Here is a 104,446-nt window from a genome sequence, read left to right as displayed (position 1 = left end):
ATTTTTGACAATATTGTATACCATTCCATGAACATGGGATGCCTTCAATATATGTAGATCTTTTAAATATTTTTTGGTGATACTTCAAAATTTTCAATGTACAAATCTTGTAAAATTTTGTTTAATGTATCTCTCATTTTATTTTTAATGCTGTTGTAAATGGAAAGGCTGAGCTTCCTAAGGGTGGGACTATATATCAATTTATTTATTTCTAGGATTCCTTCACAGCAAATACCCTAGGTTTGTATTTGCTACATAAACCTATCCACAATTCTTCCCATCCCTGTGTTATAAGAAACCAAGACCTAGGTTAAGCTGCCTGAACACCTATGTGGACGTGAGAAATGAGACCCTTGGGTGGGGCTTTGTGCAGATGATACTGAGGTTATTCAGGATGGTTCATCTTAATTACTTTTAAATAATCCTTTCAGTGTATTTAGTCAGATACATTAAGAACATGCCCTTTTGATGTGCAGAGGATCTAAGAGTAAAATTTTCAAATAATTTCTAGTGTGTGTGTTGTACTTGAAACCTAATTTGCATCAATCTTTGAAGATTTATGTTTCAGGAGCTTTGACTAAATAATACCTGTCTTTATTCAATAGCTACAACTAAATGCTCAAGCAACATGTAAGAGTTTGAGCAAACTGCCCCCACCCCGTAGTGCTGGTTGGCTGCAGCTGTAAATGGAGTCAGCGTTTACCTCTCCCAGTACGCTTATGCTGATCTGCTCAAAGCGGTTCGCCCAACAGTTTGTTGGTGGTCTTATGGACAAAGCCATAAAGCAGTGATTGAAGGTTGCTAGAATGGAATCTATTTTTATTAATATTAAGAAAGCACATATTGAGTGCTTACTGTATGTTGGGAATTGTCCCGCAGCCTCACATGAAAATTATTTCTCTTAAAAACTCTCATAGTTCCTTGTTCTTCGCACTTTACAGATAAGGAGACTGAGGATTAAGTCTTCTCTCTTTTGTGGGGAGCTCATTATCAATGATGGAAAGTTGTAAAGAAAAAGATATTGATTCATCCTGAGAAAACATTTTTCTGAGAGTCAGCATTGAAGAGGGTGACCACTGTTTGAGTGAGACGAGCCCCGGGTTGAACGGAATCAGCATCCCTGTCTGCACACGGCACATGTAGAACTACGTGGTGGGTGAGGTGGCGTGGCTGAGCAGGGAAAGCAGATGCCGGGCCGTTGGGCTATGCTCAGGCCCAGTGGGGCATTCTCCTAAGGGCAGTGGACCGTATTGACAGATTTTATGTAGGGGAGTGGGGTGCTCTCGTAGGTCACTTTTGTCTTGTAGAATGCTTAGAAACATTTAGAAGGCTCGGCAGGAGATGATGTGATGAGTCAGAGTACGGTGGCTGTGAGGTGTAGCAGTGTTCAGTTTTCAAGTGATATTCAGTCCCAGGTTTGTGGCTCAATAGCCGTGAAACTTTGGATGACGCACTCAAGGAAGTGAAACAATTTACCTAATCAATTGAAGCAATGATGTACCGACTTCCAAGGACTGCTGTGGAAATCCAGTGAGATAACGTGTGCACAGTGTGCAGTGTGGTCCGCAGCACAGAGTCAGTGCTGAGTGAGTGCCAGTGAGTACATGGTAGGTCAGTTGTGGGTGGTGGGACTTGGTGACTGAGGATATCTGGGCCCTGAAAGAGGGGTCCAGTCACAACTGTGAGTGATGGGCCTGAGCTGGGAGAGGCAGGGAGATCTTGCCCCCAGACCAGGGGCCTTGGGCAGGACGGCTATTGGAGGAGCACCGTGAAGTCAGCTCTTTACAGGTGGAGTTGGAGGTACCCTTGAGATATCTAAGTGCAGTGTCACGAGCTCACAGAGGAGGTCTGGGCCCGGGCTGTGCATTTTCCTATAATCTCAATCCCTGAGGACGCCCAGGTATTGATCACTGAGTATGAAGTCATACTTGACAGGACAAGTGAATAGTAGTATCATCTCTGTCATCAAAGCTCACGTCTCTTTATTCATCACTCACTTTGCTAATTGGGAACTTACAGAGCTCACTTCACCACCCTTCCCTGGGATCAGGCTCCACAGAAAAGAGCTGGTGATTCTCCCTCTTTTCCAGAAGAGGACACATTTAGCTGGTAGACTTCTATACCTCGCCAGACTTAGAATTTTAGTTTGTTGGCTTAATTCTATTTTCTGTTGGCCATCTCCTGACAGGAGAGACGTTTTACCTCATGGTCAGGTTTCAATTAGCTGTTACTGAGAATTGCTGATCTGATCCATAGTGTATGTATTCTATTAACTTTGTAGAGTACTTATCATTTTTCTGTCTTTGCCCTTTAATATTGTTTGCCCCTTCAATTTTCTATCCTATTTGGGGCCTTAATTTATTTTTTAATTAAAAAATGTCTGTTAGCAGTTAAGAAAATAAAAGCAAAGAAAAGATGCACATGATAGCTAAATTTAGAAAATATCTAGTATGCTTTCTGTCTCGGGGATGGAGGGTTCTAAAAACTCGTGAAAACCTTCATTACATAAGTTCCTTAAAATGCATATTAAGAAATAAAACCTTCCTTCTTCATCTTTCAAGCTGCAAGGCTAATTGTCAAGAAAATGAGGGGAAATCCTCAGAAGCCAAGACAAACCAGAAAGTAGGGATTCTGGGAGATATGTGTGCCTTAGAAGCCCTGGGGTGCAGGTTGGCTCCTGAACTGAGATTCAGTTGCCCTGGCAGGAGGGCAGGAGGTGAGCCCGAGGCCTCTCACACTGGGTGTTGGATGGCTGTTCTTATGTAAGGCCAAGTACATCCTGAGAATCCTGCTTTACAAAAGGGTGAATTTGAAATAAAAGAAAAAATACATTCCTCAAGGCAAGGAAATAAGGAAAGTCAATTTTTTTCGAAGAGGGGAAAAATAACATATACAAAGTAAGGATTTAGTTTAAAGCTGTTATGGCATGAGAGTGACCACAAACTCCTGATAGAAAATCTCAGCTCCTCCCGGAAAGAGAAGTTGTGTTTTGAAGATTCAGTGGACCGCCATTCCGAAAAAGGCCTCCAGAGTCTTCTATATCAAGATACTGGACCCAAATACCTCCCTTCCATGGTCTCACTTAAATAACCAGAAAGGTTTTAAAGGAAAGAAGCAATAATCATAGTTCTATTTATTGACATTATTATATGCTAGGAATTCAGAGGTGACTTTGGAGTTGTCTCCTCTTTTATGGACCTTACTTTCTATTTGACATAGTTTGGGAACTTGGTGGAGGGTGTTGTTGGTCTGTTGCAATTAGCCAGGAGAGGAGATTATGAAAGCAATGAAGGGTGGGTGATATTTTTAGCTGAGGACAGTCCTGTTCAGTTGGCTTGTAATTGCAGGCTCGTTGAGTTCTCACTGGAGGGAGTTGATCTTATGGAAGATGGACTTAACTCAGGCCTCTTCAGAATGGACAAGTGAACCTGGAGAAAGACAGTCAAATCTGTGCAGGCATTAAAGTCCACGTGAACGTGCTGTATCCCTGAGCCAAAGATAGGACAAGTATGCAGCACTTCTTGAGGACAGAGGAGAGGCTTTTAAGGTTCTCCAAGAATGAATCCCGGGGAACCGTGATGGCCAGTTGTCAAACTGTGACTTTGCTCTTTGGACGGTGTACCAACCAAGGGTATTGGCCTTTTATATGTTTTCATTTCTCTTTAATACATGTCAGGTGATGAGGACGTGGGCATAAACGTTTGATATCTTGTCGAGGTGAGTCTTGGTAGCTGCCTAGAAGCGCGGCACAGCTACTGGTGCATCATACATCTTGCCGCCCATCCCGCTCCCAGGCTCCGTGATCACGGCAGAGTGGTTCCTTATTGAGCTGTCCGTCTCCTCTGTGACATCGTAACCAAACAAAAGGCTGGAGCGTATTAGCTTGGCTTTGCTCTTTTCCATCCTTCTCTTCTAATGATGATGACTGGTAGTGGACCCAGTTACGTTTGCAGATGACTTACAAGTAGGGCTGTCAGTACAAACCTTGTAATCCCCACTGTGTGATCTAGAGAAGAAAGTTACATTCTTTCCAAATTGTTTTGATGCACTTATGTGGGAAAATGATGTACGTTTGAATGTGTATTTCCTCTCTGAATCATCATGGCTAGAGATGAATATTTGTAGACACGGAATGAGTTTTCTGTATTTGAACTGTATGGTCCCCTAAATTCTCCCCAGCTTTTTAAAGTCATCACTGGAGTGCTACCTCCAGAGTGCCCCAAAGTATCCACCACTGCCTGCTCTTCGGACACTGTGAGTTTCCAAGTTGGAGAAGGCTGCTGGCTGGTAAGGCATTCTCTGGCACATCTCTGGTTGGGTGATGTGAGCTTAGAACACAAGACTTGGCAGACAGTAACTAACCACGATCACGTCCATTTCTGGAACACTCATGGAGGATTTTACACCTATGCTAGTGGAATACGTTATTTCATTTAGTTTTCCCAACAATCATAATTAGACTTTATCACCTGCATTAAAAAGGAAACTGTCAAAGCGAGTGACGTGCAGACTTTGGACTGGAACACGGGTCTTTCTGATCCCTGTCTCTGTTCCCTCCCCGGCCTATCCTTGCAAATGACCAGGAGACTCTTCCTCAGTCTTGAGTTTCCCGCTGATGTTAACACTCTCTTTGTTTCTGGAGAGGAAAGCAAGTCTAAACTTCCTTTCCATTTGGAAATGGAACGAAGAGTTAGCGTTGGAAGCCGGGAGAGTCTGTCCTGTGAAGAAGCGCTCTCCGAGCCACGTCCACTGGGACGTCACGTCCCTGTCTGGGCCCCTTGCTCAGCCTGTGCACAGGTGACAGCACAGATGGGCTGAGCAGTCCTCCCGGACAGAGCAGTGGGTTGGAAATGAGTTTGGGGATTTGGTTTCATTAGATAGCTTCCTGAGGGTCTTCGCCTGGCACTTCGAGTGGGAGCATTCCCTGTCCCACAGACTTGTGCTCTGGGTCCGTGCAGACCTGACGTGGCCTCAGCCTGAGGCTCAGGGCCCGTGGTGATGAGGAGCATTTTAGTCCATGGTCTACCAGAGGCTCTGACACTTCTGGTCTGTGGGAATTTGTCCAGGATGATAATAATTCCTCCCCGAGTTTCAGATTTCCTTGCCTGTGAGCCGGGTAGTAATAGTTTCTGAGATGATTGTAATGATTCAGTAACGGGTGCAGCGTGTGCTGGCAGGTAGCTGGTGCTTAAGGAGAAGAAGTCGCAGTCACACTGTCAGCTTCTCACTGTGCGCTCTGTGCTTTGAGAGGTTGTGTGTTTGGTGAAAGTCCCGCCCAAACCCTAGGGTCTAGATGAACTGTTGTTCCTTTTCTTTCCCTTCCTTTTCCTCTTTCCCTTCTCGGTGTCCCATGTTTAGGTAGGAGATTCCTCTATTTCAGGGAATACGGGCCTTTCTAGTAAAAGGACAGGCGGAACACGGAGAGGTGGGGCCCGGAGGGGTCTGGAGCTTCTGCACAGCGCTGCTTCCCTGCATTTCTGCATCCGGTCCCGTCAGGGCACTGAGTCAGCCTTCCTCTTCCTTCCTGTGTCATCGGGTCTCTGTTTTATGGGAAAATCTTTTTACGTGTCTTTTTTCACTGACATGTTTCTTTCAGAAGCTTGTTGCTTTTCTCCCTGTGCTTCAGCGTTCCGAGGAGAGAATTCAGCAGTGCAGCCTCCTCTCCGAGCTCTATGAGTTGATCGGCTTCCACTGCAAGTCCGCCTCCTTCAAGCGGGTGGCCCCCTTGCGGCGCGCGGCCCCCGGCATCCCGGAGCCTGGCGGGAAGGCCTGCTCCCGCCTCCTCCTGCAGACGGTTCCTGGCTAAATTCTGTCGCTGGACCTGCAGGACTTCAGCAAAGGTGTTGGAACTAAAACATTGCTTCAGTCTCATTAACCATGCCTGGTTTGGGCCCTGCTGTCCTGTCTCATCAGGGTGAATTTTGATTCGTTTAGAACAGGGCTCAGCAGACTTTTTCTGTCAAGGGCTTGGGAGTAAATATTTCAGGGTCTGCAAACCTCCCGATCTCTGGTGCAGCTGCTCAGCTCTGCTGTTCAGACGCCAGAGCAGCCGGACAGTCCACACACCCACAGAGCTTTATTAACAGCAGTGGCTGGGGCTGGATAGGGTGTATGAACTGTAGTTTGTCCCCACAGCCTCCTCACTATTGACACCTGCACCAGAGCGTGCATTTGTGACAATGGTTGAACCTACACTGACAAGTCATCAACACCCAGAGCCCATACTTGACACTCGGATTTACACTTGGTGGTGCGCACTCTGTGGGTTTGGACAGATGTGCAATGACATGTATCCACCATCACATCATCATACAGAGTCGTCTGTCTTAGTGACCTTAAAATGCTCCGTGCTGCACCTCATTCATTGCTCCTTCCCCTCTAGCCTCTGACAGCCACTGATCTTTAAGTCTCTGTTGTTTTCCCTTTCCCAGAACACCATACAGTTGCAATCAGACAGTTGCAGGACCTTCCCAGATTGGCTTCTTTCACTTAGTAATATGCATATAAGGTTCCTCTGTGTCTTTCCATGCCTTGATAACTCATTTCATTTTAGCACCCAATAATAGTCCATTTTCTGCATGGACCACAGCTTATCCATTCACCTACTGAAGAACAGCTTAGATGCTTCTGAGTTCTGGTGATTATGAATAAAGCTGCTATTTACATCTGTATGCAGATTTGTGTGTGGACATAAGTTTCCATTTCGTCGAGTAAACACCAAGGAGCACATTTGCCGGATCATATGTTAGGAGTACGTTTAATTTTGTAAAAAATTGCCAGACCGTCTTCCAAAGTATCTGGGATATTTTACATTCCCACCAACAATGTATGAGAATTCCTGTCGCTCCACAGCCTCACCAGCATTTGGTGCTGTCAGTGTTCTGCGTTTTGGCAGTTCTGACAGGTGTGCAGTGATACCTCGCTGTTTCAGTCTGCATCCCCTTGATGACAGATGCTGTGGAGCATCTTTCCATAGACTTCTTTGGCATCTAGATTTCTTCTTTGATGAGGTGTGTGTTCAGGCATTTTGGTCATTTTTTAATCAGGTTATTCATCCTTCTTGTTGAGTTTAAAGAAATTTTGGTATATTCTGGATGTCAGCCCTTTATCAGTGTGTCCCTGCCCTTCACCTGTAGCACCGGAGTTGTCCTTTGGGTCTCAGTGGAGTGTCAGATCTTCAAAGAGATTCCCTGTCTTCCCTCAGCCTAAATACTGTCCTTGTATTTTTCACTTTCATTGACTCATTTTGTTCTTTTTAAATAGCATTTCCCATAATTTGTAAGTATATTAAAGAGAAAAGGGCAATGATTGAACACCGCCTGCCCCACCAGGCTGTGTGCCCTGTGAGAGCAGAGGCCCTGTCCCCACTCACCGTTTCCCATGAAAGCACAAGGCACATGTCCATGTAAAAGTGTGTAACGTGGGGCCAAACCTGATGAGCAGCTATAACGACATGTGTTGGCTGCCATTTATTGAGTAGACTTTGTTTCTGATTTTAATTATTAAATCACATGAATGAAACTTGTTCGTTTTGAAAAACAAAACAACAAATCTCACCTCCATGTGATTGGTACTTTCTACTTCGCCTTCTGAACCAGGAGGGGATGTTCACCATCATTTTGTGGAGGAGGTTGGGGAGGTAAAGTAAGAGAGTGAGATCAAATAAAGTAAAAATGATAACTATCAGTTGGCTTTATTTTCACTAAGACATAAAAGTTACTTTAAACCCTATCTCAGCTGTTGTTCTGTTGTTTTATACATTTCTCATAGAATTAAATGGAAGCCCATTAAACCCTGAAATGAAAATTGTGTGCTCAGGTCCTGAAAAGTGTTTATGTTTAGTTCTTTAAATGCAAATTTTCCCTGCTGGTTACAGAAAGTCTAGGCGGGAACACAGCCGTGCGCTGTGTGTGTCTGCCTGCTTCACGGGATGCTCAGTGTCATTTTCATTTTCTTGGGTTGCAGTTTATGACGGTTTTCCATAAGATATATTGTTCAGCCTTTTCCTGAATGAAGGATGGAATTTTCCACAGAAAATCTTATGAAAGAGAGTGACAAGGCACATGGGTTTCCCAAAAAGGAATAGCTGATGTAATAAACCCTCACTATGGTGAACTTTTTTAATACAAGCCAGTTGAAAATTTTATCACTAGGTCATATGCCACAAATCTGTCTTAAGAATAAAAAGATCCAAATTTTATAGAAGAAGCAGTTTGAATCAAGTAGAAATTATGATTTGTACACTATTTGTTGGTGGAACTTATACTCAGTCTTATCATAATTGCCTGTGGTAGGAACTGGATCATTATTTATTTATTAAAAATAAAATCCACTAGGTGCTATTTGCTCCATTCTTGATGCGGCAGTGCTGAGGTTAGTTAAGTTCGGCTATTTAGGATTCTTAGCTAGGTTTTCCGGACATTGATTTCAGCCTCTTTTCTGCAACCTCTTCTTTTATGTCGGCCTTTGGTCTTTTGACAATGTGGAAATACTGCACGGATCTGCCTTTCCCTTTTTTCCTGTCTTTGTGGGAAAAGATTTCTGTAAGACAGACTACTTGGATATTAAGGATTTTGTGTGGGGTAAGTTTGGTCAGTTCTAAGGATTTCAATTAATAAGTATTAATACTTGCTATTCCGCTAATGACAGTAAAATTATAAACAAACTTAAGTATACATCAGTAAGTATAGTAGAGTAAGCCCATCACCCAGATTAAGGAATTCACAAACTTTTCCATATTTCCTTTATTCAGACCTTCATTCTTTTATTTGTCCTTTGTTGAGGTATTTGACAGCAAATCCAAGAAGACATGTCATTTTACCCTATGTACTCAGGTAGGCATGTCTGAAAAATGAGGGCCTTTTCTTTAATCAGGTTTTTCCATTTGACCGATGTGCTCGTTAAGTACCAGCTGTATCAGGCATCTCACTAGGCATTAGGGATCCTTGGGGCAATGAGACAGTCCTGGCTCCCAAGGAAGTTTAAGGGCTGATGAAAGAAACCAACACAGGAGCTTGGGTGCCTCACTTAAGGTCCCTGCTGGATGACACCATTTGGACAAATTTGTGCACAATACAGTAGGATTCATAGAAGGGACTGGTCAGACTTGTAGGGCAGGCCGTGAGAGAGGCAGTCAGCAGGGCTACAAGAGGTGGAATCATTTGATAAGAATCTGAAATCCTTACTGCCAACCTTTCTACCAAGCCCCCAGGGCCCATCACACACCACCCTGTGCTGTAACTGTTTTTGATTCCAGTTACCACATCTCCTTCAGGAAGGATTTTAAAGTGGAAAATATTTAAAATCCGTAATTGTTGCCAGAAGGGACATAGAACAAGGAACATGTAAACAACAGAAATGTCCATCAGCACATGACTGGATAAAGACGAGCTGATACGTAGATACAATGGAATACTACTCAGCCATAAAAGATGCCATTTGCAGCAACATGGATGGACCTGAAGACCGTCATTCTAAGTGAACTGGGGTTGAAAGAGAAAGAAAAATGCCACATGACTTCATTTATGGGAAATCTAAAATTAATAGCAATAATGTAAGACCACAAATGAACTAAATATTTTGATTTCTTGAATATATGTAAGCACATCTGACTGTCCTTTGTGATTGGATTACCATATTCTGTTTATTATTCTTTTGTAGATGTCCTTATTCCTCTGGTAACTGTAATTTTAAAAATCTAAATTTCTAATCTGTTCTTAGAAAGAGTAATTAGTACATATATGTAAACTAAAAAATGCAGTATACTCTATACATGTATTTACATGCAATTTGTGTATGTTAAGTTGAACTGTAATAATTCTACCTAATAAAACTGAAAAAGGAAAAAAATAAAAAATTTATTTAAAAAAATCACCCCTCTTTAGATATTAAACCTTTCATTTCTGAGATTCTGTGAAAGACAGCATGAAAGTAGGTTTTTAAGATTTTCTCCTTGCTCCTCAGTGAGCAGCCTGGGCTGCACAGCTTGGCCGCCACAGGCACCCAGGACTTGCCTGCTTGCTCCTCACTTGTTGGGAGGAAGTTTAGCTGCTTCAGGAATATTTATGCTCTTAGAAGTTGCTGAAAACCCCACAGAGCTTCTGTTTACATGGAGAGTGTCTGTCAATATACCCCATTTTAGAAATTAGAACAGAAAATTTAAACCCAAGAACTGACAAGCATTCGCTGGCCCAGCACATGGTCAAAGCAGTGTTGCCACGGTGGTGTGTGTTGGTTCTAGAAAAAATGCACCATACACTCAAGAATGAGGGTGAAACCACAGATCTCATCTCAGAAATGCTATGAAGAGGTGGGACCCAAAGACCCTAAAACAGTGCTGAAGTCCCCAGATGTCCCAGAACACACAGAGCCATGGGACCAAGAATCCAGTGTCTTGTGGATCATCAGCCGTGGGGACCGCGTCCTGGGTCAGGAGCAGAAGTAGGAATAGCAGGCACACAGTCCTATTATGCAAAGCTTTAAAGGTGTTGAAATGACTAAAAGAGTGGCAAAAATTTGCATTTAGAATACTACATTTCCTCTCCTGGAGACGTTAGAAGGATAACACTGATTAACAGAGGATGATTGTAATGGATTATCTATGTTACTGATGACATGAGCTGCTCACACTAACCCTGCACTCAGTGTAGACTAAGCCTTTTATGTACACACTTCATTAGGTCTGTACACCCCTGCAAGGTGGCATTAAGCACTCATACAACCATGAAACCAGTGACTATAAAACAGTCACAAGGCTTCCTCTCCAGCATGAGGTAGCAAAACCAGCAAGGATTTTCAATGACAAAAGCCAAAATCACATATATTTGGGAAAGAAAGCAAACAAAACACTGAAGAACAATAAACCAAAAGAGCAGATGGAATGGAAATTTTATTGAAGAAAGCAGTGATTGATTCAATTAAAACAGGTAATGTCCCTGGTATAATTGAACCATCAATCCAAATTTTTGGAAGTGTGGGTTGTGAAATTACTATCTCACTTAATATTGGAATTCCTAGTTGGACCAATTTGATATTCATCACTGGTGTGATGTTAGCTATTTAGGTAAATAACAATATTCATATTTTGTAAGTTAACAGGAATCATAACACAGGATTTAGGGAGAGAATGCAAACAACTACTATCATACTCCATCCAGTAAGGACACGTGTCCCTGTGTCCCCAAAGCAATGAGAATTTGCACACAGAAAACACAGTTCTCCAGTTGTGACAAGTACGAGACCGTGAGCCATGAATTACGAGAACAAGCAACTGTTTAAATGCCATGGGCAAATTTTTTATCATCTTGAAAACATCACTGATGCACTAAGTAAGAAAAAGAATTGTTTTACTAACAAATCTAACTGACACAGAGGTTTTTCCAAGTAAGAAGGTAATTCCAAAAAGTGCAGTAAAATGAGTTAACATGATCTGTGCAGTGACGAAGCTGATATTAGACTGACCAGCATCACGATTTCTGGTTTTGCACTTGCTCTCTGCTCATCACCTCTGACACAAGAATGATTCATATGATTTTTTTCTTTAGGGAAAAAACAGATAAATAAAATCTAACTAGAAGATGTGGTATGGAAAGCAGTAATGAATTTGTCTAACCAAATAATGCATCCAGTGTAATGTAGCACTAATTCGGGCACTAGAATTTTTTAAATCATGATTTATTTTATATCTTATTTCTATTTTAAAGGAGGCACTTAAAGTTTTCTACTTTATTCAACATATCTTGTGGGGGTTGTGATATACACTGGTATGGCAGTTTTCAGAGACTTAAAATCGCCTCTGTGGTTGTAGTCAGGAAAGGCAAGGCTCCCTCACAGCTGCGACGGAGAAGGAATCCCCGGAGTCCGCCTCCGGGCAGCTTCCGAACCGCATGTGCTTGCACTTGGCACAAGACACCATCAGCAAGTGTAACTGTGACAAGGAGATTTCCCCGGGGCCTGGAAGGTGCTCTAACATTGTGAAGCCACTTGTTTCCCAGTTAGGTAAGGCTTGGAAAAATAGTTTATTAGAAGTGACTTCCTTTGTATGTGCTTTTTGTCCTGAGAGGTCACTAATTAGCATAAATATAAAATACCCCATAATATAAGAATTGAGGTACCGCATCTTTCCATCTACCTGTCTATTTGTTTATCATATTTATACTTAGGTTACACTTTCTATGATGTTCAATTCTGGGCACCAAAAAAGAAAGGCTACAAAATATTTCTTATAAAAAGCTGGAATGAGTTTAAGGGTTAAAAACCACTACTTCTAACAATAAAAGCCAGATAATACTTTTAATCTCAAATGCATCAGACCTTCCCGAATTCCTCCCTTAAGTTCACTGTTACAACAGTAATGGAATCTCTGTCCTTCCAAGACTCGGGCCTGATCGCCACCCACCCAGATATCTGTCTGTGGGTCCCTACTTGTCCTCGAGGCCCCCAAACACACCTTATGGGTTGAAATTTCTTCACTGTCCCTACTGTAGGGGAAACCTGGATGTCCCAGGCACTGTCCAGGAGTCACACCTATCTGCAAAAATCAAAGTCATGTGACTGAAACGGGACAACCCAGGTGGTGTGATAGGGCTGAAAGCTCACCAATAACAGGTTTGGGGGCCTAACCCAAACCCTCCGGCTCCTCACATGAAGAAGGACAGGGAGGCCCAATTAGCCACGAGACTGTGGGGCTTCATTACTCCATGAATAAAGGATTTGTGCCAGTGCCACCTTTAGACAGGGAGCCCCAGTACCCAGACTTGGAAGCATCCTGTCCCCTCCCCCCTGAACAAATATCCTCTCAAGACACATAGTGAGAGATGGGAGCCCTGGTGAGCTCTGGAATAAGATGCAATCTGAAAGACTGCTGGTAACAAATGGTGTGGGGCTCGGACAGCCCCCAGGACCACCAGCCCTTGTGGTATCACTGATGCCCACACTTCCATCAACAACAGTTTCTTCAGGACATTTATGCACATATAACCATCACACAATAATGATTGCTTAGACATATTATAAGAGAAATAACATTATGAGAATGCCAAATTCATGACAAGTCAGTGTCAAGACCCCAGAGTATTTACTGGATGAGATCTCACGTGTGCTCCACAGTGAGCTTTAAACCCTTAGGACACAGTCATGGAACAGTAGGCATTTTCTTTCTTTCCTCCAAGTTGGCTTTACTGGAGAACTCTGTAGACAGAGGAAGACTCTGGATCCCACCTCTACTACTTACACAAAGGGCTCATCACGTGGAGAGGGATCAGTGCTGGTGTGACCGGCACCAATGTGAGCACTCCCGTGCCCACCTCCCCAAGGAGCAGAGCTCCCACCACAGGAGCAGAGACCCCCCAGGAGCAGAGGTCTCCCCACGGGCACTGCAGTGCCTGCAAGAATCAGGAGTCTGATGAGTGAGCCTGGGGCGGGCAAGACAGGAAGCAAGCACCGCTCCCTCAAGCTCTGCAGGTGATCTCTGTGTCATCTTGAATAAATACAGTCAGCATTAAAGATGTTTGACAAGAGGGTAAAGGGTAAGGCCTCCCCAAATCTCCAAGCATTCTTTTAGTGGGAGTCCTGTTAGAACACATGGTGACAAGAGACGCTGGCTTTACATGTGCACGTTGCCCTCAGGGCTGCAGGGGAGGCCATGGTGCTGCCTCTGCCCCATCTCCTGCCCTCGTCCCCCAGACCTCACAGGGGCCGCTGACTCGTTTCTCTGACTTTCTCTCCTTGGTTGTGCTTCTCTTCCAGCTTTTAAGAGCTCATAAAATCCTCACCAGAAAATCTTTAATAATGAACCCAACTCAAACGAAATCAACCAAAGGGACACACTGCCTTCTTCATTACTTTATATTTTAGGAAGATATTCTTGAAGACGACTCCCTGACATGAAGGGGTGGATTGAGGGGAAAAGAAAAGAAGACAACCATTTTGGGCCCATAAAAAATGAGAGGAAACCAGATGGTGTCTAGTCTTCATTGCACCTCTCTGCCTGCCCCAATTTCACATGCCCCTCCCAACTGAACTCATCAGAACTCGACTGAAGGAGACGGCTGTGCAAATTTATTGGAAACCAAATTAATCACTACGGAAACAGTCTCCCAAACCCAGCGAGAACACAGTAAGCTGACCCGTGCCAGGATCTGAATACGTGCAGATCCAAATTCCGACCCCCTCCCTGGTGGGTGTACTTACAGTGGGGGTGTCACCATGCAGTTTGTCTGCATCCAACATATAAAAATGAAAGGGACTCCAGTTTTCAACATCACAGTCCCTCTGAAACAACTGGTGGTCAATTAGCGTTTGTCTCCAGCAAAACTCGATTTTCTCCCCTGCACGTGGGGGGTGAACACACAGAAGTGACTGATGATCCCCGCTGCGAGTGTAGCTAAGCATTTCTAAGCAAACTGGCTCCATCACCCTCCTGATGATCAGGGGATTGTGTGAGCCGCGGGGCTCTGCACACTAACGGCCAGGCAAGGAGGGCGCTTTCTTACATTGGGGAGAAAAAGGCTGGAGAAGCACTCGCTGGAAATAAATTCTAATTAAACCTTCAGGTGCGGTTCCTGCAGCAGAACTCACGCCAATAGATGAGGCTCCCTCCGTGCTGTCCAGTCATGTGAGCCAGGCTCATTAATATACCTGTGTGTTTGGTTTAGCAAGTGAATAATGTCTGTTTTCTGGAAATTGCATGAGGGTGGAAAACCTTCCAAACATGTTCATTTATTTGCTGTGGAATTTGTTTAATCCTCTTAAGAGCATTTAGAATGAAAAACTTCTTAAATTAGCATGTTTGCCTGAGAGACCTTTCCAGGCACATGGGCCGAAATCTAGGACAACGGAGAAACAAATTCAAAACCGTTTCAGCTGCACAGCACCGCAGAATGTGTCCAGTTTGAGAATCAAGAATTTTTTCTCCACACACTTTTCCTCCTCTGCCCAAATTAATCAGCCTCTGCTGCTCTTGTATAATGAGTATCGTATGACTCATCTTCTCTGCCTGTAAAATGGAAATGGGAAATAATTCTGCCCAATAAAGTGTCATAGAACTAACCCCCAAAATTATATATATTAAAAAAAAGGGCTTTAAGCTGTCCAGGGATATCAATAATTAATTTAATGTATCAATTGTTACCAGAATAAACTTTTTAGAATGTAACCCCTCCTCAGAAAACTTCAACTACTATTCAATAAAAATATCACAGGAAATTTCTGAAAAGAATTTAAAGGAAAATCATATTTAACTGAATCATATTCTAGGCACACTGAATAAATTCTCTTTAGAGAACTCCTACTTTTTTTTAATAAATGACCTATAAGAATACACCCAGCATTAATCAGTATATCTTCATTCCTTTTTTTAAAATTCTGAAGGCATGCTATTTTTCTTAAACCAAATGAGGAGGTATTCACAAGCCAATAGAGAACGGAATTACCTAAGAAGACATTATAAAGCAGCAAGAGCAACTAGCACTATGTCAAACATTCTGCCTGTGAGTCACTCATATCATCTCATTTTGACCTGACGGCTTGGAGGTGAGCTCCATCAGCCCATTCAACACATAAAGAAACTGAGGCTATGGGTGGTCATGTTTCCAGTACATGGTGGAGCCAGGATCCAAACCCGGATCTTTGTCTTTAGAGCCTGTGCCTTTACCAGATCACACGACATTTCTCACTCTTCAAATGCACTCAGTCCCAAAGGTAACACACCTTCCTTGCGTTTCTAGGAGTTTTAGGATGTACTGAATTACAAGGACTAATCAGACATTTGTGTGGCCTAATTTTATATTTTCTGGTTTTTCTGAATATGTTCAGGCCAAATTCATTCTACTTATGAGAAGTCCTGAGGCAGAGGAGAGAGGGGAAATAAGCCAGACATAAACAATTTCAAGGGATCCACTTCATGAAGGAAGGAAAGTATTGAGTAAACCACTTCAGCAACATGCTTGTCAATAAACCTTGGTGTCTCTGTCTCAGCCTGAAGGAGCGTAAGCCCTCCAGCCCATCTGCCTTCCTGCCACATACCCTGGATGTTCTTGGTTCCCTCACCTGTGACACGTGTGTTCTCCTAGGACTCTGTAGAGATTAAATGATAAAACTATATGCAAACGGGCTACCTCATTGCCAGACAGTAGGCACTGAACAAATAATAAAATTATTTTGTTTCATGAAAATGGAAGACAAGTCTCCCAATTAAACATTCCTGATAGAATCCCAACAAGCACTTTAACTTATCTGCCAGAAATTGTAAAATAGCATTTCTTTTTTGAAGGCTGTATCCATTCTCCCTACTTTTTACCAATCCTGGCTGTTATCCTGAAAATCTATTCCCAGAACTTGGCATCCATCTCCCATATTTAAATCCTTTAAGTTTGAAATTATGATGAAGCTTGGGCACATAAAGTTTCACACCATTATTCACAGAATAAACAAAGACCACAGAATCAGGGCCACCTTCAGACCCCATGTGCTCAGGACAGGCTCCATACTTCACAAAATCAGAAGCATGCTGTTTGAAGAGAAAGGAAATTGAATGTGATCAAGGAGGCTGACATAGAGCACCGGCCGGCTCACGAGACGAATCCGTCGCCCCCTCGTCTGACCTAAGTCATCTAACACAGTAATCCGTTGATCTCTAACTAAAACAAGAACACGGGTAGGGCTGGAAAGTAATATTTTTTCCTACAATATATACATATTGTCAACTAAAAATTGGCACTTGTCATCTGTCTCTGATTTGGTTAAGTCATGAGCCACTGCACTGCTGGCCTCCAACACCCTCTGAACATCAGGAATGGGGCGCTCTGTGCTCTGGGAAAATGGGCAGAAAAGTCTTCAGATAGTTAGACATTTTCAGGAAATTTTATGAGCCCAAACTCTTGCATCTCCTCCTATCTAGAAAAGCACTAAAATCATTAACAGAGACACCTGCTCCTTGACTAGCAGCAGCCTCTGCCTAAACGTGTACTGGACCGCACGTCCCTCTTCACTGAAATCTTATATAATTCTGAGCTCCCCCTCATCTTCAGAGCAGTTCCTCCGAGCTCTCTGAGATACTGTCACCTGGACTCTGGTCCTCATTTTGCCCCAGATAAACTTTAACCAACATCTCTCAAATTTTGTGGTTTATCGACAGTACCACAGAAATCAAGTTTACATACTTGAACTCATAGTAAACATCCAGTATCAAACATTTCTTGATTTAAATTCCTATTTAAATGTAAATAATTATTCCATTTCTTAAATATAACATTTTTAAATATAAATTAACAGATATTTGTGAAACTTCGAAAAATATAGTCTAGAAAAATTTTAGCAACTAAAAAAAGCTATTGTGTGGAGCTTTAGAATTTCAAAAGTGGAAGAGAATAGTATTGTAACTCAAGTTCTTGTTTTAAATGCAGGGATCCTGAGACCTCAAAAGACATATCAATTTGCCTGATTTTATACACTGTCCTATAACAGAAAATCTAGAACTAATTTCCTGGTCTTTGAGAAACCAAGGCTTCCTCTGCTGGTGCAGGGCTGAACTTTATGAAAATGGGTCGTGAGAAAGAATCAGAATATGGGGACCTGGGTGAGGCAGCGGAAGAAAGGAGGGTCTCACCTGGTCGTGGGTGAGAAATAGGCTCCCGCAGTGCTGGTGTGATGGGCATCGCTCAAGTGCCTGAAAACTACTATTTAGCACACCTGCCACCAAAACGTACACAAGCTGTTTAGCTAGAAGGCTGACCAGGAGGCTTTCTCAGTGAGAAAACGAGCTACATTCACATTAATTCTACAACTACAGGAACAGAAAGAATAGAAAGCTGATATTAATTTTTAAAAATTTACATCAAGAACCAAGGAAATTCCAGGAGACATATAAAGAATTGTTGGACGTTTCATTATGGGAACTTACTGCCAATTCATTTGTCTTAAAAGCTGTGCTATAAAATATATTGTCCTTTGCTGTTCCAAATCACATTTGAAAGAAATAATGTTTCTTAAGTGTGTTCCTGGAAATTTCTTCTATTTCCTAACACCAAATCTCAGACCCTTAATTAAATGGGGTGTTGGCATTTTGTCCACTGTTCTCTTGGCAATTTGCTGTTCCTTCAAAGAACAAGGGGGGAGTCACACAGAAAAGCATTTGAGCATCAGGCTGCTTACATTTCCTCCAGAAGTCTTGGAAAATAACGTGGAAATGAACAGCAGGACAGAAACCTGGCGGGAGGTTCCCTGGCTAGAAGGTGAGAACAAATGTGTTCTCCAACGTGCTCTGGTAGCAACTAGTTTAAATGAACCGAGCAATTGTTCCAGCATACACGCAGCTCTACATGAAAATCTCAATCGTTACCAACCGCTCAGTGCAGCCCGAAGCAATGGACGGACTGAGGAGGCCACTGGCGCCTCATCATGGTGCCTTACATCACGTGCAGGATGAGAGGTGCCTCCCCGCCCCCTCCCTCCCCTCCCCTCGAGGGAGATGGCTGGTCCTCAGCTGAGCTTACCTCATAGCAAGCTGTCTCTCAGCCCTCTGTCTAAAGCAAGATAAAAGCAGGAAAGCTACCTGGGACTTTACAGAACCATCCCAAAAGGGAACTGAAGCACCTTTCTTCCCTCCTCTCAGCTGCCTGGAATGTGGACTTGATGGTTGACCCTCAGGCAGCCACTTTGGGCCATCAAGTTGACGGGCTGAAAATAACAGGCATCTGGTTCTCTGACCCCGGGGCCTTCATGCAAACCAGCCCTGCGGTACCGATTGCTTGACTTCTTTATGTAAGAGGGAAATACAAGTTTAGCATGTGTAAGCCACTGCTGTTATCTGGGGAAGTAGCTGTTGTACATTGCCATGGTAAGTCCTAATAATAAAGTTAAAGTTTCACCAAAAACTATTTACCAAATAGTTAATAAATGATAGAGTTCCTGATTTTTGTTTTAATGCTATGAAATGTAAGTCAAGTTTCAGCATATGCTAGTAAAATAAGACACTGTGGAGGAAAAGCCAAACAGAGATTGTAGAACAGAGACCCAAAGCATCCTCTTCTCCAAGGCACAGGAGGACAGCTGTGACTCTACGTGACAAGGCTGGAGTCACATGGGCTACCTGTTTTCCTTTTCTTGGGTTGTGTTTTGTTCCCAGCCATGGGAAAAATGGATAAGGCTGCTGGTCAAATTATTTCAGGAACAGCTTCCATCATGTAGAACCCCTGTCTCTTCCTTTCCTCTGCCTCTTGGAATGTTCTGACACAATTAATCAGTCCAGCCTTCTAAATTGAGCAAATGGATCTCAATCAATCTGCTTTTAGACACAGTTAAGAAATAGACATTAAAAAGCATAACTAGGAAATCTTATCTTCCAGAGGTCATTGCACAGATGAAAAAGGAGAATAGCTGTGAATCACTCTGTAAACCCTAAGTACAATACAAACAATATTAGTACTGGTTCTATGTCACATTCATCAAAAAAGGAAAACAGAACAGTTTTCTACCAGAAGGAGAAGGTGCTTTGCAATTTTCTGTCACTTTAAATCTTCAAAAGTTTCTATAAAATTGATGTCTTTAAAAAAATCAATGCATATTAGGGACCAATTTTAATTCCTTTATCTCCCCCGGTTTAACACATATCAAGAATGATACAATTTTATCTAGGAAATTCTTCGGTATACATGAGGCACAGAGCATGACAAATTGTCAGTATCACGCAGGATAGGAAAACCATGTTTGATACCCGAACTTGAAGACATGAAGAAGATGCCTGACTTATCCCACTGACCTTTCAAGCTATTATTTTTGAAACATTTGTTTCTTCTTGGTCCAGAACAGACACGCATTTGTTGATGTGAGACATTTTTAGTAGAAATGTCAACCCATCATTACCACTTTAGAGACCGAAACCTTACCCTCCTCATCCACGTGAACATAGCATCCTTACTGATTCCTAACATGAAAAATGACCACTGATGACATCTCAGGATGCTCCAATGCAGAGGTTCTCTGCTGCAGTGAGGAGGAAAGAGCCGTGTGCTTCAAGACGCACTTACTGTCTGTAGCTCACTTGGCAAGACACTGCAACTTGTCTAAGCTAAAGCTTAAAAGTGGAAAATAGAGACAACATCCATGGCAGAGGGCATTCGGAGGCTAATTCCTTGGCCCCACTTCATCACTTCTCAAGAACCGTGGGCAATATCTTGAGAAAGTCAGCAATATGTTACCCAACACATCAAAAAGCTGCGCCTCCTACTAATTCACAGTAAGTGTCATCTGGCTCAAGAGATCTCCCTGTGTCTCTATAGTGTACGTCTAATTTTTCTTTATTTTCTCGGTTGGGGGACACTCCTTTTTTGAAAATCCCCCTCCCTGCAGTAGAAGTTCTTAGTTACCCAATCAGAATGCAGGCTTGAAGGGGGGCAACAGAGCTGAGAAAACATAAATCAGTATTTATTCCTTGATATATTTTTTGCACATGTACTAAAAATCATTGGGTCAGTTGGACATCAATATCATATCTAATTTACACAATTGTCAACTGTCATTTTACTACCAGCTCCTGAAACAGTCACGTGGTCACTAGGTTTTTATTCTTCCCTTGACCCATGGATTCGATGATTTCTAACCAGACACAATAGCTTTTTGAAAAGAAGTCTGTTTCACCTTTTGCTTTTAAACTGAACTTGTGTGCTTGACCCTGACTTCATTCCAACATTCCCAAAAAGGTATCCAAGGACAACCACATTTGACATCATCACTAGATGTGTTGAATACAATGCTGAGCTGATTCTTCCAGATCATTAAAATATAAATGCACATTATCCTGTGGTCATCTTCAATTTGTGGTGTTTTCAGTAATCGTTACCTCTTTGGATACTTTATCACACATTTAGCATTTCTTTATGCAATTCAGTTACATTAGTATATAAGATTTCAAAAGAACTGCTTTCTCAAAATGATGACATTTAACATCTATGGTCTTTTTTAAATCAAGTAATTCAATAAGGTTGTCAAGGACAGCAGTGAAGGTTGTGTGTGGTGATTGCTGCTTCAGAGTCTCCAGTCCTGCCCCATGATCTTACAGGTGTTTATGCATCTTTGTCTGTGTTATCACATCAGTCTATTAGGAGCTGAAATTAAACTACCTGGATGCTAATTTTTCTTTTTAAAAACAATAAACTCAATTTCCCCTTCTAATTCTTTATTGTTTCTCATACTGAGGCTCACCACTTTTCCTAATATATATATTTGGTGGGGAGGGGGGCACAGCCCTGAAAGCCTGCAGACAGCACCAACTCTATAAGATTAACCAGAGTTGGCCGTGGATATTATGTGACTTCAGCCACTGAGCACGAGCACCTGCTGTCCCTCCAACTGTTCTGCCTCCATTGTTGACAGCCCTGAAGGTCACTGCACCTTGTAAAATTCTACAACATTACAGTTCATATATTTTTGAAAGTTATATATTTGGGAAAGTCGTCTGCTGTTTGTGTAAAAAGGGGGGTGCTTCCCTTTGCTCATTTCATGCTAAACTAAGTCCAGAAAGACACACACACACACACACACACACACACACACACAGTTCTGAGTGCCCCCAAGGAAAAGTTTGAAAGGCTTTGGGAGAGTGGTGGCACTCAAACTTTTGGAAATTTGAGCTCTATGAGAGCATCACTTATTCAGAAATTAAGCATTATAATTCTTAATGAAGAGATTCATAATCACCCACAAGATACTTACCAGAATTTTTTAAAAGAAGTTATCTTCCCTAAAATCCAATGATAATTCAAATATCCATGGAAAGAATGTAGATCAGTAATATCAAGCAATAATTTCTACACTATTGCTGATTAGCCTTCAGCCCCAACCAAAGGCCACACAAATAAGATACCTGGAGATAAAGAGATGGAAAAGAGGTATTAAAAAGCAAGAATATAAAAGAAGTAGTGGCCTTATGGAAACCTGTTCATTTTCTTTGAAATAATTTCTTGGTTACAGGAACTCACTCTTGAGGATCTGGAAATGCATCAAGAGGAAATCTAGCAGGGAGAAGAAGGAGAAGTAAGTCTCATTTATCTCTGAGGCTGATTCTAAATGAAAAAAATTTTCTTGGCTTCCAGAATAGACAACATGCATGGTTCCCTTAGCAGAAGACTGAGGAGGAGAGAAAACTGAATGTGTGTACAAACCATCCTTCACCAACCCTGTTGGAACACAGAATTTTGGTGTAAGGGGCACTGCCTGACCTATAAATATAAGAGAAGGAACAAGCTCTAATAAGGTTTTTGAGCGAAAAATGCTTTTAACTTTAAACCTACTCTAGGAAACATGCAGAGAAATCATGGTATGTGCTTGAGGTGTAGCCTTGCTGTTTACATTACATAAAGGAATGAGTCCCCACATGTACCATTTTGGGAACGGAATCTGTGTTGTAGCCTCCTTCACTTAGGTTTTTAGAAACCCTGAGTTTCTGGCCACGGGGAATTAGGCTTGTTGCATATCTAAGGGGCAGTAAAAACTCCAGGGCTCTTTTCCATTGCAAACCACTTCTACTTGAGACCGGCTTTAAGAATCATGCTGAGAAATCAGAGTAAGTGTTTCTACATGTCACTCTACATTTTATGCTGGATGAAAGAACGTCTCTCCACATGGTCACCTCTGACATCAGTATGTGTGTTGGAGACGTCCTTCACATAACTTCTTGGAAAGCCAGAGTTTCTGGTCTAGAGGAACTATGCTACTTACATATCTAAAGGGAAGCAATTGCAGCAATTATATTTTCCAGAGCAAACAATTTTTACATTGAAACCGGCCCTTGAAAACATACAGAGAAATCAGAGAATGTCTTACTACAATTCACTCTACCTTTTATGCTGGAAAAAAGAACGCCTCAACACATACTGAATTCTGAGGGTTGAATGTGTGTGAATACCGCCAAACACATAGCTTGTTGGGAAGACACAGTTTCTTTTGGGTGGGTAACTAGAACACATACATATATAAGGGGAGGTATTAATTGCAACTCAGTTTTACAGTGAAAATTATATGAACTTTGTACAGGCACTAAGAAACCATACAAGAATGCAGAGTTAGACTTTCTACTGCAATCCATTTCTATTATGCTAGATTAACGAACGTTTCTCAACAGCTACTTACTGAGAGTTGAATGTGTGTGAAAGCAAACAATTCACAATTTTGTCAGGAAAACACAGCCTCTCTTGTGTGGGGAATCAAAACACATATATATATAAGGGGAGGACTAGCTACAATTAGGTTTTACAGTGAAAATTGCATAAACTTCAAAAAGGAAAAGGAAACATACTGAGAAATCAGATTGTTTCTACGGGTCCCCACTCGTTTAATGCTAGATGAACGAACGCCTCTCCACATGAACAATTCTGAGAGATGAATCTGCGTGAAAGACGACAATAATTTGGATTGTTGGGAACATAAGTTACCTTTCGATTGGGGAAACACACTACATAAATGTATACGGGGAGGCACTCTTTAAAACAATGTTTTACAGAGAAAACAGAGCGAAATTGAAACAGGCACTAGGAAACATACTGAAAAATCAGAGAGTTACAATTGCTCAACATTACACTAATGCTTGACGAACAATAGTCTCTGAATATGATAAAATCTGAGAGATGAATATGTATGAAAGAATACAATAACTACAATAACAAAGCTTGTTCAGAACACACAGTGGATTTTGATCTACAGATATATATAAGGGGAGGTACAAGCTTCAAATCAGTTTAAAAACAAATGGAATAAATTTCTAACGGGCACTACGAAACATACTGAGAAACCAAAATAAGTGTTACTATTGCAACACATTCATTTATTTCAGATGAATATAAGTCTATTCATGAGCAAAATTTTGAGAGATAACTGTGTGTGAAAGCAGATAATCACCTAGCTTATGAGAAATACAGAGATACTATTCAGTGGGAAACAACAGGACATAAATATATACAGGAAAGAACTAGTTCCAACTCGTTTTATACGGAAAACTGCATGAAATTCAAGCCGGCACTAGAAAACAATGAGAAACCAGAGAAAGTGTTTCTCCTGCAAATCATTACATTTGTGCTAGATGAACGAACGTCTCTCCACATGTTCAGGTCTGAGAGATAAGTGCGTGTGAAAGCCGTCCGTGACCTAGCTTGTTGGGAAACAAAGATTCTTTCAGTAGCAAACACCACAACATACATATATTTGGGGAGGTACAAGCTCCAACTCGGGTTTATAGGGAAAACTGCAGGAACTTCAAACCGGCACTAGGAAACAGACTGAGAATCCAGAGTAAGTGTTTCCCCTACAACCCGTTCCATTTGTGCTGGATGAACGAACGTCTCTCCACATGCTATGTAATGAGAGATAAGTGTGTGTGAAAGCTGTCCTTCACCTAGCTTGAAGGGAACACAAAGATTCTTTTCAGTAGCAAACACCACTACACACATATATATGGGGAGGTACAAGCTCCAACTCGTTTTTACAGTGAAAATTTCAGGAACTTCAAACAGGCACAAGGATAGAGACTCAGAAACCAGAGTAACCGTTTCTCCTGCAACCCGTTCCCTTTGTGCTGGATGAACGAACGTCTCTCCACATACTCAGTTCTGAGAGATATGTGTGTATGAAAGCCGTCCTTCACCTAGCGTGAAGGGAACACAAAGTTTCTTTTCAATTGCAAACCCCACTCCATACATATATATGGGGAGGGACAATCTCCAACTCGGTTTTACAGTGAAAACTGCAGGAACTTCAAACCAGCACTAGGAAACAGATCTGGAAACCAGAGTAAGTGTTTGTCATGCAACACGTTCCCTTTGTGCAAGATGAGCGAAAGTCTCTCCTCATGCTCATTTGTGAGGTATAACTATGTGTGAAACCCGTCCTTCATCTTCCTTTTTGGGAACACAAATATTGTTTTCACTTACAACTTCCACTACAAAAATATATACGGGTAGTTACAAGCTCCAACTCGCTTTTGCAGTAAAAACTACAATAACTTCAACCGGCACTAGAAAACAGACTGAGATACCAGAGTAAGTGTTCCTCCTACAATCCTTTCTCTTTGTACCAAATGAAATGTCTTCTCTCCACATGCTGAGTTCTTGAGAGATTAGTGTGTTCAAAACTGTTCTTCTACTAACTTGTTGGGAACACATGCTTTCGTTTTAGTTGAAAGATACACATGCGGATATACTTTCGTTCATGTTGCACAATGGATACGTGTTTCTGAAGGAACCCTCACCCTTGTTTCTCAGTCTGTTTCATGGTGCCGATTTTAATTTCCTGCAATTTTCAATGTAAATCCGTGTTGGAGCTTGTACCTCCCTATATGTATGTTTGCAGTGTTGTTTCCACCTGAAAAGTGTCTTTGTGTTCCCAAAAATGTAGATTATTGTCTGTTTTCACACACACATCTCTCTCATAATTGAGCATGTGTAGTTTTGTTCCTCTATCTATCATTAAGTGAATGGGTGGCAGTTGTAACACTTACTCTTGTTTCTCATTATGTTTCCTAGAGCCGCTTAGACTTTCATGCAGTTTTCACTGTTAAATCGAGTTCGAGCTATTACCTCCCAATATATATGTATAAATTTTTTTTCCTATAGAAAGAAACTATGTGTTCACAACAAGTCAGGTGATTCACGGATTCCACACAGACATTTTCTCAGAGTTCATCATGTGGACAGACGTCCATTCATCTAGCAGAAAGTGAATGGTTTGCAGTAGTAACACTTCCTCTGGTTTTTCAGTATGTTTTTTAGTGTCTGTTTGAAGTTCATGAAATTTTCACTGTTAAACCGAGTTGAGCTATTACCCCCATATATATGTATGTAGATTGTTTTCCCACTGAATGAAACTCTGTGTTCTGTACAAGCTAGTTTATTGATGGCTTCCACACAGTCTTAACTCTCATTACTCAGCAAGTGGAGAGACGTTTATTCATATAGCATAAAGAGAATAGGTACCACTAGAAACTCATACTCTGATTTCACGGTATGTTTAATATTTTCGGTTTGAAGTTCATGATGTTTTCACTGTAAAACCTTGTTGGAAACTGTACCTGCCAATGTATATTTATGTAGTGTGTTCCTCACTATAAACAAACTATGTGATCCGGAGGAGATTTGTGATTTTCGGCTTTCACACACATTCAATTTTTGAAACTGAGAATATGAAGAGGGATTCGTTCATCTACCCTTAACAGAATGGATTGCTGTAGATACACTTACTCTGGGGTCTTAGTATATTTCCTAATTCCGGTTTGAAATTGATGCATTTTTCACTGTAAAACCGAGTTGGAGCTAATGCCATCCCATATACATATATACAGTGGAGTATCCCTCTCAATAAAACTTTGTTTTCCAAACAAGCTAGGTAATTAATGGCTTTTACACTGACCTAAATCTCAGAATTTAGCATGTGGAGAGATTTTCGTTCGTCTAACCTAAAAGGAATGGTTTGCAGTAGAAACACTTACTCTGGTTTCTCAGTCTGTTTCCTCATGCCGGTTTGAAGTTCATGCAGTTTTCACTGTAAAACCGTGTTGGGGCTAATACCTCCCCATATAAAATTATGTCATGTATTTTCCCCATGAAAAAGATTGTGTTTCCCCAACAAGCTAGGTGATTGACTGCTTTCACACTCACTTACTCTCAGAATTGAGCGTGTTAAGATACGTTCCTTCATCTAGCATAAACAGAAGAGGTAGCACTTGAAATAATTACTCTCGTTTCTCAGTATGTTTCCTAGTGGTGGTTTGAAATTCATGCAGTTTTCAGTGTAAAAACGACTTGGAGCTATTACCTTCCAATATAGATATATGTAGAGTATTTCACCACTCAAAGGAAACTATGTTTTCCCTACAAGCTAAGTCACAGTTTACATTTGCCCATATTCAACACTCAGAACTGAGCATGTGGAGAGGCGTTCTTTCAACTAGCATAAAGGGAATGATTTGCAGTAGAAACACTTACTCTGTGTTCTCAGTATGTTTCCTATTTTGGGTTGAAGTTCATGCAGTTTTCACTGTAATACCGAGTTGGAAGTATTACGCCCCCATATATAGGTATTTAGTGTTGTTTCCCACTGAAAAGAATTTGTGTGTTCCCAAAAAGTTAGCTGACTAACGGCTTTCACACACATTTAACTCTCAGATTTGCACATGTGTAGAGACGTTCATTCATATAGCATAAAGGGAATAGTTAACAATAGAAACAATTACTGTGTTTTCTCAGTATATTAATTAGTGCCGGTCTGAACTTCATGCATTTTCCATTTTTGAACTGACTTGGAACTAGTACCTCCTCATTTATACGTTTGTAGTGTATTTCCCCAATGAAAAGTAACTGTGTTCCCTACAAGCTAAGTGATAGATGGCTTTCACACAGAGTCAGCTCTCAGAATTGAGCATGGGGTCAAGCGTTAGTTCTTCTCGGATGAAGGGAATTGGTTGCAGTTGAAACAATTATGTGGTTTCTCAGTTACGTTTCCTCGTGCCAGTTTGAAGTCCATTCAATTTTCATTGTAAAATCGTCTTCAGGCTAGTACCTCCCCGTATATATGTATGTAGTTAGTTCGGCATTCAAAAGAAACTGTGTTCCCTACAAGCTAAGTGATAGATGGAATTCGCTAGCATTAAACTCAGAACAGAGCATGTCACAGGCTTTCATTCGTCTAGTATAAAGGGAATGGGTTGCACTAGAAATAATTACTCTTGTTTCTTAGTATGTTTCCTAGTGTCGGTAAATTTGCTGCAGGTTTCACGGTAAAACAGTTGGAGCTAGTACCTCTCCATATATATGAATGCATTGTAGTTTCCCACTCAAGAGAATATGTTTGTTTCCAACAGGCTAGGTGATTGTCGGCTTTCACACACACTTAACTCTCAGAATTGAGCATGTGGAGTCTGGTTCATTCATCTAACATAAAGGGAATGGGTATCATTAGAAACACTTACTCTGATTTCTCAGTATGTTTCCTAGTGCCGGTTTGAAGTTCATGCAGTTTTCACTGTAAAATCGACTTGGAGCTAGTACCTCCCCATATATATGTATGAAGTGTAGTTCCGCAGTCAAAAGAAACTGTGTGTTCCCAAAAAGCTAGGTGATTGACGGCTTTCACGCACACTTAAGTCTCAGAATAGAGCATTTTAAGATACGTTCATTCATCTAGCATAAAGGGAATGGGTTGCATTAGAAACACTTACTCTGGTTTCTCAGTTTCGTTCCTAGTGCTGGTTTGAATTTCATGCAGTTTTCACTGTAAAGTCGACTTGGAAATATTACCTCCCATATATATGTATATATTGTTTTTCCCCACTCAAAAGAATCTGTGTGTTCCCTACAAGCTAACCGATAGATGGCTTTTGAACACATTCATCTCTCAGAACTGAGCATGGAGAGAGGCGTTCATTCATCTAGGATGAGGGCAATGGGTTGCAGTAGAAACACTTAGTCTGGTTTCTCATTATTTTTCCTAGTTCCGGTTTGAATTTCATGCAATTTCCACTGTAAAACCAGGTTGGTGCTAGTATCTCATCATATAGATATCGTGTAGTTTCCAATAGAAAAGAAACTGTGTTTTCCCAACAAGCTAGTTGTTTGATGGCTTTCACACACATTCAACTCTCAGAATTGAACATGTGTAGAGGCGTTCGTTGATGTAGCATAAATGGATTTTGTAACTTTAGAAACACTTACTGCGATTTGTAAGTATGTTTTCTAGTGCCGGTTTGAAGTTCATGCAGTTATCAATGTAAAATCGTGTTGGAGCTACTACCTATCTATATATATATATATGTAGTATAGTTCCACACTCTAAAGAAACTGTGTGTTCACAACAAGATAGGTCATTGACCGATTACACGCACATTTAACTCTCAGAATTGAGCATGTGGAGACGCGTTCGTTAGTGTAGCATAAAGGGATTGAGGAGCCATAGAAACACTTAATGTGATTTCTCAGTATGCTTCTTAGTGTCAGTTTCAAGTTCATGCACTTTTCTCTGTAAAACCGAGTTGGAGCTAGTACCTCCCCATATATATTTATGTCGTGTATTTTCCCACTGTAAAGAAACTGTGTGTTCCCAATATGCTAGATGATTGACGGCTTTCACACACACTCAACTGTCAGAATTGAGCATGTGGAGAGGCGTTCGTTCATCTAGCATAAATGGAATTTGAAAGCGAAGATAATGACCTATGTTGGTAGGAAAACAGTAAAGGGAGCATTAATTTTGGGCCTGTATAGTTATGGTCAGCATACATGACAGAATTTCATTTTCAGCAAAAGATTTCTTTTTTTTAAGCTTCAGAAAACTTAATTCTTTCCTGTAACTGGATATAGATAGTGAATGTTTTAAAGTCTTTAAGTAACTGCTTTAAAGTAGAATTGTTACTTTGCTTTTGGTCTTTAACCTAAGGGAATATCCAGAATTCCAGTGGCAGTTCAAAAGCAAGGGCCTGAACCTTGCCTATTACTTGTTTTAAGTACAGTAAGAATAACTGTAGACTAGGGTAATGTGGATAACTGAAGGGCTGCTTGGATATGTTGTATGTAAGTTATATTTTCACAAATTATTAATATCATGAAAATCAATCAACCTTGGTGATCTATTTGGTATAATTTAATCTTTAATAATGTAGATTTTGATAGCCCTTTTATTTATGTAACTTATGAAAATAAGTTGGCTTTATATAACTACTTTCTAGATAAATGATTAAATTTTGGGTTTCTTTTATCATTTTCTTCTTAAAAATAGGATATTAATTACACAATATGTATTTTCCTTCAAGTTCATACTATTTTCCCTAAACTATCTTGACTTGTTTAGATAAGTTAACCCATAGTCTTATTTATTTTAAACACTCAGTATGTTCTTCTGTCTGTTGCTTTATTAGAGAGCAAGAATTTCTTATTATTTTTAATAAAATATACTTGCAGGAAACTATACTGGGATTCTTTCATTCACAGAGTCAAGCAATGATTCCTGTTTTGTTAGATCAGGTGTATAAGCCTCTCAAATTCCAAAAGATTAAATGGACAAAGTTAAAAACGCCATAAATGATCGACTAAGTAAGTTTATTGTGTTCCTTGATTAAAAGTATAAATATGGGTCAGCCTTAAATTCGGATATAAAGCTGTTATGAATTACATGAGTCTTCTCCAAAATTCTTTTTTGTTAAAATTTTTTATTGATTTATAATCATTTTACAATGTTGTGTCAAATTCCAGTGTTCAGCACAATTTTTCAGTCATTCATGGACATATACACACATATTATCACACTTTTTCTCTGTGAGTTATCATAACATTTTGTGTATATTTCCCTGCAAAATTCTTTAATTTGGGCTTTAATCCCTCCAGTAAAATGCTGGTTTGAAGGAAGAAGAAAGTTGAGAAATGATTCAATCCAAATTCTATGGGAATAAACAAAGCTAAATGTTTCAGTCATTTTTTGAAGCAGAACAGATATGTTTTCTGCACCATATGATTTTAATAGTATTCATCTGAACATACGGTTTAGACACCATGAGACCACAAGACAACAAACAAGATATCAGGTAAAGCAAGAAAAAAAACTGAGGGGATTTTCTACTGCAAAATTTCCCCTAACTCGAACTGTAATAGAGAACAAATCTGACGCCACATTGGATCTGTTCCTTTAGTTTGAAGCACTGTGCCCTGTTTTCCAGGCTTAATCTTGCTGGCTCTGCACCTTTTGTAAAACAACGTTGCCTTTAGCCTAAAACCTACAGAAAAGCCTATTCTCGGGGCTCTGACCTTTAATGATGTTAGCACTTCTGCACTTATGCAGGGATGGCAAGTTGCAAAATAGAGAATAACCTTTGTTTTGTTGGAGATTTACAGGGACACCACATCCTGACCCACATGGATGACTGCAAGAACAAAGAATGCCTGCAGCAAGAAGTTTGCACAGCCAACCACACTCCCTCCCCTTTTTAGCTTACAAGTGGCCTGAATTCTGACTTGGGCAAGATGATTCTCCAGGACATTAGTCCCCCATCTTCCTAGTCTGCCAGCTTTCTGAATAAAGTTACTATACCTTGCTCCAAAACCTTGTCTCCTGATTTATTTTTTTATCGCTGTTGTGTAGCGAGCAGAACAAGTTTGGCCACGGTAACAGAAACAGCTTTGTCATTTTGTCTGATGTGAAACCTCTCTGGGTGTACACGTGCTTGCCTGGTGGTGGTGGTGGTAGTAGGCAAAAATATTTCACTTCTCCTGATTTCAATAGGCTAAAATTTCCTGCTATTTAAGTCAACTCTAGACTTTTACAGAATCACCTGCAGATGTGCTTCTGGAAGCTAGAAAAATTCCAACAATGAAAATAATTGTATTGTCTCCAGACAAGATACTTTTCCTCAAAACTGAGTAGCTGTGAAACACACTTCAGGAGTAAAGATAGATGCAGTGTGCTTCATTTCCCATGTTGTTCCAACACAATTTTCCAGTTATATCAAAGTAAATTAAAGTCTGTCTTCAATAGCAGATGCTCTGGCATGATACAACAATGTCAATTCCACTTATTTATTGAGCCAGAGCAGTTTTAGAGTAAATGATTTTATACCAAACTCCTGCTTGATATACTGTCTTCTCCCTGGTGGCTAATTCCTTCTTCTTTCTTCCTAAAAGTTCTCCTGTTATGGGAAGTTAGCCTTTATTCTGCACATTCAATTGGGAAGGCACAAATTAATATATGAGGGGATGACATGCATATTTAATTCTTACTTATACATAAATACAAGCACAGAGGACCTGTGTCTTGGAAGACATCACTTCCTAATGTGGGCAAGAGGATGGTCTATAGTTCAATCAATGATCTAAAAGCAATTTTCTAGGATATAATAAAGCAATGCCTGAGTTATAAGACAGAACAACCCCTGGATATGAATCAGTGGCACCAACCAGTGGGGGCACATGTGTGCACACACACGCCCATGCACACGGAGCAGCCTTGGAGACACTCCATCTGTGCTGATGGAGCAAAGTCATGCTGGGGAGATGAGGAAAAAGTGCCTAATACAATCAAACCACGACACCTGAGGAATGGGTAATAGGAGTCAATTGAATTTTCTGGTTAGCTGAAGGTCAAACAAAAACACTTTTAGTTTCAAACGTCATTACTAAAAATTTTCTTAAAGCACAGGAGCCTGTTTTCCTGCCTTGCTTAGTGTCATATGCCATATTAAACATGACACATTCATGCTTCTCTGACTGTGGAACGGGAAAGGCCTTGCTGTCATATTCTGAACATTAGTCTATGTTTTGCAGCACAGTGGATACTGAAAATGGGGCAAATTGAGTGAATGGGAATGGACATAAACTTGCAGTCATTGACTGTGTGTGATTTGCCAACTTTCTCCAAAAAGAAGGGGTAGCAAGCAAATCAGATAAATTCAGGGATCTTGGGGTGGGGAGTCTGGTGGGCTGACAGCTGAGTGGTCTCAGGTAGCTGTTTTACTGTGTAAAATAGTGACTATGATCCACAGTGACACATTGTCAAATTCTTGTGCCTGTAGCTGTGATACCTGGCCAAGTCTGTGCAGCCAATTTTATCGATGGTGCATAATGAAAATAACTAAAATTCCCTGAGGACCATCTTATGTGACATCCATTCATTGACTCACTGAATTCCCTAAGCACACTTTTTGGTACATAACAGTCTTAAAATATGAAGCAGGGATTAAATGAAGCTCTGAAGTGTTGAAGCCTTGCACGAAATCATGCAGATGGGAAGACACCGTGCTGGGAGCAAATCTTGGGCCAGACTACAGAACCTGAAGGGCCCAGCAAGTCCCCTCACCCAGGAACCTGGCCCACAGCCACTGCCAGGCCCTGTTCTGTTTCTATGAGTGCTCATGGGAAAGTGCCAGGGACTTAGCGTAAATATGACTTGATTAAGGCATTCAAACTGGGATAGCCTTTTGTTGGGGACTGTAACCTGGGAGTCAAACTGGCAGCGAAGTAAGGGAAGAAACAGCCCTGGTTGTAAGAACATTTCTAGGGAAGAAGGCTCCCTGATGGGCTGGCATGGGAATCGCTGTGGTTGTGAGGCCCCTGTTGCCCTGTGGGGGTGTGGGCAGGGAAGGAGAGAGACTGTTCAGACTGGTCATAGTCACTACAGTTTGTAAACAGCTGAGTTCTGTTTCCTCACAGAACAGACACATGCAGGACATGAGGAAGCTTAGCTAATGGCCAACAGTGGGTAGCAAAGGCCAAGAGTGGGGTGGGGAGGAGAAATGGGACCACATTCTGGAAGAACCTCTGCTCCAGGGGTCCAGGAATATAATGAATCATTGGGGATGCACAAAGGGTTTGTATGGCCTCATCATGTTTTTCCTACTTTAAACTGATAGTCTGGAATATATGGTAAAATACGGTGGAATGACTGCTCTTATTTTAGGTTCTACAAACTCTTAAATGGATGGATTTCTATCTCCATTATACAAGCACTGCTGGGAAACCTTTAAAGCCAAGTGAGGATCAAACGAGTGAGTACTTATTAATACTATTACCATGCTACTACTGAATTAACACTTCAGCAACAGTATAATGGCCACGCTTCTTAACAACTGCTTCTGTAAGAGCTCTTGTATGTCACAAATAATAATTATAAAAAATATTAAAATAATAACAATTACAGTTTCAACAAATATGTTGTTTATAGCGATGATAGTGTTAGCATCTCCCTCTCATATTAAACAATACTCAACACTTGATTCCTTAGGAAGCAATGTCAATGCATGTTTGGACTTTTCAAAGTCTTCAGCCCATGAAGCCTTTTTACTCACATTGGTCCACCACAACCAGAATTGCTGTTCCTTGCATGGTGGGCTGCCATGCTGCAATGTCCTGGGCTTTTTTTGGCACCATGCGTCTATACTGGGTAGTCAAGTTTCCACATACCCACTCTGATTTGCAATATATTGTTCTCAAGAGCCAACAGAGGGGCCACTGGAAAGAGGCCACAGATAAGGTGGTGAACCCAAACTGAATACCTGTTGAAGGAATGGACACACAACATGGAGTGGTGGATGGATGGAAGGCCAACATCAATTCCTCTACTCCTGTAAAGAGAGAGGGGCAAATGGTGAACTAAATCCCAAAGAGAAAAGACATTCATGGTAATAATATTGTTCAACAGTGAAAGAATCCAAACAAAAGGCAAATATAAAATCTCTGGGAAGAAGACTCATTACAACCTGTTTCTTTCATGTATATAACCTTAGTAGGAATAACATACTTAAAAATCTTCAACCAACCATAGTTATTTGCTGGTAATAAACTTGGGAATCTTGAAGCATATTATTCACTCTCAGTGTTGAAATAATACAATCTTGGAAGATGATTTGTCATTGAGGATTAAGAAAAAGAATACTGTGGTTGTATATAAGAATTTAAATCGGAATAAGGAATGTACTTTTGGGAAAGTTCTGCATAGAGAATGTTGGAGGAAATGCACTGAAAACAGGCAAGTGAGCAAGCTCCCTTGAGTCTGGGAAGGTGAATGCGGCACATTCTTTGAAGTTATTACAAGTCACAGAAAAGTATGCAATTAAAGTGTCTTCCTTAGCAAAATATCCTTCTTCAGGAATTTTTATCTTGATATTTCTATGGTCTGTGTGGTCACAAGAAGTCAAAGTTATGGTGGTGGCTTAGAAGTTCTTTTCTCTCTGTCTGTAGTTTACAGGGCATTGCTACAGATGGGGCAGCAGAGATCTGCATTAAGCTGTTCCATGGGGTGGGGGAGCAGTTAGAAATGATAAGGCCAGAGATCTAAAAGACTTTTAGACCCTAACTGGCAGACATTTAAGTAAACTAGCACAGGTATGTAATTAAGACTGTGGATGAGAGGCAAGTTTGTAGTCCCTTTAGTGTTACTGCTCAGTCAAGGGATAGGGACCACTCTGGCCAGGAACGGCAAGACTGTGGATGGGGTGGATGGGTAGGAGGAGCTGACATTTGCTTGTGACCTGAGAGGCAGGGGTGTGTTGCAGAAAAACCGACAGTGCTGTAAAGATGCCTCATGTCCACAGCCCAAAAGGAGCTGTCATATTCAGGGAGGTCACAGAGAAAGAACCAGAGTTAGTGATGCCACAGGGTCAGCAATGTGGCAGCAGTGATGTCAGTATCTGTTTCCATAACCCACCTAACCCTACATGAACACATCTGCCTACAGGGGGCAGGTAAGTAGCAGAAATATGTGGAGTGGGTGCAGCCACTGGCAAATTGGCAAGTGGACATCCTAATGAAATACACTGCTCACAGTCACCATATTGGAAAGAGGGACCCACACTGTCTGATCCCCTTCTTATTCAAGAGAAACTAGAAATTAAGACTTCATTAGCAATCATCCCTGTTCAAACTCAGAAAAGTTACCATTTATAATGACAACAAAGGCACAGACTCTTCAGAAATAAATTAATGAAAAATGTTAAAATGATTCTGATAAATGACTTAAAAAAAGAGAAAAAAATGATTATTGAATGAACAGTAGAATGCACCATCCTCTTCAGTTGGCAGACTCAATTTTGGGGGACATAGAACATTTTTTCTCCAAAATAAATTTAGTATCTGAATGCAAATTTACTTAATAAACCTGAATGGATTTAAGAAAAAATTCTGAAAGGTGATCCTAAATTTCTTCCAGAAATATACACAAATATACAAATAAAATAATGAGGAGGGATGTTTGAATTTGTAATATTAGGGACATTCTGGAAAAGGATAAAATAGGATCAATTTTAGGAGGTATTAATCTATTGTCGTGGAAACAGTATAGTAATAGTGCGCTGAGTGTATGAATGAAATAGAATACATTTCAAGAATAGGCATGGATATTTAAGAGATTTTAGTAATATTATAAAACTGACACTTAAAATCAGTGGATTCAGGTACTGGTGTAATTAGCTAAACCACTAGAAGGCCTGGTACATTGTCCTCACTTTTGACATTAAAATAAATTCCAGATAATTTTTTAATTAAAAAATAAAACACTAGAAATAACCCAACATGATTTAATCTGTTCAGATATTCAAGCGAGAAGAACTTTCTAAAAAGCTTTTGGAACAAAGACCAAGAAGAACAAAGGCCTAGCAACTTAGCAAGGCCAGAAACGCCCCCTGTAAAACAAAACTGACCCTCGCCCAATCCTCCCTCACGGCCCTGTATTGCTCTCTGTTACTTTCTATACTTTCTTCTTCCCTTTAAAGTTTAGTTTCTTGGAGAAGTGCCTGCGCTGATGACTCCTCCAGGGCTCAGAGCACTGCATCCCCCACGGCCCTCACTGTGGCAATGAGACAGGAGCTGCACTGCCAGTGGCTGAGTGTTTCAAACCAGTGGGCATTTTCAGCTCCTCTTTATTTGATTACCAGGTAGCTTTTGCCGTGGACAAATATTTTCCTCTCAGTGGAATATTTTCCCCCCTTAATTTTTGTTTTACTTAAATAAATTTTAAAAGCCCAGGCAGAAAGGTGTGTGTGCACATATGCACACACACAGATACACACAGATCTGTTTTTTAAAGGCTACCTAAGTGTAGTCCTCCTCCACCTTTTCCTCAGTTTAAACAATTAAAAGTGGGATTTAGCCCTTGCTTTTTTGCCCCACACACCCCCCTTTCTCACTATGCTCCTTTTAGTCATTGTTCAAATCCCTCTTAAGCCAGGTTACAGCCTTTTCTGTGTTGCCTCAACTAGTTTTCTCTCAACTGCTCTGCTATTCTTTCCCTTGGTGGATTTCTCTTCTCCATTTTGCCATGTACATGGCCCTTTTCCCCAGGGCCTCGTCTTCAATCCTCCGCCTGGCAGGACTGAATTGCCCCCACGGCCTCACCCACAGCTCCTTTGAGCTCCTGACTGGTGAATCCAGCTTAACAATGGACATCACCCCTTAGATATCCCATAGACACTTCGCACTGAAAATGCCACACACAGAAATATCTCCTCGAAACCAGCTCCTCCCCTTACACTCCCCCTGCAGATCCGCTCTCCAGATGGGTCACTGGAAAGTCACCTGAGCAGCTCTGCGGCCGGCCACCCTAGCCCTGCTGTCCCCACTGCAGCAGTCACCACTTCTGCCGCCCATGTCTCTCTCCTTCTGCCCAGGGCCTCACTGAAGGCGTGTGCCACTTGTTGTCTGGGTTACCTGGGCTGGTCCCCGAAATATCCTTTCCCCCCAAAATATGGGCCTCCCCCCAAAAATAGTATCTTCCTTTCTGCTGCCAGAATAACCAGATATTCTTCAACATAAACATTATGCAATTCTCTTACTTACAAATATTCCAATATATCCCTGCTTCCTTAAGGATATATTGAAGTCTAAGCACACAAGGCCCATCGTGACAGAGGCCTTGTTCACTTGATATTCCCACCTATGTATCCTTTGTTCTAGGCCTACTTGTTGTTCTTCAGTCTGGCCAAGCCGCTTCATGCCATGTACTCTTATATGTCTCTACCTCTCTGCATGTAGTGTCCACTCCCTCTACCACAAAATAGAGAGCTAACTTCCTTTCACCTTTCAAGATTCAGTTCAAATATTTCCAGCTCTAAGAAGTCCAATTTGTTTTCCCCTGCTTAGCAATCCATCAACTACTCGCCATGCCTTGCCTGGCCTGGGGAGTGCAGACACCAAGTCTTACCTGTCTTGGTCCCCCAGCAGCTGATACAGTGTTTGGCATAGCAGTGCTCAATGTTTGTTGGTTGGATAAATGAATGAATCAGTAAAGGGATGAGAGGTCTACAATCCCCCCCAGTTACTCAGCTGCCATTTTGGAAAGTTCATTCTGCAGAGCTAAGGAAATGTCAATGCAGGTGTTGGGCAGACAGAACAGAGGTGAGGGTGTGGGGGAGACAGGCCTGGTCCTGGAGAGCGCAGGAGAGGCATGGGTGGGAGAGCACTGGAGAGAGAGGGAATGGAGGGGGCAGGTGCAAGGAGATGTTGAAGTACAACTGATATTAAATGCAGTAAATTAAATGGAGAACATAATATATGAAGGGAAGATCAAGTTAAGACATCAAGGGTTGAAAAGGCAGTACCAGAGATGAAGAGCTCTCACTTCATCCCTCACAGCATTTCACTTATGGCACCTGCCCTCTGGGAAGTCAGTGTCAAATTCTTGAGAGACTGGTGTTTGTGCTGTGGGTGCTCTAAGTACAAAACGGTATCTTATGGCTTCCAGATTTTAAGACTGATAGATTATTTCTCTTATGTCCCATGTCTGAGTTCTCAGGCAGCAGGATCATTGGCTGGTGGGGGGAGAGATATTGTGGTTAACAACTCAGGGTTACTCTAATAATCTCAAAGGACAGTGGGGAATTCATGAAAACAAAAAAAAAGAGAAATTTCTCCCAGAAAAAAGTATATGCCATATAGAACCTTGTGGGGGCCTTGGGGACAATTTTACCGCCACCTCATCTAACAGTTGTATGTGAGTGTGTTGAAACTCCAAGCTCAAGTCACTTAAACATGTATGAGAACCTGGGTCCAGGCTGTGGTGCACCAGACATGGACGGGAATATGAAAAGCCTGACTACTGCCTCCGACAGGATCAGTCCATCCGGGGAGCACAATGGACACGGACACGATCACGCACCATCAAGACAGGAATCAAGTGCAACTCATGCCTAGAAAGGAGAGCAGAAAATCTCTAAAAAGTGGAGGGGTTCCTGCCAAGGCTTGGCAAGAGTCCTTCCAGGCAGAAAAGCAGAGAAAGTTACTTCAGGCGAAGGAGACTAGTGTTGGTGGCTGGTTTAGAGGCCAAACGAGGCACGGGTGGAGGGCTCCAGGGTCATCTGTCAGTAGCTGTTCCCCTTCAGCAGCTAAGAGGCATAACTAAAAAGGCAGGTGGGGTGTCATTAATGATCATGGGAAAAACTGGGAGGAGGAAACTGAGGTCAGGGGATCACCACCAAAGGCACTTTATTTTAGAGGAACAAAAAGAATTCAAAAAACACTTGGAAATTCTATCTCCCGTGAATGAAAAGAACACAAAAATAAGTTTCACTCCAGCGTTGAATACAGAATAACAGGCTGCCTACTCTCAGAAATGGATTGAATTTTCTAATTCATCAGGGATTATTTAGATAATAGGAAAATGAATAAATCTGAACAATCTCTCTAGAATAGCTGTTATGCCATCCTGTTATGTAGGGTAGAGTTAGGCTGAATTATTTAATTGGTATTTTAATGAGACTATAAAGTTCTAAAAGTCCTATCAATTTCTCCCAAAAGCGTACAATTTTTCCTTTCATGACCTTTATTTGACTTAATTAGAACAATAACTTTTTTCCAAGGCTTTTTTTTGTGTGTATTAAAATACCAAATGATATGCTGCCCCCAGAATGTTGTTGTTATTATTAATGCTGGTAATAGCCCCAATAACACATATTTACAATTATGACTCATTTTGGAATAACAGGTCATTGGCTTAAAGTCCTTTTGAAAATAAGAAGAATAAATGAACATAATTTCTACACCAGGGACAGCAGCTGCACCCTTAATGGAACCTGGTCACTAAACACAACAAAAGCAAAGATGAAACTCAAATCAGACACCAGGCCACAAAGCATAGCTGACTGAAGATGCCACAAGATGACCTTTCATTCACCGAGGGAACCAGATGCGTTTCTATGTATAATGTATATTTTTAAAAGCAGTTATTTTATATATAGAATGTAAATTAGGAAAAAGAAAACTCCCTCTATCTGTAGACTTATAAGCAGGAAGCACAAAGGGGTGACTTTGCAGACATGAACCTGCATGCTTAAATGCAAAGCCTATTGACAAAAATCCTTTCCTGTCTCCTAAGCTAAAAAAAAAAAAAAAAAAACTACTTCAAGGCAATGGTGAGCTGAAAGGGCTCAGATACAAAACGTGCACATCATCAGCCTTCTAGTAGATAAAAGTGCGCCATGCATAATAGTAAAGATAAAGTTTCCTATGGAAATCTATTTTGAGATGCAACAATTTAAAGGCAACTGAGAGCTCAAAACCAAGTTCAACCAAAGAGAAACAGAGCCCAAGCAAATGTACAGAAATGGACAAAGACATTGGAGAAGGAGGGGTCTGTGTTCTACCGATACTCCAGATCAGCAAATTCATCCTGAAATCAAGCCAGTGATGTGCCATGAGGTCACTCAAGGAATCAGGCAGAAAACATCGGCCAGAAGAAATAGGAACAATATCAAAGGCAGGTGTGAGATGTGGAAGGGGTGACCCTGTGAACCTTGCTGCAATGAGGCAGGATGCTTTTGCGGGCTTTCTGCACAGGCTGGCTGGCTCACATGACTCTGTTTAGAAGGATATCAGCCAACAGCTGTGCCACACGGGCTACATCCTGAGCTGAGTCACATCTAGTAACGGTTCTGAGTTCATCCTTAGACGACATGACCAGAAGGATCTGAGAATCAATGGTGGAGATGTACCTGAATGAGTATCCCATTTCATTCTTTGGCAGTCAATCTTCAGCTTTGTACAACATAAATATTGACAAAGATACACACAGGCACCCTATTTGAAAGCCTGACTGCATAACTGCATCTAATGGAGAAAAGTGGGTTCCGTTTCGGTATGCTAGGACATTGTTTGGCTCGGTAACCGATGCTTCTGAGACCCAAAGCATATTCTAGTATAACCGACAGCACAGAAATCTCCACTGATGACTTACTCATTTCAGGGTATTCATAAAATAACCCCTGTTTGTCCATGGGATACAGATGGTTGTCCAGTTCCCATCGTGGAGTGGTCTGTTCTGCTCCCGAAACTGTGGCACCATTAGATTCATGACCCAGCTGTCAAACAGATCAAATTATAAGGCAGGATATTATCAGACCAAGGTCATAAAAGTATTACTGACATCTCAAGCTGAACACATCATCTTCCCAAGAATTTAATTTCTTGTTTTCAGGATAAATTTCTTTTTATTGCTGCCTCCCTACCCTCAAATATTGTGAAAACTAGTCCTGACTACGCACCTTGGGTTTACCAAAATTGTAACGACTACTACTACTTTATCTCCTACCTCCTTTTCAGGTGGGCATTTTAGATTTTAGAAGATGCCTTCCCTCATTTGACATTTTTACCCCCATTTCTCTGCTATTATCCACCATGGCCTTTCCAGTCTGAAAATCGTCAGAGAAAATAAGTAAAATAAAGTAATACAGGGACTTTGAGCTGGTGATAAGTGCTGTGGAGGAAAATAAAGGAGGGTGAGGAATGTGTGCTAGGGAGGAGTGGGGATGGGGCAGTGACCTTTGAATAAGGCAAAGACAGAAGCAAAGGGGTGGGCAGCGGAGGGGCAGAGGGAACAGTGATCACAGGCCTGGAGGACACTCACGCAGGACAGACATCATGGAGACTGGTGTGGGCCACAGTGAATAGGAAATAAGTGGTGGTTTTGGGGGTGGAGCCTTAGAGGCTGCCTTGAGGATGTGGGCATCTTTCCCTTTGAAGGAATTGCGGAGCCATGGAGGGTCACCGAGCAAAAAAGTGATACTCTAATGTTGGATAGAACAGGTCCAAAACCCTAATTTAAGCTGAACAAATCAAGGGCCAAAGAAGTGACATGCCACCTCAAATTCAGTGCAGAGCTTGAAAGAAACACAGCCTCGACTCGCAGCCCAGTGCTCTGCCCCCTTCTGGATGCTGTCCCATAGAGCTATCTCTAAGGATATTTTTTTCCTCACTTAGAGGCTTGTGGGTCAACTGAATGCTTCCCCCTTTTTCAAATGGTAATTTGTCCTGAAAGGAAATCAGATTTGGCAGTGAAACAAGGCATGGACCTGTGACCTACAGAGCTCTTGTCCCTGAAAGCAACAGCTGGCACGTGGTTTACTCGTGGAGTTCAGCAGAAGAGACAGAGCAACAACAGACAACATAGCGTCTGGCTGAGCTTCGACTGACTGGACTGCACGTTTGGATGGATTTCAAATTTGGACAGTGAGGTGGCTTCACATGAAAGGCAGGTGTATACATCATACATGCCCACACGTCTGTATGCATACACACGTAGACACACACAGAGCATTTGATGTGACTTGTAAAGAGCTGCCTCTGCTTGGTTTCCCATGGCCTCTAATCTCAGCATTAACCTTTCACTGGCCATGCTCCCAGGTTTGCTACGAGATTTCTTTGCAATGGAACATGCCCTTCGCTTCACAAACTTTCCCCACTTCTTTCAATGACATTAGGGGAAGAGCAGGGAGCTCTGGGAAGTGCTGGGGATATGGACTCGAGATACCCCTGAATCTGAATCCGCACTTCATGGCTTATTTGTTATTTAACTTTATTTACATTCAAAATGCAATTGTTGCAGATCTCAGAAGATGATTTACATTCACTGCTATGGCAGAATGTTGCGGTTAGTAGACACACCACTGGATCCTCTTATTCAACACGTTCTTCCAATATTTCAGATATTACTGTATCACAAATGCCCATTTCTATATTTTGATATCTGCTTTTCAGTATAATTATCTTCCTTCTTTATTCTCTAAATCTTATGATTTTAAAACATTTTTTTGAGAAGTGTTTCACAGGCACTTTACATATGATAATTTGATAAAGCGATCCTGGAGATCAAAACCACATTTAAAATCCTGAGATAAACTCAACTGTGTCATATATATGGCTAGGTTTAGTCTGCTTAATTTGTTACTTTGTTTAGTAATTTTTGTTTCAAACAACAAGATCCTACTGTATAGCACAGGGAACTACACTCAATAACTTTTAATAGCCTATAGTGGAAAAGTATATAACAAGGAATATATATATATATATATGAATCACTATGCTGTACACCAAGAATTAACAGTATTGTAATCTAATTATACTTTCAACAAAAAAAGTTGAAATAAAATTGAGAGATGAAACTTCCACCGTCCAGGATGCTATCATGATGAAACGATTCAAAGCAGGCCAGGTATTAGCAACCCCCTGACACAGCAAAACCCCATGTGGGGTCTTCCTTTTGAGCAGCACAGGCTAACCGGCTGTGGTCACCTGTAAATAAGGTTGAAGTCACTTAGACCCTTGGCTTGGGATCACCGTGGCCACAGGGGTGGGGGTCACTGCAGCACCTACGAGAATGACGGGGCCAGCCTGCTGCTGAAGCCGCTCCCCAGGCCGCAGCCCAGAGCGCTGCAGGCAGGTCTGAGGTCCGGCCGGGGGCGCGCAGCTCCACAGCCCCTCGGAGCCCTGCGGTGCGGGTGGTGCTGGGACCGCGCTCATCCATCACCCTCCCTGGTAAGCAAACTCGGGATTCTCCTGGGGGAATTTTTCTCTGGCTCATACTTCCTGTCTCAGCCACTTGTGGAATCCGGTCCATGCCCCAGGGAAGAAGGGCTTTTACCCTCCGGGACCCAAATCCATCACGGTTTGGATCCAGAATGAAACTTCCATGTTAACTCATCTGGCACTCCCTTCTTGTGCTGAACTGCCCTCCCACGTCGGTGGCATTAGGTCATATTAGAAGTCCCGACTTGCTTTTCCTTAGCTAAGACTCTGAGCCTCTTGCTCAGTCTTCCTGAGTGGAACCACTCATCAGTGGCAGAAAAGCTTGGGCTGTCGTCCACCCATCATTGTCCTCCGTCTTTTGGGTTTTCTGTTGGGTTATGGTTCTCATGCAGGGATATCAATTTGCACATGAGAAGCACCTGTAGACATTTTAAAAAATACAGACACTGGATACTCCGCCCTCTCCAGCCAAGGCTGGAAGCTTTCTCCCTCTAGCAGGGGTTACACAATCATTTGCTTGGGAATTGACCACACATATTGGCATAATCATAGTATATTGCCCTTTACTCTGTGCTTGCCACGTGGCATTTTCTACTTCATGTTGTCTTTGTACCTTTATTATCACATTTAATCCCTGAATTATAGATTATCACCATTTCTGTTGAGGACACTCCTACTTGCTAATCTTGAATACAAGTATTTTTGATTCTCTTAATCTATTTCATTCCTGAGTTTCCTGTTCCTGAATTTAAAGAGTGAATTATGGACACATGTATTTAAGATTCTCTTATTATATGTATCTGACTCATCCTCTAACCAAATCATATCTGGAGAAGAGAGATTTTCTCTTTTAATCGTTTGATTTTCTTATTATATAGTAGTACATACGCACAGTGGAAAATGTAGAAAACATATAAAGTAAGAAAATTACAGCCATACATTATCTAAACACCAAAGGACAATGCTATGTCATTTTGGGCATTTAACTATTTTTCTTAATATTTTATCATAAAATTTCCCTAGGAAATTTGCTTAACCCTGGAATTGTACTAGCCTTTTGTCCAGTACAGAATAACATTCCCAGAAATGACCCCGACATCAAAATGGTATGTGAGGCTGGGAAGGCCACAGGGCACACAGCTTATCCTCTGAGTCCTACAAAGAATGCTGTTAATTCACTGATGTTACGCATTCGATGCCTGTGAGTCAGTCACTCACTCAGCTGGCTCGGACTGAAACCTACGTTATACCAGGTGCCGATCCAAGTGCTGGGGAAACCCCAGAGGGAGCCTGGATCACGGCATCACTGTCCTTCTTTATTTGCTCCCAGAATCCTACTCAAGAACCCTACATGGTATTGGGGGGATGGAGGCAGGTGAGATACAGTGAAATTCATTTCATTATGTTCCTTTAGACATATTTAAATAGCATGAAAATTGTCGCTAATTTTGATAAGTTTTCTTTTCCCTTCCTATGTATTTTTGAGGATGGGTATAGTTTTGGTGCAGCAACAGTAATTGATAGATCTTTGGTATGTTAGGATTTTATATGAAAAATTAAGAAGGAAACTGCACTTATACAAAGAGAAGAGGCAGTGAGGAAAAAACAAGCCACCCTCGAACTTGGCTACAATTCAGAATTCCTGGTTTTCAAAAAAGGGAAACATAATTCAAAATATATTCTCTAAATATTTTAGCCCCTAGTAGAAATACATGGAGGCAAAGTTCAGCTCACTGGAACCTAGAACAATGTGCTTACTTAAGCGAAGGTATAAACAGACCACAGATACTATAATGCATCCTTTATTTTAAACTAGTTCATGTGAGCAAGTTTCATTTCACATAAACTGCTAAGTAACAGTTTTGGAAATATATCCTTCTTGATTGGTAAAAATAGCTCACGGATTACCAGATTCAACAAAATTTAGTATTAAATAATTTACTTATTTCCTTCAGGAAATGCTTTTGAGTAATCTGAGTTAAGTATTTCCTCTATCTGATCTATTACTTTTCACAGAGAAAAGTAGTATTATTTGCACATGACCTACTTTTACTCCTCTGGAAATACCTGACTGTGAGCTCAGGTTAAGGGTTGTCTACTGCACAGCAGGGAAAAAAAGATTCATTTCACAGTGAAGATCAGAATCTTTTTTTTGAAGGGCGTGGTGAGCTGGGGGACAAGGGAAATGCCTTTGTTTCGAGACAGACCCCAGTATTCCATACTGAAGCTGAAAGATGTAGCCCATGTGAAGAAACTGGGAAGGACACACTGACACCCAAAGATGTTCACTCGGCAAAAACAGAAGGAAAGAAACAAAGAAAAAATAATTTAACTGCCCTATAAAGAGAATGGACAGAAACTTGGTAATAAGGGAGAGAGAAGGAAGGTTAGGGAAGGGAGGAGAAACAATGAAAAGAAACTTGGTTGTGGTGGGCAGAATACCAGGTTTCTGGAGCCTACAATGAAGGATGATAAGAAAAAAAGTAAAGTTTAAAAAAAGTTACAAAGTTTAATATAGTTTAAAAATTAGAAAACAAAGTTAAAAAAATAAATTTTTTTATAGTGGCATGGAAGATTTTAAAATGATGGAGCTTTTTATTTCAAAATTCAAGTTGTTTGAGTTTCTCCCCCATGCTACAAACAACAATAAGACCTGCTTGTGTAAGTGGTTTTGGGGGACACCACAGAGAGGGGCGAGCTCTGCAGTTAGGTTGGCCAGGAGCAGAATGCTGGTGTGGAAGGCAAGACAGAAGAGAGATCAACAGTTTCATGAAAACAGAAACTCAAAGCCAGAAATTATCTTAAAAAGGTTAGTGTGGTAGGCAGAAAAATGTTCCCCGCCATTATGTCTATGTCCTTATCCCCAGAACATAGGAAGAGGTCAGATTCCCTGGCAAAGGGGCCTATGGTTGCAGATGTGGTTAAGGTTGCTAACCAGTCAACTCTAAGAGAGACCAGCTGGATTATAGATGTGGGCCCAGTGTAATCACCAGGGTCGTTAAAGGAGGAAGAAGGAGGCAGAAGAGGGGAGAGAGGACAGGAGATCTGACCACAGGATCAGAGTCAGAGGCACACAACCATGCTGACCTTGAGAAAGAGAAAAGAGGTCACAGGCCAAGAGACGCAGGTGGCCTCTGGAAGACAGAAAAGTCAAAGATACAGGTTCCCCTGAGGCCTTCAGAAACAGCCGTGCCAACACTTTGACTTCAGCAGGCTTCTGCATTCAAGAACCCTACAAGGTTAAATTTGTGTTGTTTAGTGGAGACTTTTTCTTTTTTCTTCCTACTACCATGATGTTTGGGGATACTAGTTACAACAGCAACAGAAAGCGAATACAGTAAGCTCCTTGAAATGTTCAGAAATTGCAGATAACACTGGACAGTCCACTTTGATGTGGGATTGTGTTTATGTGAAAATCAAAGGGACAGTGTGACCTTTGCTAACATCTGCTTTTCTCATTTTTAGGAAGAGAACAGTAAGTCAAAACCTCTGTTGTTATTATTTTAGACAAGTGTCTCTTAAAACATTATGTAACCCTGTGCCTTAGGACCCTAAGAGAGTCTCTGTTCTTAGAAGAACCTGGATTCAGAGAGATAGGGTCTTACATCTGAGTCCCACAGTGGTCTCTTATTGGCAATGAGAGCTTGGGCAAATCAGTTACCCTCTTTAAGCCACAGGATCTTCGTTTGCAAAAGGAAGATAAGAATAAGGATTGTTTGGGTGATTAACTTGTACACACACACACAAGCACACATACATATTTGTACAACATTTAATACAGTGACTAGCACATACTAGGCACTCAACAAATTCCTGTTATGGAATTTTAAATGCATATATAAAAGGAGGAGAAATTTGCAGGAAGTTGTAGGAAAACTTAGTTCATGGCCCCAAAAAGGGCCATCTCTCAATGGGCTCTGATCAGTCAGTCCCCAGTGATGTGCTAATAAGCAGAGACTATAGCACTTGAGGATTTATGTTAAACATAAAGAGGAAGGTATTTAAACATAATTATTAAACAGCAGGTACGTTTATACTGTTGGCTGGATCATCTTATCCGGAGAGCTTTAATAAGCAGAGAGTCTCCCCTGTTCTAGTGATGGGCACGCAGGAAAATGACGTGGGTGGGTGGGCCATTCTCACCCCAAGATCACATGACTGAGTACTCACGGAAGTAAGACCTCTTGTATGTTATTCCAGATGGACTGTCCTCCCATGATTATTGTCAGCTGTGTCATCAGTTCAAGGAGACAGACACTTGGGTCACACTGGAATATTAGAAAGAAAATCTCATCTAAATTTTAGATAGCTCTAACATGAAATAAAGTCATTATTTTATGCCTAAAAAAAATCTAAGGAAAAGAGAGTAAAGACACTCCTCATTGGGCAACTAAGAGAAAACCTGAAACAGGTTAGACTGTCAGAACACAAAGCTGTATTCACACCTCTTCATTTCTGTATTGTTACAGGCAATACACCAGATCTCACGGATAAGTCACAAATCTGCCCTTAAAGAATGTGATGTAGAAACACGAGGAGTAGTAGTTGACAAAATGGAACAAGAACACCTTCATGGCTGGGTTGTTCTCATAGTCAGTCTGGTCCTTGGGAGCTCTCCAGCTAGAATAAAGAAAAGGTAAGTCTGTAAAACTGTGAACGGCTTTGAGACCCTAATCAAAGCCACGGACACATGAGTTAACACAATAAATATGTATATAAATATATATATATATATATATATATATATATATATATATATATATACACAATTCACACTGTTTTCATATCAGCTGTTTTGAATTTCTTAACATATCCACTATGTTAAGTCCAACTGTACACATTGTTGCAAGAGTTTCTCCCACTAAGAACGCAATATCCCACAAGGCAAAAAAAAAAAACAAAACACCCGTTCCTTAAAATTTATAAGCACAACAGTATCCAATGGGCAAGAACTGTCCTCTGTCAGGTGTTATTTGAAAGAAAGCTACTTCTAAACATCCTGCTAAATAATATTCTCTTGTCTCCCTGAACGGCAGTAAGGTAGGACTATTGAAGAAGACAAACAAAACACGGGGCAACTTGCTAGAAGCATTTGGGGAACATAAAACGGGTCATCCTCTTAGTTCAGAATTTGAATTGGTCTTAGTATTTTCAGAAGAAGACCATTGAGCAGACCACTGGGAGAATCATCCAGCCACATGCAATGTGTGGGAAGCACTTAACTTAGGCTGCTAAGCCGCTGGGTGGGATACAAGCCAGAGAGAAGAAACATTTATTATAGAAGCCGCAGCTGATGAGAATGGAGCTACACTAACAGGAAAAGCATGGGGGGAAGACACATAACAGTGTGATTACTTATCCTCTCCGTAACGCACAAGCAAATCTGCCACTGGAGCCACGACCCTCTTCCACTTATTTGCAATACAGAGACTATTTACTTTCAACAGTAGGGTACATTATCTAATGTAATTGAAATTATTATTAAGCACTGACATATTTACACAGAGCTTGGACATTCTAAAGCTTCCTTTGTCCCTTTTACTAATGCAAAAATGGAGCTAATTCACTTCTCATATAGGCTAGAGAAAATAGGTTTGCACTTGAAGTTAACTAAAGACTATAATGTACTGCAATTGAAGTGCCTAAAAGATAGTCTCTGTTTTGACCTGGTTCTAAAACTGGTGTAGAAATTATCTCAGCTGCTGGAGGAGCTTACCAGAGTCAGTCATCATGATTGCCACTTTCTCATATATGGCGTTCAGGGTCACCATGATGATAAAACTGATGAGGGAAGCAGTGGGGCATGGCCCACCTGCACAGTCAGGTACTTTTGGATTGGGTCTGTTCCATTCAGGTTCTTGGGAAGTTTTGCAGAAAATACAATGAACACTGAAAGTCCGTAGACAATTATCCAAATAACTGAAGCAATGGTCAACAGGACCTGACAACCCAAAAACCCAGCAGCATGAGACTCACAAATGATCGTATTTTTACACAGAAAACTTGCCCCCAACCCAGCTTAAACAGAAAACATGCATGTGTTGTAAACTTCACATAAACGTGAGAAGTGATATAAATCGCACGTAAATGCCATAAGAGACGTGAATATCAGGCATGTTAAATTTTAGTGGAGGAGGAATGGAAGATGTCAAAAAGAATGAGTGCATCCACTAATGTAACACGCTGGCAGCAGGAGCAGCTGTGTGCAGGGCATAGGGAATATATGGGAACTCCACTTTCTGTGAATTTTTCTGTAAACCTAAAACTGCACTAAAGAAGGAAGCCTGTTAAGTATATTTTAATGGGTGAAAATGGGGTAACTGGTGGCATGTTCTTTTGGAGGGAAGTCTGTGATAGCAGAACCAATGAAAGTATCCCTTCTACATCTGTAGAATTACTTAGGTTATGAACTAGTTGTAACCCATGAAGGGGATATGCTTCCTTTCAAGGGAGAACCTATCACTGATTCAGGGGTCAGCAGGTGCTAGCTGTCGTCTTCATTCTGAATAGAACCAGTGAAGCTGTGGACATGCCCTGAGGGAAAGAGTGGAAGTGACAGCAGGTCTCTGCTGATGAAAGCTTCACATGCTTTTCATACTCCTTGAGATCTTAAAATGGCAGGTATTCCTACTCCCTGCATTTGCACAAGATTCATGTCCCTGATCCACTGTAGTTCTGACTGTGTGGACCCAAGGGCAGCGGGGGTGTCTGAAGCATAATTTGCACGTGGCTAATAGGGATTCAGTTCCTCACTAGGCAGGATTTTTTCTGGCCACTGAAAAATGCACATTAAAGATCCCATTTTTAAACAGTTTTCCTTCCATCTACGTTCTTGGTCATAGTCCAGAAGCATGTACTCAGTGTCCCTGGCTGCTCCTGCTTGCTGCCCCAGAGAGAAAGCTACAAAGAATGTGAATTTCAGGACTAAGTGAACCACATCATGTTATTTACAGTAACAGCGGGGGGCTGGCTTGCACCTGCAGGGGAGAGCAGAGGGAGTGTTTACAAGCCCCTCCTGGAGCCACACTCCTGCATCTGGATCCCAGCTCCGATGCTAGCTGTCCGGCCTTGTGCAAACTTCATAACCTCTAGGGGCTTCAATCTCCTCACCCATATAATGGGGGGATAATAATAGCAATTTATAGGACTATTGTGATGAGTCAATTATTTACTAATTGTGAAAACAATTGGAACATTAACCACAGGCATGTGAAAAACTCTACCTAAGTATAAGCTATGAATATGGTGACCAAAGTCTTAAAAAGGTGTTTTTCTTAGTTTTTAAGCCATCAGTTTGTAGAGAAAGCATTTTATTTTCTCCTCTACTCTCTTTCATCATCCTTTTCTTCACAGTTAAGTCTTCATGCTTGTGAAAGGAATAACTCTTTGGTGTGTGTGTGATTAAATGTGAAAATTAGTTAAGGCTGAGAAAAATCTATTATAGAAGGTATATTAAGCCTTCCTCTCTTGTACAGCACATATAGGCCATTTAAATAGTAAGCATTTTTTTAAAGTCTGCATAATAATTTTTTAATTATGTATTAAGTAAACATAATATTTAAGAATGCTTAAATGCTTACTATTGCTTCAGCACACATCTATTTTTAAAAATCCTCACAATCACCCTGTGGGGAAGGTAATATTATATCTCTTTTACAGATGTGGAAATAGAGCCACGTGGAGATGTTGCAATTTGCCCCAAATGAAGCAACTATTAAGTGAAAGTACTGAAATACTCAAACAGCCCAAAGTCACACTAACTGTATATCACTGTCTCCTACATGGTCTGTAAAATCAATTCTAATTCATTTCAGAACTTTTACAAACTTGACACATTTCCATTTTTCTTCCAAGCACTTAATGGGTTCACTATTTCTTAAGAAACAGGAAAGCTTTCCATTCTCCTTCCTCAAGTTTCTTCTTACTTATCATCTTTTCTGATCATAAATTTAACATTTGCTCATTAAAGAAAATTTGAAAGTACTCAGTAGTGGACAGAACTGCTGTCCTGGATCTGTCCCCAATCTTAGAAGAGGACCCAGAACTTGCTTTAGGATAAATAACCTCCCTTTTGTTTTTAGTCCTGTGATTTAACCTCGATTGACTCTTTCTGAAGCACCAGAAGTAGATCTCAGTTGGTTTAAGACAAATAATACCCCTCATTCTATTGGCCTCGCACATGATTGGAGAATTGACAAATAACTCAGGAAGAGCCACTATTATGTGAGGAGATACATGCTGATGCCCATGTGAATCATAAGCTTCCTCTATCAAGAGAGGAAGCTGCCAAAAGAGACCTGTCTTGGTTTGGATGGATGATCTGGGATGCTGCGTGCCTAGAAGCATCATGCTGAGACATCTTTGGACACAGAATGAAGACAGGACAAAAGCAGCCCTTGACATCATCTGGGCTAAGGTATCTCTCCTTGACTGAAGCCAGACCTCAGACCTGAGGTTTTCATTTACAGGAACCAATAAATCCCATGGATCCCCATTTTTTGGTTGTCATTTAAACACATTGGAGATTGATTTTGTCACCTAGAATCAAAAGAATCCAACTCTGAAAATGAATAAAAAATAATATAAGAATAATGCTTTGACCTATAGACATAATTCCTTCAGAACAGTGCATTGTTTGTATATTATAAATCATTTTATATATTAATTTAATTCTCCAATCTATCATAAGCATAACACTTTGACATGTCATAAAATATTTTCATGGACACACTTTTTCATGACTGCATACTTTTCTACTTTGTGAAGAGTTGGAAGAATATTTTGGCTGAGATTTTATATATATATATATATACACACATATAAAAGTATGTCTGTGACTTTCATCCATACTGACTTTTCCCTGCCATTTTGAAATAATTCCTGATTAAAAGTTTTTCAAAGCTGAATTAGTGGATTAAAACATATGAATATTTTTGACTCGATATCAACTGCCAGACTGCTTTCTAAGAACTCTTGAGGAGTACACCAGAAATTAACACAGCATTGTAAATCAACCATACTTCACAAAAATTATCCAGTAACCTAGGCATGGGATTGGTGATCACTGGCATTTCATCCCCATAAACAGAGCTGTGTCACTTGAGAGGTGGAAAACTATTTCATTTTGATGTGCACTGAGTGAATTACCATTGAAGTGTGCCATCAATTTTTTCTTTTGTGAATGTGTGTTCATCTTCTCTGCCTTCTACGCTTCTGAGATATTTTGATATTACCTTTGAAGTGTTCTGAACTCTCTATGTATTGAAGGAATTAGCCCCTTGTCGGATTTGTAAACAAATAACATTCTCTGGTGTTTTGTTTAAAATTAGGATGCTCTGATGCATGGAAATCTTTGTATACTTTCCTCTGAAACTTACTGTTCATCTAGAGGTTGTATACTCATCCATATTTATTTCTAGTTTTTTTTTCTAATTGTGTTACTTTTTAAATGTTTCTGGAATTTATCACAATATATGGTTCACTGTATGATTTCAATCTTTTCTTTTCCCCCCAAGTAGCTAACAAGTGTTCCATTCACTGAATAACCTTTATTTATCTCCCTGATTTGTAATGCCTTCCATCTCTTATATTAAATTATTATTGATATCAGAGCCCATATCTGGACTTCCTGCCCTATTTTCTAATCTGGCTATTCTTGAACAAGTAAAACTCTCATTATCTTATTAATTATTATATTACTAATATGATTTTATTCACAATAAACCCAAATCAATTTTATAACTTCTGATATTTTGGAGATATGATCTTTTAATCTAGAATCATGTGATTAAAGCACTTTTATATCTTTCAGTAGTTTTTACTTTTATTTTTTGATAGTTCCTACTATCCTTTTGTTAGGCTATTCTTAGACATTTTACCTTGGTTGTTACACTTGGAAAATTTTAGAAATCTTAATGCCTCCATCTGGTCTCTTAATCAGACCCTGGAGAATCCTAAACCACTGATCTGATTTGAACAAATGAGGTGAAAAGAATTGGGGGAAGCACTGTGAGCAGAAGAGACTGTGGAACCTCCAGAGCGGCGCCCTGCATTGGCTCAGATGTTCTCTGGAAAAAGTTTTCTCTATGAGACTACATAGTTCCCAGCTTGACTTTCAGTTTTCTCAGCATTTCACATTAGATTTTAAAAGTCTGTGGCAGGTTCTTACAAAGCAAAAGAGCACTTGCACAAAGGGTTATATGTATACACTTTCCCCAGGTGGTAAATGGAACACGCTCTTCTTCCTAATTAAAAAAAACAAGTTTAGTCAATCAAGGGATTACAACAATGAAATGATATTTCTCCTAACTGGTCACTAAATCCTAAACATAATATAAAAAAATTTTAAGACATAGCCTCCTTGTTTGTAAATGCATGGGTTTTTTCCTGTTTTTTTTTTCCTTTTCTTTCCTGTTAACGATGTCAAACACACAACAAAATATGTACAGTGTTCGTTTAAATACTATTTTTTGAAAATGCACATGTGAACAGTAAACTGTTTCCCTGCCATGGTCTGAGCACCTGACGAGGCCAAGATTTAAAGCTCTATTCCTTAGCTTGCCTTTGATTTCAGAAGTGAAGCTAGTGACAGCTTAGAGTCTGTGCAGGACAGAAAGTATCACAGGTGTCTGCAGCTAACTGGTGTCCACTGTGTGTTTCTTGCTTGAGCTTTATGTGTTAATTAGCTACAAATATGAAGTTGAAGAGTTTCCATTTTAGAGTTTATATTTAGAATTTTTTAAGAGATGAAATCAGTAAGAATCAAGATTTAACTGGATTATAAAACCAGATATAGTATAATAATAGCTGTAACTAAGTACATGGCCCTTCCTCTGTGCCAGGAAGCTTTCCAAGTAGATTCTATACATTACTTCGACCCGTCCTTACCACTGTCATGAAGAAACAACACTCTTATTCTTATTTTATAGGAAACTATGGCACAGAGAAGTTAAGTTGTCCAAGATCACTCAGGAAGCAAGCTGCTGTGTTCAAATATGAATTTAGGCAACTTCATTCCCAAGATCTCACTACCACAACGCTGGCCTCTCTAAACAATGGAGCATGCTTTCACAAGTAAAGTAAAATACTTCAAATAAGAAACTAAAAAAAAATAATAAGGCAATTTTTAAATAAGGAAGAAAGATAAAGTTAAATGGGTCTTCATCTTCAATTTTTCAACAAGCATGTTCCAATGAAAATTTAAACTTATTAGCTTGCAAATTTAAATTTAAACTTGGCAGTTTAAATGACCAAAAAACTTTTCTTCAGTATTTTTTGTATGCTGCCAATATGATAAGTTTTTGTTTTTCAGGACTCAAAAGCATTATGAACATCTAATTTTGTCTAAGATTCAGCTTTCATCTCTGAATGTACAGTCTTTCACCAACATATGCTTTTACCCCCATCGTCAGTCGTAAACAATGGGAACTATTCATAATGGGGATTATTAGAAGCTTATTACATTGTAAAAGACAAATGTCACTTTCTAATTGTAGCTGAACCTCATTTTTTTCCATTTATAAAAAGAGGAGTTTGACTTGCTCCCTCCATATCTTTTCAGTGCCAACATTCTGTAGATCTGTGATTCAATTTATTAAATCTATATTTGGAGACATTTTCAGATACTCCTAGTAAAAGCATTTTTTCCCCAAGAGTTATTCATGCTCACAACCTACTCTCCTGCTGCTGCTGACTGCAAGCACCATCAGCTCTAAATTATCTCAGCTGATGGAAAGAAGCAATAATACAAATGACTCAAAAATCATCTTTTCATAGCTCTGGAATGTTGATACAAAGATATACAGTTTTATTTTTTTAATTTTGCAGCAGGAGTGGCAGCAATAAATTTACATTTCCAATTATGTAAAATGACTAGGTCAAACACTGCTCAAACACTGATGGCACCTCAACATATGTTTCCCTGCTTCCTCTACCCTTTCTCTGACTTTAGGATGAGAGCCATGCTTCTTTGTGCACATCCCAATAGGAAGGGGGAGCAGTGACCGGGACTTAGTTCAAGACAAAGGGGCACCTAGTCTACGATGAAAAGGAGGCCTCAATAATGAAGGCGCATGTAAAAAAATGGGAGTCAACTATAAAAACCAATTTGTCTTTCCTTCTACATCTATGTCATTGCAGCTAATTTATATTTTGCATTTTTTATTGGTGTTATGAAAGGGTACAAATCAATGCCTCTTTTCATATACAGTTTTACCAGTCTTTTTCTTTTCCCCCTTTTTACAGTTAATATGAAGGAAGGACCTCACTTCTCTTCTGTGTCCACCATTCCAGGCAGTGCTCCTTCAACTTGGCTGCACATTAGAATAACCAGAGGAGCTTTAAAAACTTCCCTATGCCAGAATGCACCGGAGGCCACTAAGTACCATCAGAGTTTGCAGTGATGGAATCCAGGCACCAACATTTTTTAAGGTCCCCTGGTGATTCCAACATGCAGCCAAGGCTGACAAGTCCAGAAGTAAACAGACTCAAGTGCATCTAAACAGCGCCCGCTTTTCCTGGGTAATCTCATCTATATCCACATGGGGACACCGCGCCTCCTATTCTGGCCGGACTTGTTCTTCCTGCTCAACCGTGTCCCATTTGTACTCAAGTTCTGCCTGGCGCCGCTTCCAGAACTCCAAAAGTAAGGTTACTAACAGAGAGACAGAACAGCAGAATGTGGATCTTCAGTGATGACTGATGCTTCAGAAATCTGTACTTAATATTTATTACACTTAACACTTTGGTAAATGGTTAATAAAATCACATTTTATTTATAGGCAATACTAAAGAAAAAAATGAGTTAATACCTTTTTTAAGAAAAAAGAATATGCAGATAATTTATTGAACTTTTGGAAACAGACTAGCTCTCTAGCTCAAGGGAAAGGTATTAACGTGATGGTCAGAGGCAGGTGACTGTGTCTGATGCTAAAGTACCTGCTACCAGCACATTATGCCCTCTAAAAACACAAATATCGGGGGGAAGGTTGGGTATAACTCAGTGACAGAGCACGTGCTAAGCATGTACAAGGTCCTGGGTTCAAGCCCCATTACCTCCATTAAAAAAAAGTAAAAAAAAGCACAAGTAACTGTCACAATTTAAAAGCACTGCACGGTGTACCCTCCAAGCCTTCTCCTCACATCCCTCTGTCTCTTCTGTCCAAAGGACCTGAGGGTGGGGAAGGGGATGAGAATGCTTTATTAGCCCTTGCATTTCTATTTTCCACGACCCCAGTCACACAAACTTAAAATAATATTCTTAAATATGGAAAACTGCCATTTTTCTCAATCATCGGCAAAGTAATTTTTAGAAATCGTCATTGTGTTTTAAGACTCGTAAGTTTAAATAGTAGACAGAAACAACATGAAATGTTAATTGAAAATGTGGCTTCAGGGTAAATCCCCTAAGCCCTTCTTCCCAACAGACTGTTACCCCTAGGCCCCAACTCTAGAGAAATTGCAGAATAACCACTGTGCCCTCCACCGTTATACCTGGGTCTCTACAATGCTCTGAGAATAAAGAGGAAAAAGACACAATCCCTGCTTCCGGGAGCTCCTAGGTGCACAGGACTCATCATGAAGTGATGGCTGAGAAGGCGTGTAAAGAGGGCTTGGATAACAGTCAGCAGAGGGTGCTCGGGGCAGAGAGCCGGAACTGTAGCCAAGGCTCTCCCAGAGGAGGGAACCACAGTGGTGAGATCTGAGATGCCCTAGAAGTGATCAGGTGAACGTATAATGTTAAGGCCATTACTCCCTGGGGAGCTGTGCATGCAAAGGAGGGAGGCCAAACAAAGCCAGGTCCCTTCCAGGAACTGCTAATAGTCTACAAGCGAGCACAGGGTGTGGGAGGCAGGTGAGGCAACCAGGTGGAGAGATCACAGGTGCACATCACAAAGGACTCTGTGTGCCTCCAAGGTAGAGGAGATATGCAAAGTGATCTAGAAAGAGACAAGATAGTGTCAGGGAGGACTATTGGCAGGTTCATGTGAAGGCCTGCTGAGGCCCTGCCAGGAGGAGAGAAAAGAAAACATTTCAGCAGGTGGACGGATTGGCCACAGGTGTGATGGAAGGGCAGGAAGAGGTCAAAGATGCCGGCCAGCTTTCTGGCTTTGGCAGTGTCTAAATTATAGTGCCATTCCCTGAAATAAGAAGGGCAAGAACCTTCTAGAGGAAAACATAGGCAAAACATTATCTGACATACATTTCAAAAATTTTCTCCTAGAAGAAATAAAAGCAAGAATAAACAAATGGGACCTAATGAAACTTACAAGCTTCTGCAGAGCAAAGGAAACCAGAAATAAAACAAGAAGAAAACCTAAGGAATGGGAGAAAATTTTTGCAAGAGAAACCGACAAAGGCTTGATCTCCAAAATTTATAAGCAGCTCATACGACTTAATAAGAGAAAAATAAACAACCCAATCCAAAAATGGGCAGAAGACCTAAACAAGCAATTCTCCAAGGAAGACACTCAAATGATCAAAAAGCACATGAAAAAATGTTCAATATCACTAATCATCAGAGAAATGCAAATCAAAACTACAATGAGGTATCACCTCACACCAGTCAGAATGGCTGTCATTCAAAAATCCAAAAATGACAAATGCTGGAGAGACTGTGGAGAACGGGGAACCCTCCTACACTGCAGGTGGGAATGCAGTTTGGTGCAGCCACTATGGAAAACAGTGTGCAGATTCCTCAAAAGACTAGGAATAGGCTTACCATATGACACAGGAATCCCACTCTTGGGCTTGAATCCAGACGGAAATCTACTTCAGGATGACACCTGCACTACAATGTTCATAGCAGCACTATTTACAATTGCCAAAACATGGAAACAGCCTAATGTCCATCAACAGGTGACTGGATAAAGAAGATGTGGTATATTTATACAATGGAATACTACTCAGCCATAAAAACCGACAACATAATGTCATTTGCAGCAACATGGATGCTCCTGGAGAATGTCATTCTAAGTTAAGTAAGCCAGAAAGAGAAAGAAAAATACCATATGAGATCGCTCATATGTGGAATCTAAAAAACAAAAGCAAACAAACAAACAAAAACAAAGCATAAATACAGGACAGAAATAGACTCATGGACAGAGAATACAGACTTGTGGTTACCAGGGGGGTAGAGGGTGGGAAGGGATAGACTGGGATTTCAAAATTGTAGAATAGATAAATGAGATTATACTGTATAGCACACGGAAATATACACAAAATGTTATGATAAATCACAGAGAAAAATTGTGACAATGAGTGTGTATATGTCCATGAATAACTGAAAAATTGTGCTGAACACTGGAATTTGACACAACATTGTAAAATGATTATAAATGAATAAAAAATTAAAATAAAAGAAGGGCAGGAAGAGGGGCAAGTCATGAGAGGAGACAACTGATTCAGTTCTGGCTGGGTGCCTGTGTGCTCCAGGAGAGAAGTGCAGTAGGCAAATAAAAGTCTAGAAATCGGGAGAAAGTTCTAGGCTGAGCCAAGTAGTTTTTCTGTTTCAAGAGGCTAATGGGTGTGAGTGGACAAGCTCACAAGAGGTGTATAGGGATAGCTCTCACCCTCCTGCATATGGGAAGAATTTGGGAGCCTTTAAAAAATAGTGCACCACAGCCTAGAGTGGGGCCTTTTTACTGTTTATTATTTTTTAAATAATTATTTCCTTTTTATGGGGAGTATTGAGCTTTATTTATTTTAATGGAGGTACTGGGAATTGAACCCAGGACCTCTTGCATGCTAAGCACGTGCTCTACCACTGAGCCATACCGTCCCCACCTTTTTTTGTTTTTAGACATTAGCTCTACCGAGCACTCAGGGTTGAGAATCAACCTGCAGAGAGCAGAGAGCCTTGGGGTTAGAGAACAAGGAGAAGCTGCCTAGAGCCCTGTAGACCCCACCAGGGGCAGCCGGAGACACAGGGAGCCTCGGAAGTGCTGTGAGGAATGTGAAGTCAAAACTCCCCAATAGCGAAGACGACAAACATATTTCAAGCACCCACTTCCCAGCAGTGTTTGTTCTGACTTTACTAGTTTTCCAGTAATACTCAGTGAGAATAGAAACTATCTGGACACAGGGATCAAATTCAAATGCTGATTATGACCATTCTTAGCTGCTTGATTACTGATTAAGTTACTCGTCTGCCACGTGTAAAACGGGGGACCTAGCACCGTGCTCGTGGGCTGCTGTGAGCGTAATGAAATGACATCTATAAAGGCGCTCCTGACTCGCAGAGGTAATTCTACTATTGTCCCCATTTGGGACACCAAGAAACAGAGTCACAGAAAGCTTCAAACATTTGCCCAAGATGAGGGTTGGGATCAGGAATCAAGCCAATGACTTCTTGGATCCAGAGCCCAGGATCTTCTTACGAACAACACGGCACTGCCCAGGCTCCCTGCTCCAAAACCAGCCTCCCTTTGGCTCAGTTCCATGGCACCTGCGCTGCACAGATGCCCTCACTGCCTGCCCGCCCGCCCGGTGTCTGACCCCGGCACTCCTCCCTCCGTCCCACACAGCACTTCCTTGGGCACACCATCGCTCACAAGGCCATTGCTGTGGCTACTCGGATGTTTACATGGAAACGCAGGTGGCAGCCCAGCTTTTTGCTATAGATGCTGCTGTCAGTGGAGGCAAAGAGCTCACAGTTGGTGGGGGAGGCCACTTGTGGTCTCCTCCTTGGCTGGAGAGCTGGATGAAATCCAGTTTCCCTTTGCAACTTAGACATCCAGCATGAGAGATATGTAAGGCCATCTGGCCTCTCAACATAGAAATGATGCCCCTGCAGTCGTTCTTAACATTGTAATCTCCTGGCTCCACCAGGGAGCAGGGGCCATGGCCTGTTGTCCACCAAGTTTTGTTTCCTTGCACAACAGCTACAATGGGGTGAGTTAACACCAGACCAGAAAATCTACAAAGCCCTCGTGTACTATTTCCTGACACTTGCAGGTCACCAAAATACCCCAGATCCTCCAAGTAAACAACTAGTAAGAGGAACTGAGCTGGCTCGTCTGTCACACCCCTGAGGGCAGGACTGATTTGGCCTCTCCTGCTCTCGGGATGATCCGTTCTCCTTCTGTGTGCCCTTCCCCGAGTGAAAGGGACTGTTCCTTGTTTATGGGCTTGGGAGTATTTGTGGCTGTCTGACCAGAACCTTCAAAAGTAGAGCTCTTGGTGAGAGTGGAAGCATGGCACCCACGTCTCACGAGCTCAGCTACTCAACAGCCTCATCTAGCCAAGACTGTGGCCAACACCAGGGGTCCATGCTGTTGAGTGTTGGGTCTGGAGAGCAATGCCTTCGCCACTGAGAAGCTGCCCCACCACTTGTGACCTTGTCCCCATCGAGGGAGAAGTGACGCATCCATGGGATGAAAGCCACGAGGGCACTAGGTGACTGTGGACCAAGCTGTGACTGGCTGGTCCTGCCCCCCATGTGACCCATGTTAGCCTCAAGTGCAGAAAATCCCCAAAAAGACCCCTGCTTGAGTGAATGGGTCACCTAAAAGCCAACTATTCTCGAGCCGCCTAAGAAGCAACACAGTATATACAGTGAGCCACCACTCACTGAAGTCCCCAAGGCTCACAGCTCCCTAATGTGACACCAGATACCCCCAGCAAACAGAAGACCCTTACTTTATAATTGACTTGAGAATTCTACTACCAACACTGCCTTCCACCTTCCACTTATAAAGTTCTTTCCACTCTGTCCCCTGCTCTGCAATTGTGCAATCAGTCCAGAGCTCCTTCATGAGACAGGAGGGAAGGGGGCCGGGCACAGCCATTAATAGCATGGCACAGCCATTAGCACCGTGACGGTGGAAAAGTCAACTCCCAGTAGATCTTGAGCTTCAATACACACTCACTGAAATACAGCAGGATGCTATATGGCACTCCCACAGGTGCCAGGACAGGTTCAAGGCTGACCATGAAAGGTCAAAGGGTGAGTGGTGGCCCAATTTCTGGTAATCGCAACACCTTCCCCAAAGCGGTTGGAATATTCCTCCCACTTATTAGCATATGAAGATACTGAGTGCATAAAAACTAACAACCACACCTCGTGGCTGCTCTCTCTGCTGAGGGAGACAGCCCACACTCTCTCTGTGGAGTGTGTATCTACTTTTCCTTTAAACTGGAGCACCCAACCCTCACGCCTCATGGCCTTTCTGTTGCCTTCTGAAACAGCCCACTCTGTCTGTGGAGTATATATCTCTCTGAATAAATCTACATTTACTGAATTGTGGCTCTCTCTTGGATTCGTTCCTGTGCAAACCAAGGACCCACACATCACGAGGTGCATCTCAGGGACCCAAATAAGACCTGGGATACGGCCATCCTCTCCCCCACATTTTCCTGTATCATACATTCCTTCCCAAAGGATCTCACCTTGTGCACTCCAAAGTAGACTGCACTCATGTGTCCTGACGTGGATCTGCTTCTGCGTTTATCATTTCTTATGTCCACTAGAACGTCATCTTCATGAGGACAGGGATTTGGTTCTGTTCACAATGGAAGCACCAGCACATGACAGGTGCAGAAGAAGTATTAGCTGAATGAATGAGCTGTGGGAAGTCCTGGGAATTCAACCTGGAACTCCTAGCCACTTGGGCCCCAGCTCACTCCAGTTGCTCCCTCCTACTCATGGCTGACCTCTTGCCACCACTCTCTGCTCTGCCATCACCTGAGCCTGGATGAGCTGAGATGAGCACACACCACGGAGAGCATGGTGAATGGTTCACGTCGTTGCAACACACTCGGCCTCTGACTGCCAGGGGTTACTTAGGATGGACAAACTGAAGGGAGCACCATGTGCACCGCCCTAACCTACAACTCACTTGAAGCACCAGGAATGCACACATGGGAAGCGCAGGCCCTTTCCAACCTAAGGAGAGGGACTATGGGTGAGAAGAGGGTCTCTGTCAACTAACAGTCTCTTTACAAGCCCAGTCTTAGAAAAGCTCTTTAAAGACACTTTTGGTATCTTCCTTGTGTTTCGGTAATCCCTCTAGATTTTGTCATTTTAATCTATGCATCAGAAATACAGATGCTCTTGAAATCTCTATTGATTTTCAATGAAGAAAATCCTCAATTTCCTTCTCTGCTAGGAAAATTACTGCACTTTATATAAAAAAAGGCAGCTTCCTTTCATGAGTTTCTATCTTCAAACACCTAATTTCACAAGAATCAGTGAAGCAGGACATGAAAATCTCGCTGTGCTTTATCACCTACTGGTGGGCAGGAATGAAATGAATGAGTACTGATCTCATGAGATGGGAAGGCTGGGGCTGCCTTATTCCTGCTACAGATGGAAGGGTCCATATCTGTGAAGGGGAGGAAGGACCAAGGATGAGAAACCAACATTTTCTAACCCATTTCTCTTTTTCAGAGTCTCAGACAAAACACTGTGATTTTATAAACAAAACAAGAACATCTGCACCCTTTTAAAAGCATGCTACAACTTTACTACTACACACGGCACTCTGTCATTGACCTAAAGGCGAATGACAGCCAAGAAATTTGCGGGGATCTTATTCTGTGCTCATCCCTTTTGGTCTTTGGAACCTCAGGAAGTTTGCCTCCTCTCCCTGAGTGTCGTTTTTCTCATCCTTCAAATGGGAGTGTAACAGTCATTCATTTGCTCAGTGTCCATTCGACAACAGGAGACGGCTTATGAAAACAATAATAAAAAAAGCAAAACAGCATTTCTGATCTGTGCTTCTTCCTCCTCCTCCCTGAACATGAACTTACAGGCTAAAATGGCATCTTTCACTAAATCCCGAACGTAAGGAGCAGTTCTGATAAGGAAGTCACAGGACTGCAGGTGTAACCGAGAAATGACCCAGTGAAAAAGAATGAGTTGCCAGCAAATCCTCAAAACCCGTAAGGGTGCAAACCCTGGGAGTTACAGCCATGGGTGGGAGTTCCTTAGTTCCCCATTTCACAAAGCCGAGAACTTTGCAGGGCCCATGAAAGACACAGATAACCCAGTAAAACCACACCATGTTTTGGAGTACACCGGGGCCACATTGCTGCTGACCTGCACTGCTGTGTGTCCCAGAGCAAGAGCCCTCGGCGGGGGTGACTGTGTTTGAGGCTGGACAAGAACTTCCTGTTCTGTCTCTTTTGCTCTCTCTCTTCCTGCAATAAAACAACTGGTAGGACTCTGGTGGGGAGCACTGCACCCACATTCTCTGGGAAACCACACACCAGGCAGCTCTAGCTGATCTGAGAGAGGACACGTCAATGAACATATATACACCAAAGTCAGGCAGAAGGCTGCCTGTGGCCTTGGGAATCCAAACTAGCTTGTCCTGTTAATCAGGATATTACACATCTAAAGAAAGTGTGCACCAGATGAAGACGATGCCTTAGACAGCGTCGGTGGTTATGTCCAGCAGTGTCTAAGGACAAGTCATGCTCTGGTAGATGGGAGCATTTTGGTTGCTTTAAGAGTTTGCTACTGAAGGGCTGGGACATTTCATTGGGACTTGAAACTCCAGACCTCTTTACTCACAAAGGCAGACAAGTTAGGTGAGCCAGGTCAGCCTTTATTCCAACTTCCTAACCAAAAGGCTATGAGGTCGAAAATATATTTCTCAGACTCTTCCACAACAAGGATTCCAGATGTGGCTTTAAAAATTCCCATCAGAGACTGAGATTTGCAAATATTAACTACTATATATAAAAATAGCTAAAAAAACTAAATTTCTTCTGTATAGCACAGGGAACAATATTTAATATCTTATAATAAACTTTAGTAAAAAAATATGAAAAGGAATTCATACATATATATGTGAATATGAAAGACTGGAACATTGTGCTGTACATCAGAATTTGACACATTGTAACTGACTATACTTCAATTAAAATATATATATATATATATATATATATATATATATATATATATAATGCCCATCAGCAGCATCTGAGTGTCACTGAAAGAAGAAACCCAGATGAATGGACGCTGAGGTGGTTGGATGAGCTACGTTATTTTGCTGGGGTGGATGCAGCCTGCATGGCAGAGATCTAGAAGGAATGCTCACAACAGCCACTCACTGATCTGAAAGTGAGTTAGGTTAACAGCTTTCTGAAATCCTCACTGCCCCTCCTGATGAGCCAAGTGTCTGGCGTTTCTCTGGAAATCACTAGGCGCAGTCTGGAACTCAAAGGTAAAAATTAAAAACTGCAGTCAGGTAGCAAAGAGACTGGCAGGACGCGTTGGACAAAAGTAGGTCAGAATCAACAAGGAATGGGGAGGGGATAGAATGTGTGTTGAGGACCCTGAATTCAGGGGTGGATTGTCTATGTTGAGGACTCTGAGTCAGTATGAGTAGATGGATTTGTGTGGACTATGGACTAAAATGGTGGCCATTGTTCAGATAAGTGTGATTTGGAGTATATTTATTTGAGGAGGGTTTTTTTTTTCCCCTTCAACATTGATCATTTCTAGGGAGCAGAATAATACTCTGCCACACAACATCTAATTGCAAAAGAGATGCTATGGGATGATGGTGGTATGAAAAATTTCAGTACTGCAATTTCAAGCTTTCCTTAATGAGGTGCACAGCAGTAGGTACTTAAAATAAAATAAGGTACTTATATTAAAGACATCATCATATGTACATATCCTTTAAGATACACGTATGGTGCTATAAGTGGGCCTGAAATGTGTTCTGCATTCTAAAATCCGATGAAATAAAATCAGTAGTTCAATATGCCTGTCGGCTCTAAAAACATGATGTAGCTCATGATCACAGAAAGCAAGATCAGCTAGGGAATTTGAGATTTGTCGTTTCCAGTGTCAAAGTTAATATTTTTTGCTTTACTTAAAAAGCATTTTTTTAATTAGGTCTGTCAGCATCCATTGGTATACGGGGTTCAGTAGATGTGTTCAGATATTCCAGACAGTGAATCAGAGCAAAGACTGAGGTTTAGACAGTAGTTAAATGCCTCACCCGTGTGATCAGCATCCACAAACTGCTTTACTGAAAATCCTTAAAAGTGAGAACTTCATTAAAGCAACGATAAGTGAGGGGAAAAAATAGCTACAGACTAGTGGAAGTTTTATAACGTGTAAAAATGACAAAAGGCTATTCATGAGCATATTTTTAAAAACCCCTACACTTTAATAAGAAAAACAACAATCTGACAACAGGTTGTACACTGCTGTAGGAGAATCCATGCAGATGGACTCTTATGTGAATGGGGCTGGAGCTGTAGAATTAGTTAGTCTTGCAAGTAACTCAGTTAAACACAAATGCAAATGGGATACACTTCTAGAATATCTGAGGAAATATCTTGGAAAACTTACTCCTCTATGAAGCAATGACAATGGCAAAATTTGTCAAAATTAACCTCTGTAGAACTCTGGAAATTAAACCAAGACTTCCAGCAATCCGGGGAGTCTTTATTTGAGAAAGAAAAACAGCTAAATCTCCATAAAGATAGTGAGTTTTGAGGCATTGTAACTTGATCTACCCCATCCCTGTATCCTCACCTAAATGGTGGCCTTTATAAGCAATAGTCTCACAATCAAGGTAGGGGCAGAAGTGATTTAAAGTTACCCAAAAAATCCGCCCCCAGAGAGCTGTCACTATGTGACCTGTCACAAACTCATGCTGTGCAAACAGCCTGTCCCCAGAGTGTGTGTGGGAAAAAATCAGCAGTGAGTATCTAACATTACAACTGCCTGAGGCAGTGGGACCAGTAGAGGCTAACTAGGTGCTGACTAGGAAACTTAGAAGGCAAAATTGAGTAATGAGAAGTTCTGGGGGTGAAGGTAGGGTTAAAAAGCTCCAAAAAATTCTGAGAATTGTAGAAGGCAATATACATGTGTGGCACATGGCAAGGAAAGATCTGAGAAAATCCTAAGCCTTCAACACTGGCTGAACTTGAGGTTCTGCATAAGCAAGAACTAAAGGCTACGGAAGAGCTGCTGACTGCATGCTGGTGCTGAGGGCATCCCTCAGCATGCGGACACACAGCCACCTGGCAACAGCTCAAACGATTGGCTCCAGGCATTGAAAGAAATCACTGTCCAATCATTACTACAGTGATGACAACTAGGCTTTCTTCACACACACTGATCTCATGGTCATGCATGATAAAGAAAACAGACTTTAAAGAATTTCTTCAGGAAAGTAACTAAATAAATAGCTGCAGCAGCAATGACAATGGAAGCAACAATAAACCCTTGAGATGAGGAAAATCTGGCTTTCAGATCTGCCACATTGTAATATTTTAAATGTCCAGTTTTCAACAGAAAATTAGAAGATGTACAAAGAAACAGAAAAGTTTGGTCATAACAGATGGGGAAAAAGTAGTCAATAGAAACTCCCTGAGGTAGCCCAGACACTGGACTTACTAGACAAAGATATAAATAAGCAATTACACACATGTTCAAAATACTAACAGAAACCATGCCTAAAGGATTAAATTATGTGCACATCTCATTGTACAGAGAATATCAATAAATAAAATTTATAATAAAAACCAACTAGAAATTCTAGAGATACAAATATGACTAAAATAAAAACTTCAATAAGAGGTTTCTCTGTAGATATGAACTTGTTGGAGAAAAAGTCAGTTAAATTAAAACTACTGAAATTATCCAGTCTGTGGAACAGAAAGTAAAAGGAATAAAAAAAAAATAGAACACTGTGTCAGAGATAGGTGGGACACGATCAACAATATCAATACACACATAATGGGAGCGCCAGAAGGACGGAGAGAAAAAAAGGGGCAGAAAGAATATATAAAGAAATAATGGCTGAAAACTTCCCAAATTTGATGACAGCATTAATTTGTACATCCCAGCAGTTCAACAAACTCCAAGTGCTATAAACGTAGAGACATCTAAAATAGGCACATCAGACTCAGTGTGTCAAAAGACAAGAATAAAGTATCTTGACAGCTGAAAGAGAAAAGTGGTTCAACATATAGAAAGGCTCCTCAGTAAGACAGTTGATTTCTCATCAAAAACCATGGAGACCAGAAGGCAGTGGATGGTATCGTCAAAGAGATAAAAGGAAAAGACTGTCACCAAGTATTTTATAGCCAGCAAAATGATTCTTTAAAAAAAATTAAAGGAGAAATTAAGACACTCCTACAAAAACAAAATCTGAAAGAATTCATTGCTAGCAGGCCTGCCCTACAAGAAATACTAAGGATAGTCCAGCAGGTGTAAATGAAAGGACACTTGCCTGAAAAATAAAGAGCACTACTACATGAGTAAAAAAATAAAACAGTATAAATCGAGTATTACATGTAAATGTTTTGTTCTATTTGATGTAAAGGACAACTGCATAAAACAATACTTATGAAACTGTGTAGATGAGCTTATAAATGCATAAAGGTGCAATTTGTATGACAGTGACAGCATGAGGAGGGGGAGGGAAAAGACTGATACCAAAGCAAAGTTTTTGTGTACTGTTGAAATTAAGTTGGTATTCATGTCAACTAGATTGCTTTAAAACAAGATGTAAATTATAATCTCCAGGGCAATGGAAGAGAAGGAGGAGGAGGAAGAGGAGGAGGAGAAGAAAAAGATAAAATAAACAAATTAAAATGACACACTTGAAAATGCTTACTTTGTACAAAAATGTGTAGTAATAGAGGAATGGGAAAAAAAGACATATAGAAAGTAGACAGCAGTTGTAACTTCAATCTGATAAGAAATTACATTAATGTAAATGAATTAAACATTCTAATCAAAATACTAAAGGCAGAAATAAATGGAATAGACAATAGATGAACAATAGAGAATAATCAACAAAAGGAATAGTTGGTTCTTTGAAAAGATCAATAAAATTGACAAATTTTATCTAGTACTGAAAAAAAAAAGAGAGAAGATTCAAATTACTAAAATGAGAAATGAAAGGAAGGATGTCACTACTGCCCTTACAAAAATAACAAGGAATGTAAGGGAATACCATGGATAATTATATAGCCAATACATGAGATAATGTAGATGAAATGGATAAATTCCTAGAAGGACATAAATGACTGAAGCTAATTCAAGGAGAAATAGAAAACTCAAATAATCCTACAGTAAGTAGTAACTGAAATAGCAATCCAAAACTTTCACACAAAGAAATGCTAGGCCCATATGGCTTTGTTGGTGAATTCCATCAACTACTTAAAGAAAAAACAAAAACAAAAACAAAAACAAACAAAAAATGCTTCACAAATTCGTCTGAAAATAAAAAGGTGGGCACACTTCCCAATTCATTCAATGAGACTAGTATCACACTGATACGAAAATCAGACAAAGGGATCACAAGAAAACTAAAGACTATCTCTTATGAATATAAATGCAAAAATCCTCAACAGAATACAAGCAAATCCAAAACAGTAACATATAAAATAGACCACCATTAAGTGGGATGTATCCAGGTATGCAAAGGCAGTACAACATACAAAAGTCAATTCATGTAATACACCATATTAATAGAATAATGGATAAAAACTAGGAATAGAAGAGAACTTCCTCAACTTGACAGAGAACATCTATGAAAAACCTGAAGCAAAGATCATACATAATGCAGAAGCACTGAATTATTCCCTCCCAAAATCAACATTGTACTAGAGGTTCTAGTCAAATCAATCAGACAAAGAAAATAAAGCCTCTAGATTAGAAAGAAAGAAATAAAACTGTTTTGATTCCAGATGACATGATATTATATATTGAAATCACAAGGAATCCACAAAGGATAAATAGAAAAGAAAAAAATCCTCTTAGAATTAATAACCCAGTCTGACCAAAATTGTAAGACACAGATGAATATATGAAAAGTAATTACATTTCTATTCAACAGCAGTGAATAATCTAAAAATAAAATGAAGGAAACCTTTTCATTTACAATAGCATCAAAAAGAATAAAATAATTAGTAATATTAAGAAAAAATATGTGGAATACTGAGAAAAATATCTGAAACTTGTATATTGAAAACTAAAATACTACTGATAGAAGTTAAAAATGACCTAAAATAAATGGAAAGCTCTTCTGTGTTCATGGATCAGAAGCCTTATTATTGTTAGGATGGCCATTGTCCTCAAAATGACCTATACATTCAATGCAGCTCTGGCTTTTTGGCAGAAATGAACAAGCTGATCCTAAAACTAATATGTAAATGCAAGATACCCAAAACAGTCAAAACAATCTTGAAAAATAACAAAGTTTTGAAGTTTCCAAATTCAAAACTCACTAACAAAACTGTGATCCATACAGTGTGGTACTTGCAGAAAGGACAGAAAAATAGATTGAGAGAAAAGAACTAAGAGACCATAAACAATGTCTTACATGCAGCCATTTAATTTTTGACAAAGGTGCCATGACAATCCAATGGGGAAAAATAATCTTTACAAAAATGATGCTGGGACACCTGTACATACACCTGGAAAGAAAGAAAACTGAACTTTTATCTTAACACCATTTATGGAAATTAACTCAAAATAAATCACAGACCTGAAACTATAAAACATTTAGAAAATGAACAATGAGGAAATCTTCAGGACTTTGGATTACAAATACTTGTAATATATGACACCAAAAGCACAAACAACAAAAGAAAAAAATCAAGTAAACTGGACTTCAGTGAAATTAAAAACTTCTGTGCTTCAAAGGACTTCATCAAGAAAGTAAGAAGACAATCCACAAGATGGATGAAAATATTTCCAAAATTTTCCCTGATAAGGGACTTTTATCCAGAATAGACAAAGAAGACTTAAAACATGGCAATACAAAGACATATGTAATTAAAATGGGCAAAGAATGTGAATATATGTTTCTCCAAAGAAGACATACGAATGGGAACTAAGCACATAAAAAGATGTTCAACATCAGTAGGCATTAGGGAAACAGAAATCAAAATCACAATGACATACCACTTCATACCAACTAGGATGACAAATATATATGATATATGATATATAAATATGAATTTATAAACCCAGTAATAAAAAGTGTAGATGAGGATTTGGAGAAACTGGACTCCTCATACATTACTTCTGGACATATACAATGCTTCAGTCACTTTAAAAGCTATATTAGCAATTCCTCAAAATGTTAAAAGCAGAATAAATCCCAGCAATTCCATTTTTTGATATATCCTGAAGAGAAGTGAAAATATGTGTTCACATAAAAACTTGTCCATGAGCATTTACAGCAGAATTATTCATCATCAACTGATGGATGGATAAGCAATGTGGTGTATTTATAACTATGGCATATTATTTGAATACAAAAAGGAATTTGGGTATTGATATATGCTAGACTATGGATGAGCCTTGACAACGTCACACTAAATGAAAGACGATAATCAAAAAAGGCAGCATACTGTATGGTTCTACTTATATGAAATGCCTAGAACAGGCAAACCTGTAGAGGCAGAAAGTAGAGTGGTGGCTGTTGAGGGCTAAGGGAAAGGAAGGTTAGGGACTGACTTACTAAAGGGTACTGGTTCCTTTTGGGGGTGATGGCTACACAACCCTGAAATGTACATAAAACCCTAATGCACACTTTCAAAGGCTGCATTTTACGGTATGTGAATTATATCTCCATAAACCTGTTATTCTTGAAGCTGAGCCCACCTATGGAGCAACTGACACAGCACTGACTGTGGCATCCGAACGGGGAGTGACCCACCCGCCCACCGCGAAGGAGAGCAGCACCTGACCCAGTGTTGGAGGGGTGCAGTCTTCTTGCCAATGGACATTGTGAGCAGCACAGATGAGGGGGCCAACAGAGCAAGCTGAGTTCATGAAACAGGGAGAAGACACAAAGACCTCTCAATAAAACCATTAAGAGCGTTCAGTCTCTAGGAGAACACATCTTTGTTTTTAAAATCTTTTTATACCTGTTTTATTTTCTATTAGCTTTTTAATCTTTACTTTTTAAACAGTTCTATATGTTTACAATTCTCATTTCATTTTTAATTCTCTTGGATTTGATCTGTTATTGATTATTCACAGGTTTTAAATATTGTGTTTTGAGTTTTTTCTTCTTTGCATTAAGGTTTTAAAAAGACATCTCAACTCGATTCCTATTCTTCTTCAACTTGCTCTTCTATTATTGATTATACACTGTTTTCAAACCTTCTTTTCCTCCATTCTTTTAAAATTCTATTTCTCTCTCTCATTTTTAAGTTTTATTCCAGCATAGGCCTTAGATAGATAAAGAAATAAACCCCTTTAAGGGCCACAATAGATAACTGATACTCCTTAAGCCACAGTGCCAGAGAGATATGAGCAGTTGAAGAAGCAGAGAAAGTATTCCCAATTAAAAGAGAAAGAGAAATCCCCTGAAAGAATGATCAATGAAATAGATATTAATGGCCTATTAGATCAAGATTTCTAAAAAGAAGTGATCGAATTACTGAAGGAACTAAAAGAGATAGTATTTAGAGACATAAAATATGTCAAAAACAAAATAGTAGCTATAAAGAAGAGCCAAGTAGAATTGGTAAATTCATTGGCTGAAATGAGATCTGACCTAAAGGCAGTACAACTCAGGCTAGATAATGCAGAGGAACGAATAAGTGACCTAGAAGACAGGACAACAGAAAGCACACAATCAGAACAGTTGAGAGAAAAAAATAAAAAACAATGAAAACAATATATGGAACCTATGGGATAATATAAAGCATGCCAATCTATGCATCATAAGAGTTCCAGAAGGGGAAGAAAGAACAAAGGGGATGGAGAAGGTATTTAAAGAAATCATAACTGAAAAATTCCCAAACATAAAGAAAGAATCAGACACCCAAGTACAGGAGGCTCAGAGGTTCCCAAACAGGAAAAGCCTAAAGAGACACACACCAAGACATAACAAAATCAAGATGGCCAGACTGAAGGATAAAGAAATGATCCTAAAGGCAGCAAGAGAAAAACAAAGAGTGAGTTACAAGAGATGGCTCTCAGCTGATTTCTCTACAGAAACACTGTAGGCCAGAAGGGAGTGGAAAGATATATACAAAGTCCTGAATGAAAAAACAGATGCAGCCTAGGATACTTTCTGCAGCAAGACTATCCTTTAGAACAGAGGGAGAGGTAATGAATTTCACAGAGAAGAAAAACTAAAAGACTTTAGCAACACTAAACCCATGCTAAAAGAAATATTGTAAGGTACACTCTAAATAAAAAAGAAGCAGGATGATACAGAAATGAGAGCTCATAACTGGAAAGGTGATAACTACCATGAATTACAAATAGAATGAACATGAAATTGTAAAAGAAGACATCTAAATCATTGAGTGGGAGAGGGAAGCAAGAAAATATAGAGTATTTTTTCTTTCTTCTTTTTTCTTAAATTTTTCGTTCTAGGTAGGATGGGTTAGAGATTGCATTACTATCTGTTTAGTACACACAGTTACAGTAATTGCTTAACAGACTTACAAAAAAGTGTAACCACAAGCCAAAAACTTACAAGTGAGTAACAAAAACTAAATACATTCCAAGATAACAGAAAGGAAAATTACCATACCACAAAAGGAAGAAGAAAGGAACAAAGAAGAAATATGAAATCAAATTCAAATAAAAGTTCAAATAGCAATAAACACTCATTTATCATTAATTACTCTAAATGATAATGGACTAAATGCTCCAGTCAAAAGACAGAGTGGCAGACTGGATAATAAAGCAAAAAACTTCAATAAACTGCATACAAGAGACACATTTTAGGGAGAAGGACACATATAGATTGAGAGTGAATGGACGGAAAAGGATATTCCATGCAAATGGAAACTCCAAAAAAGCAGGTAAAGCAGTTCTGATTTCAGACAAAATAGACTTTAAAATAAGGTCCATAAAGAAAGATAAATAGAGGCATTTTATAATGATTAAAGGAGCAATACAAGATGAGGTTATTACAATCATTAATATATATGCATCCAACATGAGCACCTAAGTACATAAAACAACTACTAACAGAGATAAACGGGGAAATTGATGGGAATACAATCATTGTCAGAAGCTTTAACACCACATTAACATCACTAGACAGATCTTCCACACAAAAAATAAATAAGGCAACAGAGAAATTAAATGATACAATAGAAAAATTAGATTTAGTGGATATTTTCAGAGCATTACAACCCCCCAGAATAGGATATACATTCTTTTCAAGTGTGCGTGGAACATTTTCTGGGATTCATCATGTACTTGGTCACAAAAGAAGCCTCAAAAATTTTAAGAAGATAGAAATTATCTCAAGTATCCTTACTGACCACAATGCCATTGAAACTAGAAATCTCTTCATAGAAACAAAGCATAAAAAAAAGGAAAGCATAGAGATTAAACAACATGCTATTAAAAAAAAATGGGTCAATGATGAAATCAAAGTTGAAATTAAGGAATACATTGAGACAAATGAAAATGAAAACAACCACAAAAAACTTATGGGACAAAGCAAAAGCAGTGCTAAGAGGAAAGTTTAGGGCGATACAGGCCTTCCTCAAAAATGAAGAACAATTTCAAATAAACAATCTAACCCACCAGTTAAAAGAACTAGATACTGAAGAGTAAAAACACCCAAAAAGTCAGCAGAAGGAAGGAAATAATTAAGATCTGGGAGGAAATAAATAAAATAGAGATTAAAGAAATAGAGAAAATAATCAATCAAACCAAAAGCAATTTTTTGAAAGAGTAAATAAAATCGAGAACCTCTGGCCAAACTCACAAAGAAGAAAAAAGAGAGAGCACAAATTTGCAAAATAAGAAAGGAAAATGGAGAAATTACAACAAATAACATAGAAATATAGACTATCATATGAGAATATCATGAAAAACTACATAAAAAAAGGGATAACCTAGAGGAGATGGACACGTTTCTGGAAACATACAGTCCACTAAAACTGAATCAAGAAGAAACTGACCACTTGAACAAAATGATCACTAGGAATGAAATCGAATTAACAATAAAAAAAAATCCCTACAAATAAAATCCAGAACTGGACAGCTTCACCAGGGAATTCTACCACACATACAAAGAAGTACTCATACCAGGCCTTCTCAAACTCTTCCAGAAGATTGAAAAGAAGGAATATTCCCAAACTCATTCTATGAAGCCACAATCACCCTGATACCAAAACCAGGCAAAGACACCACCAAAAAAGAGAATTACAGAACAATATCACTGATGAACACAGATGCAAAAAAAGTCCTTACCAAAATACTAGCAAATAGAATTCTACAGCACATAAAAAAGATTATACAACATGCTCAAATGGGGTTCATCTCAGGGACACAAGGGTGGTTCAACATATGCAAATCAATCAATGAAATACTTCACATCAACAAGAGAAAGGACTAAAACCACATGATCATCTCAATAGATGCATAAAAGCTTTTGATAAAATTCAACACCCATTTATGATAAAAATTCTCACCAAAGTGGGTATTGAGGGAACATAACTCAACATCATGAAAGCTATATATGACAAACCTACAGCCAGCATAGCACTGAACGGTGAAAACCTCAAAAGCTTCTCACTAAATTCTGGGACAAGACAAGGATGCCACTATCACCACTCTTATTCAACATAGACTTGGAAGTCCTGAATATAGCAATCAGGCAAGTAAGAGAAGTAAAAGGGGTCTAAATTGGAAAAGAAGAGGTAAAAGTGTCACTACATGCAGATAACATGACACTATATATAGAAAACCCTAAAAGGTCCACACCAAAACTACTAGAGCTGATCGAAGAATTTAGCAAGGTAGCAGGTTACAAGAGTAATGTTCAAAAATCAGTTGCATTTCTTTACACTAATGATGAATCAACAGAAAAAGGAAGTAAAGAAATAAAACACTTTAAAATAGCACCCAAAGTAATAAAATTTCTAGGAATAAATCTAACCACAGAGGTGAGAGAATTTTACACAGAAAACTATAAACCATTGGCGAAGGTAATTGAAGAAGACTTTAAAAAATGGAAAGGTATCCCAAGCTCTTGGATTGCAAGAATCAATATTGTTAAAATGGTCACACTGCCCAGGGCAATATACAGATTTAATGCAATCCCTGTAAAATTACCCAAGACATATTTCATAGAACTAGAACAAATCACAATAAAATTTATATGGAACCACCAAAGACATAGAAATTCCAGGGTATTACTGAAGAAAAAAAAGAAAGAGCCTGGAGGAATAACTCTCCCAGACTTCAGACAATACTATAGAGTTACAGTCATCAAGACAGCATGGTATTGGTACAAAAACATACATATAGACCAATGGAACAGAATAGAGAGCCCAGAAATGAACCCAGAAACTTTTGTTCAACTAATCTTCGACAAAGGAGGCAAGAATATACAATGGAATAAAGACAGTCTCTTCAGCAAGATAAACATAAGACAAGATACAATAAACCCCCTAGAAGAAAATACAGGCAAAATATCTGACATACATCTCAGAAATGTTCCCTTAGGGCAGTCTACCCAAGCAATAGAAATAAAAGCAAGAATAAACAAATGGGACCTAAAGAAACTTACAAGCTTCTGCACAGCAAAGGACACCATATGTAAAAAAAAAGACAACCTACAGAATGGGAGAATATTTTTGCAAATGAAACTGACAAAGGCTTGATCTCCAGAATATATAAGCAGCTCAAATGACTTAATAAGAAACAACCAAATAACCTAAACCAAAAATGGGCAGAAGACCTAAACAAGCAATTCTCCAAGGAAGACATACAAATGATCAATGGGCACATGAAAAAATGCTCAATGTCACTAATTATCAGAGAAATGCCAATCAAAACTACAATGAGGTATCACCTCAAACCAGTCATAATGGCCATCATTCAAAAATCCACAAATGACAAATGCTAGAGAGGCTGTGGAGAAAGGGGAACCTCCTACACTTCTGGTGGGAATGCAGTGTGGTGCAGCCACTGTGGAAAACAGTATTGAGTTCCGTCAAATGTCTAGGAATAGACTTGCCATATGACCCAGGAATCCTGCTCCTGGGCATGTATCCTGAAGGAACCCTACTTCAGGATGACACCTGCATCCCAATGTTCATAGCAGCACTATTTACAGTAGCCAAGACATGGATACAGCCTAAATGTCCATCAGCAGATGACTGGCTAAAGAAGTGGTATATTTATACAATGGAATACTACTCGGCCATAAAAACTGACAATTTAGGGCCATTTGCAGCAACATGGATGCTCCTGGAGAATGTCATTCTAAGTTAAGTAAGAACGGTAACAAGGAATAAAGACAATTACCCACAGGTACAGTTATTTTGATTAAAATATCCACACAGAAAGCAAGTCACCCCCACGACTGCTGCCAGGAGGAGCATCTGAGTGTAATAGCCCAGCCAAGCAAAGTAGATTCTGAACTTCTCTCCTTAGAATTTCCTGCAGAAAGACAGAAGGAAGTTTCAGAAGACACAAATAATCACTCTGTAGCTTCATCCTCATGTTAATTTATTTTTTTCTTTTTTGGGGGGCATAACTAGGTTTATTTATTTGTTTTTAAATGGAGGCATTGGGGATTGAACCCAGGACTTCATGCATGCTAGACATGCACTCTACCACTGAGCTATACCCTCCCTCCATCATATTAATTTCTGATTCTAAATCAAGGGGGCTTTAAGTTTAATCCTCCGACTCAATTCACTCTTAAAACATATGCGTTTTCATAGCAGCCCCCAAATTCTACCGTGAAATAAGAAGTGTTTTATGTATCATAGAAGTACAGATCACTGGCTCACCTGCTGAAGAGAGATAAATGAGAACAGAGCAAAGGAGAGGACGAGGCTGACTCCAGAGCAGATGCAGGGGATCATCACCACTCACTGGACAGTCTGGCACATTCAACAAATCCCCCCAAAAATCATTCTTAACAGGGTTGACACAAGTGGACATCAACAAGTGGCTCAGTCATCTGCTCCTGCCTTATCTCGGGAATGTCCCTGGAGCAAATACATCGTAAACCACAGATAATAAGGAAATGGCTGATAATGATAACAACTGGGAGTGCAATGTCTGTCTGACAAAATATTTATAAAACTCATTGTGGGAATGGGAGAGGGCAGGAGGGATGTGACTGAGGAAGGCACTGCCCTGTATTCTTTGTATCTAGCACGTCTGTTGTTCCTAGGTTTTAAAACCTCTTCTCAGTTAACCTGGAGTAGATGGAACAGGCCAGGGAGGCAAGATTAGAAGAAAGGAGGCAGGGCATTAAGTGGTGCCAGGCTGATCCTAAAAGGGAGACCGACACAGACAGGCAGACACAGAGAGTTTAGGGATGAGGTGGAACAATGAGACGGCGGCTCAGGTGTGTCTTGCTGTTGCTGAACCTTCCCTCAACTGGCTCACTGATGACTCGGCAGTGCTGGGTAAAACCTGTGGATTTCCTCAGCTCTGAGTTCTCTCTGAGGCTTCCGGCTCAGTCTGGAGCTGAGATGAGTTCCGTGGGCTTAGCCTAGGGGGGACTCAGCTCCGAGAATAGCCTGGAATCCTGGAAAACTTCACGCAGGAACCCCGGAGGCTGGACCAGCACTCACAGGGCTGCTGTGAGACCAGCTCCATAGTCAGAGCCCTGGGCATGGACCATTCCATGGGGAAAAGGGCTGAGCCCGATGCCAAATCAGATAGGAGCGAAAAAGTGTGTTCATTCTCATGTGACTGGGCTTTGTGGCCTGGCTCACGGGTGGCAGGCTCAGGATGGTGTCTGGCAGAGAAAACCCTGGCAATGGGTTTGAGATGTCTTGGACTCTTTCTTGTTAAGCTTTTTGTAATACATTCTTATCAACTATCCATCCTGAAAATGCCAAATTCAAAACTGAAAGAATGTTAGAAGTTGCCTGCTCTAACTGCCCAATGGTAAACACACCCTGCTACAGTTAGAGAGCTGGTCAGGCAGCCTCTGCCTGGATATTTACAGTGACGGGGAGTTCATTACTTCCAAAGGTTACAAGTCGGCAGGAAGGTCAGACAGAATTTTTGAACCTTAAACAGATATCTGCCTCCGAGTCCTTGCTGAAAGGCAAGGAATAATGAGGATCCCTTCAAATGTAGTTTTGCCTGAATGTTATCTCTCTCTGTCAAAAGCACCCCAATTTTTTTTTCAAAATTCAGCTTTGATTTCTTTTTATCAAAGTAATGCCATACATTTAATAAAGAGTCAAACAGTTCTCGAACACCGATTGTAAAAAGGAGCAGTTCCCATCAACCGCCCCATTTCCTGGCCAGAAACAACCACGTTCAGCTCCTACTGCTGACTCTTGGAATACTTACTCCCTTTCTCTGACTAATATCCTTGTAACACAGCCTACTGACTTTTTCAGCTTTATGTATCACCTATTTAACTTTCTATTTTGGAAAATGAGGATTCAGCTCTCTTTCAAACCCCATCTCATCTACACACCCAAACCTTCATTCTTCCAACCTTTTGATACAATTACATTATAATTTTCATCAGCTCAGTATCCTTGATTTACATTATTATTACTCTGTACAGACTATTCAAAGCTGTAGCAATTTGTGCTAGTCTTACCTTTTCTTCCCTACTTCGTTTTCCTGGAGTTAATAATTGTCTTGGTTTTTCATAGCTTAGATTTCTGTGCACTTAATAATTCAACTTCAGACCTTCTCTTAACGAACAACTTTCACAATACTTTCCAATACATTGTCTACAAATTTCATCTCCTTGAATAAATCTCTTCAGATCTCCTTCCACATGGATTAACGACATGCTAGTCTTGTCACAGAGCTCATGGGGCCACTAGTGGGAAGTAACATGGGAATACATGGACCAGGATCAGGGAAAAGATCAACATAATTGCCTTAGCAATACATACTTAAAATAGTAGGAAAATTGTTTTCTTTACAAACACAAACACACACACAAACCCCAAAAGCCCATAAAGAATGATTAAAGAGTGGTCAAACCCATTGCCCTGCCTTCAAATTCTGTATAACATAAAACAAAAATAACAGAAGGAAGATATCATATAAATATGAATCTCAAGGGGGATTGGGTACACTCAGTGGCAGAGTGTGTGCTCAGCATGCTTAAGGTCCTAGATTCAATCTTCAGTACCTCCATTAGAAAAAAAAATTAAAAAGAAAAAAAAATTATCAATTTTAAATATTTACATATTAACAAATATCCTCCTTTAAAACTGTGTTCTAAAGGATAACCCGGGTTAAGGAGAAAGTACCTCTTCATGACTGTGATCCTGCTGATAATTGAGGGAGGAAATTAGAGTATGACCACATGAAATAAAATTCCTTATGAAATAACGATCCCGGGTGACAATCATTATTGGCTGCTGTCATCACAAAAAAGAGAGTCGAATGTAATATTATGTACCTTATGACAGGAGTAAAAAACTTCACATAACAATTATTTTTGCACAAAGTTGAACCTCAATCAGATCAAGCTTTTAGGGGAGGATTAAATCACTTAGCTAAAGCCAATACATAGGATGGAGAAACAAGTCTAACACCATAGGGGAGAATGAAATCAGCCAAACAGGAAATAGAGAAACCCCTCAGCAATTTCAAGGAAAATGAGAAACAGGAAAATTATAGATTAGAACACACTTGAGAGATATGCTAGCTGCAATGTCTGAATCTTGTCTGGATCTTGATTTCAACCCCAAAACTACTTAAAAGTGTATTTTTGTGACAAGCAGGGAATTATTTTGTAACCCTAAAAAAAAGGAATATTCCAATTTTATTTGAAAGAGACCTTGTCATTTCACTAATGAAAGGTTAAGCTATGTAGGATTGTCTTCAAAATGACCCCATAGTGGGGGAGGGGAGGAGATGGAGATGAAAGATGCAACAACAGTGACTCTGAGTTTATAATTCTGGAGCTGGGTGACTGATAACACCCAGGCAGGCTGGCTGTACTGTTCTCTCTATTTCTGTACATGTTTGAATCTTTCCATAAAATGTGAAACAACAAATAGACTTCAGTGTTTTAAAACCCTCACTTTGAAGGTTAAGAGGTTTGCCCAAGTAGGTGGGCACCTGCATGGGGCACTGAGATAAGAAAGAACAGACACCTGGCTCCAGACCGACCTGGGGCTACCTTGACCCTCCTCTTCTCCTAACCATCCACAGCCAGCCCATAACTGCATCCCGTCAGCCCCACTCCCCAAATGCATTCCTCATTGGCTCCCACCATCTCTCAACTGGCCCAATCCAAGAGCCTCCTACCTGGCCTCCCTGCTTCCTGGGTCCCTGCCATACATTCTCCACATTATCTTTGCAAAATGTGAGTGAGAGAAAGTTACTTAAGTGCTTAAGCTATCATGACTGCTTCTCACTGCGCTTAGAGTCTACACTCCTTTCCGTGCTCCTGATGCCCTTCTAAACCTCGCGTCTCATCACTCTCACCAGCGCTGGCTCCAGTGTCTCCACAAACCTGCTGAGCACATTTGTGCCTCGGGGCCAATGGACAAGCTGCCTCTATTCCATGGGTGACTTTTCCCAGATCTTCAAATTCCAGCCTCCTTATCGCCATCTCAGCTCACATGTAACCTACTCAAAGATAGCTTTCTTAACTCACTTCCCCCCAAGTCTCCCATCTCAACACTGTGTTATTTCTTCATTTCAATCTGACATTGTTTCCTTATTTGCACGATTATTTTTGTTTTCTCGGTTGTCCTTGGCCTCCATCCCCCCAGCAGCCTTGCCCAAACAGCATAAGCCCCCGGGGAGCAGCCGGCGCTGGTGCTCTGAGAAGACACATGCTGAGCGCGACATTACAATCACGTGGTGTAGTGAAACGGTGTCGAACAGCAGATACAGAAAAGCAGTGAGAATTTCTCTCTTATTTTATAATTTAAATGAAATATAACATTTACTCCTATGTAATGAAGAATTTGGTAGGTCTTTGTTCCCAGTTCCTAGGCAGCAACCGCTAAAGCCTCGAAATTTCCCAAGATAAGAGTGTCTTTGCTATTCATGGTGGAACCTTGGATGGCTTGTGTTCATGAGATGACTCAGGATGGGGACTGGCCAGCCAGAGACACCAACCATGTGATTAGAGGAGTGGGGCTTTGAGCTTTGTGACAAGTGAGTGGCCACCAGGAGAGGAAGGGGCTCAAAATTTAGGGCTAAGGAAAGGTTTGACTTACAGTTAGGGTTTGGGTTAGCCATGTCGGTAGTGACCCAATAAATCATGGCTTTGTAATAAAGCCTGCAGTAAAAACTTGGGGCAACGAAGCTCAGAGCTCCTGTGAGCTTCCTGGTTGGTAACACTCTTGGAGGACTGTCACACTCAGATGCCATGAGGACAACCCTGAGCCCTTCCCACTGGGGTGCTCTCCACAACAGCTCACCTGATGGGACCTAAGGGCTGCTGCTTGTCTGTGCTTCGAGGAGGAGCCCATTCCCTGTACAGAAGGCCCTGATCACTGGGGCAGCTGAGGTCCTCTGACGGAGGCTGAAGTGGCACTGGGAATCAGAAGCAAACAGGTGAGCGTCACTGTCACAAAATGTTCACATGTTCTGTTGATAAAATTTGGTGCTAACACTTCATGGTCATTTGTAAATAAGGGGCCCTCACTTGCCAGGAGGGATGGAGGTACCATATAATTTTTCATAATTCTCACCCAGGATTAATATTAACCCCTTGAGGGTCATTTGCAAACGTGGGTGGAAAGGAACGCTTGGATGTCACAGTCCTGGGACCACCGTGGGTACCTGGTGAGAGCCTTGCAGATGCTTAATGTTCTACAACCGGGCCAGTGTTCCACAGCAAAAATCTAGTCCACCCAAGTGCCCAAACTGCTGCAGTGGAGGGACACCTGATGGTCCAGCCCCCTCTTTGGACACCCGGAGGAACTTGGACCCTGACAGGTTAGGGGCAGGGTCAATTCTAAAACCCAGGCATTTTTGTCCCCACAATTCAGTAGTTATTCGGTGACAGCACATGGAATATAAACAACAAAGTAACTTGACATGATGTTATATATTTAGCTTACTCAAGAAACAAAGTTTAAATCCAGTCATTCTCCTTCCTACCTGACCTACTTTCCTTTGTCTTGTACTAGCACCAGATTATTACCCACCCAGCCTTAACAAGGGTCCTGACTCCACTTACCTCCCTCCCAAACACCACATGAGATGATTCCTCAGCCTGGATGTGGGACCAGCAATTACAAGAAGCTTTAGTGGAAAAGAACTGGTTATGCACAGATACCAACTAAACACTGTAGATTCCTGGTGTCCCACAATAGTAATCATGACAGCTGTTTGCAAGTGTCCCCAAAGTTCATTTAAGACTCTCACTGCTAATTTTGCTGGGACATAAATATGAAACATGTGGACTGCTGGGCTGGACTGCTAAGCTGGGTCTCTAATCCAGGAAGCTCAGTGTCTGCTCCCTGCACCCAGCTCCCTGTTCTGTTCATGCATATGCATCAAGAAGCTGTTTAGTGTCCATTTTAATATCTTAAACAGTGCATTTCAATATTGTCTTCATCCACAAATACGTGTACCACATAGTAGTAATGATCAATCTTAGTATTTGCTTTCTTTGGTCTTAGAGAGTCAGATAAATGGATAGCAAAGATAACAAAGTCATAGAGGGCTATAATATAGTATTTCCTTTATTTCAATGACAGGATTTATTTAAAGAGCTTAGATATAACATCCTTGCATTTATGGCATCATTAAGCGTCTGAAGCTGTTACATTATAAAAACTTCATTTCTAGCGAGATGTTATCAGTTAGAGAAGAGCTCCTAAATTTGAGGGGTTGCTGTCATCTCAGACAGAGTCCCTAAAAAATGTCAGCAATCTGCAGTATTGCCATCATGACAAGAACCCAGACAGATGAAATTTGGAAAGCCCTGTGGCTTTCTAGTGTACAGACATAAAATGGTATTTCAGAGGGAAAAGCCTGAATTACAGAAAGTGATAAATGAAATGGTCTAACATGCATTTCCCTTTCAAAGAACTAATATGTCTTTTGTCGATAATAACATCTGTCAGTAATTATGAAAAGAGCTGACAGATGCATAGTACTTAATATAAGCCAGGGCAGTTGTATCACTGACACAGATTCATTAATCCCCATAGCATCTCTACGAGGTGGGTACTACAATTATCCCCATTTTATTGGTGAGGAACTTGATAGACACAGAGGGTAAATGACATTTACAAGGTCGACAGCGAGAAACCAACACAGGTGTTCCAGCTTGAGTCTACGCTCTTGGCCACTTCTCTTTTTTTTTTTTTTTTGGTGGTGGGGAGATAATAAGGTAATTCTGGTGGGGGGTGGGGAGGTAATTAGGGTTATATGTCTATTTTAGAGGACGTGATGGGGGCTGAACCCAGGACCTTATGCTTGCTAAGCATGTGCCCCATCACTTGAGCTGTGCCCTCCCCTCTAGAGTCTATGCTCTTAGCTGCTAATCCTCACTGTCCCACATGGTAACTGTGGGGGAAGTACAGTTCATTCATTCACTCGTTAAACTCAGCCTTCCCGGTGCCTGAGATTCAGCAGTGAACAAGACAACATGTTTCCTGCCTTAAATGAGCTTGTCGCCTCCTGATATATTATCTTCATTTTACCCAGGAAGAAACAAGGTCAAGAAGATTAGCCTTTTCCTGTTAACACCGGAGGATACATGAGGTGCTTTATTTCAATTCTGCCATTTGACTTACACCATGGGGAGGGAAAGCTGCCTTGCAAATCCTGGAGCTCACAAACCTGTTAATCCTGAATTTTTTTTAACACTGTCCCTTACTTGATACTTGATCTGAGAAAGGATGAAGTAAACCTAAAAATGTTCTAAGAGAGCTTGTGGCTTATACAAGGTAACTAACCAGCCACTGTTTACTTTCCTAACAGGAATCTGTAGGCATATTTCTTTTCTTTCTCTTTTTTCCTTTTTATGGGCAGCTTTTAAAAACCAAATCAAACCAACCAAACCAAATCACTGATAATTCAACAGCAGGTTCTAAATCACCCCCAAGACAGCAGCTAAACTCGGTTTAGACTTACAATGCGGTTTCTGGTGGTTGGATTGAAGAATGTATCTCTATCCTGAATATAAAAGTCTTTCATGGAGCTCTTCTCAAATAGGGCAATGAAAAACTCTTGTTCCGGTTGTTGATACTTTCATCCACTTGGAGGACTTTCATCAAACAGCGGAAGTTATCAAAGGCTGAGGACCGGGTTTTCAAATCATTGGGCTTCAGAGGCAATATTATGTGCAGTATCTCAGCGTATGTACAGAACACCTCCCACAGGGGGTGTACTTTTGCAAATACAAGCTTGTCATCCAAAACCTATATTGGGAGAATGAAAACACAAACCAGGAAAATATTTTCACATTTTTAGTATACAGATTTTTCCTACGTTGCTGGTAGTTAAAGCACTTGTGCAAACACACACATATGTCACACTGGTAAAAGTGAAGATATAATAAAAATAGATTTGCAATCCATCATACATTTTTGCCTTAAAGATAATTTCTTTGTTGAAATTACTGAAAAGTTATTTAAAATCCTTACAGTTCCTTCGTAAAATAACCAATGTTTTAGATGAAGAAAAGCAAACTTGTTAATTTTTAGTCCAAATTAGTAACTAAAAATAGAAACACCAAAATATTCTTTGCAGTGGTATTGTAATGACAATTTTTTAAATTTCTGAAACCTAGAACTATTTACATATCTGTTCAATATATTGTTAAACAGCCATTAAAAGGGATTTAAAAGATTTATATTTATTGATATGGAATATATAATAAAAGGAGAAAACAAAAAAATGTGAAATAATAATTTTCCTTTTTGGAAGGGAAAAATATCTTCATTTGAACAAAAAAAAGTTTAGAAGGATTTTATGATCCTTTATATATAATTAAGGTACAGATGGTTTTTAATTCCACTGTTCTTTCACTTTCAATTTTGGGGGTAACTTTTTATAATAAAAAAATCTTTAAAAAGGTTCTTGCATAAATACATTAATAGATATATTTATGACTATATTCTCTGGCTATTAAAAAAGATCTCCTAGCTGTGGATCTGAAACTTACATTCCATAATGCAGATTCTGACTGACTCGCCTCCCAGCCCACAGCAAAGGCTCGGCTAGTGTGACATGTTTCAAATACCATTCCAAGGAACATGCAGGCTCCCAGCCAATGGCTGCAAGGGGACTGACACTGATCTGGTTGCTCCCAGCTGCAGACCATCACAGATGAGGTTAGATCCACAGGCTCATATTTTCTCTGTCAAAAGAAATCAGAAAGTGTTAGGCTTTTACTTACACCAGGGAACAAGAATTTGTTTTTTTATGCAAAAAAAAACAACAAACCAATTTGAACCTGATGAAAAGACATTTACTCAAAACAGCACAGTAGCAATGAAGGTGCTCTGGCAGACAGGGACTTGTTGGATTCCTGTGAGTGCTGGACTCCTCACATGGAATTTCCTTGGCACTCCAGAAGGCCTGTGGTTGTCCTCATGGGTTTGTGGCCATAAGTGGCACACAAAAGTCTCTGGCTTTGCCACAGTTTCAAAGCCTTTTTGGCTTATGAAAGGTTTTGCCCTCAAATGGAGTTTTCTTGAGTCCAGTCACTGATGTCATTTACCAGAGTTATAGTCCAGATCTGATATTCTAGACTCTTAATATCTTGCAGACATTCAAATGGTTCAGGTTTGGATGTGTATTCACCTCTGCAGGCCTGGACCAAATCCGATAAAGACACCCGGACAAGTTCAGCAAAATACAAAGAAATTTTTCTCTCTGCAAGACTGAAATGTCTGTGAAGCTATAAAAACATCTGCACCTACAAAAATAGGGAACCAACTCATCAATAACATATCTATCCATAATGCATGGACATTCAAAATAAATACTATATTTACTCCTATTAAATTCTATCTTGCTTTTGCCAAACTGTGTCCTAAACTGAAAGGAAAGTAGGTAAATGTAGAGAATTTTTTACCTTTTAAGAGAAAAAGGAACCCTCCAACTCGGTTGGTGGGAATGTAAATTGGTGCAGCCTCTATGGAGGACAGAAAAGAGGTTCCATAAAAAAATGAAAATAGACTTCCGTGTGATCCAGCAATCCCATTCATGGATATATGTTTGGAGAAAAATTTAATTCAAAAAGACACATGCACCCCAATGTTCACAGCAGCACAATTTAAAATAGCCAAGACACTGAAACAATCCAAATGTTCACTGACAGATGACTGGATAAAGAAGTTGTGGTATATTATATATATATATATGTATATATACATGTATGCATATATATACACATGAACACACACACAAATGGAATACTGTTCAGCCACTAAAAAATAAAATAATGACATTTGCAATAACATGGATGGACCTACAGGGTATTATGCTAAGTGAAATAAGTCAGAGAAAGAAAAACAAATATTCTATGTATTAACTTATATGTATATCTAAAAAATAAAACAAATTAATGACTATAATAAAACAGAAATAGACTCACAGGTACACAGAACAGACTGGTGGTTACCAATGGGGAGAAGGAGAAGAGGGGAGGCAGGAAGGGGTTAGGGGATTGAGAGGTAAAAATTACTAAGTATAAAATGGATAGGTTACAGGGCTGTATCATACAGCACAGGGAAATATAGCCATTATTTTATGGTGACTTTAAATGGAATATAATCTATAAAAATGTTGAGCCTCTGTTTTGTACACCTGAAACTAATATGATGCAAATCAACTACTCAATTACAAAATTTTTAATCAAAGTTTTCTTTTCATATTATTTGCAATAAGTTAGAAGCCAGCACTGTCAATAGAAACATAGTGCAAGTCACAATTTTCCAGTAATCCCATTTAGAAAATAAAAAGGAACAAGTGAAATTAATTCCAGTAATAATTACATTTATCCCAAAATATCCAATATACTATCATTTCAAAAGTGTGATTGACACTTTTAAAACTTATTAATAATATTTTACATTATTTTTGTTGTACAAAGTCTTGAAAATCTATTATGTATTTTCCACTTATAGAACATCTCAATTCACAATAGCCACATGTGGCTGGTGGCTACCATACTACACAGACCAGATTACACCATTCACACTTCTGATAAATTAACTGCTCTTACTTATTTAAAAAACTTGCAGAAAAGGGTTTAGATATTCCCTCTATCAAACAAAGCAACCTTGACAGGTGGGGATTATTTTCATTATAAAGTGAAAAATAAAGGTAAGAGAGCCATGCTTACATGTATGTTAAGGTAACAATACCTTCTTAATTCATTCAGGACTTTACAATCTTTCTTCATATGCCAAGGATTCACTGTCACTGCGCAATGTTTTTCACTACTATCATCTTTGTGATTGAGAGGCTTCTGATGACCCTGCTTTGTGCTTCTGTACATAAAGTAACGAAACAGAGAAAAAGACCTTATTAAAGATAATTTAGGGGGGAGGGTATAGCTCAAGTGAAAGATCATGTTCTTAGCATGCACAAGGGCCTGGGTTCAATCTCCAGTAATTCTTCTAAAAATAAAATAAATAAATAAAAACCTAATTACCACCCCCCAGCAAAAAATTAATTTATTACTTTAATTAAAAGTTTAAAAAAGATAATTTAGTGCAGGCTTATCAGGCTACAAGAGCTACAATGAATGCCCCCACCCATTAATTTAGAAGAAGTCTCACAGTATTTCTCAACATAAAGGCTAAAATATAATTGAGAACACTTCCTGATGGTCAGCATCATTTTAAAAAAATGTAGATAATTACGTCCCTGTTGTCAAATTTCTGTCAGAGTTGGGCATGGAACATTTAGTTAGTTAAAGTGATTTTGCAGCTCTCTTTGAAAGAAATGCTGAGAAATGATCTTTTCTGTTGGAAATTAGCCTGCTTTTAAATTCTTCAGTAGGCATAAGTGTTTACAAACCAGGCAGGAACTGGATTATATTTTACATATACTTTAGAAACTGATTTGAATTTTGCCCTCTACCTGCAAGGCTATTTCTTAGGTAATAACATAAGCAGGCCACTATACTAAATTTTGTTTCCCTGTTTGCTTAATCCTCACAACAACTCTGTAAGCTGCTATTATTACCCCCATATAACAGATAAAGAGCTTGAGGCAGAAAATAATTTGGGTAACTTGGTAAATGGTGGAGCTGGGTAAGACTGCAGCCAGTCTGACACTCAGGTCCATTCTTCTCACCAATGTCTGATACTGCTACCTACATTCAGCAATGACCGCTAATTTCATATTTAAGTGTGTCATTTCTAAAAGTGCAAAGCTATATTAGTACTGCTGTGTAAATAATCCGTTTGAGATGTGATTGCCAAAAAAAAAAAAAGAAATAAAATCAGGGTGCCACTGAGGGGGGGCAAACTGCATATGGACGGACACAAGGGGACTTTGTGAGGACAAAGTTGCACAAATCTAGAAATAGCTAAAATGGCTGACTTGTACAATTATAATGTGTGAATTTTATGGCCTGTAAATTACACCTTAATACAGATATTAAATTAAGAAACTGGGATACAAAATTAAGACTAAAACACATATATAAATCACACAAAGAACAACAGGCAAATATCATTATTTACTGCACCATTGCCCTTGATGCAGCTTCCTATCCTCACCCATTCCTGAAAGGATGATTCATTTTTAAAATAGTCTTTTAATTTATTCAGCAAATAATTTTTGATTGCCTACTATGTACCCAGGACTAGTCTAGGCAGTTGGAATAGATAAATAAACAATACAAAAGTCCTGTCCTCACGGAGCTTTGTTGGAGTCTAGCTGGGATGGGGGTGGAGATGACAATTCACACAACAGAGCAGCAGAGGAGGTGGCATGTTAGGAAAGAGGAACCATGGAAAAATCAAAAAATGGCAAGGTAAAGAGAGTTTAGGGTATGGGATGAGGGTGATGTTGTATTAAATACCAGAGCAGGCCACACTGAGGACTGAGGTTAGAACTAAGACTTGGAGGTGAGAAGTCCCAGGTGGACGGAATAACCATCACCGAGGCCAGCGTGCACTTCGCATGTTCCAGAATGGGGGCACGGCTGGAGCTGCGGAGAAGGGTCAGTGCAGATCCTGTATGGCCTTGGAGGACGTTGTAAGGACTGTGGCTTTTACCCAGAGTGAAATGGGGAGGCACTGCAGAAGGACGACACAATCTAACTTAGGTTTTCGAGGCTCACTTGACTGCCAGGTGAGAATAGTCGAAACGGGTCAGAGATGAAAGGAGGGAAGCCTCTGAGAAGGGCTGTGCAGGAGGAGAGGACAGTGGCTCAGGGTAGGGAAGCAGCAGTGGAGGCAGGAACCATGGTGAGAAGTGGCTGGGTTCTGGATATGTTTTAAAGGCAGTGTTAAACCAGATCTATTGACAGAATTCATGTGGTATGTCAGTGAAAGTCAGAATAACTCCAAGTTTTTTGACCCAAGCAGCTGGATGGATTAAGTTTCCACTAACTGAATGGGGGAGGTTGCAGGAAGAACCAGTTTGGGGTGTAGGAGAACAAAGAGCTCAGTTTTTACACATGTTGCTTTTAAGATATCAGAGTTTCAAGTGAAGATGTCAAATCAGCAGAAGATTGTAAGAGTCCAGAGTTGGAGAGAAAAATTCTAGCAGGAGACAGAAATGTGGGAATCATGGGTCACACAGGTGGCACAGGAAGACATGAAACCCAGGTACTCAAACATTAAGATAACCTGGCATTAACCATAGAAGTTGTCCTTGAGGGCCTGCCTACTAGGTGTGGATATCAGTCCTATTTCCTGACCACTCGAGTTTTAAAAAGCAACTTACAAATTAATTCGTGCAAGACACTGCCTCCAGTGGGTGGGTCCAGAGCTGGAGTGGGAGAATTGGATGGTGCACACTACTCCCTACAGTAGAATGTGTGTGTGTGTGTGTGTGTGTACACATGTGTGTGTGCGCAGGGGGATGAGATACACCTGGCTTAAGAAAAAGAGCTAGTAAGTCTAGAAGCTGAAAGATGAAAGAACATCCAGATATGGTAGAGGGAACAGGGGAAACACTGTGTACTGTAAGACATATCCCCATAATGCCATTTCCCACCATCCTTTCATCAGGAACACAGTTGGAAAGGGGGGAATTATGTAGATACGTGTGATGTACACAAACTTTCTGAGTATGTAACACAGAATATCTACATATGTAGCAAGTTAGTGATATTTATATATGCTTCAAGTTTAAAAACAAGTTCACAACAGAGGGAAAATAAAATACTGAGGAGTGGTAGAAGTATCATAGAAGGCCTTTCAATGCTCAGAATGGAAGCAAAAGCAGCTTCACCCAACAAAGAACGTCAATAAGAGTCAAGAATGTTTATATTTGCTTAAGAAATTGAGAGTTACAACTTCCTGCTTTAAAGAATTAACATAAGACAGATACCACACTATAAGCAACGCCTATACTGGAGCTTTCTTAAAGCTATTTTAGTTCCTGCTTGTTCTGATGTACTCCAGACACTCTGCAAAGAAAACCTTCTATTCAAAGGCTTAAAGGAATAAAATAAGAAATAACACTGCATTCTTTTCAGTGGTCTCTGTACTGAAAGTCACTTGCAAATGCAGCACCCTGCCACAGGTCCACATTTTTAACAATAAAGACCTTTGTGCAATTTTTCAATTGCTATGTGACTTTGGGTCTGTCTCTCACTAAGAAGCAGAATGGAGTACCAGAAAATGACACATCAGGTCTAAAACTACAGATGTGGGAGATGAACCTACACCAGGAAACAGCTAAGTGGGAGGGTAAGGTTTACCTTTTAAGTTACCGTAAGTGCAGTTACACCTGCTCCCTGCTTCCCCTGTGAAGTGAAGAGCTAGTCTTTTCCAGAAAAGCTCTCATTCTGAGAACTGTCTTCTTTAAAATATTCGGAGATTCTCTTTTAAGGTTCTTGCACTTTTAAGCCTTTCCCCAACTCTACATCCTATAACAAGTGTAAAAATTATCCTATAGCCTATTGTTACAGAACATACTCTACAAAAGCTGAGGTTTCCCAGGGTTTGGATCCCAGAACTCTGCTACCAGATAATCCTAAAGCTTTCCTTCCATAACAGACTCTTCCGCCAATTCCCAGCTGTGGGCAAATTCGGCTTCTCAGACCAGGTAACTTTCTAACTCTGCCTACGAACACTCTGCTGCCAGTAAAGGAACTCTCAGACAGAAAGCACACAATGCCCCTAGTGAGGGTTGCCTCCTTCAATCAATCAAGATGCCATCACCAAGCAAATACTTAAACCTACTGCAAAACCTCTGAAGACATCTTACAAACAATATAGTTTGTATAGATGCATACTATTTGCTCTGGAATAGTGATTTCCAATGGAAGTAACAAAGGACCACATGACCCAAGCAATTTTTTAAAACTGCACATAACCATCCCTCTTCACGTGAGGATTCAGGCAAGACGGTCTTACAGGCCTAGGTGTAACAGAATGACAGCACCTCTAGGAGTAGGTTGAAAAGCAGCGAGGTAGACTTCTAGTGAAAGGGGGTGATGTAATAGGCCCCATCGCCCACTTACCTACCAGCACAGGACAGTCATCTCAGATCGAGAACAAACACTTTGGGAAACAGAGGTTGTTTGTATTTTTATGGTATTCTGGTGGAAATAATGCCCTGAGTCATGTGAAGTTGTGGCTGCAAAATTGAACAGGGGACTGGACATTTTCACATTCAGGACAAAAATAGCCCCTGGATAGCCACCATATCTGCTCTCCCCTTTGCCTGTTCACCCCAAAAGCTGCAGGACTCTCCTGCTTGCAATGACACCCACCACTTCTCACAAATTCTTGCCAAGTTCACATCAGCAGCTGGTGGTGTCAAAGTCACCATTTGTACTGCTATGAAGTCCCTCCATTTCTTTATATCCCTTCTATTTTCTCTGTTGTCTTCCTAGCTACACTTGCATTCACAAGATGGTTACCGCACTAACATTGCCTCTGTAATCAGTCCAGGATATAGGAAGTAGAGATTCAACTGTAACCAGTCCCAGAATACTTGTCATGCCACACTAGTGTCCCAAAAAATACTCTGGCATCCCTCATCTCACTCAAAGAACCACTGCATTACTTAGAGGTTGTAAAATTAGAGGGCTTTCTCTACTGGGAAACACTGTGGCTTGTGGTAGAGTTGTGATTTCAGTTTTTGCAACTACTTACAGGCAAAAAGACATGGCCCGCAAATTTTCTTCAAGCGTTTGGTATTTAAACTTTCATTAGATACAGAGCCGGTGGACTAACCGTAATCTATGAACATATGGTCATATTATCAAATAATGTTCATGTCTACCTTACAGACATGTAAGAACTTGGATTACACCTGCAAGCCTCTAGGACTTTAGAATTAGATGTGAAGCATCCTGTGAGATAAAAAAACCTCCTATCCAGTCACAGAACACAATTATAGACAACATGACACTAATGTCACTGAATACATTAGTATAGTCCATGTATGGTTAAGTTACATCTCCAATTTCTCAGAGCTGGAAAGGAGATGTCTAGAAAAGCTGGAAAAGCCCAATTACCAAAACAGCTCAAAAGTTAATGCAGACTCCTGCACCTCCCAGAGCAGAGGGCGGAGGGGGCATTGCCCAACACTCTGTCCTCCCCCAGGATGTGGCATGTGGGGAAGCAGGCAGGAATGGGTGGCTGGGACTCGGAGGTGGAGAGATGATGAAAGCAAGAGGGGAACTGCTCTGGTCCTAGAACAACAGAGCTGTAAAAAGCTCAGCTTCAGTTCAACCAACTCCCTCTCCCACTTTCCCTCCCACCTACGTGACAAACAGAGCACAGCCAGGCACTTTCTGCCCATGACGGTGACTACTAGTAGGAAAGGGACCAGGATAAAAGCATGTCCTATAAAAGATCAGTCTGATTTTAAGGCTATGTTATAAACAATGAACAGCACTGTCAGAGTGGGACACTTGTGTGGCGCTCAAGTAGGGAGGAGGAGGTTGAGGATCCATTTCCAGCACTTCCATGTCTTTTATCACTCCTATTTCTGACCTTTCCTTTGCCACTTTTTGAAGCACTGCCATCACTGGCAGGTAAAGGGGCAGCAATGTGACTTGGCCGTTTGGCTGATGGGGCTACATTTCCCAGCAGTGGAATGAAAAGGCACTGGAAGAGGATCAGCTGGAAGATGTGAACTGCGGTCCTGGCCTGTGCCAAACACTAACCAGGTGACCCTGGGTTAGGCTCTTAGTCTCTCTGGGCTTCCGGCTGTTTACTTATAAAAGAAGGTTTTGTCATTGCACAAATATATCCAATATGAAATGTAACATGAAAGTCAAACATAATGACATCTCACCTGCTTGCCTCAGGGAACTGTACAAGCACTGAACACTATGTGAATGTAAACACAGTCTTAAGAAAACTATTGAGGTAAAGCACTAAACTGAACATGGAGATAAAGTTTTATGGATTTTCTTGGCTTTCTTTTTTAATTGCAACACTGAATTAATAGTTATTAGCTATAATCCACACCACCACCACTGCGAATAAATAAAGAAGGTAAGCACTGCCTGGATGCCTGTTATTGCCCGATGCTAAGCAGGGTGAGGGGTATAAAGGAGGCTGAACAAGTGAGTCTTCTCCAGTTACCAGCTAAGTGAGGAGACACATTGGAAACCACCCAGGAATGGTACCAAGTCAGTACTCAAATCCAAGATTACAGACTACTGATCATAAACAGTACAGGAATACAAAGAGGAGCTAGAAGTATTTGGAATAAATAGGGAAGACTCTATGAAGGGGATGGGGCTCCAACTAGTTCTCAGGGCAATTCTAAGCTGTTTTAACTGAGGACTGGATAGGAAAAGGCTGGTGACTCCTGGTTTTTACTAAGGCACAGGTTACCCTAGGAGGCTAAGTTACATAATGATTGGAACAAATAAGGTAAGTCCAAAATGATGAAGGGTCGAGACTCCCTGGCTGAGATCTGGTTGTGTTAAGTCTTTGACTTGACTGTAGATGTGGGAGCACCAAAACTGTAGGTTGACTGAAAGGGGGGGAGAGAATATCCAAGAATTCAGCAGAAGGAAAAATTCATGTATCAGGGATGAAAGCTCTTCATCAGAGTATCAGCAATCAGAATAGACACTTGAAACCAAAAACATACAGTTCAAGAAGCCGACAAAATGTGGAGGGTGGTGAGAGAAAGATAAATCAAAGACCACTCCAAGCCTTTGTGTATTCAAGACCGAAAGAATGATTATCCCACTGAATAAGGGGAGACGCTGCAAGAAAAAAGATTATGAAATCAGCTTTAGACATGTTGAATCTGACGTATGAGCTAAGAGTAGGTTTTCTCTAAGAAGCTCAAAATTCAAAACTGAAGCACAGATGTTGAGTACAGGCTTAAGATGCAGATGGACAAGACATGATAAATCTCCTAAAAGAAAACATAGGCAAAACATTATCTGACATAAATCTTAGCAACATTCTCCTAGGGTAATCTACCCGGGCAATGGAAATAAGAGAAAAAATAAACAAAAGGGACATAATTAAACTCATAAATTTCTTCACAGCAAAGACAACCATAAGTAAAACAAAAGGAAACAACAACCTACGAATGGGAGAAAATATTTGCAAATGATACGACTAACAGAGGCTTAATTTTCAGAATATATATAACAGCTCATACAACTTAATAACAAAAAAACAAACAACTCAATCTTAAAATAGGCAGAAGACCTAAACAAGCATTTCTCCAATGAAGACACAAATGGCCAATAGGCACATGAAAGAATGCTCGATATCACTAATAAACTGAGAAATTCAAATCAAAACTATAATGAAGTATCAGCTCCCATCAGTCAGAATGGCCATCGCTCAAAAGTTCATGAATGATAAATGCTAGAGAGGCTGTAGAGTGAAGGGTACCCTCTTACACTGCTGGTGGGAATCTAGTTTGGTGTAGTCATTATGGAAAGCATGGAAATCCCTGAAAAAACTAAAAGTAGGCTTACCCTATGACCCAGCAATCCCACATCTGGGTATATAACTGGAAAGAACTCCAATGTGAAAAGATACCTGCACACCAGTATTCACAGCACCACTGTATACAAGAGCCGAGACATGGAGGAAAGCTAAATGTAGCAACAGATGACTGGATAAAGAAGTTGTGGCATATTTATACACTGGAATACTACTCTACCATGAATAGGACAAAATAAAACCATTTGCAGCAACATGGATGGAGCTAGAGATCGTCATTCTAAGTGAAAGCAGCCAGAAACAGAAAAATACCAAATGATACCACTCATATGTGCAATGTAAAAAAAGAGAGAAAAAGACACTGTGAACTCATCTACAGAACAGAAACAGACTTGCAGACTTAGTAAACAATCAAGGTTACCAGGGAAAGGGGATAGGAAGGGATAAATTTGGGAGTTCGAGATTTACAAATGTCAGCCACTATATATAAAAAGAGATTTTAAATTAAGTTTCTTCTATATAGCACAGAAACCTATGTTCATTATCTAGCAATAACCTATAATGAAAAAGCTGATACAGCCACCAACTGAGGAAGCAGGAGAAGAAAGGAGAGTTAGTTATGCTGGGCTAGAGCCCACTTCTAAAATCCTTGTCAGCCACTGAGGCTGCCCCGAGTACACTGAGCTTTCCTCCCAGGGACAGGCTGACATGACATGCGTCCTGCAAACCTGGGGCAGCAGAGGCCGTCCCCAGGTCTGGCCCTAGGGGAGATGGGAGCAAGTCCACCTGCTCCCCTTGGGGCAGCACCCCTCCCTGCAGCCCCCGCCACCTGACTGCACCACGCCTGCATCTCAGGAAACCACTGACTTGAAAACAACTGATCCACGAACCTGGGGCAGCGGCAGGGAGATGGGCAGCGACCTGGCAAGCTGGTAGACTTGCCCCCATCTCCCCCATGGCCTGTCCAGGGCTCGGCCTCTGCTGCTCCAGGCACGGTCCGCAGGTCAGCCTGCTCTCGGGAGGAGGGCACGGTGTGGTTGAAGGCAGTGGCGGGTTATGGGGTCTGCCCATGGGAGCCCTTGGATTTGCTTCAAACTCCCCAGCGCATGGCCTGAGCTTGGCCTCTGCTGCCTCAGGTTCGTGGAACTCAGGTTACAGGTCAGCCTGCTCCTGGAAGGCGGGTGCTGTGCTGTCAGGGAAAGGCGGCAGCTGCGATGGCGGGATTGGGGCTGCCCTGTGAGAGCGCGGGGGTTGCAACAATTTCCCGCTGCTGCTGCAGCCATCCCAGCACACTCATCGCACCGAGCCCATCTCCCAGGAGCAGACTGACCTGTAACCTGAGTCCCACTAACCTGGGTCTTTAGAGGCCGCCCCCAAGGTCAGGCCGCAGGTAAGATGGGAGCAAATCCATGGGCTCTCATGGGGCAGTCCCCATTCCATCCGAGGCCCCGCGACCGCACCGCACCCGCCTGCCAGGAGCAGGCCATCGTCTGAGGGCCAGTCGGAGATGCTCTGGAACCGTCCGGCGCCCTCCCAACTCCCGGGGCTGTACCTGCTCTCCTAAACCCGTGTATAAGCGGCGGCAAAAACACGGTGTTCAGGAACTACTAATACCGGGGTTACCACGAACCACAGCGGCGGCTGGGACCCGCCTCAGGGTCCTAACGGGACGCGCGGCCGGGACCTCACCTCCGCACCCCTCCCTGGGCGCCTCCTCAGCTGCACAGCCCAGGCGTCACCCGCCGGCTCCCCGAGCAGCGCGCCCCCACCAGCGCCCTCTTAACTGTCCGGCAGCGGCAGCCGAGCCGCGGGCAAGCGGCGGCCCAGGCCCCAGGCCGTGTTCCTCTTCCAGGAGCTGGTCCAGGAGCAACCGGCTGCCGCCAGCTTCCACGCGTTCTGGGTGGGTTCCGGCGTCCGCGCGTCTGTCCGTCTGCGCGTGCGCGCCCCTCCTCCTCCCGCCCGCAGCGCAAACTGCTCGGGTGGGTCTCCTGCTTTACCGGCCCTGGCCGCTGGGGCCGGGAGGAGCCAGGTGGGGCCCCTCCTGCTTGTCCCGCCGGGTCTCCATCCCCAGAGCCTTCACCCAGCCACCAACTGGGTCCTGGCATTGAACTAGAACCACGACTGCCCTAGGCCAGGCCTCACCCACCCAGCCCCACTTTCCCTGCTCAACTTCCCCTCCCTGTTACTACCCTCCCACCACTGGCCAGGCCCAGTCTCCCACCAGACCTTGAAGACAGGGCTCCTTCTCCTCACACCATGGTCCCTGCCCTGACACTCCATCCTGCTAGGTCCTAACCTATGGCCCCTACACCCACAAGCTTACCCCTCATGCCTCAGCACAGGACACCCAACATCCTGAAATTATCCCCCTCACCTCTCACCCAGGTCATTTCCACTCTGATCGGGCCCCACACCTCTCAACCTGTACCCCCACACCATGGGATCCCCTTAAATCTGAGTGCACCCCTACCCTGAGCTCACTCACTCACCCTTCACCCTGTGGTTGGGGTGGGGAAATCCGTGCTCCAGTAATGATGACTACTGCCACCAGTGGGGGATCGAGCCTAGTGTGCACCTTCAGAGTTAATGTCTGAGGCTACAGGGTGAGGCAGGCTGGGATGAAGGTGGTTCCAATTCCTGCCTTGGCACCCTGATCCCCGCAGCCTGTGCCTGAACTGACCTGATGGGTCAGGTTGATCCCAGACTGCCAGCCACTGGCCTTGGGCTTTCGGTGGTTGATGGTCCTGATGGTGATCTGGACTCCTAGGGCGGAGGCACTGGGCACGCGGACCTTTGGGGTGGGGGAGTTCAGAGTATGCACTTAATCCCAGGGTTAGACATCAGATGGTGGGCTGTGTGCATGGGGCTTTGTGCATGGCATGGACTCAGCACAGGTGGGTGCAGGGAACTTGTTCATTCACACCAGGCCAGAGGGAAGAGGGAAGGGAGCTTTTAAAGTGTCAAAGTGAGGAAGCCAAACCTTTAGAGCAAAGTAGGAAGGTGCACTGGCCAGGCCACCATGGATCTTGCCGCAACACTTGTCCCTTGCATCAGGGGAGACTGGTAGTTGACTGGCCAATGAGACATCCCCTGCTGTGGTATAGTTTACAGGCAATTGAAGGGATTTTGAAAGGTAATTTTAATCCAATAATTTTCAGTTTCTCTGTGGTAGATTAGGTCCAAAATCATGGTGAGTCTGGCAGGGATCCTGCCTGAAATCCAGCCTGGGACAGTGGAGGACCCACCCAGGAATCATCCACTTAGCTCTCACCAAAAGTCACTGTAATAGAGAAGAACAAATCTGACTCCATATTGGATCTGTTCCTTTTCCTTTAACCCTCTGCCGTGTTATCTAGGCTTAGACTTGCAAGCTCTGCACTTTTTGTAAAACAGTGTTGCCTTTAGCCTGAAATAAACAGGAGAGCCTATTCTCAAAAGTCTGAGCTTTAAGGATATTAACACTTTGCACTCCTATAAAGATAACAAGTTGCAGAATAGAAAAAGTTTGTTTTGTTGCAGGTTTTGCAGGAACACCATGATCTGACGCACGTGGACAGCTGCAAAGGATTCCAAGAACAAAGAATTCCTACACCAACAAGTTTGAAACAACCAACCACAGCCCCTCCCCTTTTTAGTAGAAAAGGAGCCTGAAGTTGACATGGGGAAGATGGTTCTCCAAGATATTAGTCCGCCATTATCTTGGTTTACAGCTGTTTACGTAGACCAGGTCATCGTGCCTCTGTAAATCCCCTAACAAAACAAAAGTAGTTTTCTATTCTACAACCTGTTGTCTTTATATAAGTGCAAAAGTGTTAATATCCTTAAAAAATCAAAGCCTTGAAAGTAGGCTCTTCTGTATATTTAAGGCTAAAGGCAACATTGTTTTACAATATGTGCAGAGCTAGTAAGACTAAGCCTAGAAAAGAGGGCACAGGGTTAAAGCCAAAAGGACAGATCTTCTATGGAGTCAGATTTTTTCTTTTCTATTATACTATATTCTATTTTTGTTTTAAGTATATAAGAATAAAGTTTAGCCTTTTCCCATTTTAAATTGTGCAATTTTAAGGAGCATTAATTGCATTCACAGTGCTGTGAGACCAGCACCACTTGTTTCAGACTATTTTCTTCCTCAAAGTAAAAGCTTGTATACAAAGAGCACCCCACGTCCTACCTCGCCCAGCCCATGACAAGCCCTAATCCCCTTTCTCTCTCTATGTCTTTACGTATCCTGGAGGTTCCCTATCAGTGAAATCGTATAAAAGGTGGCTTTTTTTTTGGTTTGTCTGCCCACATATCTTAAGTAGGGACGGGTGAATTATTTTTTTTTCACGTGAATTAGCATTTTTGTATTTTGAGAGGAGAGTCCAGATGGATTAAAGATGAGACGTACCAAATGAAGCCCTTTTAGTAACTCTGTGTATAATCTCGGGGTAGGCACTGCTGTTCTAACTGTGAAACCAGAGCCAGAAGGGAGATGCTTAGCTCTTCTTGTGGCAAAATAAATCCAAACAAAAGCAGAAAACAAAGGCCAAGAAAGACAGCTGGAAAGACAAACCACAGCCTGGAAAAACCTTTCCTCATGACCCAAGATCGGAAAAAAGCTTCACATCCCTGTGGTCCAAAAAGCTCTTGAAGCCCAGTGTTCTGAAAAGAAACAAAACACACAGAGTCAGTTCCAACGAGAGGCAGTGCAGGTGGCCGGTTTGTACTGGAGATGCTTGACCTCTCAGGTGAGGACACAGGCAGACAGACAGACTGCAGAGACAGCATTGGCCACCATCACCCTGGCAGGTCTTTAGCCCCGTGACAACCAGCCCTGGTGACAACGTGAGCAGGCAGAGGCCCCAGGAGGTACCCTGGAAGGAAGAGCAAATGGACGCTCCTCTCCGGCAGAACAAGGTGTAGGATGCATCAAAGTGCCACAGGTGCATCCCTTCCCTAGCAGTGATGAGCCTTAGAGAAGATCCCACCAAAGTGCTTGCACAATTTTCAAAGATAATGTTTCTTCAGTAACATGAATTCAAAATAATCAATATGTCGTCAAGGGATTTTCAGAAGTGACCTGCCCTGGACCCGTACAATACACAAACATAAATACACACATATACACATAAATATATACACACATACATACAGGAAAAGAGACAGACAGACTGAAACACAGAGAAGCAGGGGGAGACAGAGAAACAGAGAGAGAGACAACTCAGAGAGGCACTGAGAGACAGAGACAGAGAGAAGGAACACTGGAGCTGGTAATGAGTGGAACTCACATATATTTTCACAAGTCAGTCTATGTGTCAGAACCTGGTCCCAAAGTCGATCCACCCTCCAGGGGAGGGTGTGGGGATCCCACAAGGGTGTGGGAACAGAAGGCAAAAAATAGGAAGCCATTGTGGGGCCGCCCACCACAGAGGCCGAGATGGGACACTGGGCCTGTATTTCAACATGACAGAATGACCTAGGATGTTGTATGCCAGAGCGGACGATGTCAGAGTTGTATTTAATTTCGGTCTCACGACTGGGAGCGGGGAAGCAAGCAGCAAGGAAAGTGACTTTCTCCAGACCCCAGGGCAGAACCCGGCCTGTGTGGGGTGTGTTTTGCACTCCGCCAGCCCTCTGTGGGGTCCTTCCTTTGCTGAGTCTGTGCACGATCTCCCTGTGATGCCAGCCCGTGGGGGTGACAGAAGCAATAGGTGTTTCTAGGTCTAGAGACAGGATGGCTTCTCTAGGAAGCAGGGGCCAGAATGATCCCCACTGTGCTGATGGGGGATTGGGGAGACCCTGAGAGGCACGTGGCTTGTCCAGGATGATAACACTGCTGAGTAGGGGGAGCCAGGTCTGAACCCAGCTGTGTCTTCAGAGCTGCGGCACTGGTTGCATCCAGGCCTCCCCAGGGCTATGGGGGGGGCTGAGATGGTGTCACTGTGTGTGGACATGGCATGGAGTGAGAAATGAGAGATTGGAAGCCCAGAAAGGCCCTTGAGGAGCTTTGTGTCAGGAGGAAGCTTGGAGAAGTGGACCCCAGGAAGTGACCTCACTTCCCTGGCAATAGAGCCCAACAGAACTTGGAACCGAAGTCACCAGGCACCCGCTCTGTAGAGAAGTCCCTACTCAGCTCACCTGGTTGGAGACAGAGGCATGTTCTGCTGCATCCCATTATCCTGAGGCCACAGGCCCCGGAAAGCCCTCAGCGAGGGTCTCTACCAACGCTGCCGGCACTGGGTCAGGTCTCACCCAAGGCGCCTCTGGCCTTTTGGCCAGAGAGACCCAAAGGTAACACAGGGAGGCCCAGGGCAGGCCCCCCCAGGCTGGGCCACCACTCAGATCCCATCCAGGTAGCCACACGGCCCCATCCTGCCTGGTGGAGGTGGAGCAGTCATGTTGGGGATGGGTATCTGCCTCAAGAAAGAGCAGGACAGAGGCCTGGGGGCCCAGTCACGTAGACAGCCCAGGACAAAGCTGGCTGGCTGGGATGTGGAGAGCCGGGGAAGGGTCCTGCCGCCCGAGGTGGAGCCCATGCTCTCTGGGTATGCATTTTCCCTCCCGGATGTCTGAGCTGAACAAGGTTCCGGTCTGATCTAGCAGCAGAGGGTAGAGTCTACAGAATCAGGAGTGTTCCTGGCCGGGAAGGACTCTGAGACTTCCATGCTGGGTCAGCTGCTGGTCACTATCATTGCAGAGCCAGATACCACATGTTGAAAAGAAGCTGATGAATAAGAACACCAACGCCCCCTCCCCAAGTGAAGGACTGGTGTGTCACTCTTCTGAGGGCCAGCGCAGACTCCTGGTGGGTCTGGGTATGGAGGGGTCCCCACCACCATGGCCCACAAATCAGTGGGGCAGGCCTCCAACCCAGACATCACCCAGGGCTCTCCCAGGGACCTACCCGGGGCTGACGGGTAGCTCAGCACACCCTGGTCTGACCTGGAGCACCGTGCCCACCTCGCTGCAAGTCAGGTGGAGGACCAGGAGCCCCCGAAGCAGAGACCAAAGGTCAAAAAAGCAGGGCTGGTGTATGTGTGTAGGTGAGGGTGGGGCGAAGGCTGGGCCACACAGGGAGGTGTCCCTAGAGGCTACTGTTGGGACCAGAAAAGAGAATGGCCTCAGAACACCTGTCTGGAAAAATTCAGTCACAGAATACATCCTGTGGGCACTTTCTGGGTGGGAGCTGTCTGGAAAGCTCTGGGAAGATTTCTGTCCTTGTAGAGGCACATGGAAAGGGAGGCAGGTGCGTAAATTTTTCCTATCTCACAGCATGAGATCTTCCACAAGACTTAAAACTCTCTCCACTTCCAATAGTTACAGAGGAGGCAGGGGCAGGGGAAGATGTCAGAGACCAAAAATGGGACGAACTGGATCCAGCAGGAGACCTCGAGCTCCCTCCTGCCGCTCCTGCAGCTCCTCCTGAACCTGCGTCTGCAGCTGGACTGCTGGGCAACGGAGAAACAGTTCAGGCATCACCACCACCTGGGGTAGAGCCCCCTCTGCACCCACCCACACCTTCTTCTCCAAAATGTTCTCCAAAATTCCACCGTCAGTCCCCCCATAAACTTGACGTCCCTTCCGCTGGAGATGTTTTTGTTTCATTTTCTTTAGTTTCCTTTGCTTGTTTCACATCATTTATGACATCCTTTATTTTTCTTTTTAGAGTTTCATGTAATAAAATGTAGACTTTTCCCCTTTTAAATTGTGCAATTCAGGAGCATTAGGGGCATTAACAATGTTGTGCGACCATCACTACCATCTAGTTTCACACTATTTCTTTCCTCAAAGTGAAACCTTGGATCCAGAGCATGCACTCCCCTCCCTCCTCACCCAGCCCCTGACAACCCCAAGTCCTCTTTCTCTTTGCGTGTCTTTACCTCTACTGGTTGTTCCCTGCCAATGAAATTTTAAAAAAGGATTTTTTCCTTCCTGCCCACATGTTTTCACCTGGGGCTGAGGATTTTTGTTTGTTTTCACTTGAAACAGCATTTTTATTATTTTCAGGGGATATGCAGGGGGATTAAAGATGTGATGCACAAAATGAAGCCCTTTTGGTAACTCTGTGCATAATCTCAGGGTAGACACTGCTGTTCCCCCTGTGACACCACAGCCAGAAGACACAAGGGAGATGCTTAGCTCTTCCTGTGGCAAAAACAAAACCAAACGAATCAAAAAAATTAGTAAAAGCCCAGAAAAATTGCTTGAAAGGCAAACCACAACCTGGAAAATGCATTCCTCATAACCCAAGGTTGGAGAAATTTTTCCCATTCCTGTAGTCCAAAATCCTTTTGAAACTCAGTGTTCTAAACAGAAACAGAACAGACATGGGCAGTTCCAATGAGAGGCAATGCAGGTGGCCAGTGTGTGTTAGAGATGCTTGACCTCTCAGGTGAGAACAGAGGCAGACGGAAACACTGCAGAGACAGCATTGGTCACCATCACACTGGCGGTTCTTTAGTCAGGTGACAACCAGCCCTGGTGACAATGTAAGCAGGCAGAGGCTCCAGCAGATCCCCTGGAGGGAAGAGTGAAGGGACGCTCCTCTTCAGGAGAACAGGGTGCAGGACGCATCAAAGGGCGACAGATGCATCTCTTCCTCAGAAGATCTGATACTTACAGTTCATCCTGCTAAAATCCTTACACACCTATTCAAAGATGCCTTTTCAAGGGTGTTCATCACAGCACTGGTTGAAACAGTCGGAATTAAGGCAACACTAATATTGATGTAGAGGGGATGGGGTCCATTCGTTCTGGTTCATGTGGATGAATGAATGCTGTTCAGTTGGAAAAGTGGGTGCCTGGTCTCAACCCAATGTCAAGGGAGGCCTCAGGGTGGAAGTATGCAGACCCACTCTCTGCATCCAGGGTCCCATCTGCACGACCACATGTGTGTGAAATCAATATAGATGGAAATTGATCTGATTGTGAGTGTGTGAGAGACAGAGATGGAGAGAGACATACTGAGAGACACAGAGACTGAGACATAAGCACCAAATCATTCATGACAGACACCGCTGTGGGTGGGAATTACAAATCACTTCTTTTTTAGGCAATATTTCAATTTTTTGTACTGTGTCTGTATTACTCTACTAATTCTAAAAGGATTAAAATCCTATGCTAATGTGACCCATTCATTACTCATCTATGGAGTACTTAAAGTACATTAATCCTATTTTTAAAGGAATTTAAAGCCTTCTCAGGACTCAGTTCCATGTCAGCTCAGTGGAAGCAGAGGTTCTCCAGGAGGTCGTGTCTCTTCTGAATCAGCATCCAATACAGGTGAGCAAGAAGTA

General features: G+C 41.4%; 3 long non-coding RNA genes across 4 annotated transcripts; 1 reads left to right on the top strand and 2 right to left on the bottom strand.

Moving 5' to 3' along the window:
* Positions 1-33,845: 33,845 nt before the first annotated feature.
* On the bottom strand, positions 33,846-84,497 carry LOC140690362 (uncharacterized). Its single transcript, XR_012065629.1, has 8 exons — positions 84,226-84,497; positions 81,555-81,669; positions 76,968-77,168; positions 76,477-76,611; positions 47,693-47,867; positions 47,418-47,515; positions 40,681-40,804; positions 33,846-34,081 (listed from the first exon to the last, which is right to left on the bottom strand). It is a non-coding gene; the product is annotated as an uncharacterized lncRNA (long non-coding RNA).
* An 839-nt stretch (positions 84,498-85,336) lies between these two features.
* Positions 85,337-97,113, bottom strand: LOC140690369 (uncharacterized). Of its 2 annotated transcripts, none has more exons than XR_012065635.1 (3): positions 96,858-97,113; positions 87,446-87,593; positions 85,337-85,453 (listed from the first exon to the last, which is right to left on the bottom strand). It is a non-coding gene; the product is annotated as an uncharacterized lncRNA (long non-coding RNA). The 2 variants fall into 2 exon arrangements; XR_012065636.1 differs by lacking the exon at positions 85,337-85,453 and adding an exon at positions 86,186-86,233.
* Positions 97,114-101,275: 4,162 nt separating this feature from the next.
* Positions 101,276-102,711, top strand: LOC140690370 (uncharacterized). Its single transcript, XR_012065637.1, has 3 exons — positions 101,276-101,441; positions 101,848-101,955; positions 102,468-102,711. It is a non-coding gene; the product is annotated as an uncharacterized lncRNA (long non-coding RNA).
* Positions 102,712-104,446: the final 1,735 nt, after the last annotated feature.

This window comes from Vicugna pacos, chromosome 30 (assembly GCF_048564905.1).
Source record: "Vicugna pacos chromosome 30, VicPac4, whole genome shotgun sequence".
NCBI lineage: Eukaryota > Metazoa > Chordata > Mammalia > Artiodactyla > Camelidae > Vicugna > Vicugna pacos.
This window is presented reverse-complemented; position numbering and strand designations above follow the sequence as displayed.